Here is a 144,179-nt window from a genome sequence, read left to right on the forward strand (position 1 = left end):
TGTCTGATACATACATACAACGTGGTATCAATAAACCATATCAATAAACCATAAACCATAAACAAGGAACAAAAAACTATTACACAGCTGATGGCTGTAAAGCCCTATGGAATCAATACACCTCAAAAACACTGCTAAGTGAAGAAAGGCAAATATAGAAGGCTGCCATGTCCAGAACAGGCAGATTCATAGACAGAAAGTAGATCACTGGTTGCCAGGGGGAAGACTGAGGGAGAAACAGAATGTGATCAGTTAATGGTTACAGAATGTTTTCAGGAGTGATTAAACTTTGGAATGAAATCAAAGTTTTGGGTGCACAACACTGAATACACTAAATGTTCCTGAAGCAAACACATGAACAATAATTGTATGATCTCTAAATTTCATCTCTTCCCCAAAAGACAGAAAAGAGAGAGGAGGAATAAAGGAAGGAGATCTGGGGTGGGAAGAAGCTGCTTTCAAAAGCTTTGCTGTAGGTTTATCACCCCTCCATACACACACAGGCTACCTAAAAGAGGGACACATATTTGGGAGAGGAATATCTTTCCTAAGAGACTACTTCACAACGGACGGCAAAGCCAGTAGCATCCTTATCCCCAGTTAAAACACAAATACAGACACACATTCCCCTTTGCCTTGGGAGGCAGCAATAGCCCTCAAGGGATGAACTTCCAGTGGGCAGAGGGAGAATTCTGGATCACGTACATCTCCTTTGCATCATGTCTGTCCCAGCTAATCACAAAGAACCAGAGCTGTGTGTTTCCTCTCGTGCATGGTATCTACAATAGTTGTAGAGAAAAGTTATAATGATGGCTTCCAGGAGCTGGAAAAGAGGAAAGGAGGAATTCGTGTTTAATTAGTAGAGTTTCAGTTTAGAAAGAAAAAAGAGTTCTGGAAATGGGTGGTGGAGATGGCAGCCCAACAATGCAAATGTGATCAATGCTACTGTATATATATAAAGTTTGCAGTAGTAAAAAGTATATATTATACATATATATACATATATATATAAAGTTTGCAGTAGCAAAAACATGTTATATATAATGTATATAAAATTTGCAGTAGTAAAGCATATATATTATACATAACATATATCAAGTTTGCAGTAGTAAAAATTTATGTTATGTGTAATTTAGCACAATTTAAAAATATGGTTGAGAGGGAACAATTAATAAGACTTTATTTTCAATATTATTTGGCTCTGTGTATTTGAGTATTATGAAATACTCACACGGCTAAGTAAGACTGAGGGGGAAAAAACTAAACATGAAAAAGTCAGGAAAAAAAAGATGAATTTGTCCAAGGAAGAAAGAAGAAGGAAATGAAGAGAAAGAAGATACAGAAGCATCCAGAAAGAACCAAAGGGAGCCTTGGAATATGGCAAGGCTTTAGAAGAACAGAGACATCTACTAACAGGGGGCTTTGAAGCTGTCTGGCTGAAGAGTGTGACATACTGCTAAGTAAAAGCACTTATTCACTAGCCAGTCTTCTGTGATAGAGCCTCTGTTTGCCAGTAAAGAAACTGAAGTGTTTAGAAGAATATCTCTTTTCCATCACTGCTTTCCCATTCCCTTCAAACCCCAGTGACAAGCCTTGTATGGGGTCATTTTCTGCGACTACAATGAAATAACTGAATCTGTATAGTTTATAAAGAAAAGAGGTTTTGAGCTGGGGAGATGGCTCAATGGGTAAAAGAATTTGCTTGCAAGCCTAATAGCCTGAGTAAAGCTCCCTGGAACCTACATGAAAACCAGACGCAGTAGCATGACCGTCTGTAATTCTAGTACGCCTATGGGAAGTGGAAATTAGAGACAAGAAACTCAAGCAGTGCAGAAAGGGGAGTACCAACACCTAAAGTTCGTCCCCTGACCTCCACATGTGCACTTTGGCACACATGCACCTAGACTCACACATGAACACATATCACACACACACACACACACACACACACACACTGAGAGAGAGAAAAAGACTGGGCCTGGGAAATTTTAAAGGCCACACCTCCAACAACCCACTTCCTCCAACAACGCTACACCTAATCCAACAAAACCACTCCTCCTAACCTTTATAATACTTTCTCAAATAGTTACAACTTCAGACTAAGCATGCAATTAGTATGAACCTATGGCAGCAATCTCATTTAAACTACCACACATGGTGTGATAGTTTTAATTATCAACTTAGCTGGATCCAGAATCACCTAGTAGATGAACCCCTGGAAATGCTTCTGCAGGATTTTTTGGATTAGGTAAATTGAGTGCAAAGACAGGCCCACCGTGGGTGGCACCATTCCCTAGGCTGGGATTCTGAATATAAAAAAGAGAAAGGAAGCTGAGCACAGATTATCTGTCACTCTCTACTTCTTAATGGTGGATGTGATATGACCAGCCTTCTTCAGGTCCTGTTGCCTTGACCCCTCCACTGTAATAGACTGAAACCTGAAACTGTTATCCAAAATAAACCTTCCTTAAGTTGCCTTTTTCAGGAAATATAACCAAAAGACATAGAAAAACAGGAAGGCAGACAATGCACAGGGCAGAATCTTATGACCTTCCAATAGGCTCTACCTCTTAGAGGTCCTTCCTCTATTTAATATCCACACTGGGGAACTAAACTTGTAACACATGAATCCTTGCAGAGCAAAACCAATGCAAGCCTTAAGTCACCTAGAATCCTGTTCTCAGAAAAGACATATTACTATTATCACACTCATGGCAGAAAAATGTCAGCAAATCAGGGAATTCCCAGAGTCTGGAGGACTCTAGTAGAGGGAATTACCTTGGAAACAAGAGAAAGAACCATTTCTTTGGAGTGGGGGGGTGCCTTATTGCTGAGGTCCAACAGTCTAAGGACAAAAACCTGCCCTGAGGAGCATCCCAGTATATAGGAAATTTCATAACTATTTTCTTCAGGGAAAGAGTTGTTTCCTGAACTTATTCTGAGAGTGTCTGACCTTACACAAACTTCCCACTGTGTACAGAGCACTCAAAGAACTGGGCTTCAACAATCCCCACCCACCCCTTATACCTACTTAAACTTCAAAGAGGGAGAATGGGGATAGGGATTGACTACAGGAGGCTTAACACCACTTCGGTGGGTAGGCAGGTTTCATAGTTATATCTTCCAGGCAGATCTTGCAATAGCAGAATGAATATTCACCCAGAAATAAGAGCCCTGTCCTTCTAACCCCATAAAGATTAAATCTGGTGGCACAAAGTGAACTTACATACAGGTATCAGAATCTCGAACCACCCAGGGGGAAAAACAGTAAAAAATGTTATCTATGCTATTATGATCCTAAGATTATGAAATTAGCAAGAAAGAATGGCAAAACATTGGGATAGTGAGGTTTTGTCCTTTTTTTCCCATGTGGGTAAAAGGGAAGGAGGAGGAGATATTTGTGCTGGTAGTTTTATGTCAACTTGACACAAGCTGAAGTTATCTGAGAGATGTGAATATCAATTAAGAAAATGTCTTCATGATATGGGACTGTAGGCAAGCCTGTAGGGCATTTTTAAAATTAGTTATTGATGTGGGAGGGTACAAGCTCATTGTGAATGGTGCCATCACTGGGCTGGTGGTTCTTTGTTCTATAAGAAAGCAGGATGAGCAAGCCATCGGTACAAGCCAGTAAGCAGCATTCCTCCTCCATTGCTGAGGTCCAACAGTCTAAGGACAAAAACCTGCCCTGAGGAGTATCCCAGTATATAGGAAGTTTCATAACTATTTTCTTCAGGGAAAGAGTTGTTTCCTGAACTTTACCCTCCTAGATACCATTACAGAAAAGATTTCAAATCCTTAAATCATTTTAAAGTAAATGTAATACATCCATTAAGTGTATTTATAAAAAAATTCAAAAAAAAAGTTAAAAATAAAACTAAAACTGTTCTACATTTTCATAAATTTCTTTAATGTCTGCTTTAATAGAAAACAGGTGGAGTCTCACAACTGCTTTCCCAGTGAGTCTGGGGGCACTGCATTCCATGTCATCACTGGAACCTATGCATTGGTGGGAACGTGAGCGTGAGAAGAGCCAGTGACACCTTGGGAATTTATAGAAATAATCTTGACCCTGGTGGAAGCAGTCTTGGGTACCCTCTCGAGACTAGAGATGCCTGGACCACACTTTGAGGGTCACACTTTGAGGCCCACACTTCGAGTACCATGACCTAGAGAGCTATTAGTGAGCAAAAGGGATGAGAAGTGAGGGGGACACTCACATCCCCAGCTCACCATCCATGTCACTCTCTGCCCAGAGCCCTCCCCCTCTTTTCAAACAGGGTTTCTCTGTGTAGCCCTGGCTATCCTTGAACTCACTCTGTAGACCAGGCTGGCCTCAAAGTCACAGAGATTTGCCTCCCTCTGCCTCCGAAGTGCTGGGATTAAAGGTTGAGCCACCACTGTCATACTCTTAAGAGACAAATTAAACTCGAGCTAACTGGGGAGGAAGGAGTCGGTTAATTCTCTCTAGAACACACAATACTTTTGTTTAGTTGTCTGTTTGTTTTAGGGTGTTTTTGATAACGTGGGGGAGGATGTCTTGTTTTTGAGAGCTGGTCTCTGTGGCCTCAGCTGGCCTGGACCTATGTAGCTGAGAAAGACCTTGAATTCCTGATCCTCCTGCCTCCATTTCCCACCTAGTAGGATTGTAAGAGTGATACTACATTCTAAATCAGGATTTTCCTATGCTAAAACTACACAGTGTCTAGTCAAGCTTTTCAGAATTCAGGAAACAGGGTCAGTGACCCAGTAGAAACTAGGAGAAAGAGTCCCTGGGCTAGGGTCAGCTCCTCACCCTCATGACTCGAGGTTTTCTACATCCATAAACTTTAGCTGCACCAATCCCTAGATCTCGCAGTCTGACCTGCAGTGGCATCAATTACTATCAAGAACCTAGTGCCTCCCTACCCAAGTCAGTGCAGTCCGGTTTGCCATTCCTCAGGACTGGCTCACAGGAATGCACTCCTAGTAAAGACCCCTGGAAACTGCAGTACCCACTCTTCCCCAGCCGGCATCGGCACCTAATCAAGCTGAATACACCCCATCTCTGTTTTCTGTCGGGTCTGCCCGCCCAGGTGTGACTCTGCAGAGACTCAGACCAAGCCGAAACTCAGAAACAGATTTAAAAGCAAAAAAAGCCTTAGCACCTACCACTGCAGAGCCCACACTTTAACCCCGCATCTTCAGAAAGAGCTCAAGAAGGCATGGAGGGTGTGGGGGGCGGTTGACCACAGTTCTAATAATTCCCTTCCTCACCAGAGGTGAGGATGAGGCCAGCTGCCTTCAAGGAGTAGTTCACACTCCACCAGGCCTCGCCAGGTGCAAATCTGGCTAACCCAGGCTGGGACAGGAGTTGCCACTGCAATGGTACCTGGGCTGGAAGAGAGGAGAGCTCCCCAGGGCTCGGCGCAGCTCGTTCTTGAGGCTCCAGAATTCTCCGTCCAGGTAGCGGTGCAGGGATGAGTCCCCAAGCCCCAGGTAGGGAGCCCGCTCCATCTGTGTGTTTGAAGCTGCAGGCTGTTCTTTACACACCTCAGAACTCCAGGCTTATGGGCCCTCCTACTTATCATTCCACCAGACTGGTTTCCTCCCAGTTCACTGGCTTGTCTCCTCCTCCCTCTTCACCCGTCACACGCCCTCCCTCCTAGGCTTGAGGCAAAGGGCTGTCCAGAGCATTTGAGCTCCACCAAAGTTCTCCCATACTTACTAAGAACCACCCATTAACTCTAACCCCTTAGCCCACCAGTAAGCTGTCCCTCTAGATTTATAGGTTTTTTAGACGGAGTTTATGTCCCACCTGGTTCCGCAGCTGATCATCCCAAATAAACACACAGAGTCTTACATTAATTATAAACTGCCTGGTCAATGGGTTAGGCTTCTTATTGGCGCTCTCTCTCTCTCTCTCTCTCTCTCTCTCTCTCTCTCTCTCTCTCTCTCTCTCTCTCTCACCCCCCTCTCTCAATTCTTAATTATTAACCCATTTCTATTAATCAGTATATTTCCATGTAGCTTTTGGTTTACCAGAGAATGCCTGGACCTGTTACTCCTTCAGAGGATACATGGCTGCTCACTCCTCTCTGCCTTTCCTCTTTCCCAGCATTCTCCTAGTCTAGTAGCCCCATCTATATTTCTTGCCTGGCTACTGGCCAATCAGTGTTTTATTCATTAACCAATAAGAGAAACATATATTCACAGCACACAGAAGGACATTCCTATCATCTTCTCTTTTCTGTCTAAATAAAAAGGAAGGTTTTAACTTTAACATAGTAAAATTATATATAACAAAAGTTATCAAGCAAGAATTACAGATACAATATTTAGTTCATAAACATTTAGCAAAATCTAAAGAAAATACTCTATAGTCTATCCTATCTTTGTGAGTCTAAAGTTTTATATGTAACTTACCTTTTATCATAACTAAGGACAACCATAACTATCTGTCTTCAACTCACAGCATACAGAAGGATATCCCCATCAGTGGGTCACTAGAGGTCAGTATCAGGTCCTTAAAGGGATGCTGGTATTATTTCTCTGGGCCACAGATGGATGGATACTCAGCACTAAGCCATTTCATCCACTCAGTAGAACCACCGCCAGCCTCTTTGCCTGACTCCCAAGGCCTGAAGTGGTCTGGTCTCTCTCAGATCCCACCACCACAAAATGGGCATCACATACATTCAATTTGGAGAAGGTACAAACCTACAAGATAACAAGCAGTACAAGGTAGCTGGGAACTATAGACATAAAATAAAGAATCTTCCACCTTCACTTTCTGCCCAGACCCCCCTCTACAACTCACCTACCAGGAGTCTCTCTCTCCATTATTGCTGTGGTCACATATAAGGGAATGTTAGCTTTTCCCTTCCTTCCGAAGGCTACTTTGTGCTGTCTTTAGGGCAGGGGATGCCACCCCAAGGAGTTTCCTTTGACTCACAGGTTACCACAGGCAGCACAAATATAATTATTTATAGTCCCAGAATTCAGAAGTTCAAACTGGATTTCCCAGGGATAAAATCAAGGTGTTGGTAGGGCTAGGTTCCCTTTGGAGGCTACTAGGTAAATATTTGTTCCCATAGCTTTTCTAGCTTTGGGGGGCTGCTTATATTCTTGCCTCTCACCTCCTTTCTCTGTCCTCAAAGACCGCCATTGTGACCTCTGCTCCCAGCACTCCATTTTCTTTTCTTCTTTTGACTAGCCTTTTTGACTCCCTCTTACATGGACTCATTTACACCGAGTCCACCTGTAATTACAGAAAAGCCTTCCTATCTCAACATCCTTAAGTCACATCAGCAATGTTACCATGCCAAAGAAGACCACGATCTTAGGTTCAGAGACAAGGACATAAACATTATTGGTGGGCCATTTGTTTGTCTATCATCTGTGTAACTTCAAGTAGCGATACCCAGCTGATGGCAAAGAGTAACATCCCTAATCTCATATAATAGGAATCCAGGAGGTGGGAGCGTCAGAAGACAAAGTGGTTGGCTCAGGGTTGTTCTTTCTGCTCTACTCATCTAGCAATCATGTCTCTGTATGTTCTTTTCATTCACACTTGCCTCTTCCAGTCCATAGTATGAATGATGCCAAGTAGCACTTGTGCCAAACTGAGGAAGCATCTTCTAGTTTTTATGGCAAGCGATACCACATGCCTCTGCATAGTGTGGTCACCATTAGCACCCAAATCTTAGGGTTTTTAAAGACAAAAGTTTATTTCTTACTCGTGCTATCTGGGAATTCTACTCCTGTCCTCTCACTTCGGGTCCCAGATGATAGAACCATCACCATCATGTTGCCACACAAGCTTTTACAGCTGGAAAGGACACAGGGAATGTCCAGATTTACTCGTCAGGCAGAGCATTTCACTGCTGACTTTGGGAAAGTAACATCCTAGGCACAACCAGAAGGCCGACACCCAAATCAATCTGTGACAGTGCTAGTGCTACAAAATCTACCTCTCCTGCTACTCTTGGCCTTTCACAGGTAAAGCGCACTCCCCTCTGTGAAAAGGAGGCAACAAGGTCCCACACTGTCACAGCATCAAGTCCAAAGTTCCTTCAGGAGGCACAGTGAAAGACAAGGGACTATGCTATCTTCCATTGCATGCAGCTCAAGTAGAGGTGGGGGAATCTTCTGTTCTTACAAGTTATGCAAGGTTTTTAGAAAATTGTGCATTACATATCTATGGTAGATAATGGAAGAATGTTCTTGGTGAAATTAAACATGTAGACATACACACACACACACACACACACACACACACACATATAATATGCCCATTTGTTAAGAGTAAGTTTTTTCCCTGCCGCCAGTCTGGTCCCATGGCAGCGCCAGCCCCAATTAACACAAAGAGACTCTGTATTTGATATTAATGCTGTTGGCCAGTTACTTGTTTCTTATCGGCTAACTCTGTCTTAAGTATTAACCCATTTCTTTTAATGTAAGTATTTCTACATGGTCTCATCTTACCGGAGAGGGGCTGGCGTTGTACTCTCCCCGGTCTCTCCATGTTGGCCAACAGTGCTTTATTCATTAATCAGTATGAGAAACATATTTACAGAATGACATCTCCCATCACCCATTATTATGCCCATATATTTATTCACATATATGGTACTGGAAGGAAGTTCATTCTAAGAAGTGATAGATGAGGAGGACAGAGAGATGACTCAGAAGTTCAGAGCACTTATTGCTCTTTCAGAGGACCCAGATTTAGTACCCAGCACCCACATGGTAGCTCACAACCATCTGTAGTTCTAGTTCCAGGGAATTCAATGCTTTTTCCTGATCTCCATAGGCACCAGGTGCACATGTGGTGGATACATAGATGCAGGCAAAATACTACACACATAAAGCAAATATTTTAAATTTTTAAAGAAATGGTGGGAGTTAGACAAAACTGTCATTGGTTTACAGCATGCCTAATGAACACACAACTCCAGGAGACACCAAATGCACATTGTATATTGGCTGCTGTTGCTATTTTGACAGCCATTTATTAGTAAGAAGTGGGCTTAGAAAATACATAGTTGGTCAGGCATGGTGACACACACCAATAATCCTATCATTTGGGAGATGAAGGCAGAAGGTCATAAATTCAAGGTAAGCAGAGGCTACATGAGACCCTCTCTCAACAAACAAACAAAGCAAAAGAAAAACACAATCATTTTTGCAAGTGTAGGAAAAGGGATAAAGAGCTTTGAAACTTTAGGGATAGAGGACGTAACTGCTTTATAACTTCTTTTCTACTAGTAAAAGATAAACCTGCATAGTATAGAGGTTTGGGGGGGCGGGGAGAACAGGGGCTGATTTTAGAACAAAGGTATATAAGACTCAAGACCACCAAACTTTCCACTGTGATGAAGACAGAATCAAAAGTTCAGCTTGAACGCTTGTGACAAACAGACTTCACTCTGACAAACAGGCCCCGCCTCACTCCCAGATCACACTGCTCCAAATAATACCCATATGAAGCTTTGCAGGCTTCTGTATCAGAGCACAAACATGAATTCACTTCTGTACTAACTGACAAAGGACACTAAATGCCACCCATAATCTGGACTATCCTGGAGGATACTAGAAGAATCCTTTCACATGCCACAACTACTTCCAAGGGTCAGAGAAACATAATCCTCTTCCGTGCCCAGACCAGTGAGAATCAAAAGTTCCCCAGCATCTCCAAGGTACTTCCTGCGAATCTTTTAATATTAACAAGGAGAAGCTGTGAAATAAATGACTCAGGAAAAATTGCCTTTGAGTCATTTTTGCTAAATCAAATAGGTCCAATGGCCACTGTTTTAGTTTCCTGCTACAGAAATACAATAGACTGATAGGTTAATAACAGAAACTTATTTTTTCACATGGAGTCTATCAGTCTGAAGCTGAAATGTCTGTATCAGTACCTTGTCTCTGTGATCTTTAGGGAGGAATCCTTCCTTACCTCTTCATAGACTCCAGTGGCTTCTAGCAATTTCTAGCATTCCTTGGTTTGTAACTGCTTCCATCGGACCATTCTAATAACTGTCTTACTCATCATGTGAGCCTCCTTCCCTTGTGTTTATTTTCAAACTTCCCTCTTTGCACAATGACACCAGTTACTGGGTTAAAAGCTCAGCCTAATCCAATATGTATGACCTCTTCTCAACTTGATTACACCTGCAAAAATCCCTATTTCCAAAGAAGAAGAACATATTTTTTTAATTAAAATTAAATAAATAAATATTTTTGGTGTGTTGGGAATACTATTCAAACTATTACACACTCACCCCCAAATTAATCTTGGGTTTAGATAATTGATTTCTGCATTAACTATGTACCAAAGAACCTAGGATTTTTTTTAAAGCTCAGTGGAGGAGCTCAGTGGCACTCCTCCCATGTTCTAAAGATTGAACATAGACACTGAAACTTTCAGAAACCTCCTCTTCACCCTAGGTGAGTGGTCCCATACTGGTGCACAGTGGATTGCTGAGAGAGAAATAAAATAGTCTGTGTCAGTTTGATTTTGATCACAGCACTGTGAGTATTGATTATTCTGTGTTTGAAAGCAAATTAAAGTGTTTAGTGACACAACTTCCAAATGAGTCAGAAAAATGTGTGTGTGTGTGTTTGTGTATTCATCTGTGTATGCATATATTTAGGATGGTTTAATCCATTAGTGTCCATAATCCAATATCTCTTAGTAGTTACCAAAGGATTTAAAGACAGTACACTAAAATAGAAGATCCAGACAGACTCCCTGTGTATTTTCCATCTCTACATAGCTTATTTTTTTAAATTTTACTTCTCTCTTTAAAGACTTCATAATTTTTAAATTATTTGTTCTATGACTGTCTATATCCTTTCTCTTTTCTTTCCCAAGCCTATGCACATCTTTAAGCACACTGTAACACATTTATAGTTTTTCCCCCAATCTAGATCTGTCTTTGCTGTGTAAAGCTTTTCTATTTGCATGAGCAAAACCTTAAACCTGCTATGCAGCTTACTTCATGGTATGCTAGTGGGGCTCTTGCCACAGTGTCGTCTCAACTCCTGAGGCAGCTGCATGACTGACTGTGAAACTAAGAAACTGTGTTTGGCTCCGTTTTTGTGTATTTGGAACCTTTAAAAAGATTTTTCTAGGTTTTATGTGGATATACTTGGCCTCACCCCATGCAGGTAAAGTCTTTCATCAGGACCACGGGCTCCCACATAACCACACAAAGACTTACTATTAATTACAAACACTCAGCCTATAGCTTAGGCTTGTTACTAACTAGCTCTTACATCTTAAATTAACCCATATTTCTTATCTACACTCTACCATGTGGTGGTATCTTTTTCAGCACAGCATGTTCATGTCCTGCTTCCTATATGTCTGGCTGGTGACTACCTTGAGAAAATCTGTTTGAATTCTCCTCAGCAAAATGGAGATACTTTGATTCACAAAACTCAAGGAACACTTGGGCATAACTGGAGAAAGTCATTAGTGTGAAGAACGTCACAAATCACTGGAACTAGCTGCCTCAACTCTCTCTCTCTCTCTCTCTCTCTTGCTCTTTGTCTATATTTGTAATTTTTTCCTCTCTTTTTCTCCATCCCTCTATCACTGGTTCTTCTTCTTCTCCATTCTCAGAGCAGACCAAAGCCTATCCCTAAGTAGGAACTATTAGCTGCAGCAATAATTCTAGTAGGACTTTGATTGGCTTTGTATGGGTAAGCTACCCACTTCTGACCAACCAAATGCAGTTAAGTATGTGACAGGACCCTCTATGAGGATACATACTGCTGCTAGGGGTCTAACGTGGAGATGGTGCCTATACTGCCACCCCATCCAGCAGCCTCCTAAGGGTTGGTTTTGACAGCCAGCACTCCTGCCTTCCACGATCCTCCCCAGTCCTCTCCTTTTCCCCAAAGTCATCCACCGACAGGCAGCACAGTTGAACCAAGATGCTGCCCTCTCCAGAACACTGAAGAGTGCCCAAAAAGTACTCAGCTGGGGACTGGGAGTCCTTCCTTGCCATCAGTAGGATAGGACAGGTCAGAGGCAGCAGAACAGATATTACAGCTACCCATGGGCCAGGCCCAGAAATCTCTCCTATGATAAAAAAACAGATGAAGTCCTGAAGAGAAAAGCTGGAGTGAAGGAAGCCAACAGTAATTGGCTTTGAAGAAGAATGGACTGGTCTATAGTAGACCAGAGATAGCATCTGGATTAGTCCCCAAGAGCTGTCCAGGTCTTCAGTACAAGAGCAAGGCTCTAAAACTGTTTCTGGCTTCTCTGTGCATTGTACATGGCCTCTTGACCCTAGCAGGAGCAACAAACTGACACCCCTAAACACAGCAAGGTCATTTAGAGGACATTCTCTTATGTAGTGGTTAACGGTGGGTTATGGTATAGCCATATGCATTTGGTGGGCAGCTTTCCCTTAAGCTGCTTCTACAAATGAATAACCAGCAATGTTTAAAGACTAGCTCAAGGGCACATGGCACTTGTGAACACCCTATCCAGGTCTTACATAACTGAGTTACACACTATAGGACTGACTTGGGGGCCTCATTAACGAATGAATGCTGCTTTTAAGGAAGCCCCAGGGCATGAACATTGCAACCCAGGGCTGTGTTTCTGTAGCAAGGTACAGCCTGTCCTCAGCATTTTGGTGTGTGAATCTTAGAAATCATGGAACCATAGTAAAGCCAAGAGCTCAAAGACACCCTGGAGCTTGCCTAGACAGTCCCTTCTTTTCAGATGAGGACACTGCAGGGAGGGTCCTCCAATGGAGTAGTCTCTGGCCATTATTCAGAAAATTGAGGCACTGAAAACTAGAACAGACAGAAAATACAGCTTTCCTTTATGGTATTGCTTTGGGGTCAGGCCCACCAAGAACAAAGGTGGCAGAGAGAAGCCTCAGGCAGGTTTTACTTACTGAAACCTCTTACCCCAAATTTTAGACAAACATCCACAGAGAGGAGAGGGACAGACTCCTGAAACAGCCACCACAGTATCTTCAGGAATGACAAGTTTACTGAGTACACTATAAGGTAGCAATGGGCTAAGAAGCAGTGTTACCCATGGCGGTTTGTATGTAGATCTGCTCTTTCGGGATTCCTACCATGTCACGAGGACAGTTTTGATTGGTAGATGTTTGATTGGAGGCATGGTTTAAAGAGCAGCCACTCCGTGGTGGCAGGTCATGGTTAATTCTGAGCAGTCATACTCAGCCACATTTTTTTATTATTATTATTTACAGTGCTGTGGACCTCTCAGCACATGTAAAACAAGATTCTGAATAGGAGAGCACAAATGACTACTCTATGAAAAACCAAGGCCATCACAGCTTTCTACTGTTATCTTAACTAGAAGTTTTTGTTCAGAGATATCCTCAGTTCAACACAAATCACGCTTGGGTAATATAAAAGAAAATGGACACTACGTATGCCCAAACTAAACATCTAGTAGACGTGTCCATAGGTAATTCGGGTTCACTTTATCTCTCTTCTAGCCTTTCCTTTGTTTCCAAGAAGACAAACTAAAGAGTGGTTATTCAGCTTCTGACTCAGGCAAAAGAGTTCTGTGAAGAGTAAAGTCCAGAAGGTCTCACACAAAGGCTACTAAGTAGTATATAAGAACAACCTGTTGACAAAAAGGTTGGCTGGAAACTGAACCCCACCCCCACCACCACACCCAGAGCCTGAAGGTAACATTATAACACTAAAATGCTAATGACACATGTCACACATGGATTTATAAAGACAACTACATATAGCAACATGCACATGAAATTTCATGCTATTAAAATGACCCAAAAGTCCAGAGAGTGTGACATGAAAGCCCCAATCCTGAGTACAGCCTTCATTGAACTTCTAAACTTTCTCCTGCTCTCTCCTTTGGAAGTGTATTTTTTGTTTGTTTTGTTTTTTCAAGCCTGGGTTTCTTTCTGCCTTTGGCTGTCCTGGAACTTGCTCTGTATAGCAGTCTGGCCTTGAACTCACAGAGATCTCCCCGCCTCTGCTTCCCTAGTGCTGGAATTGGGAAGTGTATTCTTAATCTTTTATTTTGCTTGTTACTTTCCACATGGACCACAAGAACCTGGAACTCCCCATAGTAATGCTTACCATATCCTGATATCATGATTACGGGCAATATTTTAGTGCCAAGTTATAAAAATGTGTCAGAACTTGTTCTCTAGTTAGATGATTTTAAGAAATCAAATAGGAGGTTACTCTTAAATTTTTTTTCCTCTATATTTGGAAACGTCTACCTGTCCAGAGCTGCAATATATTCTTAGCAACTTAAGGGAGCTGTAACACCTGGTGGACTACTAGAAACAGAAAGGTAATCCCATGAACTTTTTATGTTCTACTTGAGAGGCTAAGTGTTGGAAGTCGTCAAAACTCAAGATGCAGAGCAGACTAAGTTATTTCTCAACTCACTCTTGGCGCACATGAACATGCTATGTACTTACTCTTGGATATGTGGACTCTATAAAAATTATTTATTTCTATGCATGTGAGTAGGTACGACTGTGTGAGTTTATGTGCATGACGACCGTCTCCTCATTTGTTAATTTGCATATGTGCCACAGCATGCATGTGGAGATCAGAGGACAACCTGAGGAAGTCGGTTTTCTTTCCTGTTACCTTGTGGATTCCAGGAATGTCAGCCTTGGCGACCGTAGTCTTTGCCCGCTGAGACAGCTCACCAGCCAAGCAATTTCTGTTATTTAAGCAAAGATTCGCGACTCTCAAGTATCCAAGAAGGCTCAAGGCAGTTCGAGCCACAGAGTCGTAAAGTTCAGCCTAGTAGTGTAATTTCGTAGTTCAGTTTCAATTTATACAGTCTTTAACAATAAAAATCCCTGTACTAAAATCGCCAGCGTCTCACTAGAACGGAAACAGCACACAGAGCAAGGCTCACCAGAAGGCTAGGTGGAAGTGGGAGGAGCTGCCTGTGCCGGGGGGCGGGACTTCGTCTCCTAGCAACGGCTCCAGCGATTGGTCGGCTCTCCCTTAGCCGAAACCAATGATCAGGCGTTCTGCCAACGTTCAGCGTATGACTGCGGCTGCGCGGGGCATTCGAATCGGAGTTGGTGACTAGCGTCGGCGGCTGAGTTCCGTGTCTCGCCGCCGTGCGTTTTCTCTCGTCATGGACAGCCTAGAAAATGTCTTTCGGTAAGTGTCCCTCAGGTGGAGTGAGGGCGCGAGCCGAGCTGAGGGCGGGCCAGGACGGTTGAGTCTCGGTCCGTCAGCCGGGCTTTCTCCTCAGCGGGTTCCCTTGGGAGTTGGCCACCGCGTCTCAGCCTAGGCGGCCGCCCCCACATCGCTCGAGTGGGAGCTGCGAGCTGCCCCGCGGCCGTCTTGTGGACGGGGATTTGGGCAGCTTGCAGACGCCCCGCCTTCAAATCCCCAAACCTTGTGTGGTAGAGGTTTTAGGAGAAAATTTCAGTCTCTTAATAGCAGAGTAAGACTTTACTATTTCTCGCTTACTTGCTATTTAGGAGAAAATTTCAGTCTCTTAATAGCAGAGTAAGACTTTACTATTTCTCGCTTACTTGCTATGCTAAAAAACAAACAAACAAACAAAAAACTGAAGCCGAACCTAATGGAAAAAAATGCTTGTTGTCATTTGTTTCTGTCTACAAGCAGATATTTTTTTATGTTCCCACACTGGTTGGTTTTTTTTTTTTCCTTTAAGTGACTTTCTAGCCTGTGATGTAAAACCATTTAAAACTGTTAAATCATGTTATAGGAAATAAAATTTTTATCAGCTCTTTGGGTATCCGAAGAATTGGCTTAAAGCAATTTAATTTTTAGTCAGATCAACTAAATATTCTCTTTGAAAGCCCCTCCCCATTTAAAAAAAAAGAAACTAGGTATTTTGACTTTTAAAAGGCTAATTTGTTTTAATGATTAGGTGTTTTCATATTAAGTAACTGTGTAAGCCATTTTCCCAGGGAGTATGGTTAGTGTGAGGCTATTAAAGTTGTACTCTTATTTTGCTAAATAAGGACTTCAAAAGACAAAAGTAGTGTGCTGCCAATTCAGACATGCCGAAAAGAATCCGAAATGCGTTTCTTTTAAGTGAAAAAGTGAAATTCCTTGATTTAATTTTTTTTAAAAAATGCTAAAATTTTTGCCACTTCTGTCCACGAAATTATGAAAAAGCCATTGCTGTCTATAGAATTTCAGTATGCCAATGAATTATATTTTGAGGTTGATTTTTCTGGTCATTTCTGAAAAAAATATAATCTTATCATATCTCAGTTTAAATACCTATGGTTGTTTTTCAACTTGATTCATACTCAGAATACAGTTAATTCCCATCCTCCCTGTCCCTGAAATTTACAGGGACTATTCTCTCCCTGGTCCGGAGTACTACCCATGAGGATCTGCTATAGCTATAGTTTCCTGACTGATTCCTACTTGCGTTTCCTTTCTGTGAAAAATAAAGATGTTGTAAAATGCAGATTAAAATTGCCACTTCTTCTACTCAGCATGCTGTTAGCCTTGATGATTTCCCTCACATAACTGTTAGCTATGTAGCACTGATCACATGTCACTCCCTTAAAGATAGCCTTTGCCCTACGATTACTCCTTAGTTTGCCCCCCCTTCCTTCTATTACTCCATGTAACATGCTCCTATTTTTATGTTTATTGTTTATCCCACTAGCACCTGAGGTCCTTGGAATTTAATTTGCTTGCCTGACTTCTTAAGCTCTGATTGGGTGTTATGGAAGTAAGGAAAGCAAAGTCCTTTAGGCATTCTGTGGGTATTTACCAGCACTGTCATATGCTTTTCCTCTGGGACAATATTAGATTTGGACTCAAGCAAACTATCTCTGGGGTTGTCAAACCAAAGGAGAGGCTTTCTTTGGCCCTTAACTCTAATCCTGTATATATTATCTATGCTCCTGAGAAGTAAGGGAGGACCTGAGCAGACCTATCTCAGTCCCACCAGGTGGCAGTGACATTGGAGACCAGCAAATCTAGATAGACCTGTGGACAAATACTGCTGCTGATTTTTCTGAATACCTCTGAATGATTGTTCTTTTCAGGGATGCTTGGGCTGTTATTCAAGATTTCCATTTTCAAGCATGTAGATGACACAATGTAGAATCAAATGTATCTTTGGCTTTTAGGAATTATTCCTAATCTCTCATGTATGTCCTTTTCCTTTCTAGCATGTTTGAAGCACATATGCAAAGCTACCAGGGTAATGACCCGCTTGGGGAATGGGAAAGGTTAGTGTCTGTTTGTTTATTTTCCTTTAAACAAAGGAACCATATGCTACACTGTGAAAAACTAATATCCATATTTTTCCAGCTTTATGAAGTGGGTAGAAGAGAATTTTCCTGACAATAAAGAATGCATGATGACATTATTACAACATTTAATAAAAGAATTTTTAGATAAGAAGAGGTACCACAATGATTCAAGATTCATCCATTATTGTTTAAACTTTGTGAGTATAATTTCAGGTAGATAACTAAATACAATGTTTTATTTTTGGTCCCCCTCCCTTGTTAAGATCATTTTAGACTGCCTTTTCATATCAATTTCATGTTTATAGTCATGAATTTTTTAGAAGTTAAATAGTCAAAGGTACGTATTTTAGAGCCTTAGCTTCTGAAATATTGAGGAATCAGTGATTTAATTTTAAAACTCCTCTTTTTCATATATGTATGTTCAACATGAGATAGTAACAAAAAGTTAAACTAATTGCTGGATATGAAATGTGATTAAAGCAGGTTGTGGTGGCTCACACCTTTAATCACATCACTTGGGAGAGAGAGGCAAGCAGGTCTGAGTTGAGGCCAGACTGGTCTACATAGTGAGTTCTAGATCAGCCAATGCTATATATCTAGACTCTGTCCCTACCCCCCCCCAAAAAAAAAAAAAAAGGAAGGAAGGAAGGAAGAAGAAATGTGCTTGAGAGAAATAAGCAGAAACTCTTAGATGCTAAGGTCTCTGGAAATTTTAATTCAGAGACCACATACAGTACTAAAAGGAGAAGGAGAAGGTAGCCTGAGGCTTTAATAGGGGAGGGACTCTATATTATAGCTTCCAGTATTAGTGTTTTTATGGGGTTCCTGAGTGTTCAAATAAGTAGGTCTCTGACTCTTGTACCTTTTCTTGGTTTGTCTTGTTCAACTTCGATGTAAGTGTCAGGTCCTGTGTTCAGGAGTAGCTGACCAACAAATAATGGACTCCACTGTTTTTTGTGTGCTTTTATTTGGTTATAGTTTGGGTTGTTTTTTTTTGGGGTTTTTTTTTTTTTTGTTTTTTTGTTTTTTTGTTTTTTGTGATCCCCCCCCCCTTTTTTTTTTGGGTGGCAGGGAGGGGCATTGATGAATTTTATTTTCTAGGTTTGGCTGTTTTGTATTGGGTTTTTGTTTTGTTTTTTGAGAAAGAATTTAAAGTTGGGTGGGTAGGGAAGGGGGAGAGATCTAGAAGGACTTGGGGTAGATCAATATGATCAAAATACATTGAAAATTAAAAATTGTTGTAAATAAGCCGAATGTTGGTGGCACACACCTTTAATCCGAGCACTAGGGAGACAGGCAGAGTGATCTCTGTGAGTTCAAGGCCAGCCTGATCTACAGATCTAGTTCTAGGATAGGATCCAAAGCAATATAGAGAAACCAAAAAATTAATAAAAATTGTTGTAAATAATAATAATAAACAAAAACATGTTTTAAAAAGAAGTTGAGACCCAGCTAAGGTTTGTACATTATACAGTCCAGGTAGAATAACCCCTAGTGGGAACATGTTTTTAATTAAAATATTGTTACCAAGGCCGAATGGTGGTGGTGCATGCCTTTAATCCCAGCACTTGGGAGGCAGAGACATCTCTGTGATGAGTCCAAGGCCAGCCTGATCTATAGAATGAGTGCCAGGACAGTCAGGACTGTTTCACAGAGAAATCCTGTCTTGCATAGTTACCAACTGTTAAAAAAAAAAAAAAAAAAAAAAAAAAGGGACAGGACTCTTCAGTCTAATCTGACTGAATTCTAGTAATAAAATCATATGAAATAAATTGAAATTGTTCCCTAAATTATAAAATACTATAACTAAAGGCGCCCTATGAAAATTGAGTAACCTTAGGTTAAGACCAAAGTAATGTTTCATGTAATGAATCATAGGCCCTACTATTTTATGAAATACTACCATAATCCTCAAATATCAAGGGAAGAGATGAATTTTAGATTCACCATCTAAGAACAACATATGTCTTTACCTATATAGTACATTCCTAGACTCTCATAAAGAGTAAACAATGTAGGGCTGCTGCTGGGTTCTGGGACAGACCTAGCCTAGCAGTTTGGTTGTCTCGTGTATAACAGTTATTCATAATTATGGAATAGAGTAATGTCTAAACAATGTATAGCCTTGTGATCTGAATAATTGTTGTATAGCCTCCAATATTTATCATTTTTTATGTGCTGGAAATCAAAACCCTCTGTTTCAGCTATTTTGGAATATAAAATTACCAACCATAGTTTCCTAGTGTAGATTAGAAGTTATTCTTCCTATCTAGTGGCCCCCTATATCCATTAACTATTTCTTTGTACCTCATTGTTTTTGTGTGATTCTGCTCTGGGTTTCTGTAGGCTGAGTACAACAGTGATCTTCATCAGTTTTTTGAGTTTCTGTATAATCAGGGAATTGGAACCAAGTCATCTTCTCTATATATAACTTGGGCGGGTCATCTGGAAGCCCAGGGAGAGTTACAACATGCCAGTGCTGTTTTTCGGAGAGGAATTCAAAACCAGGCGGAACCTAAAGAACTACTGCAGCAACAATACAGGTAGTGTTAAAGAATATAACTCATCTTTTCCTTTGTGTGTATTTTTGTGTATTATCTACTTTAACTGTAAGTCATGCTATATGTGTATTGTAGGTTGAATGCAGATATGGAACTTTATACTCTACTTAGGATGGTGTGTGATGTTTTATAATGTTTTAGACTGCAGAATTTTGAGGCAACACAAGATATCACATCACAAGAAGGACACATAGAGACAGAACAAATTGTCCCCTCAGAATAACCCATTAAGCCATGAATAGAATTGTCCATCCATGAAGAGAGAGCTCTCTTTATCTAATCACATTTTGGAGATAACCTCTGTGTGTGTGTGTGGGGGGGGTATTCAAGACAGGGTTTCTCCATGTAACAGCTCTAGCTGTCCTGGAACTTACTTTGTAGACCAAGCTGGCCTTAAATTCACAGAGATCCACCTTTCTCTGCCTCCCAAGAACTGGGTTTAAAGCTGTGTGCCACCACTGCCAGGCTGGAGGTAACATTTTGTAAATCCTCACAATGGGGATTTAGTTTCAACATGAGTTTTGTGACCATTCAAACCATAGTAAATAGTGCATATCAATGAATATCTCATCCCCCCCCCCAATACATGCTTTGTTCTGTTCCTTTTCTGTAATTAAAAATGCCTCACTTAGGAAAACGTGAAATGCAGAAATTTTTCTTGCCATATTACAGAATTGCAAACATGCTTTACAAAGTCAATCTATAAACACACTGTATGTCAAGATCTTACCCCTAAAGGTAATGTGTTTCTTACATTTATCATGTTTTGATAGCTTCTAGAATTGAAATAATTGAATAAAAGTATGGTTAAACAGTTTCAAGGCATGTGGAACATACAACCAAACCAATCTATTCAAAGGTTTTCTTCTGCATTCTCATGAGAAGAATTGAAGACCTACTGTGCATTACACCTCTTACCAGCATTAAATATACTTACCTGGTTTTTTTTCAGTTTTATTATAGTATTTGTGCTTTAAAAAATTATTATGAGAATAAAAAATAAGTATGTTTAATTGTTAACAGGTTTGTTTGTCTGAATATATGTATGTAGGTGTGTGCCTGGTAACCACAGAAGCCAGAAGAGGGCATTGGATCTAGTTGTGAACCATTATGTAGGTGCTGAGAGTCAAACCTGAGCCCTTTGGAAGAACAGCAAGCGCTCTTAACCTTCTCTCCAGCCCCTTAGTCTTTTTTTTTTTTTTTTTTTTTTTTTTGTCTGTATTAATATGTGTTTGTCTTTTTAACTTGTTTGGGCAAGCACACTACTTAAAGTGTGTGGAGGTCAGAGGTTCCTGGGAAGATTGAACTCTGGTGGTCAGGCCTGTTACTGTGCTACATCACCTCACTGTCCCTATACTGATAGATTTTTGAAGATAATAAAATCTTTTCTCTCAAACACCACTGCAGTGCTCTTTAAAAGTGTTACAAAGGCTTAATGTATGTCACCTAATAAAGTTAACAATAATTCTTTAATATTATCTAATTTTGTGATTTTTCAAACCAAGTAAAATGGTTTTGTTACCATTGGTTTGCTTGAATTTATGAATCAAGCAAAATTTAGTGTTTAGTTGTGTATTTCTTCTCTTTATGGTATTTGCTTTCGTTACCCACAAATGTCAGGCTTGGGAGCTGCACAGTTTATAAAAGGTCAAATTGGTATGAAAAAGTGCTATGAAATGATGTATGCCCTTTGGAACAGTGGTTTGTTTTATATTTTGATTTCTTTGTAATGCTATAATCATTTTGATTCAGATTATAAAATATGTGACAAACTAGTTGAAGCATTTTTTAATTTTAACATCCGCAGACTTGATTCATGGAGAAAGACGATGTATGTGCTAAGTGAATTTGAAAAATATTGACATAAAGTGTATGGAAAGAGGACTTTTCTAATATAAATATTCCCAGAATGTTATTTCTAAAGTTTAAAGCAACTTTGAAATTCAATTTTTCTTTTTCTGTCTTTATTGCCTGTTATATTTAATTTCCATTTCAATATATATGTATATTAAACTATAAGATTAAAAACTGTATTTATGTACTTTTATTATCATTTAGTCTATTCCAGGCACGTCTTACTGGAACCCATTTTCCAGCTCAAGGTAAAATGATAACTTTTTTTAAATGTCTAGATTGTTGAAAATTTAGTATGTAATTTCCATTTAGTGGTTTTTGTTTGTTAAAAAAGGCCTCATGTAGTATTTAATGAAAACCAAAAACCAAATTACTGTTTTGGGTAATAGGAAAGCACTCTGAAAGTAATCTCATAAAACATCTCTGAATAGTAGCGGGGCTGTGTCTTAGCACTGTAATAGAGCAAACCTGAAAGCATAGCTTAATAATAAGCTAACATCTAGATATTAGCTTTAATCCCTTTAATCCCAGTACTCAAAAGGAACATAAGTTTTGAGCCATGGCTACATACAGTATACTGTCTTAAGCAAACAAACAAAAAAAAAAGATTGTCCCAAAGAGAGGATATGCTAGACTTCCCATCTGTTCACAATTAAATAGATGTAATGTGGTTTTTAAAAATGTGGCCTTTTCTTTTTTTCACTTAGAAATAAAGAACCCATTTCAACAACAGTCACTGTTATTTTGTTTAAAATAACCACTTAGGCTTAATAGTCCATCCAGGTATTATCTTAACTTCCTGAGTTGTTTATAAAATTGCTTCTCTAATATTTTTCTTAACTGAAAATTAGTCCATTTTCTGAGTGTTTAAAATGGGTTGATTTCTAAAGTAGTTTTTGTATTTATGTGTCAGACATTTTATATGTATGAGTGTTTTGCTTGCATGTGTCTGTACTGCACACATACCTAGTGCCCACATAAGTCAGAAGAGGGCATCACATCCGCTAGACCTAGAGTTATGGAGGACTGTGAGCAACCATGTGGGTGCTGGAAATTATACCTCAGTCCTTCTTAAGAACAATTTCTCATTAACTCTGAGCTATCTCTCCAGTTCCAAATAGATTTTTTTTTAACACAACATACTGAAAGAACAGTAGGATGTATTATGTGCTAATTTAATTTAATGTTAATTTTCACTTACTACTCATTTCCTTTTCTCTCATAGCTGCAACTGCAGAAGCTCTGTGTAATTCACAGATTCCAAACCACATCATGACAACAAAGTCAAGTCCTGGAAAAAACTCAGCCTATGTTCCTAAGAGTCTGGTAACAAGGACATTTATTTGTATGTTGTATTGGATGTCATTAGACAGCTGTTCTGGCTGTCTTTTATATCTGCCTTGGCATCTTATTCCATTAACCCTGTCTCCATTTCAGCTACCACTCCATGGAAGCTCTGAGCCTTTTCATCCTCTATCTCTGCTCAACTCGAATATAACTTGTCAGACCTAGGGACCCTGCCTGTCTTCGGTTTCCATCCTTCTAATATGCTTTATTTTTTCTGTTGGCATCTTTGTGGACCCAGGAAATGCCTATTTTGGATCACATTTGTTGTTTTTTGAGCACAGCTTTAGAAAAAACCCAGAACCTCAAGGATTTATGCATTTATGCACATAACCTCAACCAGAGGTCTAGCAATTTTCAGGCATTTCTTCCCCATGTTCCACATCATTCTTAATATTATATGTCTCTTATATTTACCAGTTAATTCTTTAATACCAAATTATTGTGATTTTAAACTTCATTGTCCTAAAATTCGGGATGTGTCTATCTCACTGTCGTAGCTATAAAAAAGAAATACTATTTCTGCAACATAGCAGAAGATAGCTTCTCATTTTTTGCTACCAACCATTACATAGGTAGCTATGACTTTTTCTGCTGTTTTGGGGAAAAGGTAGCTTCCTACTTGTGCCTAGTTTTTATCCCCATAAATATTTTTGATCCATCTAAAGCTCTTCTGCCTTTGCCTGCTTATGAACATTAAAAGTACTCAAATCTCCTCTTCAACTTCATGTTTCTTAGCATCTTTCTCTTTCGTTGGACAATCATTCTTTAGATGTCTGTTTTACTAATGCAACACATTCCTAGAAGTAGAATATGCATGTCTAACTGATAGATTGTTCCAATTTATATCTTATTCTTTCTACTACACTAAATTTGTAGAGGGATGAAATGGGTGTTATTTCTGGTCATATTCCCCAGACCTAACTCATTGTATGATATTTGCAAAATATCAGTAAATACTTGTTTGGTGGGTTATTACTACTATTGGGAATTTCTGTGAGTAAAGCAATAACAGAAGGAAAATTTAATTTTTTAAATTTAAATTAATTGTTTTCTTTTGGGGGAACCTCAGTTTGAAAAGTTAAGTAAAAATAATGTCAACTAAAGCTCTAGCAATTAATCGTAATTTATATAAACATGTAAATCTACTTTAGATTAAGAGGCCTCTTCCCATGGAGCATTTTCCGATTGATTGTGGAGTAATTTGTGTGAAGGTTTCTCTTAGGTAAGTGAATACTCATGATTATTTTCTGTCTTTTAGGGCTCAGAAAGTTCTGATGTGACACCTTCTGCTTGTGATAAAGAGTCTAACATGTAAGTACAATGAATACATTATTAAGTTTCCTTCAAATTACTTTAATACACTGTTGTAAATGATGTCTTTTTCCCCCCTAGTCAAGAACAAAGAGTGATCATGATTTCCAAATCAGAGTGCTCTGTGAGCTCATCTGTGGCACCCAAGGCTGATTCCCAGCAGGTTGTTATGTACTGCAAGGAAAAGCTTATTCGTGGGGATTCAGAATTTTCCTTTGAAGAACTAAGAGCCCAGAAATACAATCAACGAAGGAAGCATGAACAGTGGGGTATTTGCACTCTTATATATTATTTATTTTGGTGTCTTTTTAATGATGAGTAATCACATAATTGAATGAAAGATAAGAGAATGTCTTGAGCTCCTTCTATCAGAAGCCTAGAAGTCTTTGTTAGACACTAGCCTAACAGCAATGCTTGTCCACAGGCTCCATTGATGAACTGATAACCCAGCTGACAGTTAAAACAGCACTACAGTAAACATTCTTTCTGGCATTGTCTTTGCATTAGTGAATTGGATAGTATTTCAATATCATCTATGTGAATTTGAACCTCTGTAGACAGTAGTCCTAAATTTGTAGAGGATTTATTTGTGTTGTGAAAGGATAATTGAGAACTGAAGTTCAGAAGAGATTTTCCAAGTTTGCTTCTACTTTAAACAAAACATGCAGAAGTAGTCTTCTGATCAGCATGCCAAGTTATCTATGTTTATGGAATAAATGCTTTTTGTTCCTCATAAGGAAATGTGCACCTTGAAGAGAGGAAAATGAACCTTTGTTCCACTCAGAGTTTTATGTCCTCTAGGTTATTTGGACAAGATCTACTATGTGAGCCTTTTGCTCATTACCTTTTTAAAATTTTTATTTTATTATTTAAAGTTACATGTGAGTGTGGGTTTGTGCATGTGAGTGCAGTGTCCTCAGAGGCCAGAAGAGGTAGTTGAGAGCTGTCTGATAAAGGTACCTGAAAATAAACTGAGCTTTGCAAGAACAGCAACTTTTCTTAACTGCTGAGCCATCTCTCTAGTCCCTGTGTTCATTATTTTTCTATTTAACCAACTATAGAGAAAAGTCAATATTTGTGGACGACCATGTTGAATTGTCCATGGGCCAAAACTGTAGTCTCTAGACAGACTATTAATTTTGGAGTGTGCCCATATTTGATGTTTAGTGGAAATGGAACTAACCAAAGTTTTACTTGAAACTCTGACCCTAGTACACTTTATTTTCTAAAGAGCTGGAGTTGTTAAGGTGATTCAGCAATTAAGAGCTGGTGGTGCTTTTTTGCTAAGGACTTGAGTTCAGTGACTTACAACGCCCTGTAACACCCAGCTCAATGTTGACCCAACACCTCTAGCCTCTGTAGGCACCATCACGTACATGTACACGTCTCTCTCTCTCTCTCATACACACACACACACACTTTAAAAAATTAAAAGCTACCTGAGTTCTGACCCTAAGACCCACGTGGTAGGAGGAGAAAACCAGCAAGTTGTCCTCTGACCTCCACATATATACCTTGCTTGGGACTTGTGCCCTTTAATACTTTTAATATTTTTTTGAAAAGTGCCTAGAATTACATTTTTTTAAATCTGAAGTGGGGGATTCTGGGGGTAGGGGGATAGCTCAGTTAGTAAAGTACGTACTATGCAATAATAAGGATATGTGTTTGATTCCCAGGAACCACATTAAAAAGACAAGTGTGATGGCACAGCACTCAGATAGCAGAGGCCTGGAATACTTGGTTATCTCCAGGCCAATGAGAACAAGACCAAGAGGATGGCCCCTAAGGCTCTTTGTAGCCATATATACATATATACATGTGCACCTGAACACAAGCACATATGTAAGATAAAATAATAAAAATGGAGAATTCATGTTATTTGCAACCTAGTATAATTGTTTTGTAAGAAGTGTTTAGTGTTAGGCTGTCATTGCTGAATATTATTGATCACATAATACAGTTTTTTTTAACATATTATAACATATGACCTATATTTAATAGTAACCATGATGAGGACAAGTAAAGAGTATAATTAAAAGATAATATGTTTTAGTTCTAAGATCGATAAAGTATGGAAATTTTTGATTTAAAAGTATCCTAAATTGTGAGCTTTTGCTCATTTTGAATGCAATATTCTGATGAAATTTTGAGAGCAAACCATGCTTTTTTAATATTTCTTAAAGTTAGTGAAGACAGACACTATATGAAAAGAAAAGAAGCAAATGCCTTTGAAGAGCAACTCTTAAAACAGAAAATGGATGAACTGCACAAGAAATTGCATCAAGTGGTGGAGTTGTCTCACAAGGAGAACCTGCCTGCTTCCCAGAACAGGCCTGACGTATGTCCACATTCTTCACAGCTATAGCTTGTCCCTACTGCTAGCTGTTGCTCTCTGCCCTGTTTTTAAAGTTTTTCTAATTTAGCTAAGACTCTTACTGAATTTTAAAATAATTTGATACAGAAAGATGTATGAAATTTGGAATGAGCCAGACTGGTGGTGTGCCCTTTTAATCTCAGCACTTGGGAGGCAGAGACAGGCAGATATTTCTGTGGGTTCGAGGCCAGCCTGGTCTACAGAGCAAGTTCCGGGACAGCCAAGACTATGCCTTTTCAAAAAACAAAACAGCAACAACAAAAAATGGAATGAGCAAAGAAATATAGAGACAGGGTGGAAATGCTTGGCTCAAGCAAGTCTGTGAAGACACCCAAAGTACAAGAGACCCTGAGATCTGTGGTACTTCTAATGGGGTAATTTATCTGTGCTGTCACTGTTTTTACTAACTTGTTAGGTAAGGAATTAATGTAGGTCATTTAAGTTACTGCTCTTGGATTTTTTTTGTTTTGGTTTTGAGACAGATTCTTAGTTGTAGCCCTGGCTGACCTGGAACTTGCTATGTGAACCAGATGGATTGAACTGACAGAGATGCCCCTGCTTCTGCCTCTAAAGAGCTGTGATTAATGGCATATGCCACCATATCCAGCTAAAGTTAACTCTTAGAATGCTCTGTAAGATAATGCTTCTGTCTTATTACATTCTGTTTCTGTGTAAATAGAAAAGCTGATATTCTAAGAGTTTGTTTATTCTTACTATTGTGGACCATGTAACTTTATGGAAATTAATACAGATGTATCCTATCCATTAAATAGAAAATGGCTACTAAGAAGATTTGAGTAGAGCACTGTGAGGAATATTTGATAACATTAACTTTAGCCTTTTCCCAAAATTAAGTGAAGAGTTTGTTTTGTGATTCAGTTGTCTTTTTTTTTTATACTTTAACATATGAAGTAATGGGTTACATTATGAGATTCTCATACTTTGTTTTGTTGATCCTCCTTTTCCTTTCTCTGGCCCTCCCTTTATCATGTACTCCTTTGTTTGTAGTAGTCTCTTTTCCACTTTGATCTAACATGTATTGTTTCTCACTCCTCTGTTCTTGTTTTTGGTTTATTAGACAGGGTTTCACACTCACCTAGGCTGGCCTAGAACTTGCTAGGTAGCCAGACTAGACTAAGCCTCACTGTAATCCTTCTGTGTCTTGGACTCCTATGAGCCGCTATATCCAATGAGCTACTTCGTAAATACTGATATTATTATAGAAGCCAATTTGTTTTTCAGTGGTTAAAAGTATAACATGCTGGACTGGAGAGATATCTCAGCCAATAAAGGCATTTGTTGTACAAGCCATTTGACTTGAATTTGATCCCAGCAACACATGTTAAAAAAAAAAAAAAAAAAAAAAACATATAGTGGCACATATCTGTAATCCCAACTCTCATACCATGAAAGGCAGACACAGAAGTTGCCTGGATGCTTGTAAGAAACATTGGCCACAAAAAGCAGGGAACCAGCTCTAAAAATTGTCCTGAGTTACATATGTATGTCCCTACACACACACATAAATAATAATAAGGAAAATTTAAATATAAGCTTTTGTATAACCATGTTTAAGAAGCTGTAATAGAAGCTAATCTTTTGTTGTTGTTGTGCTTTGAAAAGCTGTAATAACTGATTAGTAATATTCAAGTTTTGTCTTGTTTTGTATCCTTTTGTTCAACATGAAAGGTTAATCCAGTATGCATAGAACCAAATACATGCACCCTGCAGGAACAGAAGGTCCCAAATCTTCCCTCCATCAATCAGCAGACCTCAGAAAACTCAGGAGAGAAACCACAGGAACCACCTTATGTTCCTCTTGTGGTAAATGCTGTTGCTGGTGCTTTGACAATCCCAACTGCCAGACAGCCATCTCTTCCTATAAGTGGCCATTCAGAGACAGACTCTAGGTAAGCTAAATATTGTCTTGGAGGTATTAGTAATGTGAATTGCATGTATAATTTCTTTTCATGATCTACAATCATGTTGTATAAAAGATGAATGGTTCTTGTTTTTTAAAATTTTGTGAGTATGTTGAAAAGATTCTCAAAATACTAGCACTATTACTGCACAGAAAGTTACTTGACATGTGTTCTGATGTTTGTCTTCCTTCAGAAGCTATTTAGGATCTGTATCAATGGTTCTTTGTGCCAAGATCGATCTCCCAATATTCCCCCAGTTTTGATGGATTTTTCTAGGTTTCAGAAATAATAATTTCTTGTCTATTTTATATTTTTGTCTTTGGTTATTCGTTGCTTAACTTGCAATTTGATAGGAATTTGTAAAACTAAAAGTGATTTGCATTTCTTTGCTGAACGTTTTAATATAGTTCCTTAAGAGAATTCTAGCAATATTAGGCAGATGAGGTTGAGTGCCCCAGTATGTTTAAAATCAAGCTGCTATATAAGTGGTTTGCTGCCTTTACCCTTCACCCTCCTTGCTGTTCATTTAAAATCTGGACATCACTAGTGGCTTCAGGTAACTAGTACAAGAAAGGTACTAGTTCCACTAACATACAATGCCTGCAACTAGGTCTTAGGCCGTTAACATGAAACATAAATGAAGTGTGTTATTTTGTCCTGCCACATGGAGGGATGGTTGTTATTGTGCTGAAATGCAGATCATGTGGGTTGCACAGAAATGTTCAAATGTTTATCTTTATTTGAAAGAGTTAGTATTCTCAAAGAAAATAAATATTTCATTTACTTACACCATGGCCCTAAGCAATTTTATCTTCACCTTAATAGACTTTGCATTGTTAGCATTTTTTATTCTTTCTTAAGAGTTAGTTAAAAATTCTAATGTATAAAGTACGTTTATTCTTCAGTGTGTCTCAAGAGATTTTTCTTCCAGGTGTGTGAGTCAAAGTATTCATGAATTCATGCCACAGAGTGGACCAGAAACAAAAGAAGGTAGTGTTGCATTATAATAATTTATCCATCTTGTTTGGGTAGACTCTTGGTTTGCTTGTGACTGGTGCAGGAAGGCTTTCCTCTTCAGAAGGTAAGAATGATGTCACAAAGCCATAGACAATTTTTTGGACAAAAATAGAAACTCACCTATTAGTCACATCTTCCTAGATCAGAATCCTTTGGCATTTTTCTATTAAATTTATCAGTGTATTAATCTGAAAGTCATAATTAATGCATTAGTTGGGAAAGGCAGTCCAAAGTTTAGTTAGTATTCTGGTTGGTACTACAGTGGAGGCATTTTCATAGAAGATAATTTTGTTCATTAAATCATAAAGGCACAGTTTAGTCATTCACTTCCTCTCCTTATGTGACTGGCATCCTTTCCACTAACAGTAGGAACCGGGCTATTTGGAATAGAGACTTATTGCACAAAGACTTGGTTTATGCTCACTAGATGCAATGCACAGTTGTAAGTAGTTAGTGAGGTAGTCATGATGAAAAAGGTAAGACTTTCCATAGGAAAAGAAGTATTAATATTAGGGTGGAGAGATAGGTTTCAAAGAAGGTGACTAGGAAGAACTGGTAGAGTAAGATTTAGGTAAAAAGCTGGGAAAGGGAACTAATCGTGCAGCAAACTTGGTGTGCCTGTTTCAGGCAGAATGAACGACAAATGTGGAGTTTTCAGGCAGCAACATTCCTGTTACATTCTAAGCATCAAAGATGTTGGTACTTCCAGGTGAGCAGGGGGATGACAAAGAGAAAGAGAAAGAAATGAAGTCTGAGCAAACACCAGCTGAGTAAAGGAAAAACATCCTTAAGATTCACAACATAGTAGGAGGGAATGATTGACAGTGTGAACACAGGTAGTATTTGGTGTATTTTGAGCTAAAGATTCCTTTCATGACAAAACTCCTAAGTTGATGTGACCTTTATTTTATTTTATTTTTCTATAAAAGGGCAGTTCTTGACCTTCATGGCATTATTAAAAGCCCAATCAGTGATAATGGAAATTATGATAATTATTGACATTGGTAAACTCTTTAATTGTAATTATTGTGCCTTCTAATGTGTTCTGAATGGCATACTAATGGTACATTTATTCCCTTTGCTAGTGTATGAAACAAATAAGGTTGCCAGCATTAATTCTTTTCATACAACTCCAAACACATCATTGGGAATTGTTCAAGCAACACCATCCAAAGTGCAGCCATCACCAACTGTGCACACCAAGGAAGCATTAGGTAAAATACTTTGTTTGAATGCGTATTGCCTCTAACAAATTAATAAAAACTGATTTGCAACCTGTTGACATATTTTTTTTCTATTTTATAAGGTTTCATCATGAATATGTTTCAGGCTCCAACACTTCCTGACATTTCAGATGATAACAATGAGTGCCCTTCTCTAGATCAAAATGAGGATGCATTTGAAGCCCAGTTTCAAAGTAATGAGTTATCTAAAAGCTATTAAGAACACAGTATCATTGGAAGTTGCTATAGGCTTTATCAAGATTTAGATGTAGCCCTGCCTTTGAATAGTGTGCCATGTAAGAACAAGGAATGAATAAATTTCACATATGATGATATGATGCTTTGAAAGGGTTGCAGTGTGCATAAAACTGCTTTGGCTTTTTTTTTTTTTTTTTTAATGAAGTTGGATTTTTTTGTTATTATTTAATAATGTGTGCTAAAGGACAAAAGTATCATGGGTAGGAACAGTCAGGTAAGTAAATTTTCAACATGAGTCTTAAGCAACTCCTGAAAAAGACGTCTAGGTGGAGTTTGGAGCCCAGCAATGCTAGAAGCCAAAAATGATGACAAAGATAAGTGAGTCTAGTTAGAATTGGGAAGACTGAAAACTAACACTCAAAGATTAAATTTTTTTTTTCTTAAATGACATAAACAACAACAAAAACCCTACAACTTTTGTGTGCTTTTGTTGAGTGAGCTATGTAGCACCATTATAGGAGGTCGGACACTGTTCTGTATGTGACAGGATCTCCACTGGGCCCTGACTTCTAGGTCCAGTGACGATGAATCAGTCACTTCACCTCACCGCAAATTAGCTTATGTCATTACCTAGTACCTAGTAATTTTTGAGGATTTCAGTACTTTTTCTTATATGTAGCTGAAGTTGCTAAAAGATAATGCCTTTTCACAAGGTGGTAATGAGATGCTATTTTTATTTTCTTGCAGAAAATGCAGTATCTTCTGGAGCTTGGGGAGTTAATAAGATCATGTCTTTGTCATCTGCTTTTCCTATTTTTGAAGATGGAAACAAAGAAAATTATGGGTAAAGAAAGATCTATTTAAAGTAAATGTGGGATGGAGGGGGGGAAATACATGTCAGCAAGTGTTGTAAGATGCTGCAGAGGGGCCTTTAAGAGTTAAACATTGTGTGGCAGTAAGGAGATAGGGTAGTTCAGGTTGGAATTCCAGTGATGTCACCAGTGAGCCGTTTACATGCTGTGCATGAATTCCAAGACAACAACCTCCTGTAGCAGAAGCACCAGTTTCGTTATAAGCTGTCAAGAAAACAGATGGATTCTCTGGATTTGAAATTATATTAGAGGTGGATGAATCTGCCTGTACATTCATAAAGTGCAGGGCAGATAAAGTAGAACAGAAAATGGCTTATGTTGAATAATAACTACAGAGAAAACATTTTAAGGTAGAACAACCCAGTAGTGAGACATCAGGGCATAGAATGAGGTGTTTTCAGGAATCTTCACTGTTATTTAAAACAAATGAAGCTATGTGAGTTACAGGTATCTTGACATGGAGGAACTTCATGCTGAGATAGAAAGGAGACAACTTGACCAGCTTGCAGAAGTGATATCTATATCCAGAACAGGCACTATAAATAAGATTTAAAATGTTAGCTAGCCAGAACTTCATACTGGTCAAGGTCCTTGTTTTCATTTGCTTCTAAAATTTGGAACCCAGTGTAATAAAAATATCTTCTGTTTATAGTTAATTCAGTTTGGACCCAGTTTTGCTATATAGTTGGTGTGAAAGTAAGGAATCTCTGTAAAACTCATTAACTCATTATGTAGAAGTGACAAATTTTTCCAACACTTTAAGCTTATTTATCTCATCTGTATGTTCTATGATTTGTAATTATACAAATCTTTCTTTAGCTTACCACAGCCTAAAAATAAGCCCACAGGAGCCAGAACCTTTGGCGAACGCTCTGTCAGCAAATTTCCTTCAATACCAAATGTAAGTAAATCTCTGCTTTATCAGTGAAAAGGGTCTTAGGATCTATTCTTAATTTTACCAAATGATTATGCTCACAAGCATCCTTTCAAAATTACCAATTACTATACTGATTTAACATTTCTCCAAGAGGGCCAATGAGATGGCTCAGCAGGTAAAGGCATTTTCCACCAGCCTGAAAGACCAAAGTTTGATCCCTGGTACCCACATATTCGAAAAAGAATTGACTCCCACAGTTGTTCTCTGACATCCACATGCAAGCTGGTGGTACAGGTGTGTACCAAATACACACACTCACAAATAAGTAAATGTAATATTTCTCCACTAATTATTTGAAGATACCTTCTGGAAGATAGTGTCTACTTTAGCTCCCTTGCAGTATAGGAAGGTCATGGTGATGTGCATCAAAAAGAGACCTTCATGAAAAAGCAATTCATGAAGGAAATCTCAGGGATACCTGACTAAGTGATTGGATTAACTTCACCAGAAATAACTTGTGTTTGTCACACATAGTCCCAAAGTTTAATGAGGTAGTCCCTGAGTCCTCTCTAAAATAGATAGCCCTAGGATAAAAGCCTAAACTAGGGGCACAGTCACAGATCCTGATCTCTATTCAAAAGGATCAATGCAAGAAAGGGTAGGAAGGATCCACAGGTGTTTGTCTTCAGAAGCAGCTGATAGCCATGTGCAATGTGCTGACCTATTTTGGAAATTGGGGAGGAAATAGAGAAATCAAATAAGGGCTCCGGTTACTAGTATCATTGTTTTTATTTTTCTCAATAAACTACATTTTAAACAAGATCACCATTAGAGGGGACTTAATGAAAGAGAACAACTCTTTATTATCTTTATAATTTTTTCCAAATTTAAAGAACAATGTACAAGATAAAAACATGTTTAGGGGTAGGAGAGATTTCTCAAAGGTTAAGAGCACTGGCTGCTCTTCTAGAGGTCCTGATTCAATTTCTAGCTCTCACAACTCACATGGTGGCTCACAACCACCTGTAATGAAATCTAGTGCCCTTTTCTGGCCTGCAGGGATATACAAGAGAAACAATATATGCATAATAAATAAATAAATAAATAAATGCTTAGTTGTTATGAGGCTTTTTTGAAATATGCTAAAAACAAGAGGTTTAGATCTGTGTTTCTTTAAATCCTCATTTTTCAATTTTAAAATGTTTGGGGTTTTGTTTTGCTGTGTTGCTCAGGATGATTTTGAGCTCCTAAGCTCAAGTGAACCTCTTTACATACTCACCTTCCTGAGTTGATTATACTCCAAGACTATGTTGATTTGTTTAATTTCATCAACAAAGCAGGCAAATAAATTGCTTTTTCCAATTCATATTCTGTTGTGTAGGAAGCGCCTCACACCGATGAGTTTGTGGATGAATCAATAGTAGGTGGTATTCACTACAACAAAACTCTAGCTCCCTGTTCTAAAAATACAGGAGACTTTACATCTGCTGCCCAGCTTTCATCTACACCATTCCATAAATTTCCAGCAGATTCGGTGCAGATTCCAGAAGAAAAAGGTGTGTGTTCAATTATTTTAGTATCTTCTACAAAAATGTACTGTTTAATATTATGGTGTCTTGAAAATTCTAAAGAGGAAGTTTAAAAAAATGTAAAAAAGCTTAAAATCTTATGTGTGTGTATATGCACGGTTTTGCTTTTGTTTCTGCTGGGTTTTTTGCTTTTTGGGTTTTTTTTTTTTTTTTTACATTCTGTCTTCATAATCTGTACTTTTAAATATTAATAACTATGTAGAAAATGGAAAAACCTGAACAGTCACTTAAAGGTTATAGCCAACAGGGGTATGTTGTATTGTGATAGCAAAGAAAGGGCTACTACAAAAAGATTTAAGTTATTTAAATATTAGAAACAATGAACATATATAATAATGAGTAATGAATAGCCAGTTTCTGTCCATGATGTATATATCTACAATTTTTATCACTTCACACACACATACACACACACACACGGACAAATATACTATTAAAAGAAAAATCACATTTTAACATCTTTATCTGATTTTTAGAAAGTAATTATAAAACTCCTAATAGTCCTCTTTTCAACCTCATGCCTAGTGTAACCTTTATGTAAAAGATATATATGTGTGAGCTGTAGAGTTAGCTAAGCAGTTAGAACACTGGCTGCTCAGCTGCTCAGGGTTTGGTTCCCATGGTCCACATGGAAGCTCCCAGCAGCCTGTAACTCCAATTCCAGGGTATCTGGTAGCCTCTTGTGGCCTCTGCTGGTACTGCATGCTCAGATGCATAGCCATACTGTACAAATAAAACATCTATACACATAATTTTAAAACTATGTAAATGATATATATTTGAATTTAACTCTAATGTCACTACATTGAACACAGATATTAGGTGCTAATTTCTAATATAAAAGTTATAAATTGTGACATCTGGAAGCATTATGCCATTTGGATAACTGTCGGCTTACTAACTAAATTTTGTTACTGTCAGGACTTTTTAGAAAGAATGCTGAAGGTATTGATTTGGTGCTCAGCAGGTAAAAGTGCTTGCTGTCCAGTCTGATGACTTGAGCTTGAGCTCTATTTAGAGACCACATGGTAAGAAGAGACTGACTCCTGCAAGTTGTCCTCTGACCTCCATACCAATGCTATGGCATGTACTCACTGGAGCCCACACACAAATAAACATAACTTTAAAACCAGTAATTAAATAACTATTAGAGAATTTTACTTCACTAGAAGGAAGATATTCTAATGGGATTATGAGTCTAAAAGCCTAAAATTTGGCTAAGAAGTACTAACCCAGTATGTTTTATTCCTTTGTTTTGTTTTATTTTATTCCTTTTCTAAATCTTAGAGTAGCTCGCACTTGAACTATTTTTAAATGCTATCACAATTTTTTTAAGTTCTTCAAATTGAAAAAAACGAATTAATGAAGTGTTCCTTAAAGTGCCGATAGTTTCTGTTCTTAGAGTATTTGCCACTGTTGTTTTATATGTTCTAGTATTAATAAATATTTGTACTTGTTTATAAGCAACCATCAGATAAAAGTTAATCCAGTGTAACACTTGGCTATATAGTATTGCACAGTTCTAAACTACTTGGTAAAGTTTAGTCTATAATTCTTCCCCATCTACTGTCAATAAAGGTGAATTGTTTTGTTTTGTTTTTGTTTTTTTTTTTTAGAAGGGACGGTGATTTAAGTACTGCTGGTATCTAAATCCATTCAGTCAGCTAAATGCTGACTCACCAGTTGGTTAAACTAAAGTCACACAAATCTCTATATAAAACCCTCTGGAAGGGTTGCAGCCTTTTTTTTCTTCCTCTGTGTCATAGCAGATTCTCCTGAAACTAGGTATACCTTGCCTCGATGCCAATGACTTCCTGTGATCTGATCATCCTGCCCTATAGTGTGGATCTGCTATTTATTCTTTGAACCCTGAATAATTATTTTTTTCAACCATAGCACTTTTTACTATGGGACACTATTTTAAAGTTGTAGTGAAAGTCAGTATGAAAAGAAATTCCAGCCTTTGTAACCATATCAAATGCTGTTTTTGTCTACATGTATATGTAATATGCCTGTCTATAATTTTTTTATATTTCAGAAAACGTGGTAGCCACACAGTATACTCATGTGGCTTTGGATTCTTGTAAAGAAAACATGGTGGACCGCTCAAAAGACAGAAAGCTTGGGTATTGTGTTTTTCACTCTCCTCCATTGCTCTTTAAGATACAGCAGTGTACTATATTCCAATGTGCTAAAGCTAATAAGGTTTTATTCAATGGTAGCTTTGAGTCAGAAGGTACTGTTTGTTAATGTAAATATAGTAATGAACCTAAGCACTTGGTATTTCAGGGCAGTCAGAAAAGCAGCTTGGGAAACAGATCCCTGAGCTCATATTTTCTGAAATTCATTCCAGGATTCAAACTGTAAATCCTCTTTTGATGGGTCAACTGTTGCAAAACTGAGAAAATGCAATATTTATGCTTCAACCCTGTTTAAACCCTTATTGTAAATGAGGAAATCAGGTCCTGGGGACATATTGCAGAGCTTCTAATTTGTGGAATTGCTGATAAAAAGCACATGAATTCCATACTACACATACACACACAAAAAAAAGACAACTGAGAGCTGAAGTAATAAGGTAGACTATCACCTTATTGACCTGACCCAGGAATATGTGTTTTGACTGACAATTTTTTATTGTTCTATAAGCCTGCAAATGACAGGGGAAAAATCACATAAGTATTAATTAATCTAGATTTTACAAATTTAGCCCATAGCTGAAATGCACAAACATAAATAAGAAAAATACTCAGTCTTGATCACAATAATGCTATTTAGATGTAGCTTTAGAGAATAAACCCATTCTTCTCCACAGTTCCTATTAAGTACAAAATATATTACCTTACCTGTTTACCTAATACATTAAATGGCTTTGGTTTTATTTCTGCTCCTATTCATATCTAAGTAGCTTAAGTATTTACACATATTTTTTCAATGAAAGTTATTTGGTCAACTCAACCTATGAGATAATTTTGAAATGCTGTTCTTAGAATGAAAGGAAGCTATTTTATTTTGATCAAGTTTAATAAGCTTCTAATCACATAAAGTTTTTGTTTTCTCTTTTTCACACATCCAGTCCAATTCAAGAGAAATTTTCAGCGTCTTTACATTCTCCTAGCCAGCCTGCCACAGGTGGTGTACTCACTCAGGAAGCAGTGTTCGGCTTTGAGGCTTATAAATGCACAAATGACCTTGTGACCATGGATGACCTACCAGATGCCAGCGCTGGGCTCCAAGTGGAGTGGATGCAGATTAGTTCACTTGGAAATGTCAATGCTCCAAGTATGCACACATGCTCATCTCAATTGTGTCATAAGAACAATAGCATGCGAAAGCTATTCCATGAAAGAACAGAGTGGGACTTCATTACACTGAATAGAAAATAGACTTAGACAAATTTGTAACTACATCCGAAAATAGTTCACTACTAACATATTTGAAATCCATTTTAATCTTGAAAGACACTAAGATTGATATTGTTAGAAAAAAAGAATTAGGGGCCTAGAGAGATAGCTCTTTGATTAAGAGAACCATTGATTGCTCTTCAAGAAGACCCAGGTTTGGCTTTCAGCACCCACATGATGACTCACACCATCTATAATTGTAGTTCCAGGGAATCTGAAACTCTCTTGTGAAACTGAAACTCTCTGGGCACCAGGCTCACACATAGCACACATATACACATGCAGGCAAACACACATACACATACACATAAAGCAAAAAAATTGTTGAAAAATTTTTTTCAAAAGAGTTCAAAGTTGAGAGTTTACTATGTTTCAAGCATATAATCTAATATTACCCTCACTCTGTAACATATCAGTCAAGACCAAATATTACGAGATGTCTTCCTCTGTCCCTTTGTTATACAGAAAAACTTGCATGGTGATTAAGATCATAGAATCTGGAGATAGACTAAGTTCTAAGGCAAGGCTCCAATTCCGAGCTCACCAACCAAGTTTATGGTGCTTCTCTTTAAAGTGGAGGTCAGCTGGAGAGATAACTCAGTTTAAGAGCACTGGCTGCTCTTCAGAGGACCCAGGTTCAATTGCCAGCACTCACATGCTGTCTCACAATTGTTAGGGGATCTGATGCCTTCCCACATACACACATCAGGTAAAACAATCAGTACACAAATTAAAATAGCCAGGCGATGGTGGTACACACCTTTAATCCCAGCACTTGGGAGGCAGAGACAGGCAGCTCTCGGTGAGTTTGAGGCCAGCCTGGTCTACAAAGCAAGTTCCAGGACAGCTAGGACTGTTAATACAGAGAAACCCTATCTTGAAACACCCCACCCCTCAAAAAAAAAAAAAAAAAAAAAAAACAAATAAATGTATCTTAAAGTGATGGTTATACTAGTAACTACCTTAGAGGCTTACTATAAGAACTAAATGAGTTAATAAATCTCAGAACTATGTTCTGTATATGTGGTAACCATGTTGGAGAGTAGCCTTTTCAAACAACCACTGATAGAATATTTTATAATATGAAATTGGAGAGAAGGTTTTGTTCTCCTTTAGGATTTGTTTTCCTTTTGTGTACACAGTAGTCTCATTGTAGGTCATGTATGTGTGTGTTTTAGTGGTGGAAACAGTGAAAGGGTATGTCTGAGCACACTAGAACCAACCAATTAATAATATCCAAGTGTACTTCAAGACATGCAGCTATAATTTTTGAAGGCACAAATTCTGCAATTCCAGATGAGTCAGGAAGCAGCTAATTGATTCCCTTTTTACAACTGGATATTCACCCAAATTTGTAGACCTTAAATGACAATGACAGAACTACCAATTTTAGCTTCTATTATTATTGGACCAATGCTCTACATAGGGTAAGATTTTGAAAGCTTATTTAATGAATACTTGTTTATCTAAAATTTCTTTTAAAATATTTGAATGCTGAATTTGTTTCTTTTTTTCTATTTAAGACTTTACTATTGAGAACCCATGGGATGATGAATTGATTCTTAAACTTCTGTCTGGGCTTCCTAAACCAGTGAGTTCCTATTCAAATACTTTTGAGTGGCAGTGTAAACTTCCAGCCATCAAACCCAAGACAGAATTTCAACTGGGTAAGAATTATATGGGTAATAGAACTTTGAATTCTTGTTTGTGAAAAATTGACAATAACTGAGATTCTCCTACCATTTTCACCTTCAAGAAAGACTTAGTATCTATACTATTGAGAAATTTTATTAAGCTATGATAATAGAATTGTGATTGCTGTTGGAACTTTAATTTGGCAGTAACCTATCAGAGTTAAAAATACATGTATTTTGGGCTAGAGAGATGGCTCAAAGGTTAAAAGCACTTTCAGAGCCAATGTGGTGGTGGCACATGCCTTTAATCTCAGCACTCAGGAAGCAAAAGTAGGTGAATGTTTGTTATTTCAAGACCAACCTGGTCTACAAAGCAAGTTCCAGGACAGCCGGACTGTTATACAGAGAAACCCTGTCTTGAACACCACTACCCAAAAAAAAAAAAAAAAAAAAAAACACACCTTTCAGACCTCAGTTTAGGTGCAGTGCCCATGATGGGCAGCTCACAACAACCACCTAAATCAAAAGCTCCTGAAATAGAAAATTGGCCTAACCATTCTAAACTATTACAAATGTTAATACAGTTATGCTTTGCTTTTTTTCTTCTCCTGGGGAAAAAAATTTTTTTGTTTTGGCTTTTTCTCCTGTAAAATATATACATTTTCCAAAAAGCTTTATAGATTTCTACCTTAACAGTTGTGCAGAGCAGGCACCACAGGTAATGGAAGGGTCAGGACCCAAGGCCACCCATACATATATGGGCTGTCAGAGTTGCCCTTACCCCTCTGTTATAAATAATTTATTAAGAAAGCTCTTTTATGGCAGGTATATGTTTTACTTTCTTTTAAGTCTGGGAAAAGTTCCCCAGATTATACCTATTTTAATGTATTAAAGTAGTTCAGGCACCAGGAATTCCTCACTTTGCTAGTCTTTATGGCTTTTTGTCAATTTGACATACTTGTCTTCCAAGGTTCTTTGTTGGTCTACGTGAATCACCTTCTTGGAGAAGGAGCTTTTGCCCAAGTCTATGAAGCTATTCACGGAGATGTGAATGATACCAAAAGTAAACAGAAATGTATATTAAAGGTGAGTGATATGTATATATTCTTGTATAATATAGATGTGAATTTTAAAAGTTATCTTCCCCTACCCCCTTGCCTTAAACTGATGTCAATGAGGCCTTAGTCTAACACACAGTGTCCTGTAACTACACAGAATTGTCTTACCACTAAGATTATCCTGCAAATCCTATACTGCTGACTAGTTTTAGCTTGTCCTCACTCTTTGTCCACATCCTTAACTAGAAGGAGATACTTCTTGCTATTTTACAGAATATGGATAAGGATATGCCTGTCACATGTCCGTATTTGATTTGCAGGTTCAGAGACCTGCCAATTCCTGGGAATTCTACATTGGGACACAGCTGATGGCGAGACTAAAGCCAGCAGTGCATCATATGATCATCAAGTTTTATTCTGCTCATTTATTCCAGAATGGAAGCATATTAGTAGGAGAGCTCTATAGCTATGGAACAATACTAGTAAGTGTCTGATTGTCATGACATGAACATGAAATGCATGCTCATTTCTGGTTTTTAACCTGCACTGTTTTTCACAATTGTAACTTTTGTTGGAATAGAAAGCAAGTATAAGGCCCTAAACTTGAAATCTCATTAATCCTCCACAACCAACTTAAGATACCATTTGCATTACTTCTAGAATGCTATTAACCTCTATAAAAATACCCCTGAAAAAGTGATGCCCCAGGCTCTCGTCATCGTTTTTGCTATCAGAATGCTTTACATAATTGAACAAATCCACAGCTGTGAAATCATTCATGGAGACATTAAGCCAGATAACTTCATACTAGGCCACAGGTAAGTATGACACTTGAGTGGAGTTCTTCCTTAACATTTCACTGGTATCTTTTTGTTATTTGTGCTCATGGATTCTGGCCCTTGTTTGTATTTAATGTAGGTTTTTGGAACAGGATGGTGAAGATTTAGCTACTGGCTTGGCACTGATTGACCTGGGTCAGAGTATAGATATGAAACTTTTCCCTAAAGGAACTGCATTTACAGGAAAGTGTGAAACATCTGGTTTTCAGTGTCCTGAGATGCTCAGTAACAAGCCATGGAATTACCAGGTATGGAAAGAAAGCAAGAGGTTTGAAACATTTTCTTTATTACACTTACCAGACTTTCAAAATGAGGTTAGAGCTCTGGGTAGTTTGAACTGGTCTTTTGGACATTGAAGGAAAAGTGGAATGTAAGGCTGAAGAGGAAGAAGCAATTCTACTTTTGAGGAGTCTTCCTCCCTTAGGACAGATTCTGTCAACAGAGCAGAAAAGCAAATACATTCTGTGAGAAAGTTTCAGACTTTTCAACAAAGTAGAATGTTGGTTAGCAAGTCAAGAAGATACTGCTGATTAGGATACATGTAAACGTTTTCAGCCTAAGCTGCCCAGTATCCAGCTAACAGCTGTGGCTCCCAAAAGACCATCAATGATAAAGAGGGCACAGGTGAGGGCCTTATATCTAGTCAGTTACTCCCAATAAGGCTTCAGGTAGATGAATGCTGATCTGGGAGTGGATGGTAGATAGTTTGCTATCCTACATATTTGGACTATGCTAGAATGTACTTTTCTATAATGAACACATCACACAGAGGAATTGATGTGCAGTTATACAATAACCACCAGAGTCCCAGGGGGAGGAATTGGAATAAATGCCAAGCTGAGAAGTTACTGTGTTTTCACCAAGTGAAAGGATAGAGGACCTGAGGAGGACATTGTTTAAATGAAGGTAGAGCTTCCCCAAAGGGTTACCTCAGCTCAGAGGCAGTGGTGTTTTGTTTTAGAGAAGCTTCACTGAAAACTTGGACAGGCACTCAGTGAAGCAAATCATTTGATTTCACAGTTCTGTAAATGTAAAACTCTGCAATTATTGAGCTTCTAAGTTTGAGATATATTTTGATATACTCACATACAAGTTTACATTGCACATACTTGTTTTCTTCATAGATTGATTACTATGGAGTTGCTGCAACGATATACTGTATGCTCTTTGGGACTTATATGAAAATAAAAAATGAAGGAGGAGTCTGGAAAGCTGAAGGTCTTTTTAGAAGGTAGGTTATTGGTATTGTTGCTACAATTAAAAAAAAAAAATAATAACAGCAACATACTAAATTTTACCTAGCCAGAAAATGAGCTTGGGCAGTGTGGTAATAGTATACTACTGAACAAATCTGGCATTCAGTGCCTCATGAAACCATTGAGAGCCCCTGTCCATGTGGGTTAGTATCCTGTTCTTGACAGTTTCTCTTTACTGTAAGTGAAGTCAATGTTGGTGAGCTTTGGGGTTTGTTTGCTTGTTCTCTTGTTTATGTAAATGTGAATGATGATGATTCTGCTTTGCTCATATCTTATAAGCAAAGAAAATAATATAGGTGAAGCTGTCTTGTAAGATAACTTCTATTACAAGACAGGGTTTCAAGCTCCAGCTCTATGTGACTTTAGTTTATACTTAAAGGTTAACATTTGGTTTGGAGCTTATCATGTCAACATTGTCCCTAAAGTCACAATCTGTAAACATACCACTGGTGGTATTGAATTGAAGCTGATTATTCTATGCATGCATGTTTCCATAAATCTTTAACTTTTCTAAGATATAAAAATGTTTACATTAAAAAAAAAATCACTCATGTGTTAGCCTAATGGAATTTTAAATGTTGATTCATTCTTGAGAAAATTTAGGCTGAGTTTCCCCTCATTCTCCCCACCCATTATCAAAGCAGAAAAGGGAAAGAGTTTGCATAAATTTTATACACATCATGTACATTAGATTAGGAACCCAAAAGAAAATTGACAACAGTTGTTTTTTTATTCTGTACAGAGCTGTCAAATTCAGCAAGTACTTTATTTACTTTATTGTTTCCCTTGCTCATTATCAAAGGACCAGAGGGTTCAGAAGGGTTCCATCTATTGCCAGTAGCATAGAAAAAAGCCCAAAGCTTCCTACTCAGTTTCCGCCTAGAGTGACATTTTAGTTTGTTCTGCTCTATCTCCAGTCCAGGGCCTTCTCTTCCTGTTTTGGAGGGTGTTTTTTTTTTTTTTTTTTTTTTTGTTGTTGTTGTTGTTTTGTTTTGTTTTTTTGTTTTTAAGTTAACTTCAACCACTATAAGAGGCTAAGACCCTTAATTGTGAGCTCTATACTAAAGAATGCAGCCTATCTATCCAGATATCTTGACATATATGCAATTAGGCTTATCAGAATCAAGTAACTATATCATCAGATTCTGGCAGTGTGGTGTACACAGAAAGCCAAAAGAAAATATATTTTCTTTAAAAGGTGATTCTTCTACTGAAGAACTATTGATAAAAGACTATTTTAAATTGTGTTTTTAGAACAAGGTATATTTAGACATTTGGTTGGATTTTTTAATTCCTTCTGTTTGTGATGAATTCTTGGTTTGCTAAGATGCAAGTGAGAGCTGTTCTTTTAACATGTCCACACCTGTGGAAAATAGATGCAGAAACAGATTGCTGTGGATGTTGAAGGTTGCATGTTTTTCATTGTGATATTTTATCTTGTCAGGCTTCCTCATTTGGATATGTGGGAGGAATTCTTTCACATCATGTTGAATATCTCGGATTGTCATCATCTTCCATCTTTGGATTTGTTGAGACAAAAGATGAAGACAGTATTTGAACAACAGTATTCCAACAAGATTAAGACCCTTCGTAATAGGCTAATTGTGCTGCTCTCAGAATATAAGCGGATGAGAAAATAAAATATGGATTTGGACCTTATCCAAAATACATTTTGTAATTTTAAACTCCCTCCCACTTTGAATCCTATTTTTTTCACACTTTTATTTATATATTTCAAAAATAAAGTCCATAAGCTATACCTGTGTGACCTAGTTATAAATATTCTAACAAAATTGACAAAGTAAGGAGACCCATGTAAAGCATGCTAATCAGTTGGGCTGCTCTTTGTGTACAAGTTTTCATTGAGGAATGATTTAAGTTTAAATGCTTTCTAGCATTTATTATGGAGCTATTTAAGTCCAAAGTAGGCAAGTACTTAAAATTCATCTTTAATTAGCATAAGTAGGACTAGGATTCATTATGGCACAGTAAGACAAAATTTGTTTTTGTTAGTTTTTCTTCCCCATCCTTCTGACCCCTTTGTATATAACACACCTTCCCCCATTGCTTACTTTCTGCTTTCATGTTTCATCTGTCCGTGTCCCTTCCTCCTACCTCAACATCTTTATTTCCTTCTCAAGGTCTTTTTAGTTTCATAGCCTACAGATACTGTTGACCCCACTTATATGCATATAAACATTATAAGTTAGGGTCTGCATATGAGAGCATATTTTGTGTTATTTAGGCTTTCTAACTCCACCTGTTTTCATACAAATTTCATGATGTACATCTGAATAGAATTCCCTTCTGTTTGATACCACATTCTCATTACATATCCATCAGTTGATAGACATCTAGTCTGGTTCCATTTCCTTGCTATTGTGAACAGAGGGACAATCAATATGGATGTTTGGAGTTCTCTGGTAGAAGGTAAACTCCTTTGTATACCCAGGAATGGGATAGCTAGGTCAATAATCAGTTGTGTTGTCACTTTTTTGAAAGACTGCCACACTGATCCCCCACAATGGCCATATGAAGATACATTTCAACCAGCAAAGAATAAAGGGTTCTACTTTCCCCACATCCTCACTAGCATTTTTGTCTCTTATTAGTGATGGATGTTCTGATGAGGAGAAGGACTCAAAGTAGTTTTGGGTGCCATTTCCCTCATAGCTAAGAATATTGGATGCTCTCTTTTGAGTACTTAAAGGCCATTGTTTCTTCTAGGAACATTTACTTTAGCCCATTTATTGACTGGCAGATTGTGTGTGAGAGAGCATTTGGTTTTTAGGTCCTTTGAATATCTTACATATTTATCCCTGTCTGAAACATAGCTGGGAAAGTTTTTCCCCACGCTGTGTAAGCTCTCTCTTCACTCTGCTGGTTTCCTTTTCTATGCTAATGGAGTTCTAGTCAGAAAGTTTTTTTGTCCATGTCTGTGTTTTGTTGTTGTTCTTTTGGTTTTGCTTTACTTTGCTTTTTGTTTAAGGTAGGGCCTCCTTAAGTAGCCCTGTCTGGCATGGAGCTCATTGCTTTTTGTTTAAGGTAGGGCCTCCTTAAGTAGCCCTGTCTGGCATGGAGCTCATGAAGATCCTCCTGCCTCTGCCTCCCAAATACTGGGAATATCTGTAACTAGCTATCATGGTGGTTATTGACAGGGTCCAAAACGCCTTGTTCCTGTGCCATTACCACATACATCAGGCTTTTCACTTGTTGATTTGCCAGCTAAATTGTATTTCCTTGTAGTCTTAATTTGCATTTCTCTTACAGGTTAGGCCAAATATATCCACTTTTTTTTTGGGTGGGGGGCTAGGTATGTGTTCTTTTTTAGTGAAGCCTATTCGTCCATTTTCTATATGTTCTTTTTCCTTTTGTTTTATAAGACTTGTATATAACTTCAAATTTTTTATCCCAAATTGGCATCTGTCTTTTGACTAGTATAAAGATTTCTGCTTCTGTGAAGAACTTAGAATTCTGATTCCTAAACTGACATGGTCTTAAATGGGCTTTGACTTTTATGTCTTAAAATGTTATCCTCAATTGAAAAAGAAAAGGCCCCTATATTTTTTTCCTTCTTTTTCTGTTGTTTTTAAACAGGGTTTCTCTGTGTAGCCTGGGTTATCCTGGAACTCACTTTGTAGACCAGGCTGGCCTTGAGCTCAGAGAGATCCACCTGCCTCTGCCTCCCTAGTGCTGGGATTAAAAGCGTATGCCACCACTGCCTGGCTCCTCTATTTTTTTTTTTTTTCAAAAATTAGTACTAACTTAAAATATTTAGAACTATATTTCCTGGTTGTTTATTTTAAACCAGCCCCTATCCATGCTGTGTTTTCTTAGCTGGTAGTTTGAATATTATGAAGCCTGTTGATTTCAGTTGACTCTTTGAAGTTTCCCTATTACTATCTTTTTGTTTGGGGGGGGGGGGATTGGTTTTGTTGGGTTTTATTTTGATTTTTTTTTTTTTCAAAACAGGATTTCTCTGTGTTGCCCTAGCTATCCTGGAACTCAGAGATCATCTGCCTCTGCCGCCCAAGTGCTGGGATTAAAAATGTATGTCACCACCTGCCACTATATTACTATCTTTATGAAAGCAGTATGTATCATTCCCGTTTTTTATGTTAAATCACAGTGGAGTGTTACTGGACATTCTTCTGCTTCAGTGCAAAACCTTCCAGTGTTTATCTGTTAAACTTCATGATGCTCTCTTGATATGGCTATTTTAAATTATGTTAATTTCTATTGACACTCTTGGTTTTCTTGCCCAAATTTACATCCGTATTTATCTACCTCCTCTATCTAACTCCTCTATCAGTGACACATAATTGGTTTCACACTCGCCTTGCTATAAAAAGGTAAGTGCATATGCACCTGGGGAGACCCCAATTAGGTATTTATTTTTGAAAACAAAACAAATTATCTGTTCTGATTGTATTAGTCAAGGCATTGATTCAAACGTGTGCTTTCTTAGGCCTATAGAAAAGCCATCTCCATTCCCTGTAACTGCCAGTGTATTTTAAACTTGCCTTGATTTATGACTTTCTTTGTTCTATAAAACTATATAACTTGATGAAACTGCTTCCACGTTGGAACATGGAGTTTGGAGTAACTTAATCTGTGTTCCTAGGCCATGGTCACTCATAATGGCTCAAGAACAAACTCTTACTTCCTTTAAGATGAAAGCTGTGATTATTGCATTGGCATTAGTAACTTGGAAGCTGGGTACATATTGACATGATAACGTGCACTGCAATTCGCTTACATATGTTCATTTAAAATAAATATATCATTAAAATTTTTCTCTACTTGTTTACTACTTTAAAATCAAGTTACCAGAAAAACTTACTCAGCTGCGAAGAAAACGAACAGGAGTACATGACACCAGCTCATCTATGATGCAAGGCAATGTCTGACTAATGTCAAACAAGAAATGTGGAAGAAATGCGGAGCCTATCCAGACATCAAGACAGTCTTGCAGCTTGGTGAGACCCTGTACTGGTCAGTTTCCCCTGACCCAAAAGCCGCAGGATGCTGCTCCCTTGCCTCACGCATGCTCCTAGCGTTCCTGAGCTAGCACTGCCCTATTTGGTCCCTTTGCCATTCCGTAGTCTACTCGCCATACCGGGTGGCTGCAATGGCGGACGTGTCTGAGAGGACCCTGCAGGTGTCCGTGCTAGTGGCTTTCGCCTCTGGAGTGGTCCTGGGCTGGCAGGCGAATCGGCTGCGAAGGCGTTACCTGGACTGGAGGAAGCGGAGGCTGCAGGACAAGCTAGCGACAACTCAGAAGAAGCTGGACCTGGCCTGAGCGCGCGCCGCGGCCCGAGCCCCGAGCCGGCCGGGTCCCCACTCCTCAAGCCCAAGTGGCCAGGATTGGGTGAGCCGCGCGATCACTCGCCCCGGGAGTCCCGGGTTGCCCTAGCGTGGCTTGCAGGAACGTGACTTGCTCCTAGACCTCAGAGAGACAATAGTTGTCTTCTCTAATTACTCTTGCAGTGTTACAGCTCAGTTTACTGAGGGTGTTTAATGGGAATGTTTTACCACGTGCTATGCAGTTGCACCTTACTATTTAACTTCGAAATGGAGACTACTGGACAGAAATAAAAATGGGGGGGGGGAAGAGAGATGGAACTGTGAAGCATTTCACGCCCATCCCCCAAATTCATTTTTAATGGGTCCACGGGTGGCTTTGATATTTTTGCAAAGTCTTTAAGTTGTTGGTAGCCAGATAGAGATAGTGAGCGTCAGGAGCCTTGCGATTCATCATCTCTATTCATCAACGCTGTAGTTTTCGTGTTTTACCGTCGTCACAGTACAGTAATTTGAAGTTAAAGATTGTGTGTTACTGATTTTTTTTTTCCTTTCTGTTTTTCAACAGCTTATTGAAGATGGATATAAAGCACTGGAAAGAAATCATTTCTTGCACTTTATGAATCTATTTTTAAAATAAAGAATGTAAACATCTTTAAATCTTTTCGCTCCTCACAAAGGAAAGGAGTATTTTGCCTACCGTTTAGTTTGCTGCAGCAAGAGATTTGGACCCTGAAAGCAGAGGCCTTCTCACAAAAATCGTTCACATCCTTGGGACAACCTCGAGGCAGATATCATCTGGGGACCATTGTGGGTCATATTTCTTGATGTGGTCAGAAAAAATAGGAGCTGTGGCAAATGGCTGAAGTAAACATTATAGATGTAAGATATTTGCACTTTGAAGAATGAAAGTTTGCTGCGAGGGTTGAGTGTAAAACTTCCTCATGTGTTAATGTGGAATGTACATGTGAAAGAGAAACCTTTGACTAGAGTTTAATGATAAATGCCAATCATATCAAGTGACCAAGTCCCTGGTTGTCTATTTGTAAGATGTTTTTCTGATGCATTTGTCCTCATTTTTAAGAAAATCAGTTTTGTGTCTCAGACCTTTTAACATAAGAAAGTTCAGAAAGTGCATTCTTCATTCAAGTTTATTTTTAACTTGGTGAAGCCACCAAGCCCTGCAATGTTAGTTCCTAGAGCTCCATCCTGTTTAGTTAGCTGAAGCTTTCTTGTCCACATCCCTCAACTTAACTGATGCTCTTTGAGGTAGAATAAGTAGGGTTTTTTTTTTTTTTTTGCCTGTGGGTGATTGTGGTGTACATCTGTGTGGGGACCAGAGGTCAGCTTCAGGTGCCTATCTAGATTGCCCTCCACCTTTTCTTTCTCCTTGTGTGTGTATAGTACATACCTGTATGTTCACATGTATGAAAGTGCATGTATGATTATGTAAGAGTAGACCCAAAGTTTGTCATAGGGATTGCAACTCCTATTGTCACTTACATGGGTACAGGGAATCCAAATGCCTTGTGAGTGCTGGGAATTGGACCGGGGTCCTAGGCAAGAGCAGTCAATACTTTTAACCACTGAGCTATTGCTTATGTGCAGCATCCAGGTACACTCGTCCTTTTTTGTGTCACCTCTGGGCATCCCTCTCAAAACATGTTGGTGTCCTATGCCATACTACTCTTGTTTTCTACTACTACCTGTTCATGTTGTATGCCCTGTGTCCCTAGCCTTGTAGTGGACCATCCCCCTTTGACATTATGTCAACATTCTTTTCCTTCTCTTACTTAAATGTATGAAGTCGCCTCCTCTCCCACACTGGAGAGCAGTCTTCCAAGGAGATGGTACGTCTATCTTAGTCAAATTGGAATCAGTAGAGAGCCAGGAGTCACGATAGCGATCGATACCTTGGGAATGACATATCACATCAACTGTTGAACTTGGGTCATCACCATTCCTAAATCCAGGGTTGCTGTGGTGGAGTTTGGGAATTGGATTTAGAGGATTGAGTCTCACTCAGGGGAAATACTACCACCTTTCCCAAGAGTGAACAAAAATGTGAGTGCTTTTGAAAAACCTCAATTTGCCCATAGGCTTGCCGCACACGATAGAATCGCCACCTTCATAGAATTCAGGATGGATTACATGAAATCTCTGGAGACACTTAAGCAATACCCCAAAAGGCGAGAATTTAAAAATGCCTCTAGGCCCACGTATGATGACACATGCCTTTAATCCCAACACTAGGAAGGCAGAGAGGCAAGCGGATATCTGAGTGCAGGGCTATAACTGTGAGACTATTTCAAAGATAATAATAAAACCGCCCATAGGATGACAGTCTGCAGCCAAACAGAGTCCCACAATGCCACAGGAAAGCTCTCGTTGCTAGGGAGTTTATCATGCTTAATTTTAAAGGTTAGATTAGCAAGACAGGCGTCGGAAAGCTGTATCGAACAGAGCACCGCACGGTACGAGGTCGTGATAGTGAGGAGATGCGCAGTCTGGAGGCTCCGTGGTAAGTCCCCACACTTAGGAATCCAGAGCAGCGATTCTTAGTTCGTTTAGCGAATCCTGTAGCGCGGGGTGGCGGCGCCTGCTGATAACGTCATCTTGCTGAGCTCCCGCTTTGGTTTCCCTGGCAACCGGCGCGGTCCCGCCGGCGGCTGCTAGGCCAATGCTCGCCCGGCGGCCGCGGGACCCGCTGCAGGCGCTCAGGCGCCGCGGGCAGGAGCTTAAGCTGCAGGTAGGTGCATAGGAGGGGACCCCACATCCCAGCCCCTCGCCAGGACCCGAGCGCTCGGCGGCAGCGTTCTAACTCCGACCTCCGCTGTAGACAAAACCTCTAGAAAACCTTGCGAGTCAGCTAACATCTCAGTCCTCAACCCCCTTTTTACCCCTCTCACCCATGTCTAAACTAGCCCGATCCACCCCAGTCCTGCATCACTCTCCTTTGAAAGTCATCGCTTTCTCAAAGTCTAGTGTAACAGGTGTCAACGAATAGTGTTAATACCTGAAATCCGATAAACGAGCCAAGGACTGAAGATTAGTAACTTAAGAAAAGTTAATTTCAAAGGTAATCAGGCACCCACAAAAGAGCTAACTAAGATCGTAAAGATTTTAAGTCATAACACCCAGTCCTGGGGAAGACGCGATGAAACAGGCGATGCGCTGTGTATAACCTACATTTCTGGACAGCAGTTTGACAAGCTATAGCAAACATTGATCCTCCTAGCTGGTTGATTACATTCTCAGGAATCTCCCATATATAATACTTTACAATTGGGACAAAGATGGATATGTAAAAGTGTTCACATTTTTTTTTTTGCTTATATTAGAAAAACTGGATATGAATAAATGATCGATATTAGGGGTGTATAGCTAGCTGTTCCATAGATGGATTATTGTTGTACAGGGCTTCTCAGTTCTTGCCTTGAGGGAAAGGATTTAGTGGCAGGACATAAAGCTTAAACAAGTTTATATAGCAAAACAAAGCATCTGCTCCGAAGAGACTGTAGTGGGCTGCAGGAGCCGGAGAGAAAAGCCTAGGGGACCTCCTGTTGTAGATTTTAAAGAAGTTTTAGTCGATATTGATGACATGCGTGGCATATCCATGGCCTTCTTTCTCTCCCAAATCATGGTTGACGGGGCTATCGTTTTAGGGTATTTCTGATGATGATCCTCTAGAAATGTGCATGTATGGTGGAGGGGAGTGTCAGAATTACAGTGTAGGTAATATAATGAAGTCTGGTTCTTCCTAGGACACAGCACTTTGCTGTGGTACATGTGTGGCAACTAAAATAGTGTTCTGGCCTCCATAGTTCTGTTATAACAGGAACAATCTAACTTCAGCTTCAAGAATGTTTAACCACAAAGGGGCATTCTGACTGTCAGGAGACACAGCTACCAAATGGGGCTGCAGTTTTCCTTAGTGATGTCATTTCCAATTCCTTACCTACCTAGTATTGTCTGATGGAATCTGATAGTGCTGAGGAGATTTTTGCTAAAGCTTTTGGTGTTTGGGGGTAAATATTTGTGATAAGATACCAAGTTAGCCAAAGAATGTAAGGATCTGGAGAGATGGATGGCCCAGTCCAGTGCCTGAGAACACTGGCTACTCTTCAAGAGGCCCCTAGCAGCTCCCAGCACGCACCCGCACGCTGACTCACAGCTGCCTAACGCATGAGGAGCTGATGCCTGATTCAGGCATACACATACATGCAAGCAAAACACTCCTCCACACATAAATTAAATAAATGTAAATAGGAAAAAGAATGTAAAATGGAATACACGCAACTTCAATGCCATTTGTTTTGTATATTATACATAAAATATGTAGAAGGAAACAGGGCAGGGTAATGTGTAAGGCAAAGTGCAAATGGTTGATATATATATATATATATATATATATATATATATATATATTCAAGACACTGCTTTGAAACAATGCATCTTAGAAGCCTAGTGTCACCTCTTTAGAGTAGAAAAGGGGATACAATAATAAGTAGAGGGATATCACATGATCACCTTAACCAAGTTGGTGGTGAAGTTACATGGCATGTTCCCATCCTGAGGAGGTCACCAGCCAAGATGGCTGCAAGCCACATGGTACTCAAAGGTGAGTCCCTTAGGCTCTTTTTCTAAACAAGAGTTTAGAAAAAAACTTTTTTTTTCTAAAATACTACCCTTTTCCTAAACAAAAGTTGAAGCCAGGTTACATACATGGTATGCTACAGCAAATCAAGATTGTCTAAGCATCCTTTTAAAATCACAGTCAATGAACTTAGAATTACTAACATAGGAAGTTAAAATTCACCAAAGGAGAATTGCTGGTTTCTATTCTACAGGAAATGTGGGGTGGATGAGGGACACAGGCAAGAACAGGGGTCAATATCCAGCCTCTTAGAGCAGCCTCTAAGGTCTCGAAATGACCAAGCACGCCTGGAAAGGGTTGTCCCCAGCCATTAGGGTCCCAGGGTTAGAATCCACAGGGCCAGTCAGGCTGTGTCAGGGCGAGACAGTAAGGTGAGAGAGAAGGGGAAAGACAGAGAGTGAAAGAAAAGAGTGCTTGAGAGAAACAGGTAGCCCTGCCTGGCCATGTAAGCCCGGGGCCAGGGACCATACGAGAGCCAGGGAGGCTTGGCCATGGGTGGGCTTGAGTAGCTGGTAGGCTCTGATGTCCTAACCTGGGTTTTGGCACCATTATGTAAGTTATTCAAAGCAGTTGGAAAGATAGGCTTGGATTTCTCAGGTGAGACCATGTTTATTCACAACTGGGGGGGGCATCTTTGTCACCCATGTGTACAGTAGATGACATGGGTCCCTATTGAGGTAGAAATGACTTCCCCAGGCTGAAGGAAAAGCTGGGTAATGTAGTCTTTCAGCAGGAAACTATCAATTACTATTTTCAGGGTTATTTGATCTGGAGACAGATGGGCTCAGGAGCCCTGCTTTTTAAATTATCTATCTATCTATCTATCTATCTATCTATCTATCTATCTATCTATCTATCTGTATGATTTAAATTATATATTTTTTATTTAAATTATATATGTATATATTTGAGATTTTAATTACCCCTCCCCTTTCCTTCCCCCATCCTCCTATGTACCACCATCACCCATCTCCTCTACCCCCATTCTTTCTTTACATCTTTTTCTTTAATCATTGTTGTCTGTGTGTGTGTGTTCCAAAAATATAAATATAGCCTACTCAGTCTGTATAATGTTACTTGCATGAATGTATTTTCATAGCTGACCATTTGGTATTACTCTTCTCTGGAGACAAACTAATTCTCCAAGTCTCAGAATTCCTTAGTTGTCTGTAGTTGAGGCCTCTGAGCTTTATCCCTTTCACATTAGCATTTGTATTGGTGTCCTCTGGTTGTTTGGGTCTTGTTCTGGCAGCCATATTGGTGAGACTTCATCAGTGTAGGAGCCACTGTCTCACAGCAAACTTACTGTTCCTCTGGTTTCTGAAATCTTTCCGTCCCCACTTTCTGAAATGTTCCCTGAGCCTTAGGAGCGGGAGCTGTGCTGTAGATGTATCAGCTGGAACTGGGCTGCACAACTCTGCATTCTGTGGGTTTCTATAATGGTCTTTGGGTTGTAATGACAAGTTCAGGGTGAGGAGCCCTTTAACATGTCTGGAAAGGACATGTTGATAGTGTTGGCTGTTGTTAGTTTTTGCCTGTTCCCACTGGGATACCTGAAGGGAAAACCCAGAATAGATTTCTATCTCAGTGTCCTCAGAACAAGGAATCACCTGTCATTTGGGCCATGCCTCTGATGGCTGGCCCTGCCACTGGGGGTGACTTTTAATTGCACTCTTCTGGGCACCTAACAGCAAGAATGAAGAGGAAGCTAGTGTGATTTTATGTCTCCCCTCCCCGACACTGCCGTTTCCACATACCCTGCAGAAAAGCCAAAGAACAAAGGTAAAGAGGGTGCTTGCAAAGTGCTGTCAGGAGAAAGTCCAGTACAGTCAAGACCGCAAGTCTTACTTGGCAGTAAGGAATAAACCAAGACATATGTGAACTTCCTCAAAAAACATGGGGTACAGGAGATTTACACAGAACTGTGCTAGCCAACCCCCTTTACAGAAATGTCCGTGGGTGGGAAACTCATTTGTGCTGGGAAAGTGAATGGGGAGGTTTATCTCAGGAGAAATGGAGTGAAGATTTATTGGGAAGGAAATAAAGTCACTTTTCAGAGCATCTTACTCTATCTTGATAAGGTTTGATGTGTACCGCGTACACATCTATCTGTTAAGGGGCAGTAAATGTGTGCTTCAGATGTTCCCTCTCCACATGCAAATTTTACATGAAGCAGTGAACTTCAGCTAGTGAGGCCAATAGTATAACATTTGAGGACAGTGTATTGGTGACTTGCAAGGAAAAAGAACTGGCTAGATTAAAACAAACGTGTATAATAAGATGTTAATAGGATCCAGGTAGTGGTATTTGCTATAAAATTCTTCTTTATTGTATGCCCGTGTTCAAAACTGTTCATTATATATTGGGGGGGGGAAGACTAGTAAAATTCTGTTTTCTAAGACTATACAGTAATTAACATGATGTCTGAAATTGTCTCCATTTGTCGTAGGTTGATAGTTTGGTTACTGAAAGCCAACTGACAGGTGCTCTGGAACCGAGTAAAAGGAGAGACATTTACCAAAGGTAAGGTGTGCTGCTCACGCGCTTCAGGGCTGCACTTCTGTGCCGGAGGTGCTGGCTGCTTAGAGACTTAACAGTGAAGCTCACTCCCACCCCAACTCTTACTCTTTTCCTTTCCCCTAATAAAATAATAAGGAGAATAACGTGGAAGTAACAGTGGGTAAACTTCAAAAACATGTTAAAAAATCACTTTCAACGGGTCTCATTTTTAACGGAGAAGGTAAGGATAGCACTGCTAAGCCTCATACTAGATACGATGCAAACTCTTCATTCATCTTCACAATAACACTGTGAGATGCCTTAACACGAATGAGAAAATCAAATTAGACGTTGAAGTAGGAAGACAATACAAATGTTTTAGGGCATGAGTTCTGTGAAGGGAGAGAAGGCATAGCTGCATCTTTGGTGATGAGCCTAGAATTTGCATGAGATTGTAGCACAGATCTGGAAGGACCTGACAGTATGGACTTGACGTCCTCCTCACAGTAGCTGTAGAAACTGCTCAGAGTGAATCTCAGCAGCCTAGGAAGAATTACCCTGAAGAGTCCAGATTTGGTGACCTGATCATAAATCTGTAAAAGCCATTTGTCTTTGCTCGGCATAGTAAGTTCCGCTGTCTTCATGTGACAAACTGCATTTTAGGTGAACAGTGTGCCTTGCCACTCAGAGACTGAATGATTTAATGAAAATAATTGCCTAGTTCTGACAGTACACAACTGACTTCTACTTTATCTTTTAAAAAATTTTAGATGCATCCAGTTAAAACAGGCAGTAGATGAAAGTAAAAATGCTCTTCAAAAATTAAACAAGGTAAGTATGATAATCACAGAGCTCTCATTTTGTACGAATACTATACGTGGGAATGAATTTTAGTTGGGAAGTTCCTGGTTTGCATTAGAGAGGAAGTCTAACCAGTCAGCTCTGAATTGCTGTTCTAGTTTGCTTCTGTTGCTGTGATAAACACTGTGGCCAAAACCAATTTCCAGGAGGAAAGTTATTTAACTCATGGTTTGCAGTCCATCGTCAGGAGAAGCCAGGACAGGAGCTCTAGGCAGGAACTCAGAGGCATAAACAAACAGAGGCCACAGAGGAATGCTGGAGATGGATTTTTCTTTGGACTGCCAGCTTGCAAACAATGACCTGGAGATTTATTATTAACTATGAAACCTTGGCTTATAGCTTAGGCTTGTTCCACTAGCTCTTGTAACTTAAATTAGCCTGCTTTTATTAATCTGTTTTACCATGTGGCTTTTTACCTTTCTTCTATTCTGTACCTGTGACTTGTTCTGCATCTCCAGTGTGCTGAGACTTGTCCCCAGTTACTCTCTGCCTAGAAGTTCCACTCTTCTCCCTGCCTAGCTATTGGTCATTTAGCTTTTATTAAACCAGTCACAGTGACACATCTGTCCAGAGTTTATTCATATATCTCGGAACATTTTCCCCTTTTTGTCTAAGGGAAAAGGAATGGTTTTAACTCTAAAACAGCCAAACTATATGCAATAAGAACAATTATCATTTACATGGTCCAGTTCATTTGTATTTTGTAACTTCAGAGAAAACACGCTATTATCTGCCCTATCTTGATGAGTCCAAAGTTTTACACCTAAACCACTTTTTATCATAACTTGTATCACTATCCTAAAACTATCTTTTTAGATCTCAAAAACATTTTCTTAGACAAACAATTTACACTTTTATGTCTCTCAACCTTATAGCATACACTTTATACCTCTTTTGTGAGTTTCTTTTATGAATCTGGTAACTAGGAAAACTGGAGTCTTCAACTCCATCAAAGACACCAGAAGAATATAATATTACCTTAATAAACAGGAAGTAGGAATCAAATAGCTTCCACAACTACAGAAATGACAGAAACATGTGTCTGCCTGGACAGTCACCCAAGGTTCCACTGTAACACTGGGTCATCCATCTTTAGCCTACAGGCCTAGAATATCTGACAGACTTTTCTGTAAAGCAAGAATTCTGAAGGACTATCCCACCTTGTATTGGCAAAGTTCAATAATCTTTTTCCTTTGTGTCCTGCTTGTGCAGTTTTACCCGAATACTGTCAGCAATCAGGGTAAGAACAGTTTCTTTGCCCAATGGCTAACTTTGACACAATGAAAGCAAACTCCATATGGAGGTTCTTTGATGTCCATCATCTTCTCTGAAGTAAATTGATGCTGCCAGAAACAGACATGTCTCATTGCATGAAGGGCTTTAGATTATTAAAACATCTTAAATGCCATATTCTATAGGTCTCTGAAGTGTTTGAATACTATTAAAAATATTTTTGTTTAACCTTGAAAACATATCTGACATGACTACAAGTTTGATTATTACAGGTGACTAACTACTAACCTATATTTCTTAATTATACATTACATTTTTAAATGAGCTGCATAGGTACAATACCTTAAACAAGAATAGTAGCATATGTACATTGTAACAAAAATAATCTTAAATTTGTATCAATATACAAAAATATCAGAATAGAAACATATATAGAGTATGTTCTAATTTGTAGCAATATAAAAAATACCTTAAACAAGAGTAGAAACATATATAGAGTATGTTCTAACAAAAATAACCTTAAGTTTATAGCAGTATACAAAAATCCATACCAATCTAAAATATTTGAGGTAGTTTTTTGGTTTTTTTTTTTTTTTTTTTTTTAGTTTAAAGTAGATTCAATAATCTACCCTTTTATCCTATCATTTCTATATCCCTCTTTTTCTCTTTTAGAAAGAGATCCTTGAATCCAGCCTCCCTTGTTTAGTTTCCCTCCTTATCATGACCAGTAACAGTTGGCAACCAGTTGCCGTAAATGATAAATATTCATAACCCACCAGATAAACAAAAATCATCCACTACACCTCTTGGGAATGTGGGCAGTTCTCCAGAATAGTTCCTGTTGTTTGTGGGTAATGGCATCTTCAAGGGACCCTGAGAAAATTGGGATAATGGTGAAGTCCTGTGACATCGCGGCTACCTCGGCCAGCAAGGAAACACGACCATGACTCTTCTTCAAGCAGTTTATTCAGGAACCTTGTACACCAGCTTCTGCTTCCCCGAGCCCCAGCAAGCCCTTAAATGTGTGCTCACTGCCCAATCAGCTCATACCACCTGGCGATCCCAGATAGGCCATAGAAGGAGAAAGTGCACCAGATCCATCAAGCACTTCCAAATAAGGCTTGTTTACAGCTAAGCTCAGACTACCTGGCATCCAACCAGGCGCTATCTTGGGGCTGTGGCTTCCCACACTGTGAGAGTTACCTATATTATTTTTTGTTTAGTCTCTGTGTGATGGGAAAGTGTAGAGCTTGACTGGATAGTCTGTGAAACTAGGCCATCTCAGTTAGCAGCTTTGAAGTTGTTCTGGATAAAGCATTTTGAGAAAACTAACAGGCATTCTGAGAGGCTGGATCACCTGGACTACTTCTCTTCATTGGTATCTGGTCCTTCTTTTTTTTTTTTTTTTTTTTCCCGAAAACACATCCACATCAACTTTTAAAAGTAACATATATATCTGCATTAAAACAAGTATGGAATGTGTGGTATATACAAATCAACTAAAGATAATTGTTCTATGTTTGAGCAGGTAAAAGGCATCTGTTAACTTTATAAGTTTGTACTGTGTAACGAAACCTCTATCCATGTCATATGAAAGGATGACATGTAATAGTAAGTTATGAGGACTCTGTAGCCATCAAGATTTGTGACGTCTCATCCAGTCTCAAAGCTGTTCCCACATTGGAGGGTCAGCATATATGTCATCTGTTCTGTAGTCTTTCTTAGCTTTTTTCCTCATGTCCATAGCCAAGATCCTCAGGTCTCCCCTGATCAAATCTGATCTTTTTTAATTTTGAAGAGAACCATAACCTTTTGTTTCCTGTGGAAACAAAGGCATAACCTCTCCTTAAACACAACATATTTTTTTACTTTCATTTTAAAGTTAAGACATTCTTAAAGTTTATAGGTTGGTTTAATTTAGCAGTTTTCATAATCCAATGTCTCTCAGCAGCTATTGATTTTTGTACATTAGCATTTAAAAAATTCAAAAAACAAAGCACCATACAGGTTCCAGACACCCTGTGTATTTCCCATCTTTATGTGGCTTTTATATTACTTTACTTTCTCTTTAAAGACTTTTCTTTACAAATTTAAACTATTTTTCTATGATTGTCTATACCCATTTTCTATTTTTTCTTTTTCTCTTTTTTTTATTTTCTTACTACCAAAACCTGTTTCATACTGACTGTACAAGATCTGGAATACATAACAAGGAAACAAGGAAACCCAAAAATGTTTGAGTTGTATGATTTTATTTTTTATTTGGTTTGAATTCCAAATCAATCAACACCTCTTATTCTCTAAGGCAATTATAATCTTGTCTTATAGCATTTATTGGAGTTTAGTTGTTACTTATTTGATTGTTGAGGTTGTTTGGTTTTTGAGATATGTTCTTACTGTATAGTTCTGACTGTTCTGGAACTCATTATGTAGACTAGAGTGGCCTCAAATTCAGAGGTCCACCTGCCTCTGTCTCCTGAGTGGGATTAAAGAAGTGCACCATCACTTCTGGCTTCTTTTATTTATTTTAAAATTTTTATGTGTATGAATGTGTGCCCACCTGGTTGTATGTGACACCTGTGTCTGCAGTGCCCTCAGGGACCAGAAGAGGTCATTGCATGCCTTGAAACTGGAATCATAGGCAGTTGTGAGCTGTCACATGGATACTGAGAATCAAACCTGTTTCTTCTGGTAGAGCAGTAAGCACTCTTAATCACTGAGCCATCTCTCTAGCCCTGTTGCTGTCCTTTTAAAGAAAATATATTTAGGGGACCTTGAGTTGGCTTTCCAATGAAACAGGTCCCTATTCTCTTACAGGCCGATGAATCTGCACCTGTGGGGAACTATGAGAAGAGAAAGGAGGAGGAGTACGGTCTTCTGGAGAAGCTGACCTGCCAGCTGCAGGAGCTTGCTGTGGGCGTCAGCACGAAGGACACACTCAAGTATGCTCCCTTTTTCCTTCAGTCCTGTGCCGCCGTTTTTTATTTTTGGTTAGGAATAGAGACATATAGCAGTGGGAACAAAAACAGTACAGGCAATTAACAGGTACGTCTTGTGGATTTTAGAATATGTTAGCTTCTGTGAGTGATGCACAGAGGCATGATCGTCTCTGCCCTCGGTGTTATAATTTTAAAAAGTGGCATGAGAGAAGAAGATGCCATGTGACAGAGCTCACATGGAGGATTTTTATTAGGGGGAAAGGAATGGGAACAGCAGAGAGAAGAGGGGAAGAGAATGGCCTCTGGAGACAGGAGCAGCAGAAGAGAGAGAGGCAGGGAAGCAGAGAGAAAGAGAAAGATGGGAGGTGGGCAGGGCCCTGTAAAAAAAGGAATGTAGTGAGTGTGCACAGGTGGTGCTCTTAGTGTCTGCAGCTGAGGGTGTATCCCTGTCAGAACCCCAAGTACAGGGCAGTACAGGTGCCTGAATACTAACACTCGGACTGTATTCTAACTGGGGCAATAGACTAGAGATCTAAGAAGCTAAGTCAATCTGTGCTACAAAATACACATGTTACCTTTAACACGAGTCTTGATGTGAACAAGGGAAGTGAATTAGGTTGTCTACTTACATCATTACCGCTTTCAGAGAACTTAAAGGTTGTTGAAACATTGAAAACAGAAATATGCAGTTTGTTTTTGCTGAAAAGAACATTAATAATAGTTTTTACAAAGTATAGAACAAAAGCCCTGTAGGTATAAACAAACCCAGTTGTGGAGAGAAAACAAAACAAACAAAGAAAAAAAACATTTGTTGAGGCTCTTCAAATGTTATTCCTCAACTGTTAGATACATGGTCTTGCTTTGTATTCCAGAGTGGTCTTGAATTTGTAGTCTTCCTTTCTTCATTGCCTCAGAGCTGGGATCATGGGCATATGCCACCATGCCCAGCTTGTCCTCCAGCCTTTTACACTGACCACTAGGTAGAATGATGGATATGCTTGCAAACTTCCTGGGATTTTTCTGATTTCTAGTATTGGGAATGACAGAGTAGCCAGTGTTGTGTTTATGTTCCCATTAGAAACAACTGTTCAGGCTGGGTAGTGGTGGTGCACGCCTTTAATCCCAGCACTATTTTAGATGTTTTTTGAAGATACTTGATCATGTAAAATAAAGCAAAAGATGGTTTGGGGGACTTACAGTGTATAGTTGTTCCTAATGCTGTGAACGCATGACCAAAAGCATCTTGAGAAGGAAAGGGTTCATTTGCCTTACACATCCTGAGTTACAGTCCATCAAAGGAAGTCAGGCAGGAACTCTGATCAGGTGGGAACCTGGAGACAGGAGCTGTTTGCAGAGGCCGTGGAGGGGAGCTGCTTACTGGCTTGCTTGTTATGACTTGCTCAGTCTGCTTCCTTATGGAACCCAGGACCACCACCCCGGGGATGGCACCACCCACAATGGACTGGCCCCCCCAGCAATCACTAATTAAAGAAATACCTTATAGCTAGGTCTTATGGAGACAGTTTCTCAATTGAGGGTTCCTCCTCCCAGATGACTCTAGCTTGTTTCAAGTTGACATAAAATTTTATCAAGAAAAAAAAATTTAGCATCATGATAATCAAGTCTTATTATTTGCAGTAATTATAGTCTATAAAGTTGCTGTGGTCACTGAATTAGAGATTACTTAAACTATTATATCTATGGGATTTACAGGTTTAGATTTCTGTAAGCCTCTGGTCACAGTTTTCAACAACAGGGTAACACACAGTATTGTTTACATGTGTTTCTGTCTAAAGACATAGCACACACACATACATACACACACACACACACACACACACACACACACTGATTCATTAACATGAATCCATATTCAAGAGAACTATAATTTACACACAAAAAGTCTTAACTTGGCCTGTACTTTCTCTGTAAGGCAAACGCAGCTTCCTCATACTTAGAAGCTCTTTGTAGCAGTCCAGTAACCCATTTTGGAGGCATTTAAACAGCAAACACATCAGCATCACAAAAATGAAGAAGACAGGATGCTCACTGAAGGAAAGCTAAAGGAAAAGATGATGTTGCTGAGGTCAGCCTGATGTGCACTGATAACTCATAGTGTCTGCTGCCTTGGGAATGTCCACAACTGGCCACATTAGCACTGCATGTGGTAGTTCTATCTTAGCACACGAACAAATTCACAAATAATGGGAACTAAAGCTAGTGAGGATGGACCATGTGTCCTGTGAGCACAGCAGCAGAACAGAGGAGCTGAGTGTAATTCTATTAGCTTCAGATTCTTTTATTTTTGCTTATAATGAAACCTTAATTATGTAAGACTATAATTTAGATTATACTATAATACATACACTACAAAAACAATATAAACAAAAAGATGGAATGCTAAAAATTATTCAATAAACAAAAATTTTAAAAAGAAAGAGAAACAAAAAAAGTACCACATGAGGCAAAAGTAAACTAAAGGGTAGCATGCTTTTGGTGTAGCCACTTAGACAGTTATATTAAACGTTAGTAGACCGGTATTTCACTTAAAAGAAAGGCTGGCTTTCGGTTTGAGTTTCTTTGTTTTGCATTGCTTTTTCTTTTGTAGATCTAAATATGTGTACTGCTTATAAGAGTTATGCATTAGTTACAAATTAGAGAACTTCAAAAGTAAAAGACTGGAAAAATACATTACATGTAAATACTAGCAAAAGCTAAGAAGGCAGTTACCTTAACCCGGCAAAGTAGACATTTAGGCCAGAAGTGTTTACTATATAAGGAAGGACATTTTGTATTTATAAAAAAGTAAGTTCAGTAGAGAAAAAAACAATCCTAATAACATAGGCTCGAGTTGCCAGAGTTGCCAGAACTATAAGTCAGCAAATTAGCCCATGGTTCCCAGCAAACTTGGGGGATAGCATCAGTGTAGACAGTGTCGACCTCTGTGCCCGAGGAAACAACGTCCTGCTTTTCAAGAGCTGCGGACATCCCACCGCAGCTGGACTGGGTTCAGGTCCTGAGACCAGGAAGGGACATTGGTGCAAAGGAGAACTGTCCAACTCCTGCATGAGTTTGACACAAGTGGCCAGCCCTGAATAGCTCACGCTGTCTCTATTTATACTTCAGACACAAACATGTTCTCCCTACCCTCCAGCATTAACCTCCAGTAAAAAAAAACAAAATATTTTCCCCAACTTTTACAGAAAAACAACTTTTAAACCAAAAATAACACTCAGCATTTTGTTAGGTTGACTAAATATAAAACCTGGCACATCCCATCTTTACAAAGCTAAATGGTGATAGAAGTAAGCATACATTCTCAATAATAACATTGTTCAAAAGTTAGCAAAGCATATTTACAGACACAGAGTGATTTGCCATAAGCTGATTCCATACAGTTAGCTTATCTTTCTCCAGCTGTTCCCTTGTCCTACAAAAGGTTCCTGCACACCTAAGTCTCCATAAAGGGCAAAATTTGATAAGGCACTTTTTCCATCTTAATTTTTTCTCAGAATTAGATGTAATTAAAGTCCCCTGTGTTGCTTCCTTATATGTGTCCATTATCCTTTGTTGCCTTCGATCTTGCTCGCACTGAATCAGAAAAGCTCTCAGGGTCTGGGGTGGCAGCTGGTATATATAGATAAGAAACCTGGGAAGCCTCAGTTTCCAAAGAATTTTAGGGGAAAACATTAGAGAAATAAATGTTCCAGGGCATGATCACATCTGTCCCATGTGTAACTGACAAAAGGAAACTAAAGCAATGCCAAGAGAATCTTCATATTGTGATAGAGAAGAGGGGATGCAGGTGCCAGCAGTACTCAGTGCTGTCTCCAGGTCCCCTGACCCTTGCCAAGTGAGAGGCCGTCTCCACCTGTCTTGCCTTATGGAGACCTATTGGACAAGCATTCATATGCTGATCTGAAACTAGGTGACATAGCTCCCAGCAAAGTGCAGTGCATCAATTGTTAATGCAATGAACCGTGGGAGCCACAAAACACTTGTCACTGTGCTTCAAAGAACTGAGTCTGTGTCATGTATGCTGTTTGAAATTTTGGAATCACATTAAAATTCAATGACAAACAAGGAGAAATCATCAATGTTTGCAAATTAAATCAAACACTTCAGTGTAACTCATGAGTCAAGGTAAATAAGCAGTGACAATTAGAAAATATTGTGAATAAAAAAGGATATGACTTGTGAGTTACAGCCAAAGTAGTGCTTAGGGGGAAATGGGTAGCTTTGAATGAGTAGTTTGGAAAGAAGATTGAAAATCAATTATTAGGGGGCTGGCTCCCTAATAATTTACTGAGATGGCTCAACAGTAAAGAACACTGGCTGCTCTTCCAGAGGTCCTGAGTTCAATTCCCAGCAACCACATGGTGGCTCACAATCATCTATAGCAGGATCTGATACCCTCTTCTGGCATAAAGGTATACATTCAGATAGAACACTCATATATGTAAAATAAATAAATCTTTAAAAAAATCAATTATTAGGGCTTCTAACTTAAGAAGCCAAAGAAGAAGGGAAGGAGCCACGTAACCCATGAAAGGAAACAAAGCAGTGAAAATGAGAACAGATAAGCAATGGTCAGATCAACAAAGACAGAAAGAAGTCTTGGGTTCTTTTTTGTTTTATTTTGAGAAAAAATTACAGCTCTTTCTGAGCATGGTAGCACATGTCTATAACTCCACACTTGGCAGACTGAGGTTAGAGTAGCCAAGGACTGGGGTTTTAGTTAATTCGTGTGTGTGTGTGTGTGTGTGTGTGTGTGTGTGTGTGTGTGTGTGTGTGTATATTATCCTTTGATTTGATTCCCAGCACTACAAACATACAAGACCAACTAATCTAATCCAAGATTATTCAAGGAAGAATGGGTAGAGGCAGAATTTAAAACCAGTGCCCATGCTGTGAGCACTGCGTAAAGATGCCTGAGCAGTGTGTGCAGGGATGACTCCAGGGTTTGAATACAGTCTCGTGTCTCAGTTTCTCTATCGCCCTCAGTCCCCCCAGGCCCCTGAGCTCAGCTTGATGGTAGAAAGAGTCATATGCACTCTTCTACTACTTCTTTTCCCTTCCAGCTCCAAATAGGAGCAGCTTTTGTCCATGCAAGCTTTCTTCTTCATCACTCTGTGTCTGAATGTGATTTTAGGTATCCTATTGATAGAATTGTTTTTCATAGAAATGAGGCCCGCAGTGTCAAAGAGGAGGAAGATGACTTGATTGAAGAAGAAGAAGAAGAAGAAGAAGAAGAAGAAGAAGAAGAAGCAGAAGCAGCAGCAGCAACTGAAGAAACTGGTGAAGAGGAGGAAGAGTCAGAAGGAGATGAGGAAGAAAAGCAGGAACAAGCCTCCCCCAAACAGGCAGAAATTGTCAAGTACTTTGCTCTTGGGGACTTTGCTGCTCAGCAGGCTGGGGACCTGACGTTTAAGGTAGGTGGTTAGTCTGCTGTTTAGCCAGGGTAAGTGCATTCCTAACAGTAAGAAAATTCCAGAGAGCTGCCTGTGTATTTGTGTCACACAGTCTTGAGCTGTCTGTGGGCTTGTGTCGCAGTCCTGAGAGTAAATCTTTCTTTAGAAAAGTAACCGTAGCACTAATAGGAGGTTATCGTATTCAAATTTCCCCTTCTAAAGTTTTTTTCAAAGTAGCCACAGTTTGATAACAGCTAATTAAGAGTACATTTTTAAATTGTGTATGCATGAAATCACTCAACTCAGGCAGAACCTGTAGCTTGAATCAATAGGCATGCTTCATGTTGTCAGAGGCAATTCTTCAGGAGCCCTTACTCCCAGCACCGGGAAGCAGAGGCAGGCAGATCTCTGTAAATTCAAAACCAGCCTGGTCTACACAAGTGAGACCTTGTCTCAAAAGCAAAATAATGCCACCCCCTCAAAAAGGCCTTTCTTCAAGTCCTGCATGCTTGGTCTATGCATACATTAAGTAGCAGGTGGGTGGAAAAATTAATTCGGGGGTTGCTTGGTCAGTGCTAAAGAGCAAGTCATGGGCTTTATGTGTGCTCGGCAAGCACTTTCCCACTAAGCCAGCCTGGCCTTAGACTGTGGACCGTTATTTGTTTTTCAAGATGCTTTCTCTGTTTAACAGTCCTGGGTATCCTAGAACATGCTTTGTAGACAAGGCTGGTTTCAAACTCACAGAGGTCCACCTGCCTCTGCCTCACGAGTGCTGGGATTAAAGGCGTGCACTACCAAACCTGGCTGGTGTATTATATTTTTATGTATGGATAAATGTCATTAAAAATGTGAATTGGGATATTTTAGACAAATACTATTTTCGTCTGAACATATGGTTTAATTTTAATTTCACAGAGCTGATTTTCATCTATGATTCACATGCTGCTTCTGGAAGATGCTTTCCAAAGAGTTTCACAAATTCAGTGTTTCTTATCTAATAATCACGGTGTTGGCATAAGCATGATGCCTTAAAAACGATGGTGAGGGGCTGGAGAGATGGCTCAGCAATTAAGAGCACTTGCTCCTCTTACGGAAGACACAGATTTGATTTCCAGCTTCCACAAATGGCTCACAACCCCCTGTAACTCCAGTTCCAGAAGATGCAAAGCACTTTCTCACTTCCATGGGCACCAGGCATGCATGTGGTACACACACACTAATGAGGAGGTGCTTCTCATTTGAATATAAGCTGTGTGTGTGTGTGTGTGTGTGTGTGTGTGTGTGTGTGTGTGTGTGCGCGTGCACGCATGCATGCCTGCTAACTAGTCAAATGAAGCAGTTCATTTATATACTCACATAAGAGTCAGTAATAGAGTATTATGAACTTTATTTTTAAGTGGGCCTAAATAATTAATGAAGCTTATTTTACTTTTGTAGAAACACATTTAAAGCATTTGTAATGAAATATTGTGAAATTTGTTCATGGTTATTGACGTCTTATTTTCTACTTTGCTTTTATTTAAGAAAGGGGATATTCTCCATATAATTGAAAAAAAGCCTGATGGTTGGTGGCTGGCTAAGGACGCTGAAGGAAATGAGGGTCTCATTCCCAGAACCTACTTGGAGGTTAGTCCTGGTTTTATGCCTCTCCTGCTACAGAGTGTTCCATTGGATGGTAATGTGGTGTGGGGCTGTACTTCTGAATTGTCAGCAAGCGAATGGTTTGGGGTAGAGAATTGGCTTTAATTTTGAAGAGATGACAAGTGAGGGAAGTGTTGTGCGTTAACCACCCGCCTTCTGGGACATGCGCATGAGCTCTGGAACACTCCCATCACGAAGATGCTGTGGGGTTTAGTGCTGTTTTCAGGTACCGTCCACCTCAAGTTTTGAGACAGGGTCTCTTACTGGGTTGCTAAGTAGGCCACCAAGTCCAGGGCATCTGCCTGTCTGAGCCTCCCCAGTGCCTAGTAGTCATTATTGCAGTCCAAATTTCTTTCAGCACTAAGATGGAGAGTTGGAGAACAAGCAGCTGCCGTGGTGTTAATCCACACAGCCATCTTTGGATTTTATGTATTTCACCAATTTGCCATCCCCTGAGAGTATATTCTTGTATGTTTGACAGTGCTGGCTGTGGTCATCAAAACCAATTTCGTGACCAAAAATGACACTGGTTGTCTTTCATGAGGTCACCCTTATCCTATGTACAGAGGCAAGGCCTCTCACTGACCCCAGGGCTCACCAAATCTAGCTGTATAGCCAGCCAGCTTGCTCTGGTGAACCCATATACCTGTGGCTGTTATGTGGGCTCCAGGAAGAAAAAACAAAAAACAAAAACCAAGCTCATGATTGTTTTGTTTGCATTTATTATACTCTTTGTTTCTTATATCATTCCTTATTGAATGTGAAGGCTGTTATAATATTATTAATGAGGATATTAACCTTCAGATGTTCGTGTTTGGTTTTTTGTTGACTTTCAGCTGTGTGTATTTTTGTTAGGTAAATCTGTCAGTGGTTTCACTTATGATTTTTGGTTTTATATTTGATATTATTTCTGAAAAGGACTTTTTTTTTTTTTTTTTTTTTTTTTTTTTTTTTGAGACAGGGTTTCTCTATGTAGCTTTGGAACATGTGCTGGACCAGGCTGGCCTAGAACTCACAGAGATCCGCCTGCCGAGTGCTGGGATTAAAGGTGTGCACCACCACCGCCTGACTGAAAAGGGCTTTCTTATTCCAAGATTATCTTCTTCCGGCATTCACTTTTACTGATTCTTTTTCCATTTTTTAATTTAAATTCCATCTAACATAAACAGATATGCAATTTATTTTGATTAAACTTGCCTTTTTTAAAATTTTACTTTTTTTACTCTTGGACAGGATCTTGCTGTGGAGCCCAGGCTAGCCTAGAACTCATGATCCTCCTGACTCAGGTTCCCAAGTTTTGGAATTACCATGGCTGTCATTTTTTTTAAAATAGTGAAATTAGCAAGCATGTGTTACAATATTTCCCCATCACATACAAATATTTTGATTTATGCCAAATCTTTTAAAATTCTGGTATTTTGTTGGCTGATTTTGTATTGACTGAAAATCACTTTGTATGTCCACGATTTTCTAGCCCTATAATAAAAAAGACAAGCAAGAATCGAATGAAGAAGGCAGCAAGGAGGGCAGTGACGAGGATGTGGAGGTGGTGGATGAAACTGCAAACGGAGCTGAAGTAAAGCAGAGGTACGAAATGGGAGGGAGGGGTCAGGGTAGCTGTGTGTGTGCGCGTGCATGCGTACATGTGTGCATGCGCACGTACGTGTAGGCAGAGGGGAACCTTGCATGCTGTTCCTTAGGAGCCATGCACCTTACTTTTTGATACTGGGTCTCTCTGGGACCTGGGGCTTGCTAATTAGGTGAGGCTGAGTGGAGAGTGAGCCCCAGACACCTTCCTGTCTCCACCTCCTCAGCACTGAGATTACAAGGCATATGCGTGGCTTTCTGTCAGCTCTAGGGGCTTGAACGCAGGTCTTCACACTTGCATAGCAAGCATTTTACCAAGTAAACCATCTTCAGTTCCAGAAACTTTTGTCTTTATTTTTACTATCATAAATAATTCAACACTTTCTTAAAATGGAGGCATGTGTTGATACTTTAATCGGAGAAAATGATTGTTTAGTTTTCAGAACTGATTGATTACACACTTTTTTCTTTGACTGTCCAGTCTGAATAGATATAACTGGTCCCTCGCTGACCTTGCTTCTTTGTCTCCCTAGAACGGATTCCCACTGGAGTGCTGTCCGAAAAGCTATCTCAGAGGTTGGTGTTTCCTGGCTGGTGCTTTGTGTCTACTAATATTGATGTGATTGACTAGTAAGACACATTGGGTTTGTTATTCAGTAGTTCAGACTGAATTCAGAGCAGAATAGAGACTAGAGGACAGCAGAGGTCTTAGCAGGTACAAGATGTACAGAAGGTAACGCATATCTTCTGCCTTAGTGGTCCGTAATCCAAAGAACATGTCCTTCCTATGCGAAGTAGGGACTCTCTTCTCTGATACAATTTGAGAGTTTGGGATTATCCTGAGTTTCCACATAAATCTTCTATCAATTTGGGAAAATTGACATTAAAGCCCAGCTATTTGAAAAACATACAAAAAGATACATCAGAGTAAGAAATTACCCATAATTCTATCACCCAGAAATTATATAACACAGTGAAAATCCTTCCTCTCAATCTATTAACCATCCCCATTAGCAGCGTGGTGAGTTCCTTCCTGACTCCTTTCTCTCTTCCTTAGTTACAAGGCCATGCTTGTATGAGTGGGATGTCCACACACACACAGCATCCACTGACTCTAAAGTGTGTGAGCATTTGTTCAGTGGCATGTGCTGTGGAACTTGATGGGAGTGGGGCCATTTTGGTGCAGGATGCACTTGAAGCAACTGGCGTGGAACCCAGAGCTCTGTAAGCTAGTCACCATGAGGGTCAAAGTCATTACGGAGGCCCGGGTTCATGATGAATGCCACCCTCTAGGAATTGGGTGTTACACTGTAACATTTCTTACCTCAAAGTCTATATTTTGTATTTTCCTCTTTTGAGTTATGGTTGCAATGGTGTTGAAGTATTACAGAGACAAGGAGAGGAATGGAAACAAGTCTATTTCATTCTCCTGTCTTCAACAGATAAACACTATTGATGTGCTAGCCACAATGGGAGCTATTCCTGCAGGGTTCCGACCTTCCATGCTCTCCCAGCTGCTGGATGAAGGTAACACAGGGCTTTCAGCCTCAGTACTCTTTTAGTTAAGCAGTCAAAGCTGAAGTTTTTCTCTCATTGACAAAACAAGTTAAAGATACTACATCTACCCCCACCCGTGTGTGTGTGTGTGTGTGTGTGTGTGTGTGTGTGTGTGTGTGTGTGTGTGTGTGTTCCTGTGTTCCTCATGCTGAGGCCAGAGGTGAACACAATGTGTCTTCCTCAACGGTTCCCTACTGTATTTTTTGAGGCAAGGCCTCCACTCAGTTTGCCTAGACTTGCTAGCCAGCAAACCCCAGGGATTCCCCCTCTTCTGCTTTCCAGCACAAGGACCATGGGTACATACCACTGCACTCCACCTGGCTCTTGCCTGGGCTCTGAGAGATAGAACTGATGTCCTTATGCTCACATTGGCAATTGCTTTACTGACTGAGCCATCTCCCCAGCCCTGCATCTCACCTCCTTGAGTAGTCATCTTTTCCTTGTACTCCCGTGGCATTTGGGAATGCCACGCTGTGTGTGATGCTCTGGGTTCCAGCTCCTTTCCTTGTTTCACAAACACAGTTTCTGCTGTGTGGTCTGAAAGAAAATGTCCCCTGAAGGGAATGGCACTATTAGGAGGTGTGGCTTTGTTGGAGGAAGTGTGTCACTGTGGAGATGGGCTCAAGCCATGCTGGGTGAGACAAACCACTTCCTGTTGCCTGCTGGTCAAGATGCAGGATGGCCAACGCCCTCTCCAGCACTGTGACTCCCTGTGTGCTGCCTTGCTTCCCACCATGATGATAATGGACTAAATCTCTGAAAATGTAAGCCAGGCCCAAGTAAATGTTTTCCTTTGTAAGAGTTGCCATGGTCTATTGCACTTCACAGCAATAGAAACCCTAACTAAAACAGGTGCCCTTTCCTTTACCTTTAGCCAAACTTTTCCAGTCTTTCCCCTATTGGAACATGCCCAATCAGTATTAGCAAGACACCTAATCCTGAGTCCTTAAGGACCAACCCCAATCCCATCCCATTAAGCACTTCTTTATAGCAAGACTTCTCGGGAGTGTTCTCTCCACCTGGTGTTTCTGTTCCCTTGTTCATTTTGGGCTTTCCTGGTGCTTGAGAGCATCTGTCTGTAGGCTGTTGTAAAGAAGAACCATGGTGACAGGTGTCTCCTGTGTATCTGAGCTGTTCAGTTATCCTTGGAAGGACTCTGTGAGGTCACCTCTGATGGAGTGGCTCTTTCCCGTGTTCTTCCCGTCCTTCCCCAGGATGCCTGCCATGGTTGTATTGGTTTCCTGTGCACCCTTGAAACTACTCAGCACCCTTAAACCTCAGGCTTTGTTTGTCAGCCCCACCCCCAGTCAGCGGTAAGCTAATGAGGATGGGACATGTCTCTCAGGTTCACTATTCTGTTTCTGGCTTCTAATATAGCACTTGGCACAAAGCAGGGGCTCCAGAACTATTTCTTGAGTGAGTGGTGATATCTGTAATTAGCAGCCCAGGTGTGGACCTATGATCCCAGCATGTGGGAGAAAGAAGTAAGAGAACCAGAAGTTCAAAGTCACCCTTGGTGGCATAGAGAGTTAGAGACCAGCCTGGTATTTATAGGAGACATTGTCTCAAAAATTAATTTTAAAATGAAACTAATTATGTAATGTTGTCCCCAAATCTCTAAAACATGATTAAAGATTTCTTCCTCTTTACACAAGTATTTGAATGAATCATCATTATCATGAGGCATACTTTTTGTCTAAAAATCTTTACAACTCCCTTAGAGCTGTCTTGAGGTGATCTTTATATATTTATAACTTCAAGTTTGTGTCTTATTTTAATATACAAACATATATTGTTACATCTGCCTTAGAAATTGAGTACATGACTTCTCGGAAATTTTTTGCTAAGTTTGTCTTGTAACAGTACGGATTTGGGGTTTTGGCTTTCATTTCTCTGTTTTGAGAAACTAAAGGGGGTGTTGTTTTATCAGGGAACCAGTTTCGAGCAAGCTACTTCTTACAGCCGGAACTCACGACATCACAGCTGGCCTTCAGAGATCTACTGTGGGACGCTAAGGCAGGCACGGTAGGTGTGCTTACTGTTGATCAAATGAGGGGGCCCAGGGTCTGTCCTGTAGCACGCATGTAAAATGGAAATTGACAAGTACATCACAGAGAACACACTCTGTACTTCTGAAAGGTACTTTGTAATTTGAACTTTGTAGCTCAACTTCACCTTCTTCACTTTTCTATTGTTCTCTCATTACAAAAGAATTAATTCTAAGTTTGTATCATTGTTTTAAATAACTAAATTTATTTATTTATTTATTTATTTATTTTACAGCCCTGTTAAGTTTCCACTCCCTCCTCTCCTCCCCCTCCTCCCCCACGCCTCCCCCTCTGTACCCACCCACTATCCACCCCTCCTCCATTCTGTTTAGGAAAGGATAGGTCTCCCGTGGGCATCAACAAAGCGTGTCATATCAAGTTGCAATAGGACTAAGCACCTCCCCGTGTATTAAGACTGAGCAAGGCAACCCAGTATGAGGAGTAGGGCCTCAAAAGCCAGTCAAAGAGTCAGAGATGGCTCCTGTTCCCACTGTTAGGAGTCTCACAAAAGGACCAAGCTACACAACTGTAACATGTATGCAGAGTGCCAGGACAGCCCCGTGTAGGCTCCCTGGCTGTCGGTTCAGACTGTAATCCCCTATGAGCCCAGGTTACTTGATTCCGTCAGTTTTCTTGTGGTGCCTTTGACCCCTCTGGCTCCTGCAGTCTTTTCTCCCTGATCTTCTGCAGGATCCCTGAACTCCTCCTAATGTTTGGCTGTGGGTCTGCATCTGTTTCCATAAGTTGCTGGATGGTATCTTTCTGATGGCAGTTGGGCCAGGCATTGGTCTGGTCACAGGAGATGGCTACTTATCTGTTATTGCTAGGAGTTTAAGCTGGGGTCCTCTCCATAGACTACTGGAAGATTCCCCAGAGCCAGGCTTCCACTAGACCCCAGCATGTGCCCCCCAGCAGTCCCCCTCACCATCCTTCTCCTCTGAGCCCCCCAACCTGATCGCTCCTGTTCTCATCACCACCCACCTAAGTTCACTCACAAAATCTCTTATATTTCCCCTTTCCAGGAAGCTCTGGCTCTGGGTGTCCCCACGAACCCTCCTTGTTACTAGTCTCTCTGGGTCTGTAGATTGTAGTATAGCTATCTTTTATTTTACAGCGAGTATCCACTTATGAGTGAGTACACACCATGTTTGCCTTTGTCAGTTTGGGTTACCTCACTCAGGGTGATTTTCTTTTTCTAGTTCCATCCATTTGCCTTCTTTATCCATTCCTTAGTTGAGGGACAGACATCTAGGCTGTTTCCAGGTTCTGGCTATTACAAATAAAGTTGCTGTGAACATAGTTGAGCAAATGTCCTTGTAGTATAAAGTATGATTTAACGTCCTTTGGCTATATGCCCAAGAGCGGTACAGCTGAGTCTTAATAATCCTTTTTTTTTTTTTGAGACAAGGTCTCACCATGTGGCTCTGTTTTTTTCTGAAGAAAGAAATTTTAGATAGGTTTTTTTCTGAAGAAAGAAATTTTAGATAATTTTTATGTGCATAGGTGTTTTGACTGCATGTATATCTATGTACCACATGTATGCCTGGTGCCTACAGAGGCCAGAAGAGGAAGCTGAGTCCCCTGGAACTGGAGTTGTAAATGGTTGCGAGCCACTCTGTGGGTGCTAGGAACCTAACCCCAGATGTCTTGAAGATCAGCTGGTGCTCTCAACCACTGAGCCATCTCTCCAGCCTTCTACTAATCATTTTTCATATGTAAAAGGGGAGCTATTAATAATAATAATAATGATAATAATAATAATAATAACTAATTCTTTCAACACAGAGTTATTGTGTGAATGATAAAGTGTAATGCTGGGCACATAAGAACTCAATAAACGTTAGTGTTACAGTTTGCTGAAGTATCTTTGTTGCATGCTTTCACTGGGGAGGTATTGCTGCTCACCCCGGAAAAGAGGGCCATGACAGAACAAAGAAATAATTCTGTGGAGTCCAGTGTGAACCAGTCAAGTCTATGTGATCACTTACCGGAGCATAGGTGACTTATGTAGCCGTGTCACTGATAAGCCACACCCCAGCATGGATGCTGAGTTAATGAAAGCTCCATTGTGTGATGTTGTCCCCTATCACCACTAACTTGCAACTTATAGGCAACTACTCCAACAAGCCCCCCCACACACACACACACCAGGCACTGGTTAGTGTTTATAACCTCAGAGAGAGGTTGTCCTAAGTACGGTTTCTGTTGCTGTGATAAAACACCATAAATAAAAGCAACTTGGAGAGGGACAGGGCTTATTTCTTCTTACAACTCTCAGGTCACATCCTAGCACTGAGGGAAGTCAGGGCAGGACCTTCAGTCAGGACCTGGGGGCCGGAACTGAAGTGGATGCCTTGGACGAGTTCTGCTTGCTGGCTTGCTCCTCGCAGTCTGCTTTCTTATACTATCTTCCCTGGGGTGGCAAAAATAGCACATTCCTTCCCAGATATTTACCTTCATTATTTTTCTCTTCCCTCTCAAGAGCCTAAGGAGAAGAATGGAAGCCCTGTGTGATCAGGGTTTGGGAGGAATGGTCCAGAATATTAGAGCTTTTTGCCAAATCGCAACAGAATCCAAACAAGGGAGGATTGAACTGGGTGACACTATTATCATATCCTGGAGCTACACTGTGGTAGCTATCCATGCTCATACACATCTTACAGGAATAACTGGGGACTAGAATGCAGTGATCCCATAGTCTAATCATTTATTTTACCTGTGAGTCCTGCATGCCTATTTCATTGCAGTTTGTAAATGATTAAAAAATGTAACTTTCAAATACAACTGTGTAAAAATTTACCTCAAAAGATTGGTTTTTTTTTATTGTAAGTGTACTTTGCTGAAAACTGTAAATATGTTTGTATAAAATTCTTGGCTTTTAAAAATCTATGTATATTTTCTTTTTATTCTTTCGCTTTCTTGTTTTTAAAATAGGGTCTCGTGTAGCTCAGGCTGGCCTTGAACTCTTGATTTTTCTCCTTCACCTCCTAAGTGCTGAGATTTCCAGAGTGACTTGCTTTATTTTCTAAAGCTGTATTTATAAAAGATGCTTTGTGGAATTGATTTTATTATAAATCACAAACAATAATAATAAAATGTGTGCTTACTTTTCCTTTCAGATTATGTCAAGGCCAAGCCGTGTCTCTTTGATTCTGACCCTGTGGAGCTGTAAAATGATTCCTCTCCCAGGAGCAAGCATACAGGTTCTCAGCAGACACGTGCGCCTCTGTCTGTTTGACGGCAGCAAGGTAAGAACTAAGTCTGCTGGGAGCTAAGTCAAGTCACTCCAGGGTAAGGGAAAAGGATTTTATTAGTACCATGTATGTTATATATACATGCACCATATATAAACATTAAGCAACTACTGCCTTCTCTCCTCCTCCCTATTATATATACACATATCTGTATGTACCACACTGGTTCTGATTATGTAGGTTTAACTTCTGGTTCTTTGATTGTGGAGTGTGATATTGGTACATCACAGACAATGTATCTGAGCTAATGTATCTAAGGTACTAATGCTTATCCCCCACTGTTACACTGTTATACTGTTATATTGTTATAGTTAAGCCCAGGTCTTATCTATGGTACTACATTTTTGATAAATATATATACCAGTATAACCAATAAAGCTTTCTATTCTTTTCCTTCCTGATTCTTTTCACCCAATGCCAAAAAGAGTCTGCATGATTGTCTTGAAACAAACATTTCTTGTATGAGAAAATTCTTAGTGCCCAGGTAGAAATTTTCAGCTTTAACCACAAATACTGTGAAGAACAAAGACTCAAAGTCAGTTGTCCAAGCAACCAACTTAACTTACAAACCTAGAAGTAGAAGAGTGAGTTAAGCTGGAGTGGGAAGAGCCCTACAGAATGGGTGGGCGTGGCACATCCCATAGACTGAGGTCACAGGCTGAATGAAAAGGGAAGGGAATGTGAGCTGAGCAGCAATTGGGCTCTCTCTGTTCTCTGGCTGAGGTCACAGTGTGACCAGCTGCCTCAAGATCTTGTGGCCACATCTAGAGGCACTTTCTTACCACCATAGTCCTGCATGGTAGGCTGCACTCTCGAGCAATGAGCCAAGTTTAACCCTGCCTCCCTACAGTTCTGTCGTCAGTGATTTTGTCACAGCAGTGAGAAATGTGACTGCCATAAACAGCAAAAGCAGAAAGATGAGTAGAGAAACCCTGCAATAGTTGGTGGTCAGGACAGCCAGCTGTCACTGTCAAATGAACAAAATATGGAGCCAGCTCGCTTAGGATTAAGCAGCTCCACCATTCGCTGGCATGAGACCCTTGCTCACTCTGTTCCTGGATTGACAGGAGGAGTAAGTGAGTTCATACGAGTGACACATTTAGGACCGCACTCAGAGCACAGGGGGCTGCGTAGGTGGGCTTGGCGAGCAATGATGATTACAACTTAGAAAGAGGGTGCTGCAGAGGGAGATGGGGGAGGCAAGAATCAACCAAATGTGGTGGACTAGATGGGAGAGCAGAGTGCTAAGCTGGCAGGATGCCTTAGACTCCCACGTGACAGAAGAGTTCATCCTTCATTTGAACTTGGAGTGTGTAACAGTGATCCTCATTTGCACACTTCCGTACAGAACACTGCCAGCAGGTGTCACTGGTGACCACTGGTGACCAAAAGGAGACAGACTGTCTTTTACTTTGTTTTGGAGACAGTCTCCCAGATGCACACCCCTAGTCTGGCCTCTCACAAGAACTAGGACCCCAGCTTTGTTTGTTTGTTTGTTTGTGATAGTGTCCTGATCAGGCTAGCCTGGAATTCATCCTCTTGCTTCTGCTGGGACTGTAGATATACACCACGCTCTACACACCATCACCACGCTTCAGTTTGAAGTTTGATTTTTTTTTTTTTTACTAATACATCAGAGTAGTAAAACTTATACCAAAATCATAGATATTAACTCATAGAACAGATCTCATGTTGTAGGTGTGTCTAGTAGGAATGCACGTCCTTACATTGTTTACTTGAACTCTTCCACAATAAATCTAAGTGTCAAAAATAAGAAGTGCTGCTGTTAATATCAAGCAGGACAGAGCGCTTTTAGAGACAGCCTCCCGGCACAGCTGGATTCTCTGAGCAGCTCACTAAAGGCCTCAGTGCCCAAGGCAGCAGGCAGATGCTGCAGAGCAGTCTTGCTCGGCTTTCAGCTGGATGCTTCTTACTGATTTTCTCTTGTTGGTAGAGATGGATCCCAGGGCCACCCCCAGCCGTGTGCCTGCTTCCTCTTCCCTTCTAATCTTGCGTTCTTCCGTTTTCTTTGTCCTATATACACAGAGAGGAGGGAGGGAAAGGGATGGGGGGAGAGAATGAGAGCATGTATATCTGTGCTTTCCAGTGCAGCTGATGTTGAAGGCTTGAGACTTGGAAGTGCGGGGATCTCAGACTCCTACAGAGTGGTTTCAAATGAGAAAATCTCATTTCAGGTTCTGAGCAATATCCACACAGTTCGAGCGGTATGGCAGCCTAAAAAGCCCAAAACATGGACCTTTTCCCCCCAGGTAAGTCATCTGAAGTGTCTGACCGGGCACGAGGCTCCCAAAGTGTGGTGCATGGAGCATGTGGCGCATAGGGTCAAATGGGAGTCTTTCCAGATCTTTCCATCTCCATTCTTCTTTGACAATTTTGGCAAAAATCCCCTGCACCCCAGAATCACTGAAGCTGTGATCCCTGTGAGTCACCTCTCTCAGTGGATCTCAATTTTAGGAAATGTCCCTTGATGGAGCAGACAGCAAGAAGATAAGATTAGGATTGGAATATTTTTCAAAAATGAAATCTTCCAACTGTGCCAATGGCACTTGTATTTTTCTCAGATAAAAATCAAAGGCAACGCCTCAGGGCCTGGTGCTTTACACCCAGATCCTGTCAGGGCTGGGGTGAGGTTAGGGCTTCAGACCACTGAGTCAGTCTCACACAGACGCTAGTGAGTCAAGGATGTCCTCTTGTTCTTTTTATGGGATTGTTTGTGGTTTACTTTTTCCTACCTCCAAGGACTCATTATTTTAGCATTTACTCCCCTCCCACAGCTAACTCCTTTGTTCCACTGCATTCTAGAAGCCCTTCCTCTTACTGTATCAGGTCTTAGCACAAGTCAGAAGGTCAGGGAGAGGGCACAGGCTGTGCTGGAGGCTTAGCCGCCTGGCTTGATGTGGCACGTGTCGTCCTCTGTGGCACAGCTCCTCAGAGCCCATGGTTCCCCTCACACCTGCCCCCAGGAAGCACTGCCTGTCTCTTTGCCTCTTTGTCTGCTCCCTGGTCGTTGTGCATGTGCAGTGTTGACTTTCTGTTTTCCAAGGATGAGCTGCAGGGAGGACTGTGAAAGTGTGAGTGAGCTTCTCGAATGATCTAGACATGTGGGAGTTTACACATCCATACATATACATCTGTAAATAGCCGCAGTCTCCACTACTGATGAACACTGGCCGTGGATAGGCCACATGCACTGTGGTATTTAGTCCTTGGTGCCACCTGTGAGTTGGGTTCTGTGTACCATTCAGGTGGAGTGCAGTGCTTATGAGGATCCAAGGATGTTGGAAGCATGCTGTGAGAGAAAAGGAGGGTTCATACCTTAGGCCCAAGGAAGATTTTTGAGCACGGGAAACTAAACCTTGGGGAATGGGTAGGGTTTTCTAGGCAGGAAAGGAGGTTATGGTTGTCCAGGGGAATGGACTGGATTGAACAAAGGGAATGATGGGATGCCTGTAAGGCAGGAGTGAGGACAAGTATGCATTGGTCTTTGGCTTTAGTGTAACTTACAAACAGCAGTAGTTAGTGTAAATAAAACAAGTAGGCTGCATTTGTTACACCCCTGGGGACTGACATATAGTAGTTTTCTTCTTTGCCTGTTCTAAGCAAAAAAAAAAAAAAAAAAAAAGTGTAGACAGGTGAAGGTAATTTCCCTATCAACAGGGAAGCTATGTGTTTCTACTTCCAATCATTACATGTGAACCTGGTCTATCTCCTTTTAAGAAAGTGCGTGTTTGCTCTACATTTGTCTATTTTAGCACATCCATGTGGGCCTGTGTGACACAACATGCAAGAGAAAGGAAGGTCAGGCAGCAGCTTGTAGGAGTCAATACTCTACTCCTACCATGTGGGCCCAGAGAGAAAACTCAAGTCTTCAGGCCTGCAGCAAGCCCTGTACTGGCTGAGCCTTCCCCGTATGCCCCCACCCCACCTCCCTCTATTAGAATGCAAAGGCATGAGCCCTTCACAGATGGATGAGGCTGGCCGGAAGCCCACTGTTCACTTTTGTCAGTAACTTGGTTTCCTTATCATTCTAGGTCACTGGCATCTTGCCATGCTTGCTCGATGGTGACTGTTTCATCAGGTCCAATTCTTCAACTCCAGACCTTGGGATTTTATTTGAACTTGGAATTTCTTATATTCGAAATGTATGTCAAAGCTGAAAGATAAACTGTTCTGATGCACCAAAGGGGAAAAGTTAGAAATGTATCTCATTTACAAGCAAAATAATAGAAGCTGGGTTAGCTACACTCTATTGCTATGACAAAATGCCCTGACAAAAGCAACATAAGAGGAAGGGTTTATTCTGGCTTACAGCTGTAGGGACTCCTTCCATCATGCAGGGAAGGCACGCCAGGCAGCAGACTATGAACAGTTGTAGGGGCTGGACTAGAACCCTCAAGGCCACCCCAGTGACCCACTTCCGATTCAACCCCTAAACAGCATCACCAGCTAGGGACCAGGTATTCAAACACGCATGCCTGGGGTCACATTCACACTTAAACAGCAATGGGAGATTTCTATGAACCAGAGTGATATGATTCTCATTTTTAAAAAAGTATTATGTTTATTCGTGGGCACAGTATGGAGGTCAGAAAACAGCTGTAGGGATCACCTCCCTCCTTTTACCATGTCGTCTCAAGGTTTGGCAACAGACACCTTGATTCTTATTGGCCTGATTCTTGATTTTTATGTGGTACTGATTTAAGTGGTATTTAAGGCAAAGGGGTATTTGTTAGCATTTATAGCATCATAGAACTCGTTACTTTTAAAGTACAAAACCTCCCAAAGTATGGGACTTCCCAGAGGTAATTTAAAGTCCTGAGTGCATTCTGGGCTCTCTCTCTCTCTCTCTCTCTCTCTCTCTCTCTCTCTCTCTCTCTCTGTGTGTGTGTGTGTGTGTGTGTGTGCGCGCGCGCGCGCGTGTGTGTGTGTGTGTGTGTGTTGGGGGCGGGGTTTAGTCACCCCTGCCCTCCAGGAGCCAAGTCCACATAAGTTTGTATGTCACAGCTTGCTCAGGGACATGCGAGAGTGGCGAGGGACCGTGAGAACTGTGCTTTAATGTTTGCCATGAGAAATGCTACACCCACTGGGGAGCGCCCTCACTGGTGACTCCACACGTCCACATTCTGCTCATAGCTTGAAAGGCGTAAGCATATAAAGTTGGCCTTGCAGCTACACAGAGAGCTGTCACTGGAAGATCATGTTAATTTCCTGTCCTGTACATCTTCAAGACAGATGGGTAGGACATGAGAGGAGCCAAGTGAGCCCCAGTGCCCTGGTAATTGGCAGGAGGGCTGAGCTTCCTGGCAAGGGGGTCCTTGAGTAATTGATTCCTGTATTCCATCCCCCGTAAAACAAAACTTCAAAATGTCTTGTAGTATCCTGTGGTTTGACATTGTCCCCAAACCGTATAGCACTGGAGACCAGTAGTAACAGTTACCTCAGGATCAGGTTTAAGGGACCTTTCAAAGCAACTGTGACAAAGCAGGGCAGTCATTTGAAGAACCACTTTTAACATCTGACCTGCAGGTAAAGTGGGGTGCTGGCATGTGGCATCTTATTTTCTTTGAGGGACAGCTTAGGCCTTAGAGTAGGTGTTAACTCTGCTCCTCCCAGAGGGCTCGGTGAGTGCTTGAGTGGTTAGCTCAGATACCCTTCTATGTGCCCATTTTATTTCCTAGTCTACTGGTGAGCGAGGAGAGTTAAGCTGCGGCTGGGTGTTTCTTAAGCTCTTTGATGCCAGCGGTGTTCCTGTTCCAGCAAAGTAAGTGGCTTATTGTTCCTCACAAATGAGCAACTGTGCAGAAAATTCCCAGGGACCATCTACCTCAGGTTTACTCTGTTACTTAACAAGTTTTGGGAAGGGGGGCTTTTCATATTGATCTTAGTGTTTGAGGGAGCATGGGAAAACAGGACATATTCAGAAGTCAGTATTTTTTTGGTTTTTGTTTTTTTTCCATTGGTAGCATTTTACTCATCAAATATTTTGTGTGAAGGGAAAGCCATTTTTTTTTCTTTTCAGTATTTTTTCTTATTTTACCTATTGATCCCAGGTTCCTATCCTTCTCATCCTCCCATGCTCCCCACAGATCCCCTCATCCCATCCCCCATCCACTCCCTAAGGAGGGTGAGGCCTTCAGTGAGGGATCATCAAATCTGTCACATCATTTGGGGTAGAGCCTAGACCATCCTCCCCCATGTCTTTAGGCTAAGGGAGTAGAGTATCCTCCCATGGGAAATGGGCTCCTGAAGTCCATCCCTGTACTAAGGATACATCCTGGTTCTATTGTCAGAGGTACCATATACATCCCAGGCTCTTAACTGAGACCCACCTGTCTCATAAACTAACAAGAAACTTGATGATCTCATTTTTAAATTTGTGAAATGAAGACCTAAGTCAAGGACGTGAGCAGGAGGGTACAGGTAGGCAGACAGGACGGACCAGGACTAGGATTCTGGGTGGGAAGTTCTATCATCCAGAGCTCTGGGCCCAGCTGGCTGATTATTCAGGTTCCTTAACATCTCCGGGTCTCAGTTTCCTCCATCTTTAATTTGGAGATTATTTCCTGTCTCAGAGCCTTGTGTGAGAATTACTTTGAGCGGCACTTCCTTCGTGGCCTTCTCGCCACTGGGCACAGCTAAGAGTCCTGCCTCCCGTTATCTCACATCACCCTAGTATTTGTTGCTGCTGGGGTGTTGTGGGAACCCTGATTTCTTATACTTTTTAAAAAATTTTTTGTTATGCTTAGTATATATAAATTATAATATAGCTTAGGGTTGTATTGTGCTTAGTAGAGGAAATAAGGAAATGCACGTGTCCACTTTGCAGAAGTGGAGTCACAGCTAACTTTGATCACCTCCAGTGGGTGTCGAGGGAAGGAAATTGCAGGATGATATGAACACTGTGACTCCACTTTTGTTCACAAAAGCTGTGCGAGTGGATCCAGGTAAACTGCTCCGAGGAGCAGAGCGGGAATACATTGTAACTTCTCTCTGCAGGTAAGTTACACTTCCATAAAAGAGAAGTACAGGGGACCCAAGGGGAAACAGCTCAGTGCCTACCTAGCAAGAGGGAGGGAGGGAAGCAGGAGAGAATACAGTAGAAATTCATAATGACTTCATTGTGCATAATGAGTCAATACATTGGAGGAAATACTTATTGACACGAGTCATTAAGTCAAATCATTTTAGTGACGTCAGACTCTTCCTCCTCTTGTGGAAAACCACACTGTCTGCAGTTAGTACTGAGGAGGACATCTGTCTCTTGAGATGCTGCTCATAGAAGAGTCAGCCCCTTGATTGTCACTTACCCATGAGTTGAAGAAAGTGCCCATGAATACCTTTGTGATGGAAAGTATTCCTGGCTGAGTCTAGTTCCCAAAATGTCCATGACATGTGCTCATCACATATGTTGTTCTTTTACAGAACGTATGAACTCTTCTTGAATGGTGGCACTCCTTATGAAAAAGGCGTTGAAGTGGACCCTTCAGTGTCCAGAAGAGGTACAGTCTGTGTGTAAACCTCTGTCAGGGGCTTATGAGACCAGGACCCTGCCACAAGCAAGTTAAGGGAGGAGGGGTTATCTGAGTATGTTTCCACAGGGTTTAGTCTGTGGTCTCTTGACCCTGTTGTGTTGGGCCTGTGTTAGCAAAGAACATCATGGTAAAAGGTGGGTGGTGAAGTCTTTAACCCTGTGACAGCTCGGAAACAGAACAGAAGGGCAAAGGCCTCTATATCTCCTTCATAGCCACAGACCCAGTGGCCTAAATGTGTCCCTGAAGGATCCCCCCAAAAGGTCCCGCCACCTCTTCTTTACAGGTCTTTTTGTAAAAGATGTATTTTGTTTTATGTGTATGTGTGTCTGAATGAATGTCTCGGCACCATGTGCATGCTTGGTGTCTGTGGAGGTCAGAAGAGAGTGTCAGATGCCCTGGAAATGGGGTTACAGATGGTTGTGAGCCACCATGTAGGTGCTGGGAACTGAACCTGGGTCCTGTGCAAGAGCAGTCAGTGCCCTTAACCACTGAGCCATCTCTCCAGCACTCATAGGCCTTTGAGTGACATCTAAATCCAAACTGCAGACCTCCTTTCCTGAAAGATGAAGCAAGCAATAGAGCAGAGAGAATGCAACTGTACCCTAACGAGATCCACTTTCCACTCAGAATCGCAGTCCTTAATATGTCATCAGTATGGAAATGAAGCCACTTGTTCTAAGTGTTTGTTTTTGTTAACACATCTGAGACTAAGTAGGAAATTGTGAATAATGGGGACCCTGTCGCAGGTCCTTTTTACTGGGTCTGGGTTGATACTTGGCTTAGTTAGGGTTTCTATTGCTGCGAAGAGATACCATGACCATGACAGTTCTTATAAAGGACAAGATTTATTTGGGGCTGGCTTACAGTTCAGAGGTTTAGTCCATTATCATTATGGCAGGAAGTGTGGTGATGTGCAGGCGGACGTGGTGCTGGAGAAGGAGCTGAGAGTTCTACATCTTGATCCTCAGACAATAGGAAGTATACTGTCACACTGGACATAGCTTAAGCCTGGGAGACCTCAAAGTCCACCCCACCAGTGACACACTTCCTCCAACAAGGACACACCTAATAGTGTCACTCCCTTTGAGGGCAATTTTCTTTCAAACCACCACAGTAGTCCATCATGGAAGGAAGTCAGGACAAGATTCAAACAGGGCAGGAGCCATGAAGAAGTGTTGCTTACTGGTTTGCTCCTCATGGCTTACTCAGCCTGCTTTCTTATAAAACCCAAGACCACCAGCCCAGGGATAGCACCACCCACAATGGGCTAGAACCTCCCCCATCAATCACTAAATACAAAAATACCATGCAGGCTTGCCTGCGGCCTAGTCTTACAGAGGCATTTTCCCACCTAAGGTTCCCATCTCTCAGATGAGTCTAGCTTGTGTCAGCATAATACATGTGACAAATGTAGAATGAGTAGAATAAGCTAACTGAAAGGACATTTGAATTCATTCCAAATTGCCCTCCAAAAGAAACCGAGTGAATGCCATCTACCCAGCAGCGTACTGGAGAGGCAGGAAAATAGACAGTAAGACAGATACAGCCCTTCCTCATAGAGTGTGAGTCCAACTGACATACGGTACCTCGGCACTCCTCCACCATCTTGGTCCTGGCTTTGTGCTCCAGACCCTCAGTTCTGCCCCACAGTGTTAGGTCCCACCCTTCAGAACAGTCTAGGCTTTGGAGTCTGTGGATCTGTTGGGTCTACCTGGAGCCAGGCCTGTTTTATCAGCTTCCTTTCTTCATGTCACAGAACACCTGTGAGGGTAGCTTGAGAGGTGCCCTCTGGAGACACATTGGCATTCATGCCAAGACAGGCTTGCAAGAAGCTGGGCCTTCATGCAATCCAGCACCACTTGGCTGTAGATTCTCGAGGACTATTTGTTTAAATGAACACTGTCCCAAGCACTTAAACTGCCTCCATATTCTTGATGTCTCCATAGCACAGGGCAGTGTTTTCCGCCAGATGATAAGCATGCGGAGGCAGCCTCAACTGCTGGTGAAACTGCGGTCTCTGAACAGGAGGTCAAGGGCCATGCTCAGGTGAGTGACTGGTCTGGCCTCTCTTGGGGGATAACTGGTGTGGGGGGCTTCTTGGTTGACTTTTGTCAATTGCTCTTTGTCTCTTTGCATACTCTGCCAAAAATCCAGACAGGCCACAGAATAGTAATACAGCTTAGATTAACCTCCTCTGCTGTTAGCTCAAATGGTAGCTATGAGGCCCAGAGACATGGCTCAGTGGCTAACAGCACTTTCTGCTCTTCCAGAATCCAAGTCAATGCACCAAAATGTTGTTCTTTCATTACAGTTATAAGAATGAAAACTGGAGAAGGGGGGGTCCCCAAGTGAGTGGGGTCCCAAGGTAAGGGACCACGTGGGAGAGCATAGCAGGTGAGGGTGACCAAGACGGGAGGGATAACACGCCAGGCAGATAGAGCTTAAATGAGGAGTTTATTTAGAAAGGGGAGTGAGGGAGACGGGAAGAGACATAGAGACACCGGGAACAGAAGAGGAGAGAGGGGGAGAGAGAGAAGGGGGGGTAGCTGGTGTCCAACCAAAAGCAGGAGAGAGAAAGAGAGAGAGGATGAGAGAGAGCGTAAGTGGGCAGGGGTCTGACTTTTAAAGGGGTCCTTTGCACCTGCCTGCAGACTAGTACTCATGAAACCCTGGGCTGACTAGAGTACTGCCTGAGTGCATTGTGACAGGGGCAGGCCAGCGTAATGTCTGAATCCTTACACAGAGGACCTGGGTTTATTTTGCAATGCCCATGTCAGGCAGCTTACAACCATCCATCCATCACTCCATCTCCAAGGGATCAAATGCCCTCTTCTGGCCTCCATAAGCGCCTGCATACATGTGATGCATACACACCTAGATGGCGTGATGGATATGCCAGATAATGTAGACACTCTTGAATAGATGGAGCTTAGCAGTGTAGTCTTGGCCTAAGGATAGGACTGGCCTTCTTTTCCTTGTCGGGTGTAGGTAGGTCTAGTTCACATATGGTAAAACTACCTTTTTTTTTATCAAGCAGTTCTCAAGTCTTGGCAAATGTACATGATGATGTAATAGTCCCTGCAAGCAAGATGGAGAACATCTCATTCTCTCTTAAAAAAAAAAAAAAAAAAAAAAAAAAAAAAAAGAGTTCTCTCATGTCATTGGGCTCCCCATCCCCATTCTCAAGCAGCCATTCCTCTGTCTTCTTCCTTCACACGTCTGTGTTTTCCAAACCATCATGAATGGTACTGTGTAGATTTGGAATCTGGTTCCTTTCACCCACGGAAATGCACTGGAGGCTCAACCATGCTGTGGGTGTGTTGGTACCTTGGTCCTTTTCATTCTAAACAGCGTTGCCCTTGATGGATAGGCCTTATCCATGCTTTTCTAGATCTGATCAGTCAAGAATAAGATTTCTCCAAATATCTGCACATAATATTTGCATACCATGCATGTCTACATTTCTTACGGGTAAAAATACCTAGAAATGGAACTTCTAGCTCATTTCGTATTGCTTTAACTTGATAAACTGCCAGGCTGTTGTCTATACGACTGTGCCATTTACACTGTCACTAGCAAAGCATCAGTGTCTCAGGTACTGTGCATTCTTGACAGCACATGTCTTCTGTTTGTTTTGGATGGCCCATTCTAAATGTGAGAAATGTTTGCCCCTTGCTTTAATTTGGGTTTCCTCGGGGAGATTGATCTTACGTGAGTGGCATCTCAGGTCTACCAGTGCCTCATTCACTGCCCTTAAGCGTCTCTCCCAGGATCTCTTTAATGTCAGTCCGTAGAGCTGTAATAAGATTTAATAAAAGGAAGCATATAAAAGCAATTAGCCCATATTTATAATGTGTGACACACCAAAACATAGTGGGCTTGCTGTGTGCACTAATATCATCTTATGCATGGATCAGTGCAGGCTCTGTTGGAATAAGCATGTGTGTTGACTGATAAGATCAGGAGATTTAAATAGATTGAAGGGGAGTGACTGTGGAGCACAGAGGGAACCAGGGGAAGGCATGAAGGGCAGAGCACGCTGCACAGGAGCGCCCTGCCAGGACCTGCTTACCAGTCAACAGTAAGTGAGGATAAGGTGCCAGCAAGATGGCTTGCCCAGCCCGGCCCTCTGAATTTGACCCCCTGGATCCCCATGGTGGAAGAACGGAAATAACTCCTAAAGGTCGTCTTCTTTGCCTGCCTGCGTACTATGGCGGGCACACCTCCACACACAATAAGTGAATATCATTTAAAATCTTTAATGAAGTAGGGAAGTGAGAGAAGGCTTGGCCTACCCCTCGAACATAGCCGTTTTCAGTCAGGTTGTGCCCCGTGCTGAATCGTGAGGTATACTTTACAGTTCAGCCTGTCAGCAACCATTAATAATGTGTCCGTGGGTATTGCTTACTCTTGGCTTTCTTTTTCTCTCCCCAGATATCCATGGTCTCTAATTCACCCTCCCCCCCTTTTGGCCAATCTTGTTTGAAAACTTGTTCCTTTTCAAGGTGAAGAAAACAAAAGCCTCACAGTAGCAGCTTTCGTAAGAGAAAAGCCAAATCCTGTCTGTCATCATTCTCCCTCTTGCTGCTCCCCACAAATCCTGTCTGTCATCGTCCTCCCTCTTGCTGGCCCCCACCTCTCACCCATGGCCAGACCTCCAGGGTTCGCCAATGGCTGCCAGGGACAGCTCTTAATGCTGCTTTCTTGGCTCCAATTCTGCATCTCGGATACTCTTTACTGTCTCAGGATCAAACTGGCCTGTGTGGCACAGAGGTAGGGAAGGCAGCCATCTGTCTAAAGCTCTAAACACTGTCCTGTGTTGTAGGGTCCTTAGTCCCTGCACTGGAGACATCAGGGACCCACCAGGGGGTGTTAAATGCAGCTCACAGTAGGCATAGAAATGGGTGTGTGACATGATTTCCAAGAGGAGGTCTTCCTGCACGTGTCCTCTAGTGCTTCTCAGGGACTTCACTTCTGCTGTCCCTAGCCTCTCCTGCCTGGCTTGGAAACCAGGCCATGGACTTTCTCAGGCCAGAGGCTTATGGGCCCTGAGACCTGTGCTGTGGGTTCAAGGTGAGAGGCTGGGCACCAGCGTGTGAGCTTTACACACACTTCTTTCACACCAGGGAAGTGAAGACAGGCAAGCTTGTCCTGGTCAGCATCCTCACTTCCCTGACAAGCCACTGCCCATGGGCTCCAGGAGAAGGGTGGTGACACCACACACATTATTCTCCTCCTCTTCAAAGGTATGTCCCACTTTCAACCCTACCTTCCCCTGCTAACCAGCTTCACCCATGTTTAACTACAGTTCTGCTCTCAGTGCTGAGAGAGGCTCAATGGGACTCTTTCCACTGTGCCATGGAGCACTCAACAGTGAGCACACACTCAACAGTGGAGCACTCACTCAATAGTGGAGCACTCACTCAACAGTGGAGCACACACTCAACAGTGGAGCACTCACTCAACAGTGGAGCACACACTCAACAGTGGAGCACTCACTCAACAGTGGAGCACACTCAACAGTGGAGCACTCACTCAACAGTAGAGCACACTCAACAGTGGAGCACTCACTCAACAGTGGAGCACTCAACATTGGAACACACACACAACAGTGGAGCATTCAACCAGTGGCAAAAAGCCCAGTCTGAAATTTTCATTGGTGCCCATTCTCACTCAAGACCCAGCTCCAACTGTCTTTAGCCTCTCACGCATCTAGCATTCTTGCACATGCTCTAGGTGTCATTTGTCTATCAGAAGACATAAAAATACAAAGTACAGACTCACCTCTTGGTTTTTCAAGACAGGGTTTCTCTGTGAAACAGTCCTGGCTGTCCTGGAACTCACTTTGTAGACTAGGCTGGCCTTGAACTCAGAGATTCTCCTGCCTTTGCCTCCCACGTGCTGGGATTAAAGGCTTGCACTGCCACCACCCAGCTAAGACCCACCTCTTGACCCAGTTTCTTTGAATAAGGAAGGGCCCTGCCCCCTAAGTCCGTAGCCCCAGTTTGTGGTGAGCCTGTTGTCTAAAAGTAACTCCATGTTCAACTTCACCAACACCTGTCCCATTTTCTTTCTTTCTCTCTGTTTTTTTGTTTGTTTTTTCTGAGATGGGTTTCTCTACTATGTATCTCTGGTTGTCCCTGGAACTCCCTATGTAGGGCAGATTGGACTTGAACTCACAGAGATCCACCTGTCTCTGCCTTCCAAGTGCTGACATTAAAGACTTGGTCCACCCCCACCTAAAACCATTTTCCAAAAGGGTTTAACTAGATTCAGTGGACCAAAGGCATACTTCTGAGGTCCTGAGGGGAGAGAGTTCTGAGTTTGGGCTCTTGGGGTTCTGCATATCAGGAAACATTGGTCCAGAGCAGTGGTCTGTATAAATTCCTACAGTTACTTTCCTTTGTCTGTTTGATATATTTCCATCCATTATCTTACAGTTTACTCTTGTTAAAAATGCAGTAAGAATGTTCCTAATGGACCCATTCATTACATTTCCTGCGCTCTGTTCCTGTGTGCTCATCTCCAGGTGGATTTAGAGGAAAGCGTGTTTTCACTTCCAACTCAGCCTTTAGTATCTTAGAACTTTCTGGTCATCTTGGGTTCGGAAAAAATGATAAAATTTCTAAGAAAAAAAAAATGAGACACCATTGCCTCATGCAGAATCGAGGTGGAAGGAAAGGAGTGTTCTCACTGAGGGAGTTCCCACACCTTCCAGACGGATGGAGCAGACAGATCTATAGGAAGGGGTGGGGGGATAGAAGGAAGGAAGGGTCCACCCCTTCCCCTGGGTGATAGGTCTTCAGCATGAGCCCTATCTTGGCATACTACAGAGCATTGCCCACAGATGCCACAGCCAGATAGAGAATGCCCTGAGGAGTCACAACATGAGCATACAGGGTATGGTGTCATCGGGCACTGTTAGTGGTCCTCGGCAGTCTGTCCATGAACTTTAGCTCAAATTATACCAAATCGGTATTTTTGCATGCTCAGTGAACCAAAAAATGCAATCCACGAAGCTAGTTACTTGTGGACTCCTTTGCTCCTGCACACCAGCCCATTGGCCACACCCATTCCCTTCTAAAATTCACTAGATATTAAAATAAAGGATTAATCATAAAAATTGAGGTCACCTTTGTAACCTTTGAATTATGTTTTTCTGGAGTCTAAAGCAAGTGTCTTGTAGATAACATATAGTTGGACTTACCTTTTTATTCTTCCAATCTATATATTTTGATTGGGGAATTTTGATCTGCTTACATTTAGTATAGTTGCCTATTGGGAGTGCAATCATTTTGGCACTTTTGTTACTTATTCCCTGTATGTCTTGTAGATATATATATATATATATATATATATATATATATATATATATATATATATTGGGTTGGTTTTTTTTTTTTGGCACTGAGTCTTTTCCCTTTCCATTTGTATATAGTCTGTAGATTGTGTGTGTGTGTGTGTGTGTGTGTGTGTGTGTGTGTGTGTGTTTACCATGGAGATTTTTTACATATTACACCCCAAAGTTATAATAATCTATTTTAAACTGATACCATCTAAACTCCAATATTAAAATTTTAAGCTCTTGCTATATACTAGACACTAGATTAATGCTACATTTACTTCATTTTAATTCTTTCAGTAACCTGAAATTCGGGTATTACTCTTGGCATCCTACAAATAAAGAAACAAAAGCATACAGAGAGTGATTAATTAATCCCTCGACTGACTGGTAGGAAGTAGAAAAGTCAGGATTCAGTTCAGATCTGTCACCTCCTGTGTCCCACCCCGCCCATGAACAATCTGAACTGGCATTTCCTCTTCTTCCACACCAGGCTTGGCAGCAACATGCTTTTGTTCAAGCCTGTAGCTCGCTAGTCCCTTTCCAAAACAACGCACTAATGACTTTCCTTTTTACTTGACATTTCACATGGGCGTGTGTGCCAGCGTGGAAACACAAGCATGCAGCACAGTGCTGAGACATAGAAACACACATCCGAGGGCCATGTATCCCCAGTTTAACATGCCCAAGTCGTGATGTAAGTTTTCCTTTAAACTGTAAAATCTTTTCCCCCCAGTAATAAAGTAAAACTTGGAACTGGTCATTCAAATAATACATGGAAGAAAAAACCCAGGAGATTGGGTTGAAAGGGTCTGTTTAATGAATGCCTTTCTTCTCCTGTTAGTCTGCTGCCAGAGACCTTGGTGGGGAGTGTGTGCTCCGCTCATTTACTGATATTTTACCGACAAATTCTTGGAGATGTGCTCCTGAGAGACAGGACAAATCTGCAAAGTGCTGGTAAGTGTGGGCTGTTTTCTGTGCTTTCATGCTACAACCCCCGAAGGCATGCATTCTGTGCCAGCCTGCATCTCCTGCCTACAGATGTGGCGCATGGACTAAGACGTTAACTAGCACTGGGGTAACACATGACTTAGGGACAGCTTTGTGAGCTCTCATGTATTCAGTTCTTTCCCACTTCTTTTCCATCCTGGGGCTTTAAGATCTTGAGCCTACATAGAAACGGTTTCCTTTTTAGCCTTGGAACCACCTGTTTTCATCTGCGACCTATGCATATCATCTTTTCAGGAAGAAGCCACAATCTTACCAAATAGCTGTTCTTAAAATGGTGAAATGTGTCCATGGATCAGTTACAAGTCAGTAAATCAGACAGTGCTCTAGTTTCAATGCACTATTTTTATTCTTGGTATTTCTCTTTAAGTTAATCTTATGTATGTGTAGTGTATGTGCAAGGGTACATGTGCGCATGAATGCACATGCATGTGGAGGTCTGAGTTTAGTGCTGGGCATCTTCGTCCATCATTCTCTACCTTATTCACTGAGGGAAGGCCTCTCAGTGGCCCAGAACTCTCTCATACAACTTGACTGGCTAACTCTAGTCCACTCTCTCTACTGGAACATAGGTAGGCTGTTACACCCAGCTGACAGTCTTCACATTCGTATAGGAGGCAAGTTAGTCATTCAAACATCTCCCCATTCCCAAGTAAAATATTAAAAAATAATTTTAAAAATAAACCATTATACATGAATGAACTTTCTAAGAGGAGTGTGCATGCTATAAGAACTTAGCCCTAAAGTAAACTATCTTAATTCTTTTGTTTCACCAAAACTCTAGATACCTGTGTCCAGATACCTGTTGCCTGTTGGGAATATGATGTTGTGCCATTGTGTGATGAATGAAAAAAAGTATGGTTGTACCCACCCTAAAGGAGCAGCCAGGCTTCAAAATAAAACAACACCAGTATGCCCTTTAGCCTTTTAGAATAATTGGTCATAAGGAAAATAAAGGGAACATGAACCAAGAAGACCTGAATTAATATGTAGCAAGAAGAAAGGCTTCTATGAACAGACAATATCAAAGATGAAACTCAAGCAAGGGATTAGATACATGGGGAGATGTATGAGAGAATCATTTCTGATTAGAGTAGCTCATGTGCCTGGAGATCCAAGGCAAGAAAATGCACCTGTGCTGGCAAGGTTGAAGGTGAGGTCAGGCAGGCATGGATGGAGAATACAGAGCAAGACAGCCCAGTGTTGCCTCACACTGTGGTCAATTGTGTTTTCTGTTAGAAAAGGGTCTACACCAGAGTCCTGTCCTGGTAATGCAGAGCGGAGTCGAAAGCTGCACAGAAACATCCAAAGGAATATCTGTAACTCCAGGGAGTGACACTTGAGCTTCACCCATCACTTGCTCTTGGGTTCAGCAAGTAGGAACCTTCACCAGCATCACTGCTCAAAAGCAGGCTCACTGGCTGTTCCTAAAGACAAGGAGGCTACTCTATCTATGGTTCTCCACTGAGGCATAGAATTTTGGAATGTATTGCACTTGGCATTTCAGAAACAAATGCTACTGTTTAAATGTGTCTCTTTCAAATGTCTCTTTAAAAATTGGTGTGATAGAGACAGCTTACCTGAACAAGGAGGAGGTCAGAGTGTGTAAAAAGTGTTAACATCTAATAATTAACATAATAATTTTAATCCGAATAGATATACTGAGATCAAATATAGTAAAATCAGAATGAAGCTTGAATTCTTCCTGTTGTATGTTTCAGATTTAATTAGTCATCCAGTGTTGGCCACCTTCCCCATGCTCCTGGAGCAGCCGGACGTGATGGATGCTCTCAGGGTGGGTACCACTTACCATGATGAAACCTGCTGTAGCTGAGTATTTCCCAGTCCCTGTTCATTGTCTAGCTGACTCAGCTTCATCTTTCCAAGCATGGTGAACACTACTCCCCAGGGGCTACCTTCCTGATGCAGTGACCATGGGGACCACTGAGTTCCTCGCTGTACTTTCCTGACTGTTATATTCTTCCATGTAAGATAACCAAGAGAGGCAGTCAGCTGAGCTTTCAGGACAGTTGGGGCATACATAACATTCTTTAATTGAATTCAGCACACTGAATAGCAGCTGGATATTAAAGTGAACAGTTTGAAACCTCCAGTTTTCAGCTGAATTTGAATTTCCAAAACCATTGTTTTATGTGTCTCAACCTGAAGGATTAGGGTCAACAAAGAGAGAAGCTTTGTGACCATGAAAGGCTCATGCACAGATAACACAGTAGCTGCCATGGCCAAGTTTGTTTTGGAAGCCTCAGATATAATGAAAGCAGCAAATGACAATCAGAACTCTGTGTCATTAAAGATCCTTAGGTGAGAGGGACCTAGCGAAAGACTGGGGCTGCATTGACCTGCTGACAGGGATGATGTCACAGGTGTGGAAGGATCAGCAGAAACCTTCTGAGGCAGATTGGGTCCAGTTTGGTATGATGTATGTGGCGGGACCGTGGATAGCAAAGACCAGAGACTGCACGTGGAGAGCAAGGGAGTGATGAGTGACCAGGATGCTTCACTGAGGGATGTTTCTTCTGGCTGTGCAGAGAGAGAGAACAGCACATGTCCAGGAGGATTGTGGCCATGACAGTTGGAAATGTTGCTGGGAATAATGTCATGAGGCAGGGAGGCATAGGCTTCTTTTATAGGTTCTTTTAGACAGACCTAGAAGGAAACTCAAGGACAGTTTTATTGGGTTTTATTCATGAAATAAGCTGTGTCCAGTGTTCTTGGACACAGCTTTCTTGAAGAACATAGCAGATCTCCCAAAGATAACCCATGGTCCAATTATAATCCCATCTCATGGCACAACCTTTAGAACAGTGGGCTTTTCTGGTTGAAGATGTCTTTGCTGGCTTTAACATGAGAAGGACTGCCAACAGCAGACCAAGAATATTTTCTTATTGTCTTATTGGAGTCTGAAAGACCACAAACAGGACCATCAAACTGAGGTCTTGTCCATTGCCGGAGGAGGGAGTTGGAAGAGGGAAAGGACCAGGTGTGCATTCCAAATCAGAGGGTCAAGAAAGCAGGCAGGCTTCACAGTGGGGTTCTGAGAAGTAGCCTGGGGTAGGGTGTCTTTAGAAAAGGGTTGTGTCTCACTCCTGGTGGCCATCCAGCATGGCCCCATTCCGTAGCTACCCAAGGGTGGAGGCCGATGAAAGCCCTCTTCTCTTCTTGAGCCACCTGGAATGAGCAGCTTTCCCTTTTGCTGTTTGCCCCTCAGGAAAAGGCAAAGATGGACCTTAGGATTTCCACTGATCACTTCTTTCACATTTCTTTGGCCAGAACCAGTCATGTGATCCTTTTAACTTGCAGGGGGTGGGGAGATAGGCTTCAGTTTGATTCAGAAGGAAAGGATTGGGACTTGGTGCGGTGGCACTGACCCCCGTACATGCTTTTATCACCACCCAGTCCTTTTGTATGAAATTCTGCACTGCTTTCTAAAGCTAAGGTCAAGTCTTTGTACCTGCCTGACAGCAATTTTCCAGACAGTGAGTCTAAGTTACTAAGTGGGGTTTACATTAAGCCATATTGTCTTTTAAGATTTACATTTGAAGTAAGCTTTGCTTAGCTGAGTTTAGTTTGTGGTTAGTGTTTTAATAATAATGACACCTGGCCTGCTATAAAATGCTATGGGTTTTCTCAACCTAGAGGCAGTAGGTACAAGTTAATAGGGTAGGATGTCACAGTCCCAGAAGTCAGTAATAACCCTGACCATGCTAAGACATCATAGTCGGTCCATCAGCACATTCTTTCTCCAGAGGGTGGAGGAGGAGATCCCTGTCTCAGCACCATGTAACCATAGGCACCAGGGGCTACGCTGCCCAGGAAGGTACCAATAGGTAGTTACCTACAAATATACACAAAACCAGCCCTGGACAGTCAGCCTGGAGTCTGGGCACATTACCCCAGCCTTACAGACTGCTAAGAACTTGCTTTGCCAAGTCTTCAGTTCATCCCTGTGTGGGGTCCGTTGACCTCTGGCTTCTCTAGTTAAAGAAGCTGTGTGTGAAGCCTGTAGACAGGCTGGAAATGTTTACTCTCAAATTGACTTGTCTGTCACATCCCACCCCTTGTCACCAGTGTGTCAGGCAGAGTCTGGCTTGGGGTACTTGGTAGGGCTTGCAATTTTTGTTGCTGTCTCACCTTGGAAGCTCATGACTTCTAGGCATTGTATGTGTTTGGCACAAGCATTTGCTTTACCCATTCTTTTTGTAAGCTGGTTTTTCCTTATAATAACCACAGGTTTCTGAGGTGTCCTCTGCCGATGTGCCTGCCCTCCCTGTCAGGCTGGTTCTGAATTGCTGGCAGTAGATTCCATGGACAGTGTTGCTGTGCAGCAATCCTGACCCTGCCCATAACTTTAACTACAGGGTGAAGTTGCAGAAGGTGCTGCCAGGACTTGCGGCGAGTGCTCTGACTAATACAGGATTTCTGTTTTCTTGTTTAGAGTTCGTGGGCCGAGAAAGAAAGCACACTAAAACGATCAGAAAAGGTAATGATTTCCCACGCTTTGTAACAAGGTGGTGGGATGCACTGAGTGGAATGCCTGGCTTGGGTTTATGCAGCTGCAGAAACGTGGTCTAGCCAGGAAGCCTGGCCTTGACCAGTGAGGTAGGATGTCATTGCCAGAATCCACTAAACAGAAAGTTCAACAGACGTTTTCTGTTTAGGACCAGGTAATGACTTTAGACAAGCTTTGTAAGGCTCATTGTCTCTTCCACAGTGAGGCTACTGTCATCGAGAAAAAGCAGCCATAGACAGCATGTAAAAGCCCAGAGCTCTGTGTTTCTACAATCATTTGCTTATAAAAGCAGGCAGCGGCCACATTGGGCCCATGGTCTTCTACTTCTAGCTGGTACACCCAGCCCGTTTGCCACATGTGCCTTGGGATAGTTGTGAATGTAGCCCACAAAATTATAACTGTACATAAAACACTGAGATTTTCTTTGGAATTGTTTTGCATGGTTTTCATTTAACTTTGTAAATGATACATTGTATCCCAATGTCAAAAGGCTGGATACACCTGAAAGTGTCAATTGTTTACAAGAATTGTAAGAAACAAACAAAACACACACACACACACACACACAAAACTAAACATTAAGACAGGAGCAGGAACAAAAACAAAAAACAAAACAAACCTAAACATTGGGACAGGGACAGGAATTACAGCCATTGTGTCTTTACCTGAGCTTCTGCATGACTGACTGACTGTTAATACTGCAGTTCTGCATCTTCTAGAATAGCAGTGGGTGAGGTGCTGCCCAACATATATGGTATGCATGGGCACACCGTGTGAGCAGCACACACATGGTTTGCATGAGCACACCATGTGAGCAGCACACAAATGGTATGCATGGGCATACCGTGTGAGCAGCCAGCTGTATTCGGAGCCCTCTGCATTCAGCAGCAGTGTGCTCTGAGATCCCCACCCCAGTCTGTGAGCCCCAGGCCAGGTCCTCTGACTGTCTCAGGAGGGTCTGAGCCCTTAGGACTGATGACCCCTCAGTCAGGCTTGGGCCTCTTTTCTCCAGATCCCACAGAATGTTTGCCACTTCTCTGTTTTGTTTTTGAGTTAGGGTCTTAGTATCTAAGCCCTGGCTGGCCTGGATTTTGTTAAGTAGGCTTGATTGACCTTGAACTCACAAAAATCTACCTGTCTCTGCCTCCTGAGTGCTGGGATTAAATGAGTGCACCACCATTCCCAGCCCCATTTCTTTCTGACATTGAGACAGTTGTTCTGGCAGACTACAATCCAGCCATCTACATAGTCATCTTGCACTGTGAGATGTGTGTGTGTGTGTGTGTGTGTGTGTGTGTGTGTGTGTGTCTGTAAAACTAGAGTTTTACAGACTAAGTGCTCAGTGGCACTTAGGAGACACCCTGGTCTCACAGAGCCACTGCAGAGTTCTTGGGGAGAACTAAGCTCTTCTCCACAGTGACTCTTACTCCCTGCTAGGTCCTCCATCCTACTCCCGGGTGGCTTTTAGCTGACATCTCACAGGGTTTTGTACTTTGTGAGCGATGATGCCAGTCTATTCATAGTTCCCTTGTGGTGATGTTTCCCCAGAGAGACCGAGAGCTCCTGAAGGCCGAGTTCCTCCTGGTCTACCATGACTGTGCGCTCCCTCTTCTGCATTCCACGCTGCTGCCCCCGTTCAGATGGGCGGAAGAGGAAACGGAGACTGCTCGATGGAAAGCCATTGCTGACTTTCTCAAGCAGAGCAGAGAGAATGAGGGTTCCCTGAAGGCTCTGCTTTCACCAGACGGGGTTCATGAACCATTTGACCTTTCAGAGCAGACCTATGACTTCTTGGGAGAAATAAGAAAGAACTCAGCCTGACAGTGGCCATGGCTCCCACACCCACTGGACCCATGGTCTCCCGTGATAATTTGGCTCAAATAATAGAACCAAAAGAAATGGACTGGTTAGAACTTAGGTCGCATTTTTTTGTGTTCAAATTATATTTTCAAAGAAATATCTACTAATCTTATTGTATGTAAAACAATAAAATAAATTTTATACAGAATATTGTTATATCTAAGTTTGAATTATTGTCTTCAAAACACTAAATTGTCAAGCTGAAGGTACAGATGTCTATGAAAGCAGAGTTTTTATCAAAGACTGAATTTGTGATTATCCAAGAAGAGTGAAAATATAATCCACCAACAGGAAGGAACTATTTCCAAGTCATAAGTCTGATACAAGTTTAGTGTCCAAGGGCAGGGCTTGGTGATAGAGTGATCCAACCCTAGCATTGCAAAGACAAACAGTCTAATATGCAGAACATAAACTGCTGGTATTGCTAACAATATATATAGGTTCGTTTGAAAAATTGTGTTGTCCCACACCACTCCTCACCCAGGCTGCAATGTGCCCAGCCTTGATGCCATCCCCAGCCCCTGCCCTCTCTGGAGTGGGGCGTGCCAAAGCCCTAGTGCAGAGCGTGGTGACAGAGACGGTCAGCACTTACGTGATCCAGGATGAGCGGGGCAATCAAATCTGGATCTGTCCAGGGTGAACAAGCCTGGTGACGGGAGTCCTATGATCGGCTGTGATGGCTGTGATAATTGGTACCACTGGCCCTGCGTGGGATTAATGGCTGCTCCTCTAGAAGGAATGCAGTGGTTCTGCTCCAAATGTGCCAAGATAAAGAAAGACAAGAAGCCCAAGAAGAGGAAGCACCGTGCACACTGACGTCAGCGTGGGCAGGACTGATGCCCCGCGCCGGTTGGGGCTGGGCCGGTTCTGCCATCCTGTCTCCCCCAGGCCCTGTGGACAGCACATCCCGGAGGGGCAAGGACAAGAATGTGCCATCGCTGGAGATGCTCCCTTCTGAAACACATGGGCCTGAGCTCCCATGGCGTGTGACTGAAGAGAAACCCCAGTGGAGGCGTGGCCTGAGGGTTAGCACCTCCATCTGCCTATTACCAGTGACAAGTATTAATAAAGACACCACACATCTTCCCTCTTGATTTCCTTTCTTCTCTCCAGGACCTTTTATTACGCTGTTAGATGAGAAGGTAATGTACAAATGCCTTGATTGTAATTGAAGGATGCATCATTAGGTATAGTTTCCAAGCCCCCTCCCTCACAGAGATAATCATAAGGAAAGAACGCCCCAGTCAGAGGACTGGTAAATATTTTTGTGATGAGAATATATGAAACTCCCCCACCTGACCCCACTTTTATTACTAACATGTAAAATGTTCAGGCTTTTGTGAGATACCTTATATTTTTTTAAGAAAAAGGTTTCTATCATGTCCTGTTCACCTCCGTGCAAATTATTTTCCTTTATTTTATAATTTGGTTGTGTTCTAATCCTGCTCTTCTGTAAACTTCTGGAGCCTCTTCTCGCTGCCACGTGTACATTTATCAACTTGTATAAAACTCTTGATACTAAGAACGATTTCCCCTGACTGTAAATAATAAATATTTATGAAGTAGTTATTTTTAAAATTTTTTATCGTGTTTAATTCTGGCTTTCTCTGGAATCCACTGTGATTTCAGCCATGTCTGTAATTGCTGCTGTACGTAGGCAAAGAAGACAGAGAGAGAGATCAGCTATCCTTCCCCAAATGCAGTGCCCGCAACACGGTGGGGAAAGGGCCGTAGGAGGTGGAAGGAACAAGGCAATTTAAATCTAGCATTGATGGTTTGAAATTGTTTTGTTTGTTAAATATTTTCTGTAAATTTCTCTCGCTTTTACTATAAGGACATGTAGTTTCCACAAAAGTAAAAAAAGAAAAAGAATGAAAGAAAAATACTGTAGCATTTTGTGTTTATATTGTTTTATTTCTACAGATTTGTCCATGGATATTGTGCTTTAAGGTTGAAATGAAGTATATTATGAATTTTTTAAGAAAATGCATCAAATTTCAGGGTATAGTATATTACTATACTGCCCACTATTTATTATATGTTAGAGATATCTGAAACGTAAACCAAATATTTTATTTTTAATGTAAAAAAACCATCAAATTTAACTTTATTAGTATATTTTAGTGACTTGGAATAACTGTGGACTTTGATTTTGAAATAATCCAGATTTAGGCTTGTGTGAAGGCTATCTTGAATGTTAGAATGTGGGATTTGAACCTAATATAAATATACGAATAGAAATGTGATTTTTTTTCTTTTTACTGCCAACTCAATTGATATCAGATTATAATTAGTCCTATTTTAAAACATAAAATGTGGTTTCAGAAAAAAAAAAAAAAGAAAAGAAAAATTGTGTTGTTAGTCATTTAATTCAGTCTGTCTTTTGGGTTGATTTACCCCAGATTAGAACAAATGCAGAGTCCTTGTCTTTTCAAGTCAGTATGAAATGTCTTTTGTCAAAAAAATTCTTTACCCACATTGAAGAGTGCTTCTGACATGTTTTTTTATGGAACACCCAGGTCTTAGTGCATTTCAGATAAGTTCACAAGCGCTGCAAAATGTCTCAAACCTTCATCATTAATGATAATAGCATCAGGCATTACTCAGATGCCTAGCTGTGCTGTCAGGTAACCTGGTTCATAGTGAAGTGCCTGATTGTGCTTGTGGGTACCTCTATTAGCTAGGCAATCTCTGAGCTACTGTGGGATGTAGATCACCACCACTGAAGGGAGGATCCAAGCAGGTTATATGACTCACATAAGGTCAGAGCTAGTTGGCCGCATGGCTGACATGCCACGTATCATGTCTGCTGCCTCGGGCTCCACCTCGTCATGCAAACTTAAGAATGACATGGGCACACAAGCAGATCTTATTACTACCAGCCAGCTTCCCCAGGCAGTGTATTCTTTAAAAGAAAAATGCAAATGAAATTTAAACTATTTGAAGAAAAATATGGATCAATGAAGACGAGGCCAACCTAAACTGTTAGGGTCCCCAAAACACATTTTAACCCCATAAGAGATCTTTATTATTAGAAATTTGTCATATTATGACACTTCTAAGCTATTCCAACTACCACTAGGCCTTAAAGGTCCTGTTCCTTTTTGACATTACCACACTGGGACTAAGCTTACAACCTATGAAGTCTAGGAGGACATACTTAAATTATATCCAAACTACAATGGTCCTTGATCTCAGAAATTAACACGGCCTGGAAGGGTTCCTGGCCTATGACAGACATGTGGGAACTTGGCCTTGAAAAGAAGCATTCACCATGCCTCTCTGTGTGAGCCCCCTCTGCCCTCAGTGACTGGCAAGGGTGTCCCCAGGCTTTTTATTTTGGGCTACCAAACAGCTCCCAAATCATGACACAGAGACTTCTTATTAGTTATGAATGTTCAGTCTTGTCTTATGCTTGCCCCACTGGCTCTTATAACTTGACCTGTTTCTCTTCACCCACATTTTGCGTCGATGTTTTTCACCGTTCTTTCTGTGCATCCTACTCTGTGTCTGCTGCTGGCTGGCAGGTGCCCGGCATCTCTTTCTCCTTCGTTCTCTTCTCTCCTCTTGTCCCTAGACTTCTCCTGTCTGTTCTCAATGCTCACCAGTCTCACCTGTCCCTCTTCTGCCTAGCTATTGGCCAGTCAGCTTTTTATTAGACCAATCAGGTGCCGTAGGAGAAACAAATGCAACACATCTTTACACAATTAAAGAAATGCAGCACAAAGAGATGTAATAACCCTTACACGATTAAACAAGTAAGCATAAACGAATGTAACACACCTTTGCACAGCTAAAGTAATATTCAACAACATAAGGCGCTAATAAGGACACCTTTCTGCCCATCACTCTAAGGCATACTTCCTAGATGACTCCTCTCCCTCCCAGGTCTCTGCAGAAGCTGTTACCCTGGGGACCCTGCCTGGTCAGATGTGCACAGGGTCTCCAGGGTCTCTGTCCTACCAAGCCCTTGAGTTCTTGAGTTGCCCCCTCCCCAGTCTCCTAGAGGCCTGTTTTTAAAGGAACCTGAGACCACCTCACCATCACACTCACTGTAAAGTCAGGTTTTTGTTTTAACTATTTGGCTTATTTTTAGCCTGGAGCTGGACATTTGGGATGAAAATAAATTCTGGCGAGTCCCTTTCACTGGCCAGGAGGAACAGTGGCTTTCAGAGCTCTCTGGCTGTCTTCCCTGCTCATTTGAAGTGTGTCAGGACTTGACACCTGACACCTGTGGACAGTTTCATAGTTTCTGATACATGAGTAAAGTACAGGGACAGCCACAGACAATTTGGGTGATGCTGGGTCAGAAAGGGAGGGGCACGGCCAGTCAGTCTGAATACAGGGGACAGAGCCACAGGGTGATGTATCATACCCCTGCCAATGAGAAATTACTCCTTTTCAGTCAGTGGAATCTTGTTTTTTCAGCAAAACCTCTCTGGCTTTTTAAACGTCACTTTTTAGCTTCCAAAACAGGAAAGGGTTGTCAAGGAGCCAAAAACATCCTGGCAACAGTCCTGGGGCATGTGTGTCCAGAAGTAAGGCTCAGCAGCAGACTGAGCTAAGCCTGCAGGGGAGAGGAGTGGTGGGAGAAGGCAGGCCGGGACAAGCATTCTCCTCAGGGCCTCCCAGGAAGGTGAGGAGGCTCCTACAGCAGGACCATATAAATTACATCACAAGACCTGCTTTTCCTCAGCGTCTTTATTACTGCCTTTTAGAGTACATATGTGCATGTGCCTGCATGCGCGCATGCGTGTGAATGTGTGTGAGTGTGTGTGTGCTTTCGTGTGCATGCATTCATGGGTGCGTGTGTGTGTGCATGTGCGTGTGCTTTCATGTGCATGCATTCATTGTGTGTGTGTGTGTGTGTAATGCTCAGAGGACAATCTCAGATGTCAGTCCTAAACCATCTCCTGTAGGGAGGGTTTCTTGTTCTCTTCTCTGTATAGTAGGATAGCTGACCTATGATCTTACTGGAATTCTCCCACCTCTACCTCCCAACTCAATTTAGGAGTGCTGGGATTACAGATACATAGTGCATCAGATTTATGTGGGTTCTGGGGATCTGAACCCAGGTCCTCACACTTGCACAGAAATCACTGTGCCCATTGAGCTGTTTCCTCAGTCCCTCTGGCCACTGCTTGACTGTTCTATCATGGGGTCCCATGTCTGGGTGCTTGCGATGGTGCTAAAGGGCAGGAAGTCTCAGGTTTGGGTGATTTCATGGTCTTGTGGATTCCTGTGGAATCTCCAGACTCTATAACATCCCTACGAACAGGGCAGTTTTGCCTGCCCATCCCAAGAGCATCTTGGAAAGCTAGCATCTCAACAAAGGAACAAGGAGGCAGAGGTGTCATCTGGAAGGATATCCTCTGCAGGGTGCCCACACTTCCTCTTATGAACAGCATTCCCTAGCAGAGGACTTCTCTGGCAGGGACAATGATCAGACCCGTTGTTGGCTCACGGCTGTGTATTCTCTTTCCTCAATACAAACGGGTGGGGACAGAACCCTACTTCCTTAGGTGCCTGCACATCTGAGGGGTGTCATTGTGTACTCCCTTGTTTATTCAAAAAGTTGCTGGGGCAACTACTATACTACCAAGCTGAGTGTTGTTCCTGTCCTGTCTTACAGCATGCTCAGCAAGTGACCAGTAACCAGACGAAACAACCTCAAAAGGGAGGGCATGATGGCTGAGGTCCTTCATTGGTGTCTCATTTTTGTGACATTTAAATTCTAACAGTTTGGGCTATGACCGTAGCTCAGCTGCTACACAAACAGGAGGCCCTGAGTTCAGTCCTCACATGAAAAAGTGAGCAACAACATGGAAAATGCTGGCTGGAAAGGCCAGTGTAATCCACTTGGTGAGCTCTCGGCCAGGGAAAGACTGTCTCTAAAAGCAAGGTAGACAGCACCTGAGGATGTCCTCTGGGCATCATGTGCATATCCACATACACCTGCACGGTCAAGCAATTCCAATAGTACTCTAACAGGCATTAATGGCCCCCTGGCAGCAAGCCAGCGATATATGTACGATATACATTCCATCAGGGCACTCCCTTTCCAAAATACTCCCTGACCTTGGGGACATCTCAACTCCAACATCCATACTCTAAAACTGTTTCCAGCCCACATAAGTCTGATAGCACTATCTGTCGAAATCCAGCTCAGCTCCTAGATCGAATCAGCTTGGGGAGGAAGAGGTAAGGGATAAGTGAATGACCAGGGCAGGCCCGAACTGCCACACAGGTTGGACACTGATGTCTCATGGCATCTGACTCAGTGGTGACTGCCACTGAATTAGGGTGTGTGGAGGTGCAGGCAGCATTATAAAATGGAAATTATTAACGGGGTGCAGCTCACACTCGGGACTTTGGTAGCACACTCTGCCTTGGTCTCTTTACAAGGCAGCTTGGACCTTACCCTGTTCATCTGTGTCTAATGCTGCCAGCAAAGATTAATGCAGAACTCTGTCCTTTCTCAGAGACCAACCTGGAGCCTACAGAATATTGAGAAGAGAAAGACGAGGAGAAGGAAGGAGAAAGTGGAAGAGGAGTGGGAAGGTGGGGGGATGGGGAGGAGGGAAAATTTGTCTCTAAAATCTTTATGCCTGGAGAAATGAGAGAGCTCATCATTCAGCACATCCGTTGGGGCCCTCCATGTTGCCAGGCAGCATTCAAGATGGCTGGCCACAAGAATACTCCCACTCTCCAGCTCTGCTGCTCTCCTGAAGCCCACAGCCTAAGGAAGGGCAAGGGTCATGGACAAACAGTGAGTAGTAAATAGGCAGGAGAAATCCCCAGTGAGTGTTTGCAGAGAATTCACTCTCTCAAGCCAAGGTTAGTCTGCCTTCTCTTGCCCAGTGGGTGGAGCTGAGACCCTTGATTGGGACCCAACAAACACAAGAGAGTGGGGGACAGGGGAGGAAAGGCAGTATTGCCGAGCTGCTGCCCTCCTTCCCTTCTCTATCTGTCTCTCTGTCTCCCTGTCTCTTTTCTATGGTATGTTTTGTTTGTTGGTCGGTTGGTTTTTGTTTTTTTCTGAGGCATGGTTTTACTCCATAGTCAGGAAAACTCACTCTGTAGCCTAGGTAGGCCCTGAGTTCGTGGGTGATCCTCCTGCCTCAGCCTCCCAAGTTCTGGGATTCTAGCTACAAACCACCACACCCACCTGACTTTCCCATTTTCTTTCCTCTGCTACCTCCCTACCAGGACACAGAGGCCATCTGAAACCCAGAGCTGGGCACAGGATACAAAGACATCTCCAAAAGCACCCTTCGATGCCTGGCCTGGTGAATGGAACTAGAGAGCATGCACAGAGCTGCAAAAAATGCCTGACAAAGGCAACTTAAGGCAGGAAGCCTTTCATTTGTTTTGGCTCCTGGTTTGAGAAGACAGTCTAGCGGGACGGAGGAACAAGGCAGCTGGTCACATTGCATCAGCAGGCAGGAAGTAGAGCGAAGAACATTGGTGCTCAGCTCCTTTCCTCCTTTTATTCAGTGCAAGACCCCATCCATGGCAGTGGCACCCTGGGCAGGTCTTCCCACCTCAACCAATGTAGAAACTCCCTCACAGACATGCCCAGAGGTGATCTGTCTCCTGAGTAGATTCCCGTGAGATGGCAACCAATCCTATGAAGAATTCCTGGAAAGAAACCGTGACTACAAACACTGATTGGAACTGCGGTGACATGGGAAGGTTGGGATGTTACAAGCCCACAGCCTAATTATATCTTATCCTGTCTCTTAGCTTTAGCCCTCTAAACAGGCATTTCCTTGCCCACTTCTATGTCACACCTAGCATCCTGTGATTAGTAGATCCCTTTTGGGATTTGTTAACTTAGCAGACCACTAGCTTCCACCAACTGGAAAGCTAAGGACATCATCAGACAGCATCTGAAGCCTGAAGGAGAGATTTACTTCTCTGATGTGTTCACTAAAGTATTCTAAAAATTACCTCCATTTATGACTTTCTTTGTTCTGCAGCTATGAAACTTTGTGCTTCCTGGACCATGGGCATTCAAATTTGGCTCCAGAACAAACTATCTCTTACTGCCTTTGAGGTGAGAGCTGTGTGTGTGTGTGTTTTTTTTTTTTTTTTACATCAACAGTATTGACTATGCCCCAAGCCCTTGTCCACGTCTCCTGCTCCAGACCCTGGACACTCGTACTCTAACCCACCTCACTCTCACTGTGGTTTTGGTCCTCAGGACAACAGAGAAGAGAAAAAACTGGGTTTATCCCAGAAGGTCAAGATGAAAGTGGAAGTCGAGGTCCTCTGAGTTCTAGAAGTTGTCAGATCAGAGCAGAGAGACGGCTCAAGAAAATCGCCCCATAAGATCATGGGGGCAGACTGGAAGGGATGGAGGAAGGGGAGGCTGTGGTCTCAATGGATTTTATGAAAAGAATAAAAAATAAAATAGTTCACGTGGTCTGAGCTCACCCCAAAGCTGAACATAAACAAAACATCAAAGAGCTAGAACATCCCAGGCTGGCTGAGGGTTCAAGGCTAGTACACTATGGCAAAACCTTCAAAACTGAACCTACATTGAAACAACAGCCCAAAGGAGGCACAAAGCTCACTGCCTGATAAAACAAGACAAAAATTAGTATTCAATATAGGGTTTGAACAAAACGCAGATCCCGGGACTCCTAATGTCCATGAGACAATCCAAAAATGGCTTCATCTTTGAAGACCAGAGGAAACGTCAATATCTGTAAAAACAAAAGACAAGAAGAAAATCAAGCCATAACGAGTCCAAGACGGTGTAGCGCCTGAAACTGAAGCATCAAAGCAGCTATTATAACCAAGAAGGAACAGCAAATCCACCTGTGGCTAGAGGAAGACAAACCATCTCAACAGACAGCATCAAACACACACACACACACACACACACAGCAACAGTATGTGAAATGAAAACACACAAAAATGTTACAGAATCAACTAAGCAGGGCTCATAGGGACTCAGAGTCTGAAGCATCAATCACAGAGCCTGCACAGGCCTGTACAGTTGATATCCCTGGGAGACCTGCTCTTTTCTGAAGGGATATGGGGGGAGCAGTGGATCTAGGGGAGAGGGGGGCTGGAAGGAGTGGAGGGAGAGGAGGCTGAGGTTGGGATGTATTGTATGAGAGAAAGATAAATAAATAAAAATATTTCCCACTTCAGATAGAATAAAGAAACCTTATTATCATATGGTCCCTTTCTCATTTGTCCTGTGTGATGGTCATTGTATTAGATACATAGAAGTTAAAAAATATCACCAACAACAATATTACAGCTTTTGGGTTCAACCATACTTTACCCAGATATTTACCATCCAGGCTTCCAGGTCTCTATCACTTCATTTCTGCTGTCCCAAGCTCTTTACTGGTATAATCTCCTTTGCTAGAACTTGTGTGTGTGTGTGTGTGTGTGTGTGTGTGTGTGTGTGTGTGTGTACAAGGTACATGTACCCAAGTGCACAATGTCCATATGTGTACATACACTTATGCTGGCTCTATCATGTACTGCCATATTCCCCTGAGAAAAGATCTCTCAGTGACTCTGGAGTGAGGCTGGCATCCCCCAAAGCACCAGTGATGCTCTGGGGCTGTGCCATGAGTATTTGTTTAGAAGCTGCTCTAGGAAGTACACTGTGCGTAGTTAATATCACAGTAGACTCAGAAGGAATAATTTCTAGGCCAGTGGGGTGGCTCAGCACTTGTCCCTCTGCCTGATGACCCTAGTTCTATCCCTGGAACTGGTGTGTAACTTCTTACTCTACCCTAATAGCAGCCTCCTACTGCCCCATGTAAGATTACGGTCAGATCACAGGGGGCCCGTAGCCCCAAAGAGTGGTATGATGCCTGTCTGTGATATTCAGAAAAGGTGGTGAGAGGTGAGATTCCAGGAGAAAATGGTGGCTCTGGGGCCATCCTGTCAGCAGTATAGGGGCCTAAGCATGTGGCCTGTAAGCTCTGGACTTGGGAAGAGATGAGGACAGGCTGCTTGAGGTCTACTGAGGAGCCTGTTGCTTTTCCTTGGGAGGTCTGGGCTTTGAGCTTCATTTACCCAATCCCCCTGGCTCTGCCCAGACCAGGCAGAGCTAACTGACTACTCCTGCCACTTTGCCCAGGACAGGCCCTGGAATTCCCTGCTGTTGCTAAGGAACAAGATACATCCTGTCACCCCAGTCCTCGGAACAACTCTCCCGTGCATCCTTTCCTCTGCCTGGGGAGGCTCTCCAGCTGGCCTGCTGGAGCCAAGGAGGGAAGGAAGAAGACTCTGGGGCGCCAGGCCTTCCCTCGGGGCGGAGGAAACATGAAGGTTAGTGGGTTGGAAGGTAAAGAAGAAAGCAGCCCAGTCTCCAGACCTGGCTTGCCTGTGAAAGAAACAACTTTGTGTGTGGAAACAGAGCAAGGCAGCCAGCCCTGGGCTCTACTTGGGAAGGAACTGCCTGGCCTCAACCCTGGGTCCTCGCTGACTAGGAAGACAGCAAGAGCAGGACTCCAAAGAGAGATTCAGATGGGGCAACACCAAGTCCTGAAGAGGGGAGGTGAAAAGCCGGGCTGCTTCAGTCGCTCAATTAGAATCCCAGGGTAGCCTTGATGGCAAAAAAGGCAATCTGTGCAACCACTCTGTGACCTTGACTGTACCGCTTTCCTACCCGGTCACGTGGTGGACTGACTGAGCTCCAGAGGTGTCTGTGGATGGCTGCACATAGTAGGTCCTCAATAAATGGATTTTATCTTAGCAAAAACAAAAACCACAAAAATGCTGCTTACACTCTGAGTGTAAAAATCAGCAGGGGCATGGCTGTCACTCACACCTCCAGGAGTCGTTTGCTCCAGGATTCAACAGCTCCTTACGAGGGAAAGTCTAGAAAAGAGCTTTCACGAGGCGGGTCCAGTCCCCTCTCACGGGCTGGCTGGCCACGGAGTGCAGAAGGACCTGCTCTTCTGGAACCTTTCTTTTCCCCTCCCAGGCGACGTCCCTCGTCCGATGGGTGTGTCTGTGGGGCGGGAGGTGATACTTGAACAGCTGCGGGCGGGCGCGGGGAGTGCCGCGGAGCAAGGGTACCGGCCTAGGTGACAGCATGGCTTCCCGGGACACTCCGCCAGCCACCAGCTATGCCCCGTCCGACGTGCCCTCGGGGGTCGTTGCTGTGTTTCTCACCATTCCCTTTGCCTTCATCCTACCGGAGCTGGTGAGTGCGGCTGTGGCCACCAGCAGGGAGGGAGGGGCAGAGCGGGCTGGCAATCGCTCCTGTGTGCGACCAATAGCCACCCCTTCCCGGGATAAGACAGCTAGCTACCAGAGCCCACTTTCCCTACTGTCCGTGTCCTTCTAGAGAGAACTTTCCTCCTTCCCAAGGAGGAACCGCCCCCAAGCCGCTCGTTTTTGGAGGTGTGCAGCCAACTATTAGACTACCCAGACCCCTCAGAATACTCTATTACCTGGTTTCTTTCCTCCTAGCTGTTTGTACTTTCCTAAAGTTCAAAGAACCAGGGAACTCTCTCTCTCTCTCTCTCTCTCTCTCTCTCTCTCTCTCTCTCTCTCTCTCTCTCTCTCTCTCTCTCTCTCTCTCTCTCTCAAAGGCTTTCTGAAAAAAGTTCTCCCAGGATTATTTCTCAAAGTACATCAGCTGACTTTGAACTTTGATTTATGTGCACTCCACACAGGAGGGAGCTCATGACAGTACCGTCCATAAAACAATCTCCTGAAACGCCCAAGTTACCCCAGAGAACTTGTCACTGCCCGACTCTGGGGCACCCCACAGCAGAACTGGGCTCAGCAATGCATCCAGAAGAAAACAGGCTGGTTCCCTCTGCTCCTGCTTTCATCCACCGTCTCCAAAGCTTCCTGTGATAACTAGTTTGTGGGTGAAGTTTTCTTCTGAGCTCTGAATTTGACAGTGCTGCCTCTGGGCTTGGAGGAAAACTCGGAGTAGGACAGCTTACATAAAACTGGCACCCGTAACCAACCTTTTCCACTCTCTTGGCCTGTGTAAAAGGTTGGGACTGACTGAGTGAACTTTAGGCAAATTGGTTAAAACAGCCATTCTTGTCAATCAAGGAAGGGAAGCCAAGCTGGCCCAGTCTCAAAGGTGGGTGGCTTTAGCAGAGACCCCACCTAAGAGGTAGGTTTGTTCCAATCCCCCACAAACGTGGGCATCCTGCCAGACTGATCACATCCTGAGCGCTGTGTGCCAGGCCCTGGGTGTGGCCCTCACTTTGGAGCAGCCACATGGATGACAGGATAGAGGCTGTCTCTGCCACTTTTAATTGAGCATATGCTTTTCAGTCACGTAAATCACTATTGGAAGGGTGAATAGCTCCCAGGGGTCTCTGTGGCTGGAGAGAAGCTTGGGAGTGTTTTCTGTGTGATGTAAATACAGTACCAGCAAGAAGAAATGGTCTTCCCCGGTCAGGGAGGACCCAAGCCTGCACTGGGAGTTGCCACTGGCAGAAGGCTGGATGGCTGAGTCAGGAAAGTCGCCAGGTAGGGAACTGGCACTAGAGGGGCCAACAGATGTCCCCACCTTTCCTCCTCCTCCTGCAGTGGGATTCCTAGAAGAGTACTATCATGGTGTCCTGAGACTTTGAGGAAAAGAGGACATTGTCCTTGATTTGATTTTCTTGACTTGTTTTTAAGTAATTTTAGGTTTCTCTTAAAGACTTAGTGGCAATACAGAAGTCTGTGTCACTCTGAACCCCAGGGTCTCCCCAAGCCAGGAAGTTAACATTAGCACTCTGCTGTGAAGCATTGTTGTCATATTTACTCATTTCCCCACTAACGTCCTTTCTCTGGCCCAGGATCCAGGTTAAAACTCCTCATTATGCCCAGTTGTCCTTTTTCCTTCAGTCTGGGGAAGCCCCTCTGCCTTCATCTAGAGAAAGGACTAGAGAAAGGACTAGTCTGTTATGGACAGTACCCAAGTTTCCTCACTGTAGCTCTATTTTTAATTTGCAAGGCAACCTAACCATATTCCTTGTTGAAAACTTAGAAAATATGGTGGTACCTGTATTATGCATGTGCTCACAAATGGAGCATTTGCTGTGTGTGCGTATGTGTGTGTGCGCATGCGTGCCTGTGTGCGTGGGTGTGCATGTGTGCGTGCGTGCGTGTGTGTGTGCGTGCGTGCGTGTGTGTGTGTGTGTGTGTGTGTGTGTGTGTGTGTTGAGTGCATCATCTTGCACATGCTACTTGTACCTGCTGTGGGCAAGGACTCTACAATCATGTGTGTCTGGACAGAAGATGGGGGAGAGGTGGGAGAAAGGATCAAGTTTAGATTCCATGAACAGAAGAAGCTGGGAAGACGTGTATGTGTGCTGAACCAGTTTGGCTTAGACCTTTCTTTGGCTTGGGCAGTCTGATGTATCCTCCTCTGCTATCCACTGGAGCAGTGTGCAAACACCATGCCTCCAGGTACTCCTGATCCTTCCTTAGTCTTCTGGTCTGAGACAAAGGTCTATAGAATGGATTAGAAAGCAGCGAGGCCAGCACACCATTGCAGAGCACAGAAAGCAGTACCCAAGAACTAGCGATTCCACAGTGGGGTAGCTTGGGGTGACATCGCACAATGGTCCCCCAACCACCAGCTGCTGTTGTGGAGCACCACATGGAGCCAGTAGACAGATTCATTGTCAGATCAAATCAGACAAGCTGGGTCTTCCTTGCTGGCGATAAGCCACACTCTGGCTATCGTGGAGGTACAGCCTCTGGCTCTTTGTGGCTCTTGAAGATGACAGGCCAGCTAGGGTAGCTCAGGCTCCCAGGAGCTTACTGTAGTGACCTTTGCCTACAATGCTTTATTTACCAATCTTCAGCATTAAAATTCACATTTTAAACTTTTAATTCTGTGATAATGGTGGTTCTGTAGGAACTTGCATTCCCTGCAATCCCCCAGTGGCCATGTCTTTCCTAACTAGAGTTGTTTTTAAGGTGGGAAACTGAGGTTGGCAAGACAGATTTCCAGTTTACCCCTGTAGATTTGTCTGAGAGCAACCAAGGTTCAGGACTGTCTCATCACACCACAAAACAAACAAACAAACAAAAAACCCTTTTACTGCTCTCTAGGGTCCCCAACCCATCCCATGTTCCTTCTCTCTATTCCAAACAGTCTGTTAGAAGTAAGTACTTCCACAGATCATTTTTTAGTTCAAGAAAGTTCTATAAATAAATGTAATTGAACAGTATAGGACCGACACTCAGTCCTTGATGTCCACATGAGTTATCTGGATTCACAGTTTGTTCCTATTTATTGCTAAGTAATATTCCATGATGAGGATTTTCCATAATCTAACCCACCTCTATTGAAAGTTTCCAGTTCTCAGCAATTTCAAATAGAGCTGCTGTGGCATTCATGTTCAGGCTTTTGTTGGAATACATTTTTTCACTTCTTTGAAGGGAAAGGCCTAAGTGCAGCTTGCTAGGTAGAAGAGTGGGTGTTTTTTTTATTATTAAGAGACTAACAAATTGTTTTCCAGGGTGGTTGGAAAATGTTTTGCATTTTTACTTCTTCCCTAGCATGTCATGAAACTTGAACATAATTGAGGTTTTGCTCCGTGTAGTGGAGAATCTAGATTTCTTATTTAAAAGTACTACTTGGGCAAATGGACAGAACTAGAAAAAACTGTCCTGAGTGAGGTAACCCAGAGCCAGAAAGACAAACACGGTATGTACTCATTCATAAGTGCACATTAGACATAAAGCAAAGGATAACCAGGCTACAATCCACAACCCTAGAGAAACTAGGTAAAAAGGAGGACCCTAAGAGGAATACACATGGAGGGCCCAGGAAGAGAAAATGGTTGAGATCTCCTGGGTAACTGAGAGACGGGGTATAAGGGAGTGGTGGGGGATGAGAACATGAGGGCTTGAGGTGACCGAGTTCGGGGAGTGATGGAGAAGGGGAGCAATGAAAGAGACATCTTGATAGAGGGAGCCATTATGAGGTTAGGGAGAAACCAGGGAAATTCTCAAGAATCCATAAGGATGACCCCTGCTAAGATTCCTAGCATTGGTAGAGAGGGTATCTGAACTGGTCTTCCCCTATAATCAGATTAGTGACTACCCTAATTGTCATCATAGAACCTACCCAGTAACTGATGGAAGCAGATGCAGTGACCCACAGCCAAGCACTGGGCTGAGCTCTTAGAGTTCAGTTGAAGAGGGAGAGGAGGGATCATCTGAGCTGGGGTGGGGGTCAACATCATGATTGGGAAAACGACAGAGACAGCTGACCCAAGCTAGTGGGAGCTCACAGACTCTGGACTGACAGCTGGGGAACTTGCATGGAATCGAACTGGGCCCTCTGAATGTGGGTGATAGTTATGTGGCTTAATCAATCTATTGGGGGAAGCTGGCAGTGGGACAAGCACTTATCCTTGGTGCATGAACTGGCTTTTTGGAGCCCGTTCTCTATGGTGAGATACCTTGCTCAGCCTTGATGGGGGGTGGGGGGATTTGGTTCTGCCTCAACTTGGTATGCCAGACTTTGTTGACTCCCCAAGGAAGGCCTTACTCCCTCAGAGGGATGGGGGTGGAATAGGAGAAGGTGGGGGTGGGAGAAGGGGAGGGAGGGGAACTGAGGCCAGTGTGCAAAATAAAAAATAAATAAATAAATAATTTGTTTTACCAAAAAAAAAAAAAAAAAAAAAAAAATCAAAGAAAGCATTACTTTCACAACCTTAGTTGGAGAGTTAGTGGTGCATGCTTTTAAGACTAGCACTCAGGAGGCAGAGGCAGGCAGATCTCCATGAGTTCGAGGCCAGCCTGATCTACAGAGTGAGTTCCAGGGCAGCCAAGGCTACACAAAAACACCCTGTCTTTAACCCTCCTCAAAGAGAGAGAGAGGTGGGGGAAGGAAAGGAAAGGAAAAGAAAGGAAAGGAAAGGGAAATAAAATAACCTCCAAGGGTAAGGAACTGAGTGGGTTCTGAGATGAGAACAGACCTCTACTTATTTTCCCACCCCATGCAGAGTGTGGGCACTGGATCTTGCCAGCACTGAGGGCTGAGCCTGGGGTGGACATGGCAGCCAGCCCTGCCTCTCTCCACAGGGTCAGTGACTGTGAGAGCAGAGGGCCCATCACAACATGGCCTGGGTGGTATCAGTTGACTCCTGAGCTACTTGGCAAGCTGAAAGGTAGCCGCTGTGAGCTCACCCCAGTGGCTGTCCTTGGGGAATGCATTAGAATGGGAGTTTGAGGAAGTCACCTGAACTTTGCCCTTCTCATTAATTTACTCTTTAATTAGATTTTTGCCTAATTAAAAAGCAGCGAGTGAGACAATTCTTAGAGAGCGCGCTAGTTAAAAGGGGAGGAGGCCTGAGCCTGCTGTTTGGTGCTGGAAGCTCTTCTGTCTGCTCACTTCTCTCCACCCCACAGATGCCCCAAGAAGTTCATTCTACCCCAACCCCACCCCCAAAGCCCCCTTACACCTTGACCGCAATCTGCTTGCTTTTGTTCCTTCGTCTTCTATTTTGCCAAACTTAAGAGTTTGAAACCGTACAGAGCCCAGCTAGAGCCAACCCTGCCAGGACTGAAAGGGACAGGGTGGTCTGCAGGGAGAAATAATTAGGGGGCTTTCCTTAGAAGTTGGGGGTTTTGTCCCTAACTATGCCCTGCTCCCTTTCCAATGGCCCTGGTTCATGTGAGCAGCTAAAGGGAAGCCTGTTCCTCACAGACTGACTTTGTCATTTCTCCAGTGACCTCAGCTTGAGCTCCAGGTCCTGTTCTATAGCGGCTAAAATCAGGGGAGACTGGGGGGGGGGGGAAGGGTAGATGGATCAGGGCAAAGTGGTACTGGGAAAGCATGAAGACCCGAGTTCAGATCCCCGGCACTCAGGTAAAGCCTGAGAGGAGCAGCACCTTCGATTCTGCACTGAGGGGCAGATGTATGGATCTGGGGGCTCACTGGCCAGCTGATAAAACCATAGCAGCAGCTACAGGCTCAGGAACAGACTATCTCAGAAAGTAAAGAGGCCATTGAGGAAGACGTACCAGAGCACATACACACCACGTACAAACATGAATGCATAATACACACACACACACACACACACACACACACACACACACACACCAAAAGCACCCCAAGGTTAAGAAAGCGACCCAGAGAATAGCAAACACCGGAAGAGACCACTGCGCACCTCCAGATTAGGTGAACAAAAGGGAGGTAGAGTGGCTGGTGCTTTAACTCCAAAAGGAGCCCTTGGCTTGTGATGTTCAGATCACTGCCCAGGCGTACTCTTGTAAAACCATGTTCACCCAGACAGGGCCCATAGGGTCACAGAGGTGAAGCCAGCTGCTGCTGGAAAGAAAAGGGAAGGCTGAAAAAGGCCACAGAAAGAGCCCACTCACCAGCTTCCTCCGGCTCCCCATCACCAGAGCATGGCAAGGATGCCACACGGGAAGTCTGTGTCTGAGGAAGATGAAGGAAGGGGCAGGAGCCAAGCAGAGATACACTAGGAAGCTGCCTGTTCTATCATGAATCCCACCACCCTCCCTACCTTCTGGAAACTTCTAGGACTGTTTTGGTCACATGATCCAACTAAACCACCAGTAACTGTCTCTAAATAAATAGTCTGTCTCGATACAAGCAAGACAGACAGCCATGAACAGTTCTGGGAGGCTGGTGGATTAGAATGCAAATATCAGGCTTGAAGGAAGTAACCTGGGACCAGGATCAGAGGGCTCAGGATGGAGTCTCAGGGTCAAGAAGGGCTAGGCTAGCGTGGGCACTTAATTCATTCCACCATGTGACTTTTCCCCCAGTCACAGCAGAGCTGGGAGAGTCAGCAGAGTTTCTAGAAAGCTCTCCATATTAGTAAAAGGAGGAAGCAGGCCCAGACTAAGGAAAAGCCCAAGATCTTCGGCCTTTGCCCCCAGCTACATCCCTGCCAGCCATCCTTGGGCCTTCTCCATCTGGACTCCCGATTCCCACTGCCTGGCCATAGCTGCACCTACAAAATACCAGATAGCCCCCCCAGAGTGGAGTCTAGAGCAGTGGTTCTCAACCTGTGGGGGGTTCTCAACAGTTAACTAAAACCACCAGAAACCACGGGTATTTATAGTGCAAATTCATGATAGTAACAAAACTAGTTATGAAGTAACAATGAAAATAATTTTACTATTAGGGGTCACCACAACACAAGGAACTGTATTAAAGGGTCGTAGCATAAGGAAGGTTGAGAACCACTGCTCTAGAGTACTCTGATCCATATTAGACAAGCCCATCTAAATTAGAGTGTTCTGACCTATATTAGATAAGCCCATCTAAATTCCTGCCGTGGGTGGGTTTTCTGGGCTTTCCTTTCGATTCTGCCTCTGCAGAGTTTATAGCCCTTAACCCCCGCCCATTTAGATGTCCTCTGCCCAAGAGATTGATTTAAATGTCATCGTCTTTAATGGCACAATTTTATGCCAGGGCTTCGGATCAACTTAGGATGAGGAAGGATGTGGAGAGTGGATGAGGATGCAGCAGTTGGAGAGGGGAAATCCAAACATAGATTTAACAGCCATTCTCTAAGAATTTCAGGGATTTGGGAAGGAGCAGAGCAGAATGTGGATGACAGTGAAGCAAATAAGCCTCTGTTTCCACCCATCCATCCATCCATCCGTCCATCCATCCATCCATCTGTCCATTCACCCACGTACCTGTCCGTTCGTTTGTTCGTCCGCCCTCCTGCCCACCCACCCATCCATCTACCCACCCATCCATCCATCCATCCATCCATCCATTGAGGCTCTTGGAAGAAGTGCCAGTCCATAGCTGGACCACAGTGGCAGGCCCAGAAGGTATCAGGTGGTGCTACCAGACTAGTGTGCCCAGAGACCTGTCTTCCTCCAAGTGACAATCTCTGCTTGGGTCTGCTTGGCACTGGGCTTTGTGCCTGACGCTGGGGACATGAAGATCTCAAGGCCCAGTCCTGCCTCAGAAACTCAGGACCCTGACAGCAAGCAGAGGAGAGAGACAAACTAGGGGGGGTGACAGTAAAAGAGGGGTCCTGGGGCTTGAAAGGGGGCTTCCTGGAGGTGGCTTCGGTCTGGCCCCTGCCCTCTAAGATCTGGTTGCACCTGAGCTGAGGTGGTGGTGGAGGGCTCAGGGGAGCAGTTGGAGACCCAGCGCCTGATGGAGTGGAGAGAAGTGCTTGTCACAAAGGATGCCTGGGTTCCCACAGCCCAGGGTTTCCTGAGAGCTTAGTCATGGAGCCTGGGCCAAAGAGGGAAAAAGGATCAGTGTAGGTATGAAGCTTGGGGTGAAAAAGCCCTAAAGGAGGGGCAAGTTTAACTCCCTAAAGCCCACAAATGGAGAAGAAAAATGAAGGGCAGTCCTCTTTAACACGTAGTGTTTTATTTTTAATTTATTTTGAAGAATCGCGAAAGAAAGTGCCCCTTAGCCTTTGGGGAGATAAGATTGTTTTTATCATTCTATTTTATGTTACATTGTAAATCTGTGCATTTTGATCAATAAAACTTGGGTCAGTCTGGGTCTGAATGAGAGGGTGTGGTCCTCAAGCAGGAAGCCCCCAGAACAGGGAGGAAATACAGGCCAGTTTGCTCCAGGCTTTCTGGGCTTGCAGCCAGGTCTGGAGAGCACTTACAGGGCCCTTATGTGGTGACTGTTCTGTAAGAAGTGGGGCTCCAGCCCACACTATCTGAAGAGACCAGAATAAGAAATGGCCTCACAGAAGACCTGGGCAGGCTGGGCAAGCAATTTCCTGCTAACCTTAAAGGCACAAAGAGAAAAATGCTCTCGCCATGAGTCAGGGCAGAATGACTCAGAATTTGCAAGTCCTGTGCGTATCTACCGAACATGGATGTACCATACAATGATTGCTGTTTTGGGGCCCTGATGGAGGTGAGGTCCTTGGCAAAATCCCTGGGCCTCTCGGAGCTGTTTCCTCCTGAGGCAAAGAAAAATGTGGCTATTTGACTACACACTTCAGAAAGCTGCCTGGCCAGTGTGTTAGGCTATACACAGCACCTCGTGGGAACTAATGTCTCAGAGCTATCCACTCCACAGAGGCTTGTGGTGAGCAGGGCCTGCCCAGGAACACCCAGCTCCTCTGGATAAGGCCAGTGCTGCCTGTGGGCCTCTGCCTCCACCAGGGGCCATTCCTAGTGGGAGTCTGAGTCCTTGTGCTAGTGACTAAGCAAGTCAGTCACCTCTGTTAATGCCCTTCCAAAATACTGTTTATTTTTCAGCTGAAGCTTTCTGGTGTTAACTGAGCATGCTTGGGGGCCTTCCTGTCCATCCCTTTAATCTTTGCTTACCTGCTCTGAGATTTTTGAGCTAAATACCACTCCCTACCATAAGGTATCTACTCTTTTCTTTTTAAATTATGATCTTAAATTGAGCGTGCTGGGAAAATGGACCCACCCCGTATGAATATATGTGAATATATAGAATAAAATCCCCATGCTCCCCGTGCTCTGACGGAGCTGTAGACATGATCCCGGCACTCTCCTTCTCTGTTGCAGGTTGTTGGCTCTGCTTCCTCCAAGCAGCCAACCTGTTGCGTTCCATGACACTTGGAGAAAGGACACACTCCAGGGCCCCTCCCACTGCTTTACCACCCTGTGGGTGGCTCATACTCATCATCCAGGTCCCACGCTTCTCATCCTCCCCTCACCCCCACCACCCTCATGCCCCAGGGGCCATGAGATCCTTACCCACAGGGTTTCTGCTGTGAGGAAGGCCCATCCAGTGTAGACTGGCTAGGGCAGGATACTACAAAAAAGCCCTTTGGCTTATTAGAGTCAGGGACGCATGCCAGAGGATGGTCTTCCACAGCTGACTGTACTTCACAGAAAGAGACTTATTTCCATGGCAATTGGTGTGTGTGTGTGTGTGTGTGTGTGTGTGTGTGTGTGTGTGTGTGTGTGTGTGGAGACAGACTCAGGAAACCATATTGCCTTTTCCTTGGACATTGCACTCCCATAGTTTCCATTCTGGTCTATTTGATTTCTTCATGTTGGTCACTGAACCATTAATATGGAGTCATAACCTTCAAATGGGTCCATGCCTTTAGTCCCAGCACTCAGAGGGCAGAGGCAGTCAGATATCTGAGTTCGAGGCCAGCCTGTTCTACAGAGCGAGTTTCAGGATAGCCAGGGCTACACAGAGAAACCTTGTCTCAAAAAAGAAAAAGGAAAAAAAAAAAAAAAAAAAAAAAAGAAGGAGGGAAGGAAGGAAGGAAGAAAGGATGGAAGGAAGGAAGGAAATCTCCAGCAGAGAGGACAGTGCTGCAAGTTGGGGAGTCTGGCATTGCTTGTGGTGCTCCTCTCTGATTAGGTGCCAGTCCTAGTGGTCACTGCAATCAGAAGTCTGGAGAGATGGCTCAGCCCATAAGAGCCTGGGTTGCTTTTGCAGAGGACCTGGGTTCTGTTCCCAGGACACACACTGGGCAGCTCACAACTGCTGTAACTCCAGCCCCAGGGTATTTGACATCTACTTTTGGACTCCTAAGGTACTGAACTCACAAGTATACATTATACCCACTCACACGCATATGCATAATTAAAACAAAGTGAGTCTTTTAATGGGGGATGGCTGGGTACATAGCTCAGTAATAGAGTACTGTCTGACACACACAAAGCCCTGGGTTCCTTCTCCAGCACTGGAAAAGACATATTCACAAAAATTGTGCCAAGGGAAAAACAAGACATGATGAAAAATTCCTTTACTGTTCACGCTGTTTTACAATCAGCTTAAAATCTCATTGTTCCATGCTAATTCTTGCTATTTGCTTTCTTTAAAAATCTCCCTGGGGTTCAGGCATTTTGATTGGATCTCAAAAACCTCCAAGCAATGTCCACAACAACAGGAACGCCTGTTTGATAAATTGCTACTCTCCAGGCCTTTTGCAAGGTCACTACCTGATGAGAACTAGACACAGCCCAGGATCAGTGGTGTCTGGCTCTTCCACTGGAGGGCTATTTGCACACCCTCGGGTGTAGTATTACTACCAGTAATACTGAGAGGTGGAAGCAACCCACACAGACGAGAGGATAAGCAAAGAGCAACACAATACTTCTTGGCTTACGAGGGAGTTTTGCACTGATGAGTACCATATAGGCTCAAACGATCTTAAATTGAAAATGCAAGGAGTATGTGTCACCTTCAGCACTTTCTAACATGATAGCATGGGTCCACTGCAAAGTGTCCCTGGTTCCTGGCTGTTGGGAGAGTTGGCTCACTTTGCTGCCTGAGGAGAAGACCCACCTTGTCACAAAGCACTAAGCTGAGATCTGTAACTGCAAAACTGATGTTTGTCATGTTTGCACGGGGAAAAGCCGAGAGAGAAATCATAAGCTTTGACTCATTCTCAGGCAAGGACTATATTGTGCAATGGATCATTAGTTTGCCTTAAACCTACGAGAAATTCTGACACATGCTAAACTTGGAGCCTGAAAGAAATACGCTAAGTGAAACCAGCCAGTGACAGAAGAGAAATTCCATGTGACTTCTTTTACTTACGGGACCCTAGAGTAGTCAGGTTCACAGAGAGGAGAGAGTGAAGGCTGCTGGGGCTGGACTAGGAGGAAACAAGAGACTGATTTCTGTTTTGTGATCAGGAGCTGGGTTATGCCAATGGTTACATAAAGCACATGTGTGCATAACACCATTGAACTGCACATCTATAAAATAGTTCAGATAAGAAGAATTTTGTGTGTTTTAGTATGATTTGTATACTTTATTTTAGCTCAAAGGCTGAGAATCCATATAACTTAGTACAATTTTTAAAAATGAGGGAAGCTATACGATTTCCCAAAGACCCTGGATTCCATCAGCCTCAACTCAAGGGAACCATAGTTTTCTTTATCTTGAAGCATCACAGGGTCACAGCGAGCCTTCAGGGCATTGGGTTTCCCACTGTGAACCACACCTAAATGAGTCCTATATGAGACCCATTCCTCCCATGCTGTCAGTAGTTACAGGAGCCCTGGCCCCTATTTTATGAGCCTCACCCATAATTTGGTTTGGCTTTTTCTTCTCAGTTCGTGGGAATTCATGGTACATTATGTTGTCACCCAAGAACCAAGTAAGGGAGGAATCTGTTCTGAAAACTAAGTCAGGTAGGTAAGAAAGGAATGTGGTATTGTCAGGGCGTGAGACCTTCCCTACTGAAATGCCACCCGGCTATGCAGAGACACCTGCCACCAGTGTCTCTACCTTCTGTGTGCCTTCCATTCTCAGCTCTTTGTCTGCCTCACACTGAAGCCACCATGGCTTGGAAGCCCACAGTGCAGATCTGATGCCTGTATATCCCTGTCATATCCTGGGGCCCCTCCTGGGGCCACCACTCAGGTAGAGTGGTCAACACCACTCACTCCTGCTACGTTGCCTGGGAAGATAGGTCTCATACAGGATAGTTTAGGACCCTCCTTCATGCATCCTAGCCACTTGCTTCTCTTTAAAAAAAAATTTTTTTTTTTGGTTGTTTTGGATCTTTTTAAACATGACTCTGGTCCCATATTGAAAACTCTGTCCCTTGCTGGTTGTGGGGGAGAGAAGCCTGTCCTCAAGCCAATTGGTTGTTCCCAAAACTGAGACATGGTCTCAGCCCAGAAATATTCTGTTCCTTTTCCTCCAGTTCCCCATAAATCTGAACCTACTGGGCATGCTACGATCTGCTGAGTCTTGTTCCATTTCCGGAAATAAACACTTTCCTTCTTCTTTGGGAAGGCTGCAGAGGGTCCCGATCCGGCAGGCATAGCTGATTTAGTTGGTGTTCTCTAGATGAGCATTTGGGTCAATTCCTATCTTTTCTGTATCTAACCAAGATGCAAAAAGAAACCTTGTCCATTCCGTGTTTTATTCACCTATACCAGGTATAGGACAATTTTAAAGTGAAGTTACCGAGTAGAGCAATTTAATGCATTGAATAGTGTTTCCAAAAATAGCAGAGTTGCTAATAACACAGATATTTGCCAGGCCTGGTGGCACAGGCCTTTAATTCCAGCACTTGGCAGAGGCAGGGGGATCTCTGTGACCCTGAGGCCAGCCTGGTGTACACAGTAAGTTCCTGTATAGCTAGAGCTATATAGTGAGAACATGTCTCAAACACAAAAACAAACAAGTAAAAAAAAAAAAAAAACAAAATCAAACAATAAATAAACCTAGACTTCCCCCCCAAATCAGGTATTTAACTTCAGGTTACAGGTGGGCTTGAGGGTATCTGTGAGTCTCTTAAATTTATAAGCAAAAAATTGTGTGTGTAAACGTGTATGTATATATAAGTGCATTCTTAAAGGCTTTCATCTGTTCTGTGAAAAGGCTCTAACCACCCCCCCAATAATATTACACTCATCCCCATGCTCAGTTCCAAACTCCCCACCCCTCATGACCAGGTAGGGCACCTGCTTTTCCAGTTCTTTCCTTTGCAACATTCCTCTTGCCCTCTTGTGCCCTTTCAAGTGGTTGTAATTTCCTTGGCTAATGGTTATCCGGCACTCTCCACAAGCCAAAGCGAGACTAGTTAACTTTATCTAAGAGCTGGAACCAGAAAGACCCCCTCCTCTGTCTGATGGATGCAAAGACACAGGTGGGTTACACAACCTCCTGGCAGAGCTGTGATTCCAACCCAGATGCATGCTGTGCAGATCTGGCTGGGGCAAAGTGGAAGCAAACGAAACCGGCAGAGGGTTTTGGTTTCAGCAGCACCATCTGGAGAGCTTCCAACAACACAGCTCCCCTGGCCACTTGAGGCAGCATCTCTAGGGCCTAGCCCAGACCGATGAGCTGTCTGAGTCCACAGAGCGTTCCAGGAACCCACAGGGCTCAGAGCCCTGCCCTGAGGTGGTGCCAGGCTTCTCTGGGTTTCTGTTTTGATCTTGTTGTTTTCTGTTTTGTTTTGTGGTATTGGGAACTGAACCCATGGCATAGATGATGCCAGGAAAAATTTTTACCATTGAGTCGCAATGCAGCCCCCCATGTATATTAGAAGCTCTGTATCACTGTGTCATATTTTGGATTCTTTTCCTTCATTAAGCTGTTTTCAAAGACAGTAAGGATGTTCCAAAAGTGACACATTGTGGCACATGCCTTTAATCCCAGCACTCGGGAAGCAGGGGCAGGTGGATCTCTGTGAGTTTGAGGCCAGCCTGGTTACAGAGTGAGTTCCAGAACAACCAGGACTGTTACACAGAGAAACCCTGTCTCAAACAAACAAACAAACAAACAAATGTAAACCAAAATAAATAAATAAATAAATAAATAAATAAAATAAAAAACAACCAACTATTCTTTTGAAATACAACAGTTAAGTTGTATTTCAACTTAACTGATGTTAATACTTGCAGCTATTGTGTCCAATAGAACCTTAAAGGGCCCCCAAGTTCTGTCAGAACCCATGAGCCTCTAGGACATTTCTCACTATCTATTGATACCATGTCTAGCTTTGCCAGCCTTACTCACTCCTCAACATCTCCCCAGTGTGTATGTGTAGATAGGTAGGTACATGCTCATGAGTGTCCACAGGGGCCAGAGGTGTTGGATGCCCCTCGGCCTGGAGTAAGACAAGAAATGAGCTACCCAACACGATCCAACTAAACTCAGGCCCTCTGCAAAAGCAGTGTGTGTTCTTAAGCATTGAGCAACCTCACCAGCTCCTAACAACAGGGTTACACTCTAAGATACATGACCAAGCCTTTGGTTCAACTTTATTCTACACTTCTTTTTTTAAGATAGGGTCTTAGTATGCAGCTCTAGCCCTCTTGGAACTTTCTATGTAGACCAGACTGATCTCATACTCAGAGATCCAGTTGTCTCTGCCTCCTGAGTGCTGGAATTAATGGCATGAGCTACCTTAAAAGGGCCTTTGAGTTTTGTCCTTTGGGAAGGATATCTATGAGGAAAACACGTTCTCTTCATAATAAAAATCCCTGCCAGGGTTGTACTTGAGGCACACTTACTCTAATGTCTAATTGCGATATAATATCCGTGCATGTGTGTGTGTGCACACATGCGTGACGAGCATGCATGGTGGGAGGAAGGTCACACCAGCTAAAACTATGCCCTGCTCTTGAGAAATGTAAAGTGGGAGCTAAAATGGGAGAGCAGTGTAGGCAGCCAAGAGAATCTGTGAAGTTAAATACGAGCTTTTAAAAAGAAGTAGAAAATCAAGTTCCCAACCCAGACTTCTTGGGGTAGAGGTGAGACACCAAACACCTCTGGGCTTTAACTCACCAGGAGCTGGTCTCTGGCCCCTGTCCTATCTGCAGTTTAGAAAGCAGAGGGGCGTGGGAGTAAGAGACAAACAACATTCCTCTGCATTGCAATTTTACAGCAGGGCTATTTCAAAAAAAAAATTTCCGTGTAACTTGAGTAGATTCCGCAGGCTCAGAGGTCTTTGACTGGTGTAAAAGTGAATAATAGGAACAGGGGTTCCTATCCTTGGCTGGAAACCAGAGGACAAAGTCCAAATGGGCCCTCTGGTTCTGCGACTTGAGAGTCCCACTGGGGCCTTTAACTGTACCAGGGCTCTCGCCGTGGCCCTAGTCGACCAATCTCTGGTACTTTCTGGAAGCATCTAGCTCCCCTACCCTCAGCATGAAACTTTGTTTGGAGGACAGCCACACAAATGCCCTCGCTATGTCCAATCCCCATGCCACACTGCCTGTGAGGCCTCAGACCTCAGAGCCTCCTTAGAGACAGTGGTGGTGACTAAATAAATTCACAAGGACAAATAATGGACACACAGAGATGATGACCAAGGTAGCTTCTGATGGCAAGAAGGGGTTGGGGAGTCCAACAGGGGCAGAGGGACAGAGGCAGTCTGGCTGATGGCCTGACAGAGGTGGGCCGAGAGCTGAACAATAGATTACATGAGGCCACCTGAGCGGATAGATTTTTACAAACTGTGAAGCTCCTAGTGAATGTGAGGAGGGGGTGCTCAGTCTACTGCTCTCCCAGCTGACCTATTCTGGAGCTGTTGTTGGGGGGGTGTTTGCTTATAGATTCATTCAGACAGTGTACCCCAACACTCCTCACCCTTATATATGCTTTGTTCCAGGCCCTTTCCTGGGTTTATAGTCAGCAACACAGACCCTCATTGCCCTCCAAGGTCTAAAGTGTGTCCTGGTGTAAGTGCTGGTTTTACAAGCCCCAAATGGTATTCCCACTAAGAGCCAGCTCGGTCTGGGTGTTGATGGGACACCAGTACCTTTGTGCATTTCCTTCAGCTCAGCAGGAAGGACACTTGTCATGTGCCTTGGAGTGCTATCCTCTCCCTGTGGTTTCACTAATGGGGGCCCCAGCAGGGGCACAGGACAGGCCTCTGGCCCCAGACACCCTTTCGCTATGACAAGTCAACACTGTTCACCATAGACACTTCCGGATGCGGCCCAGAACTTCCAAAACCTCACTTGGACATTGACTGTTGAAAGTGGGGGAAATTTTTCCCCAGAGCTAAATTAAATTAAATTTTAAATTTTAGGGAAATGTCATACTCACATGCAGTGTATTTTGGCTGCATTCGCCCCACATTGCCCTCTTGTCATTTCCCCCTCCACGCCTACTGGTCATCTTCCCAAACACTTTCCCTTCTACACTTTATTTAGTTGTGGGTCACTAACGGAGTTCAATTGCAGAAGCATGGGTGGGAGGAGTATTCACCGGAACACTGATGAAAATGCCGCCCCACCCCCACCCCCAGCAGCCATTACCTGCTAGTAGCTCCATGGTCTAGAATAGACCATCATGAGTCGCTTCCCTGTCCACGGCAGAGAGTGCTTGGGCCACGGTTGTGTAGGTCTTGTGCAGGCAATCACGGTGGTATGCATTCATGACTGCAATGACAGGATCATGTCTGGAAGACCACAGTTCACAACACTCCCCTCCCTCCAGCTCCTACATTTCTTCTGCACCCCACATCCACCATCTTTGAGCCCTGAAGCAGGTGATGTAAATGTCTCATTTAGGGGTGAGTACAACAGTCGCTTGTTCTCAGCATCTTCACCAAGAGGTTTTGAGCAGCGGCCAGGACACTGGAGCTGGTCCCACCCTGTGAGAGCCATGCTTTCAGTCCTCGCCTGTGGACAGCTTCTCGCCCAACCCATCCTGTCTTCTCCTTAAGAGCCCAGGATTCTCTAAGGCAAAAGTACTTTTCTTCAAGGTGACAGTAATGAAATCTTACAAGGATAGCTGGAGTGGCCATATCCATATCTGTATGCTGCTTGGCTGTAGGCCAAGCTAGTTCCTGAAGGTGGGGGGATGTGCTGGGAGACGCAGAGCCGGAAGGCAGTGTAGTTTTCAGCTGAACTAGACAGAAGTGAGTGAGTCCCTAAGTGAGTCAGCCCTATAGAGTTCTAAAGAGGCATCCAGTGGACAGGTGCATGTGTGGTATTGAAGGTCACAGACAGAGAAGGACAGAGACAAGTTCCTGATGTCACAAGTCAGTGTTCTCCTTAAAAGCACAGTTTAGCAGGAGAGGGATGGTTCCGAGGTTAACACTGGCTACCTTTCCCAGAATTCTCCTTGTCTCCTAGTCCCGCCTGTCTCTCTGCCTCTTTGGCTGAATGGTGTTTTATTCATTAACCAATAAGAGAAACATATATACAGAAGGACATCCCCCACCATCCAACATTCTCTTCTGTTCTCTGAGGGCACTACAAACATAGCACACTGACAGCATGCACGTAAAACACCCATACACATAAAACAAAAGGCACCATTTTAATGAAAGTGAGGAGATGGAGATCCAAGGGCACTTCAGGGACCCACCAAAGAGACACCTGGAAGGAGATCTGCTCAGAAAATGAGGTAAACCAAGAAAAGCATGTAGTCTGCGTGGACTGGACTCAAGTGAACCTGCCATAGCCGGAGATCCCCCATTGCAGACAGCCCTGGCTCCCCCACCACAGCCTGAGATCACCCACCATAGCAGGGAATCACCCACCACAGCCCTGGCTCCTCCCACCACAGCCCTGACTCCCCCCACCACAGCCCTGACTCCCCCCACCACAGCCCTGGATCCCACCACAGCCCTGACTCCCCCCACCACAGCCCTGACCCCTCCCACCATAGTCCTGCATCACTCACCACAGCCCTGACTCCTCCCACCACAGCCCTGGCTCCCCCCACCACAGCCTGAGATCACCCACCATAGCAGGGAATCACCCACCACAGCCCTGGCTCCTCCCACCACAGCCCTGACTCCCCCCACCACAGCCCTGGCTCCTCCCACCACAGCCCTGGCTCCCACCACAGCCCTAGCTCCTACCACCACAGCCCTGACTCCTCCCACCACAGCCCTGACTCCTCCCACCACAGCCCTGACTCCTCCCACCATAGCCCTGACTTCCCCACCACAGCCCTGGCTCCTCCCACCACAGCCCTGACTCCCCCCACCACAGCCCTGACCCCTCCCACCATAGTCCTGCATCACTCACCACAGCCCTGGCTCCTCTCACCACAGCCCTGGCTCCCACCACCACAGCCTGAGATCACCCACCATAGCAGGGAATCACCCACCACAGCCCTGGCTCCTCCCACCACAGCCCTGACTCCCCCCACCACAGCCCTGGCTCCTACCACCACAGCCCTGGCTCCCACCACAGCCCTGACTCCTCCCACCACAGCCCTGACTCCTCCCACCATAGCCCTGACTTCCCCACCACAGCCCTGGATCCTCCCACCACAGCCCTGACTCCCCCCACCACAGCCCTGACCCCTCCCACCATAGTCCTGCATCACTCACCACAGCCCTGGCTCCTCTCACCACAGCCCTGGCTCCCACCACAGCCCTGGATCCTCCCACCACAGCCCTAGCTCCTACCACAGCCCTGACCCCTCCCACCACAGCCCTGCATCACTCACCACAGCCCTGGCTGTGCAGTCACAATTCATTCTGTATTTCTCTGAGTCACTAAGTCGTGGATTTCTCAAGAAAAAAAATTGTAGTTTTTTTTATGTGAAAAGTCCTGTTTTAGATATTGACAACTTGTTCATATAGTCTTTAAAACTACTTATCAACATTTCTTAGGCTAAAAGACTTGACTAGAGGTCTCTCCTTTTGCAAGGCTGGTCACCGCCTTTAATTTTACAGGATTGGATTTGGCCATATTCCAGAGAGTCCAGCCTTCCTCTGTGTGCACACAGATACATGCTGTGGTGCACATGTGTAGAATAACTCAGGAGAGTGGGTTCTGGATGTGGGTTCTGGTTGTTAGGGTTGAGTACAAATTCCTCTCAGCCCACTTTCTGACCCTCAGCTCAGCTTTAAGCCAGGGAAGCCCTGCAAAGGGACCCCTCCACCCACACCCAAGCAAACTGTGGTAGTTTGAATGTATTTGGCCCCCATAAACTCATAGGGAGTGGCACTATTAGAAGGTGTGGCCTTGTTGGAGGAGACTGGATAACACACACCTTTAATCTAGACCTTGAGGCTGGAGGGCACACCTTTAATCTGGGCCATGCCTTCTGCAGGAAGTGGGTCACTGTGGGGGCAGGCTTTGAGGTTTCATAGACTCAGGGTACTGCCTAGTTAGTTGATTTCCTGTTGCTTGCAAGATGTAGCGGTCTCAGCTCCAGCACGGCCTCTGCCTGCACGCCCTCATGTTCCCTGCCAGGATGATAATTGACTGAACCTCTGAATGTGTTCCTTGTAAGAGTTGCCATTGTCATGGTGTCCCTTCACAATAGTCGAAGGCCTACCTAAGACACAGACAGAGCCCCTACGTGCTCTTCTCTTCTTACAGGTGTTTGGGTTCTTGGTCTGGACTCTGGTGGCTGCCACACACGTAGCAAGACCTTTGCTGCACGGATGGGTGCTGTATGTGTCACTCACCTCGTTTCTCATCTCCCTGATGTTCCTGCTGTCCTACTTGTTGGGGTTTTACAAACGATTTGAGTCCTGGAAGGTCCTGGTAAGAACCAGAGGGTGGCACCCCCTGGACTGGTGTTCTGGGTTTGAAAGGACAATGGCTTCTCCCGGCTGGGAGGGAGAATGGATGTCCTGGGATCAGAGATCCTACTGGGAATAGATTCCTAGGAAACCAAGGCTTCTGATTTTAATGTGTTGATTACTAATGCAAAGTGAAAACATTTGTAAACCTTTGCTTGTATTTTTCTCCGTTACCTTCCTAGTTAGGGCAGTAGGGGATGGGTTTGATTCTCTCTCCCCCTCTTCCCTGCTGTATAGAATAACATTGGCTCCTGCCTCTGCTCTGAATTTCCAGGACAGTCTGTACCATGGAACCACAGGCATCCTGTACATGAGTGCCGCTGTCCTGCAAGCACACGCCACTATCATTTCTGAAAGCAGCAACCTAAATGAATACTACATCAATACTGCAGCATCAGTGAGTAGCTGCATGTGTATGGCAATGACACAGACATGTGCATGGAGGGCATTTATTACGTGCCGTTCGGTGCTGTCATGAGTGTTTTGTGCAGTTGTGTCAAGCTGCAGGAGACTGAAGGAAGGACAGTGTATGTGTGTGCATGCATCCAAACTTCAAGGACCACCTCTTGTCTTGTGTTTATCCCACTCAGCCTTGCTCTCCAAAGTCATCAAAATCTTGTTCTTTCCCCAGATAAATAAAACCACATTTTTCTTTTCTTGTTGGCGTCTGCTAAGAGGTCCAGCTGCCTTGCAATGGAGCCCGAGTTGCTGAGCACAGTCAGCTATTCTGGGTCCTTTTGTTTCAATGACAGAAGTTCACAGAAATGTCATTGCTAAGTAATGGAAGTCAAGGCAAGAGGGGCACAATAAATTGTTGAAAGAGCCTGATGCCCAGGTGGTGGCACCTGATCTGTTCTGGAGCCCACCTGTCTCTTTCTCTACTGTGAAATGATGCCCTCTAGTGACAGGATGCCGAGTGTGAAATGACCCAAGTCACCCTTTGGCTTCATAAGTTCTCACTCCATGCCACAGGCAAAGGCTGCATTGGGGGGGGGGCACTGTCTCCAGAGTAAGAACAGGGTACCAGACAGATACTGTGAGCCCCCGGGAAGACCACAGCATTTCCCAGCAGCCTTCCAGCCTCCCTGATCCCTTTTGTCAAGGTTCTTAGATTTCATTAAACTCATAGTCCCAGAGATGGTCTCCGGGTAGACTTGCCACTGCTGCTGGCTCCCAATCAGTCCTGTACCACACAGGCTTTGTTACTGTCCCTAAAAACACATACTCTCTCATTCAGGATCTAGGCAGGGTTGTCCACATCTCAAATCAGCAAGCCATGCTCCTTTTCCCCCAAACACCACCCTTCAACAACCCTCACCCAACACCCCCCTTTGCCCTCTCAGCCTCGTACTCTCCCAGCCTTATCCCCATCTGGACTATTTGTAGAGGGCCTGCTCACCACCTGGCTTCTTGCTGAAAAAAAAAATAACCTCTGTGAGGCAGGTATTATGTATTTACTTAATTCATATTTGTGACAGTGTCTCACCTATGTAGCCAGGCTGGCCTCAAACTTTTTGTTCTCCTGACTTAGTCACCTGGGTGCAGCATTAATGTGTGTCAACACATATGTCTTAAGGGCAAGAACTTTTTCATGTCTTGCTCACTATTGTAGCAATAGCTATTCTTGAAGCACTACTGTGCTTTGAAGTTATATGTTGTTGGATGGATGGATGGATGATGGATGGATGGGTGGGTGGGTGGATGGATGGTGTGTGGGTGGGTGGATGGATGGTGTGTGGGTGGGTGGATGGATGGTGTGTGGGTGGGTGGATGGATTGTGTGTGGATGGGTGGATAGATGGATGGATGAGCAGACTGGACAGATGAATGGATGGACAAATGAATGGATGGATGGATGGGTGACAGATGAGAACAGAGGGTTAATGGACAGAAGGACAGTAAGGGTAGAGTGACATCCATCCTAAGGAGAGCCACTGTGTCATTTTAAGCCCAATTTTTATTATGGTCATGTTTTTCTGATGGAACAGAGTAGGAGAGGCAGAGTAGGCAGGAGATGAACTGAGGACCTGGGAAGTCCTATTGAGGGATGATGGTGGCTGAGACAAAGGAGGTGGGATGTACCAAGAGTTAGTCAGATAGCAAACCTTGAGGCTGGCTTTGGCCATGACAGTTAGATGGAAGGAGTGAGAAGGATCTCAGGTTTTGTCATTGGTAGCTGGAGGGGATGGAGGTCCTTGGGCTAACTAAGCTTAGTGGCTTTAACAGACCAGTGTGGGACAATAAGAGCTCTAGAACCTGAGACATCCACAGACAGGTGCTCATAGCAGAGCTCTGGGCTAGTGAGCAAAGCTGTGGGAGTGGCCTGAGCACAGAGGCTCCTATGGGAAATGGGCTCAGGGAGACAGGTAAAGAGGCCCAGGTTGCAATTGGAGGAGGTTCAGGGGTAGAACAACTGGAAAACATAGCCTTAGCAATGCCCAAGGAGAGAGGATCCCCAAGGACAGAGTGATGGCCGGCGCTTGGCGCTCTCAGGCCACACAGGGAGCAGAAGGCCAGTGAGCATCTGGAGCCCCTGCGGTTGGGTGTTGGGGTTGGGGTGGGCCCTGTGCTACCCTCTCTAACTCTCCCTGTCTTCCTCCAGTTCTTCGCCTTCCTCACCACCCTACTCTATATTCTGCATGCCTTCAGCATCTATTACCACTGAAGTGCCGGAGAACAAACCCAGTGAGGCTCACTTTCCGAGGCCGTATCGCCCAAGGCAAGACTATCGTCTTGCCATTTGCCATTCAGGTGATAAATGGAAGATCTACCGAGCCACTCACAGGGTCAACAGACTGTCTTTCTGGAATGTGTGAGGAGACTCACTTTGGCATTTTTCTCTTTGGACATTCTTACTCCTCATGGTGACTGAAGATCCACCCCTACCCCTACCCTGAAGATGGCTGCCTCTTGAAGATTCCTGACCATGAACTCACTTTTCGAGAATATCAACTTTGAACCCCCATAGTTCAAAATACCAGCTCTGCCAATCATACCTGGTTAGGATCTTTTGCCCCAGCAATGGTGCTCCCCATGATAGGTTTAGGAATATTCAATCTTATTTTCTAAAATAGGCAAGGCTTCACGAAAGCCTGAAGGTCTAATGCCCAATCCTTGTAGCCTCTGATACTGCCCTGAAGCAGTTGTCCAGCCCTGCCTACTTCCCCTGGACCTCACCCCTGCTGCCTCTGCATTAAAGATCCGAGGAAAACATACATAAAACCAATTCTGGGGGTAAATTTATGGGAGAAATATATGGTTGGGTTTGAGGAGTCAGAATGGGAAAGACATAGCCAGTTAATGCATAAGCCACATCCTTCAGAAACTGCTGGGCTCAGTGGGCCTGTGTGGAGCCTCACAGACCAACCTAAAGATCACAAGATTCCTCCTCCTTTAGGGAAGATGTCAGCAAAGGAGATAAAATGCTGCAAGCATGAATTTACCTTCTGGCTCCTCCCAGAAACACAACAGGGAGAAGCAGTTGCTATATTGTTGCACGGGCTCTGAAGGGCCCCCTCTAGAGGTCTGTGCTGACTTGTGTGTGTGTCCCCAGCTCTCTTCCTGGTGACCCTCCAGGTGGGACCAGTCTTCAGGATTCATCATGGAAGGGAGACTGTGTTTGGGGGTCATTTTTCTAAGAACAGGCCTTGTGAGAAGAAAAGTATAAAGTCAAGTGAATACTCCCACTGCAAGCTGGGCTCTCTATCCTATCACCATCTGGAAGGGTCTCAGTCCCTTGCCAAGGGTGCCTGCATGCCTGGGTTTCCTCACCCAACAGGCCAACAAGACACAGCCCCATGACTGCATAAATAAATAATTGCCAAAAGGGAATTAACTGAATCCAACTTTTCTCCATTCAGTTGTGTTGGGAGGGGGTAGGGGTGCAACTTGACTTCACTGTTGTTTACCAGTCACTTACTAATTGCCCTGATATCTTGAAAAGTCAACACCGATCTTATTTTGTAGCCTGGCAGCTGTCTGTGATGTTCAACATGGAATATTTACTGGATGGCCACGCGCAAATAAAAGATGTTTGTACAGTGGGGAGTGGAGTCTGTCTCCTTGATATCGCCACCATTTTTTGTTTTGTTTTTTTTTGTTTTGTTTTGTTTTTTTTTGTTTGTTTGTTTTTTAGTTGACTATGCAATGTCATCAAAACCCCCCTTGGGATTGTTTTAAGCTTTGATAGTTAAGTCCCTGTCATAGTGCTCCGTTGCTGCAAAAAAGACACTATGACTAAGGGGACTTATGAAAGGAAGCATTTAATTGGGGGTTTGCTTAAAGTTTCAGAGGGTTAGTCCATGATCGCCATGGCAGAGAGTGTGATGGCAGGCATGGTGCTGGAGAATCAGCGAGAGAGAGAGAGAGAGAGAGAGAGAGAGACTGATATGGGCCTTTGAAACCTTAAAGCCCACCCCAAATGACACACCTCCCAATCCTTCCCAAACAGTCCACTGGGGACCAAGCATTGAAATACAGGAGCCTATGTGGGCCGTTCTTATCCAAACCACAGTCCCCAAGGGCTGGAACACAATCATTCTGTCTTGCCAGGGGAGGTAGAATCTGGGTTGTGGTGTCACTGTCATCTAGGGGCAACTTCAACCTCAAACAGTTAGACATGGTTGGCATCCCACCAGCCAGAGCTGGGGACAGAAGGGCCTCCATCGAAGCCCAGCTGAGCTTTTGTGTGACTCCCTGCCTTGTTTCCTATTTCCCCCCTCCCCCATAACACAGGTCTTGTTCAGCTCCCAAGACAGACCCACCCCACTCACTGCACAGGTGCTCAACCCAAGCCTGGGTACCCTTAGCTTACCCTCAGGTGCTGCTGCATCATTCTCCTCAATCTGGGGTCTCCCCAAGTCCCCAGACATCTCAGAGGCCCTTGCCTCCGCCTCCTGTCGATGAAAGGGAGGCAGGATTTGTTGTTGTTGTTTCCTGACCCCCATCAGCACCCATTCCTTTTCCACTTGGTTTCCCAGGGTTCCACACTCAGGTCCCATCTCACAGTCAGCTTTGGGGGACACTGTCCCAGGGAATCTTATGTGCATTCCTGAGCATTAGGGGTGCAGGGTTTTGTACGTCATACCCAGGTACCCTGTACAGAGTAAGTTTTGTCTGGGACAGCCAGGGGCTCTAATCTGGGAAATAACCTATGATCTTTTTAAAAGACAGGGGCGGAGGAGATAAAATGCTAAAATCTGAAAAGATCTGGGGCTAGTGGTGGGACTAGAAGGCCGCTGAGCTGTCGGGTGAAGCACATCTCAGGAGGAACTGGGCCCTGCACACGGAGGGCCACATGCAGGCTCTTGTTCAATGGGAATATACTAACATCATCAACTTCTCCCCAAAGTGCACAGCTCAGGAACCAAGATGCACATTAAGAGTCTTAGTTACCCCTGGTCCTCCCCGGAGTGCCAGCGCTGCCCAGTCCCTTTACTCCCCTGTGTCTCTGTGCTCCTCCCCGCCATCTCTGATGCTCCTACCCACCACTCTCCAGGAGCTAGTTCATAGAGTGGAGGGAAGCACCTTGTAAAAGATGGCCGAATCCTGTTCCATTTGGAACAGTTTTGTGTACTGGTGCAGATGGCTGAACACGTGGAAATCTTGCTGTCTCCTTCCCATCTCACACCACACCCCTGCAGTCTGGCTTCCCTTCTGGTAGTTGCACCCTGAAGCTCCTCAAAGAAGCTGTCATCTTTCTCCTTCCTGCACTATGGACAGCGAAGCCACCTACCCCAGTGCCCCAGCTGGCCCTTGCTAGCTGGCTATAAGGAAATTAGGCCTGCTGAGGAAGCGGGGTCCTTCCCACTTCCCAACCTGGACCCCTGTTCTGGGCACATCACATGGTAGGGCTGATGCAAATGCACTACATGATAGCAGCTCCGTGTGGGCCATTTGAGGGAAGTGCCTAAGTCATGTTCCTCAACCAGTTGGTCTCGACCCCAACATGGGTTTCATATCAGATGCTTATATCACAATTCATTCGTAACAGTAGCAACAACATAATTTTATGATGGGGGGGGTCGCCACAACATGAGGAACTGTATTAAAGGGTCACAGCATTAGGAAGGTTGAGAAACACCGGCCTAAACGATGACTCCAAGAACAGACAAATTCAAGAGGCAGGTAGATGGGACAGTCCTGTGCCAAGACAGCTGTCCTCTTATGAAACTCGGAAGAAAGACACGGAGAAGGTACATGGAGCCTGAGACAGGAACTAGAGTTCTGCAATGAAAGTTCCAGGGATGTCTGGGACACACGAGGATGGAAATGGCTCAAGCCCGTTCTCCTGCAGGCTTGTCCGGGGAAATACAGTGCTGAGTCCTGACAGCAGATTTACTCCAACCCTCCTCCCCTCTCCTCTCCCCTCCTCTCCTCTCTCTCCTTTCCCTCCCTCCCTCTCCTTCCCTCCCCCACACACCTCCACCAGGGGCATGCACAAGGTACTGGCTTACAGTTCTTCGCTAAATGGGCCACAGTTAGAGGATGATTTGTCTAGAGATTATTAACAGGAATTAAATGAGAATTTTTGAGCCAAAAATTTTAAATAAAGTGAAAAATTCCTTAGAGTAATTCAACAGCAGTAATGAGTAGAAAGGAAAAAATAATAAATCAATTCATCGACTGAAAGTATTCAGTCTGACTAAGGGGCAGGAGATGGTGGGAGTTGGGGGAGAACAGTGAAACAGTAGTCCACAATGGCTTGTGTGATAATGCCAAGTGCATGAAAATCGACAAATTACAAGAGGGCCTGCCTGACTTACCGCTGCCTCTCGCTAGTGTGAATTAGAGTGAATACGGGAAGGGAAAAGAAGCCACATTCTGAGACCGTGTCTCTGCTGGAAGATTTCACTTCTGCCTCTCAGGATTCCCATCACTTCTTGAGGAACTTTCTTAGAAAACCAACAAAGTTGGGTTCTTCAGAATATGGGGTTTAAAAGAAGCCTTTCAGAGCAGCCAGCTATCTTAGTTAGGGTTTCTATTGCTTTGAAGAGACACCGTGACCATGGCCTAAGGACCATGTTTCCTTAGAAAGGAAACATTTCATTGGGGCTGACTTACAGTTTCAGAGGCTTAGTCTATTGTCATCACGACAGGAAGCATGGTGGCAGACATGGTGCTGGAGAGGGAGCTGAGGGTTCTACATCTCGAGCCACAGGCAACAGGAAGTGAACTGTCCCACCCTGGGCTTAGCTTGAGCATATAAGACCTCAAAGCCCACCCCCACAGTGACACACTTCCTCCAACAAGGTGAAACAACTCCTGATAGTGCTACTTCCTGTGACCAAATCTTCAAACACATAACTCTATGGGGGCCATACCTGTTCAAACCACTACACCAGCTAATACTATATTTTACGGGGTTTATTTTTTTTCTTTTTAAGGACTCAACAATAGAGACCTTTTCCTCCCTGCAACATCCAGAATCACCCATGTACTCACTGTATTTAGTGCAGCACACAATCACTAAGGGTTCTGGAAGCAGTGTGTGTGGTTCATATGTAAATATGTACTAGATGAAAAGGCTGCCTAGCTTGGGTGGGCATGAGAGGGTAAAACAAATCATAGACTTCTCAGTGAGTCCAGACAATCATGCACTGTCTGCCTAGGAAGTCAGGGCCAAGGAGCTCCCCACAGGTGACTCCTTTTCAAAGGCAGAGCTGTTTACAAACACAAGGAATACAATTGGAATTCACAGTAGGTCCTTTCCCAGCACTGTGAACAAATGGAGTTAATTCAAGTATGATGGGAGATGTCATTCTGTAAATATGTTTCTCGTATTGGTTAATGAATAAGGCTCTGTTGGCCAATAGGAAAGCAAGATAGGCAAGACTAGGAGACTAGGAGGAGAGAGGAAGTAGTAGGGAGGAGTCAGCATGTAGAGACGAGGGAGAACAGAGGTCCAGGCCCTCTCTCCAGTAAGATGAGACCTCATGGAAATACTTAGATTAATAGAAATGGGTTAATATTTAAGACAGAGCTAGCCAATAAGAAACAACTGGCCAACAGCATTTATATCTAATACAGCGTCTCTGTGTGTTATTTGGGGCTGGCACCGGCTGGCGGAAAAAACTACTCTTAACACAAGTGTGTGAAGAGGCTGTTGAGTTCTTTGTAAACTCGAGCTTTAATGTAAAATGGTGAGCATATTGAACAAAACAATGTGGTGTATGCTTGAAAGTTGCTGGCACAGATTTTATTTTATATTTCAGAGATGGTGTAACCAGTCAACGATAAAGCTGAGGGGAAATGTAGAAGCCTTGGGAAATGCTCATGACCCAGTAATGGAACACTAGCAGTCAAATGTGCTGAGAACCACATGCAGGGGGAGACGGGTAATCTAAATTAGATTTATTCTGCTCACAGACAGAATTGTGTTTTTTTTCTAAAATGACAAGAAGACAGACAGGAAGAGCCCTCAAGGAGTCACATTTGCATTCATGGATCCAGCCTAAGGTCAGAAACCCAGAGGGGGACGATTTCTTCATTGAGTAGGACCATCCTCCTGAACTGGGATTACCACACTTGACCTCAAGCCTTAGCTTCTCACCTGCAAAGGCAAAAAAACAGTTGGTCACAATTCCCTGGTATGCTCTGAAGTGACAATTTTTTTTTTTTTTTAAATCTGCCCAAGTGATGGCCTTTTCCCAAAGTCTGAAGCATCTGTGCCTTTTGTTTTCCCAGAATCCTCCCCCTCAGGGGTTCACAGCATTGGCTGCTCATATGCATTGTCACTCTGTAAGGCAATAGATGATGAGAAGCAGCCAAGAATTCCCCTTTCTGCACAAGCTGGGGCAACAGGACAGCCCTAAGAAGCGTTCTTGCAGCAGCCAAACACATTAGCTTTAATTCTTGAGACCCTTGAGGATAGACCCATCCCTCTTCTCTTCGGGTCTATTGTAGTTTCTGTCTTCAGCCCTTCTCCTCTGGCTCACTCAGCAGTGGCCATTGGGTTTCTTAAGTTCTGCACTCAGGGATCTTTCTTTCCTCAGAGTTCTGAGGGGTGCTGCTGCCCACACCATTTAGCATGTTCTTCATCCTTTGGTGTGACTGCTGATGCTACAAAGAAACTAAGCACTTTGCATGGGCACACACCAAGCCTTTACCTATTTTATATTTTCCGACCTACCACCAAAGAGGTATTCAGAATTCCCTTTCAAGCTCAGGCTGGCCTCAAACTTGTGGAAAGCCTCCCGCTTCTGAGTTCCAAGGGCTGGGTTTGTAGGCATGAACCACCATTCCTACTAGAAAGAAATAAGTACAGCATTAAAGCCATCATTTCAACTCTAGGGACTCTAAAAGTGGTTAAATACTAAGTCACCACACTCAAGGTGACTGTGTCCTACAATGGGAGCATTGACACAGAATCACACCCTGGGTGTCTTTTCCGAGGTCACAGGAGGCCAAGAGGAAAAAAAAATAGTTATCTCAGGTGAGAAAAGAGTTTGCATTTCTTTACCAGTATCCTCAAGTGATACTGGCTCTGGAGGACTCTAGAAACTTAAAGCAGAGATTATGGGGCACAATCACATGGTGAAGACTGTCAGCTGTGGTGGATAAGTGGGAAAATATGAGTCCATGAGACCATGTCTCCCAAGAAGAAATCCTTTGGCAGCCCTGGGAGTTAAATGCTAAATCACCAAGCAGCTCCCCATCCTGATGACACTAGAAAAGGGACATATGAAGTCTCTTCTCTAGCCACTGGCCACAGCTGACTGGGAGCTGCCACCTTTAGACTGCAGTGTCAGCTTGAGTGGACAAAGCATTGTGTCTGGGTGTAGCCATGAGGGGTTTCTAAGGAAACTGGTGCATGTGCATGGAATGGGTAGGCAAGGTCCATTCTCAATATGGTGGGCATACACCAGTGGGAGTTGGTTAGGAGGAAAGGGGACTAGAAAGGAGAGTTCAACCCTGTCTCTGTCCTTGATCTGGTACACTCTATGTCCTCAGGCAGCAGAGCTCCTGGTCTCCTGGTGCTTGGATTCCAGGATGTAGGTTCTCAGACCTCTGAGTTGCACAATCGGCTTCCTTGATTTTGCATCTTCACGACATGGGCTGAGCCACATCACCAGTGTTCTAGAGTCTCCATCGTGCAGAACAAAGGCTGCTGCTGGGCCCTGCTCAGTCCTTGTAATGAGAAAAATAAAAAGACCCCAACTAAGCAAGAAACCTCTGACTCTAGCCTAGGAAAAAGGAAGTAATGAGCAGTTCCCACAAGAAGAGGGGAGCCTGAGCTCATCACCAACAGTATAATCATCACCCCCACCCCATTATCTCTTAAGAAAACTGGGAACCAGGTAGACCCACCTGCCATAAATCCCCCAGTCCCTGGGGATGTCCTTAAAGAAACAGGGAACTAGATAACCTCTCCCAGACCCCAGGATGTGTTAATCAACCCTGCCCGAGCAGAAAACAGTTAAGGTTCCTTTGCTAATTGTCTTGCAATTACCTTGTATGGAAACTTTGTAACCTTGTGTGCTAAGAAATCTCTGTAACCATGGAAACCTTGTGACATGAGATCAGGGGGTCTCAGGACCTCCTTCCCACTCTTTGCTCTTTAAAAACACCTTGCATTTGTGGTTGGGGCTTCAACCCTCCCAGCAAAGCTAGCTGAATTTTCTAAATAAACACCTTCTTGTGTTTGCATTCGGGTGTCAATGGTTCCTTGAAGCTTTGTGGGGGGGCTCTTGGTGGGCACAACAGCTATGAGATGGACTCAAGGTCTCCAGGAAGTTCAACTCCTGAAATGTGGCTACACCATTCAGTAAACTAAGCAGTGTATGAGCTCAAAAAAGCCCTGGGAGTTTTATGTGGGGTTGGATCAATGACAGAAGGGAGCACAGCTGGAGAAACCAAGAAAATCAAGAGAAGTCAGAAGTGCAGAGAGTCTGCATAGAAGACAAATATTAACAAACCCCCGGGTTTGTTAGGGAATGATCCCCAGAACATAGAGCAGGTAGGAAAGCCCAGTGGAGGCTTCTGAGTAAGTAAACTGGAGGAGCCTTGGAGCCCAGACCTCCTTCCCTTCTTTCATGTATTTAACATGGATTTTCCACAAAATTGACTTTCTTTTTAACGACTGCTACTCAAAAGTCTATTGCCACTCTCACAAATTTAATCTAACAAGATTTCCTCTTTATTTCAATCTGATGCTAATTCTCTTGATTGTTGATAGTTAAGATCAGTACTTCTGGATAAGCTGAGTTATCACCTCCCATACACAGTATTTGCACTGACTAATCAATTCCCTTCAAGATTAGGGACGTTTCCAGGGCCAGCACAGTGCAGCAGCCTGCCTTTTCCCTCTCTCGCTCAGCCTGATCCGCACAGTGGTAAGACATCTCAAAGTTGCTTCTTCGAAAACCACCTGCAATCACCCAGTGTTCCAAATCTCCATAGAATCCTTAAAGGTTGAGGATCTGAAAACTGACTTGGCTTTACATAAGCTAAAGGGCATTTATTATTATTATCATAAGACGGTACGGCAGGACACAGAACAGTACCACAAGGCTCTGTAGCTGGAGCTGAGTAAGTGGGACACTGCAGACAAAAGAGATGGAGGAGGGCACCAGCAAGCAGATGCACACTTCCTGTGTTGCTCAGTGCTCTGGGTTGCAGGAACCTTGCCCCAGGGCTGACTTACCTTGTTACTGTATTCCAGTCTGTGAAGCCCATGGGGCTGACCCAGAGGTGGTGGGAACCACAGCTATAAGGGATTTTCCAAAACACAAAGCTATGTTGAAGTAGCTGGGAGTGTTTGGATCACAGGCAGAAGCTTGTGTGGTTAACACAAACGATGTGGGGACCACATTTTCACACAGTGAGGAACCAGTGGTCACTAACCGGGCCTAGGTAGCATGACATCCTCTTTAGCTTGTGTGTCCGAGCCACCTGTCAAAGGGACCACAAGGATCTTCCACATCACCAACTAGTGATGGCTTAGCTGGTGTGTTGTCTGTGTAGCAGGTTTCATCCTGTGTGGCTGACACTAACGTGGTGAGGGCATCTTCTCAAGGATATTCCAAATCACAAACCAGCTGTGACTGGGTTGGTGTATTTATTGTCTGTGTAACACGTTTCAGCCTGTGTGGTTTAATCCCAATGCTGCAGGAGTGTCTTCAAGAGGGGTTATCAGGAGCTGGTGGCCCAAGTGGGGGACAATCTGTGTTCCCAGAACTCTTTGGAGGTTGCTGTCAGAGTTTTTCCAGCTCTTTAGATACAGAATAACCCTCTCAGCAAATTCCTCAACTTTTTTCCTACAGAGAAAAAAAAAACCATTAAGGCTGACACTTCACATCTCAGAAGGAAAAGCACGGAGGTATCCAACCTGTAGTTCTGTTTGTGTCTTATTTCCCAGCCCAGAAGTTTTGCCTTCCCTGATACTCCTAAAGCAATGGAGGGCAGCCTCCACCCACCCTCTACTGAGCTACCATAATGTAGCCTTCAAGGACAACTGAAGTTCTACTCTTCTTGGTACCCTGTTGCACTTTATTCTTTGTATGTTTCTCTCTCTCTCTCTCTCTCTCTCTCTCTCTCTCTCTCTCTCTCTCTCTCTTGTGTGTGTGTGTGTATACATGTATGCCTGTGTGTCTATTTATGTGTGCATATGAATATTCATATGTGTATGAGTATATGTGCATTATGTGTACATGTGTGGAGCTTAGAATTTGGTTTCTGGGCTCAATCTTTGCATGGGGTTTGTTTGTTTTTTTTCCAGGGAGAGACAAGGTTTCTAGAACTCAAACATTTGGCTGGTCTGACTGACCTTCAAGCCCCATGGGTCAGCCTACCTCCAACACCCCCAGGGATGGGATTTCAAGCAGGTATCACTCTTCTGGCTTTTGATACCATTTTTTTAATATGGGTTTTGAGGCTAGAACCAGTTTACAAACTGAGTTACCACTCCAACCCTACACTGTATTCTTTACCAAAGGCTTGACACACTTTGTCTGATCCCCCATTACTTGCTGCCCATAGTTTCAGTCAGTGCCCGTACCAATATGGACATTCTGTATCCAGAACAGGCCAAATGATAAGTCCAAGTCCAGAATTACACCTGCTGTCTTGGGACCTCTGGTGAATTTGAACTGGCAATGAAGGCTCTAAAATGTTTCTGATGATTGTGTCAACTCAGTGACATCTATAACACAAACTATCAAGTCCTAAACTCCTTTCCCTCACCAGGCAACTTAGAAATAGACAGCTCAGAGCTGCTTAGCCCTCTGCTGACCTGTCAGCACCAGTGTGTGAAACAGCCCAGAAGACAGCTGCACAGTGTGGTGTGGGTGCCTAGAGCGCTTATTCCTCCCGACATGGGAGCACCACAGAGCCCTGGATGCTCTCCACAAGCTTACACTATGTGTTCCAGACAAGACTCAATGGGAACTGCCGGGAAGATCACATATTACAGACAAACGGCTTTAAGTGTAACCACCTGTCAGTCAAACTTCCACATCATGAGCTCGGGAATCCTAAGCTGTGGTGAGGATTTTCCCAATGGTCAGGTTTCTTCCTATGGCTATTGAAGAAAATGAGAGGTTTCTGTCCCTCTTGGCAATCAGGCTAAATCTGGTTGATGCCCCTGCTTCACTATCTCTATTCTGTTCTGTTTTGTTTCTAAGTTACTGATCTTTCCCCCTCTGATAAACTAGCACATTCCAGAGTCGCACTACCACTCCAGGGTACAGCCTGAGACGTGAAGGTGCTCCCCCTGCTCCCATCTGTTATTGCTGACTATGTGTGAGGCATACCTTGTAATCGCTGCTGTGTTTTTGTTTTGTTTTGTTTTGTTTTCCAAGAGTCCGGAATGAGTAGCTCAGCTCTAGGGAGGGGTTGTGTTCTTCAAACTCTGCCATACAAAACATAAATGGAGTTAGGATAGTCCCAATGTCACTTAAGTGAGAAAGCATGGCGTCGGGAGTGGCAGTACCATCCCACACACCACCTCAGCCTGACCCTGCCATCCACCAACATCTCTCACACCACCTTAGCCTGACCCTGCCTGTCATCCACCATCTCACACACCACCTTAGCCTGACTCTGCCATCCACCATCTCACACACCACCTTAGCCTGACCCTGCCTGTCATCCACCATCTCTCACACCACCTTAGCCTGACCCTGCCATCCACCATCTCACACACCACCTTAGCCTGACCCTGCCTGTCATCCACCATCTCACACACCACCTTAGCCTGACCCTGCCATCCACCAACATCTCACACACCACCTTAGCCTGACGCTGCCATCCACCATCCCACACACCACCTTAGCCTGACCCTGCCTGCCATCCACCATCTCACACACCACCTTAGCCTGACCCTGTCATTCACAACATCTCACACACCACCTTAGCCTGACTCTGCCATCCACCATCTCACACACCACCTTAGCCTGACTCTGCCTGCCATCCACCATCTCACACACCACCTTAGCCTGACTCTGCCATCCACCATCTCACACACCACCTTAGCCTGACCCTGCCTGCCATCCACCATCTCACACACCACCTTAGCCTGACCCTGCCTGTCATCCACCATCTCACACACCACCTTAGCCTGACCCTGCCATCCACCAACATCTCACACACCACCTTAGCCTGACTCTGCCTGCCATCCACCATCTCACACACCACCTTAGCCTGACTCTGCCTGTCATCCACCATCTCACACACCACCTTAGCCTGACTCTGCCTGCCATCCACCATCTCACACACCACCTTAGCCTGACCCTGCCATCCACCATCTCACACACCACCTTAGCCTGACCCTGCCATCCACCATCTCACACACCACCTTAGCCTGACCCTGCCTGTCATCCACCATCTCACACACCACCTTAGCCTGACTCTACCATCCCACTCTGTATCACACTGCAGAGGCAGCCCCTGCTCTTCTCTCCCGCTTGGATGCCCAGAATCTCTATGGCATACATCTCAGTCACTCTCTGAAGCCCTGAAGCTTTTAAGTGGGCCACAGTGAAAATGAAGATCCACCTTCAAGGCATTTCCCCCTTAGGAATAAAGTAGAAGGCTTGTAGTCATGGTCCTTGAACAGCTTTTCAGTGAAGAGACTGAGGAAAGAAAGAATAATGATTAGGTTGCACAGAAAATAGCCACATTTCCCTGAGATGCATGAAGGAGTCTAGAGATGCTAGAATAAGAGGCGTGCCCTGAAAAGCCTTGTCCTCCTTCTCCATTCCTGGAAAGGAAGGTCTGTGCCCTCCTCCACAACCTAGCACATGACAACAAGTAGCATATCCAAAAGGACAGCCGAGTAGACACTGTGGTGTGTACCTGTCACCCCAGCACTCAGGAAGCCAGGGATGGCAGTGAGGAAACAGACCATTCTTCCAAACCTCAAAAAAAGAAAATAGGGACACTGGTCTCTTTTCTCCTTCTCCTCCTACTCTTTCTCAGTACAGGACAATG

General features: G+C 43.1%; 4 protein-coding genes and 1 long non-coding RNA gene across 5 annotated transcripts in view; 4 read left to right on the plus strand and 1 right to left on the minus strand.

The window, feature by feature from the left end:
- Acoxl (acyl-CoA oxidase like) overlaps positions 1-5,470 on the minus strand; it is a 277,217-nt gene extending 271,747 nt beyond the window's left edge. The window contains exon 1 of the mRNA XM_051183431.1: positions 5,372-5,470. The gene's annotated coding sequence lies outside the window, so the exon portion shown is untranslated. The remainder of the gene's footprint in view (positions 1-5,371) is intronic.
- Positions 5,471-15,070: 9,600 nt separating this feature from the next.
- Positions 15,071-44,323, plus strand: Bub1 (BUB1 mitotic checkpoint serine/threonine kinase). The gene is made up of 25 exons (XM_051183433.1): positions 15,071-15,144; positions 17,154-17,213; positions 17,296-17,434; positions 19,584-19,780; positions 21,857-21,900; positions 22,878-22,978; positions 24,258-24,310; positions 24,392-24,579; positions 26,494-26,648; positions 28,374-28,594; positions 29,538-29,596; positions 30,709-30,837; positions 30,930-31,040; positions 31,792-31,888; positions 32,736-32,817; positions 34,175-34,349; positions 36,421-36,508; positions 37,459-37,664; positions 39,310-39,453; positions 40,391-40,506; positions 40,799-40,960; positions 41,139-41,296; positions 41,397-41,565; positions 42,442-42,548; positions 44,018-44,323. Exons 1-25 carry the CDS (start codon positions 15,119-15,121, stop codon positions 44,211-44,213), a joined length of 3,183 nt encoding a protein of 1,060 aa, XP_051039390.1. The 5' UTR covers positions 15,071-15,118; the 3' UTR covers positions 44,214-44,323.
- A 3,554-nt stretch (positions 44,324-47,877) lies between these two features.
- LOC127221224 (uncharacterized) lies at positions 47,878-48,900 on the plus strand. The gene is made up of 2 exons (XR_007834436.1): positions 47,878-47,944; positions 48,446-48,900. It is a non-coding gene; the product is annotated as an uncharacterized LOC127221224 (long non-coding RNA).
- Positions 48,901-50,478: 1,578 nt separating this feature from the next.
- On the plus strand, positions 50,479-98,006 carry Nphp1 (nephrocystin 1). The gene is made up of 20 exons (XM_051183446.1): positions 50,479-50,626; positions 54,984-55,057; positions 55,804-55,864; positions 59,945-60,069; positions 65,249-65,498; positions 67,002-67,103; positions 68,593-68,705; positions 69,239-69,281; positions 70,148-70,232; positions 72,193-72,287; positions 75,430-75,558; positions 77,760-77,834; positions 79,617-79,727; positions 81,264-81,346; positions 83,008-83,084; positions 85,064-85,163; positions 91,304-91,416; positions 93,189-93,262; positions 95,924-95,968; positions 97,547-98,006. The coding sequence occupies exons 1-20, from the start codon at positions 50,558-50,560 to the stop codon at positions 97,817-97,819; spliced, it is 2,097 nt and encodes a 698-aa protein (XP_051039403.1). The 5' UTR covers positions 50,479-50,557; the 3' UTR covers positions 97,820-98,006.
- A 10,852-nt stretch (positions 98,007-108,858) lies between these two features.
- On the plus strand, positions 108,859-132,581 carry Mall (mal, T cell differentiation protein like). Its single transcript, XM_051183442.1, has 4 exons — positions 108,859-109,043; positions 128,546-128,713; positions 129,026-129,148; positions 131,353-132,581. The coding sequence occupies exons 1-4, from the start codon at positions 108,933-108,935 to the stop codon at positions 131,413-131,415; spliced, it is 465 nt and encodes a 154-aa protein (XP_051039399.1). The 5' UTR covers positions 108,859-108,932; the 3' UTR covers positions 131,416-132,581.
- The last annotated feature ends 11,598 nt before the right edge of the window (positions 132,582-144,179 follow it).

This window comes from Phodopus roborovskii, unplaced genomic scaffold (genome assembly GCF_943737965.1).
Source record: "Phodopus roborovskii unplaced genomic scaffold, PHOROB, whole genome shotgun sequence".
NCBI lineage: Eukaryota > Metazoa > Chordata > Mammalia > Rodentia > Cricetidae > Phodopus > Phodopus roborovskii.

Bases quoted from the DNA above. Each gene is read 5' to 3' on its own strand.
- Bub1 (XM_051183433.1), top strand. From the start codon at position 15,119: ATGGACAGCCTAGAAAATGTCTTTCG. The intron at 24,311-24,391 runs GTAAGTACAATG...TTTCCCCCCTAG, and splicing joins TGTGATAAAGAGTCTAACAT to TCAAGAACAAAGAGTGATCA. The intron at 31,889-32,735 runs GTAAAGAAAGAT...ATCTTTCTTTAG, and splicing joins GGAAACAAAGAAAATTATGG to CTTACCACAGCCTAAAAATA.
- Nphp1 (XM_051183446.1), top strand. From the start codon at position 50,558: ATGCTCGCCCGGCGGCCGCGGGACCCGCTGCAGGCGCTCAGGCGCCGC. The intron at 69,282-70,147 runs GTTGGTGTTTCC...TGTCTTCAACAG, and splicing joins TCCGAAAAGCTATCTCAGAG to ATAAACACTATTGATGTGCT. The intron at 81,347-83,007 runs GTAAGTGGCTTA...GTTCTTTTACAG, and splicing joins GGTGTTCCTGTTCCAGCAAA to AACGTATGAACTCTTCTTGA.
- Mall (XM_051183442.1), top strand. From the start codon at position 108,933: ATGGCTTCCCGGGACACTCCGCCAGCCACCAGCTATGCCCCGTCCGAC. The intron at 128,714-129,025 runs GTAAGAACCAGA...CTGAATTTCCAG, and splicing joins TTGAGTCCTGGAAGGTCCTG to GACAGTCTGTACCATGGAAC. The intron at 129,149-131,352 runs GTGAGTAGCTGC...GTCTTCCTCCAG, and splicing joins ACATCAATACTGCAGCATCA to TTCTTCGCCTTCCTCACCAC.